Raw genomic sequence first — 144,179 nt, forward strand, 5'->3', positions numbered from 1 at the left:
CCAATAGAAAGTGGTGCAATAAAAGTTACCTCACCCACCTTGTCTCTCACATATTGTAAGTGAGCATTCAAAGTCAAGTGGCCTTTAACACCTCTGCAGTCATAGGACAAAAAAGGGAGGGAGAGGTTAGTGGGTTACAGATTGCTGTAAAAAGCCATACATTCAGTGTCTTTAGAAAGATCATGATTTTTAGTGTCTAGCAAAGTTAGAAGAAAGAAAAGGAGTACTTGTGGCACCTTAGAGACTAACCAATTTATTTGAGCATAAGCTTTCGTGAGCTACAGCTCACTTCATCGGATGCATACTGTGGAAAATACAGAAGATGTTTTTATACCTTCTTCTGTATTTTCCACAGTATGCATCCGATGAAGTGAGCTGTAGCTCACGAAAGCTTCTGCTCAAATAAATTGGTTAGTCTCTAAGGTGCCACAATACTCCTTTTCTTTTTGCGAATACAGACTAACACGGCTGTTACTCTGAAACCTAGCAAAGTTAGGAATATAAACTCCCAGGCTCATCTTTTAAAGGGGTTGTAAAGGTTTCTTTGAGGACGAGGATTGAGAGGTCAGATATAGAGTGATCATGTTGTGGAAAGTGTTTGCCCACAGAGTTGGGTTTTTGGTTTTGGTTGGGTTTTTTTTGTGTGTCTTTTATAATTTTCTGGTGTGATGTCATTTGAGAGTATATTGATTGTCTGGTTTTACCCACATTGTTATTACTGGGGCATTTAGTGCACAGAATGAGGTATACCACATACTGTGGTAGGCATGTGTAGGACCCATGGATCTTGAAAGGTATCTTGGGGGACGGGGACAGTAGGGTACTGATCATGGTAGCAGTGGCGTTATGTCTGCAGGTTTTGCATCAGTTGTTATGGCAGGCTCTGCTGCTGCTTTGAGTTAGTGAGTGCTGATTAGTGAGAAACTTGCTTCTCCTGACGAGCTTGGTGAGATTGGATGGTATTCTGAGGAAGGTTGTTAATGTTGTGTTGTTTCTGGAGGAAGTCAATTGTGTCCTGGAAGAAGTTGAATCTTTGTGCGATGAGTGGTTTGAGGATTTTTTTTTTTGTGAGTCTTGAATGATATTCCTTCAGTAAGAGTGCTATTATCAGATATGATGAGTCATCATGGGTTCCTGTGTTTGTGCATCTTGGGAAGCAATTAGAAGGTCCCTAGGATGGGTTCGTGATGACTATGTTAACAAGGCCAATTGACAACTCTCCAATACCACCTTCTATAAAGAACTCAAAGAAGACCCCACACCACAATTCACCCAGGAATTTAAGAATATCATCAAATCCTTCCAGAAAAAACTCCCAAGATAAATTCTACAACCGCATCCCCCTTCTACTATCAGAGCTATGGTTTGTTGGCCAATAGCCTAATAATTTAACATCCATCAGGTTAGCCATTCATATTCCATACCAAGACATCTGGATGCTCTTCGTAGGGAACTAGCCCGAAAATACCTGCTGGTTAGTGTTCTCTCCTAGAGTACTGTCAATTGCAATTCAAACTGCACTCCACTTTCTGTACTGGATTATTTAATTCATGCCCTGATTTCAGAATTGGGTTATCAGTAGTCAGTGCTTTAGAGCTCAGACCTTCAAAAAAGGGATTGTGGCCGTGTCTGTACTACAAACTTTGGCTGACACAAGCTACAGCAGCGTATAGCCACCAAAGTTGGCGTATCACTTGGGCTTGTGCATACTTGGCTGCCTGCATCAGCACGGTATGTACTCATCATGAGCGCTTGCTGTATGCAGGGACATTCTCCCCCAACAGGCAGATTATCATTGGTGCCAGAATGATGGTTCCTTCCCCACTCTGAACTCTAGGGTACAGATGTGGGGACCCGCATGAAAGACCCCCTAAGCTTATTCTTACCAGCTTAGGTTAAAAACTTCCCCAAGGTACAACCTTTGCCTTGTCCTTGAACAGTATGCTGCCACCACCAAGCGTTTTAAACAAAGAACAGGGAAAGAGACCACTTGGAGACGTCTTCCCCCCAAAAATATCCCCCCAAGCCCTACACACCCCCTTTCCTGAGGAGCTTGAGAATAATATCCTAACCAATTGGTTACAAAATGATCAGAGACCCAAACCCCTGGATCTTGGAACAATGGAAAAATCAGTCAGGTTCTTAAAAGAAGGATTTTATTTAAAAAAGAAAGGTAAAAATCACCTCTGTAAAATCAGGATGGAAAATACTTCACAGGGTATTCAGATTCAAAACACAGAGGATCCCGCTCTGGGCAAAACCTTAACGTTACAGAAAACAGGAATAAACCTCCCTCTTAACACAGGGAAAATTCACATAAAACAAAAAATAAACTAATCTGCCTTGCCTGGCTTACCTATACTGATTGCAATATTGGAGACTTGGATTAGGATGGGTTGGAGAAGATGGATTTCTGTCTGGCGTCTCTCAGTCCCAAGAGAGAACAACCACATAAAGAGCACAAACAAAAGCCTTCCCCTCACAAAGATTTGAAAGTATCTTGTCCCCTTGTTGGTCCTTTGGGTCAGGTGCCAGCCAGGTTAGCTGAGCTCCTTAACCCTTAACAGGTAACAGGATGTTGCCTCCAGCCAGGAGGGATTTTATAGCACTGTATACAGAAAGGTGGTTACCCTTCCCTTTATATTTATGACAATTGGCGATGAGGAAATGCTAAACTCAGTCTACTCCTTCCTCCACTCTCTCATGAAGCTGTGCTTTGGCCATCTGGACAGCACCAAGGAAAGCTTCAGCTCTTGGCTCAGAAGAGGCAAAATGTATTATGCAGTACACAATATGCAGCTAAAACCATTGGGATGTTTTTCTCGCTGAGATCTAATCTAGTGAGTAAGCGATGTTAACAACACTTCACTCTACAAAAGCATATTCCAGAGTCATTCTGTCTGGAGATAGTGTCTACCTTGTGTAATTTAAATGATGTATTTTGGGTTTTTTCCCTGCTCTATCTATTCTGTTGCGCCTGCTGCAAAATATAAATACTGCTGGGCCTGGGGCTTTGCGTCCTGCCCTGAATTGGGTGGGGTCACTTGCTTTACATTTATGAAGATGGCTGGGTGTTTTCCTGATGCTATGAAGTCTGTGGTACTTGGTATGCATTTATAAGTACCGTTTGATTTCGTGGCTGCTGCTATGCATTCTGTAATATTTGTTGTGAACTAATAAAGATATCTGAGAGCAAAAATTCAGTGCACAAAATCAAAGTGCAAAGAAACATGTACATAGAAACAATGTCATGACCTTCTAACATTCCTATTGAAAAGTAAGTAAATATTGATGTCCAGTTGTGTAAACAAAAAGGTAGTCCAATGTAGTCTGTTGTGGCTACACACGCACCAATCTGTGGTTTTCACAGGTCCATGTATGTGAAGCTCTGGTTTTCCTTGTTGCCCCTCTCTCACCCCAGCATGGAGGGTAGGGGAAGGATGCAGTCTGTGATGCTGTAGGTGATATAGAGAGCAGCAAGCATGGAGTTCTCCAAGGACTTCAACAGGTGGGCAGTCTAGGATTTTTGGACCTGTATGTCAGTCAGGGTCTGCAGCATTTGAGTGTGCTGCCTAAGAGGACCCATTACGTCCTGGTGCGTTTCCCCCTCCTGTGCTGCTGGGACTCTCAGGCCTTTCACCTGTCCTTTCTGTTTTTCTCATTGGGTTGTAGGAACTCCTAGAACTTCTCCTCCCTCATCCTCATCAGGAACAAGCATTCTGTGGGTGTGGAGGGGGCCCTCTGCAAGGCCACCATGCCAGAAGCTTCTGTTAAAAACAGACAGACTTATCACTGGATTTATAGTCACAGCGGAAAGGGAAAAGTAAGTTACAAAATTCCTGCCTGTACTCCCTTAAATACTTTAAACAAGAAATGCTTATTGACACTTCAGCTTTGGAGCACCTCGGCACAGCAACACACTCCAGCTCCAACCCTGGTAAACACAGCCTGGTGGGATTGGGTAGGGTTTTCTGTTGCATGAAGCTGTAAAATTCTGGCCCCTAATCCATGGCTACAAATATAGGGCAATAGCAGTGAATACTGGCACTATTGTTCACTGGCAGAGGTGATTTTGGCTGATCTCTCGCTCCTGGGGGGGTCACAAAAGCACAGAGCATCCAGCTGCTACTGGTGTACCAAAGCTGCCTGGGCCCATGTGGCGCTAGCCTATTTTCTGCAGTGGTGCCAGCCAAACTCATCAGAGCGGCACGGGAAAGTGCCCTACCCTAAAAGAGGAGGCTGCCATCCCTCGAAAGCTTCAGGAGAGGATTGCGGAGTATCTCCATGGAAGTTGAATGGAGATGTCTCAAGGGGATAAAAGGCACATCCTGGCGCTCCACATGCCCTCTGCTTCCGTCACCTAAAGCCCAGCAAGGGAATGGAAAGCAAGTGCTGACTCCACCTCTTCCTGAGCTCAGGACATCAAAACGATGCAGACCGTGTAACTGGACTTCCCAGTCACTATGGGTCAATAATTCGTTTTGAATTTGCTTCCTAACGTTTTAGTTTCTCACAATATACCAGTAAAGCAGTGTGGTTGATACCTTTGTCTTGTAAACTTGGAGATTGACCAGGCACCATCTTTAAATGCCCCGGGGGAAGGAGGAAGGAAAAACAAATAAAACATTGTAAGGAAAAATGCATGTACAAAACTAAGCTCCTTTCCTTAACCAAGCTCTTTCATCAGCAGTTTCATCCATGCTTGATGGACTCGCTAGACTCCTGCAGAGTTTCAAACAGCTCCTGGTTTGTAACACAGTTGGAGTCCCCCACTGCATTTCCCCCTTCCTCCTCTTCCTCACTGCTCAGAGCAAGGAGCCTCGGTCTTGGTCTCCTTGTAGATATCCGCACTTGTCTGTGGGGTGTTGGTGGGGTTGCCGCCAAGTGTGGTGTGCAGTTCACTGTAAAAGCGGCAGGTCTGCGGCTCAGCACCAGATTTCTTGTTGCCCTCTCTTGCCGTGTGATATCACTGGCAAAATTCCTTTGCTTTCATGTGGCACTGCTGCTGAGCTCTGTCGGACCCCATTTCCTGCATCCCCTGTGCAATCTGCTCATAGATGTCCTTGTTTCTACAGCTGGTCATAGCTATGCCTGCACTGATTCTTTTTCCCCACAGGCTCAGGAGATCCAGTACTTTCTGTCTGCTCTAGGCAGGAGCATGTTTGGTGCATGGAGCCAGCATAGTTGGCTGGGCAGTTGCACACAACCAGGCTCAACTACTAGGAGTGCTTGCCAAGGTGGGCAATCAGGAAAAGGCATTACAAAAACATGTAGGGGTGGGAGGGGCTTCTATGACCCTAGGCACTGGAGTTTAAAACTGTGAGCAGAGCTGTCACTGTCATGGGACTGCGGCATTGTGGGACAATGGCTGAAGAATTCTTGGGGTCAACATAGGTCATGCAGTGTCTACATTTACACTGTGTAGACCAAAGTAGGTTGACCATGGCTCTACGCTATTCAGGGAGATGGTTTTCCCGTGTTGCTGTAACAGGACTATTATATTGGCTGGAGACAAATTTAAGTTTAGACATATGCAGGCATAGGTCAAAACAAGGCAACTTACATTGACCTAACTTTGTAGTGTAGACCAAGCCTATGACTTTGTAGTGTAGCCCAAGCAGGCCAATCTGCAAGGTTTACACCCAGCAGGAGTCAGCTAGTGCATCCTCTCCCAAACCAATTGCTAAGAATTCCTTAAACCACGAATGAAGGTTGAGGTTGAACAAGTCCGAACCAGTCTTTGACAAATGCATGCCTTTGGGATGGAAGAGCTTGAGATACTCTAACATAATGTTCTTATGGCCCAGAACCTTCCACCCATGCTCAAATGCAAATAGCTTCATTTCCCAGTAGCCACTGGATTTCTGGCATGTGGCTGTACTTGCTAGGGAAGAAGGCTGGAGCATACCAGTACAGCCGTTGAGACACTCCCACTGAATCTTCTCAAGGGATGCTCATTCCGGTTCCTTGCTGGTTTTCACTGACAGGCACACTCATTGTAGCCTGGACGGATGCAATGCAACCTCACATGGTGCACCAGTGACATCTAATATTCCCAGTGCATACATCGGAAGATGTAGAGTGTGAATTCAAATCCTCCATTGAGAACCCTTCTTCCTTTCAGTTGTCTGTTTTTATGTCCAGAAAACAATACTGTGACTACATATCCATACTTGAACTGGAGGGTTTTTCTGGGATGAAAGTTTCTGGAACATTTGAGGCACATACATAAGATATGATGCTTCGGTCAGATGCCGTCTAGGTGAACATCAGCTTTCAGCAGCCTGAAAAGCACTTCCTATTAGCTTGGATATGGAACATGTGCATCATTGAAACGGGCTAATAAGGCTGAGGGAGCTGCCCCTATCCTTGAGTAATGGGTGCTAAATTAATTTTTGGAGGGGGCGTGCATGCAGGAGAGAGAGAGAAACCCCCAGAAAAGTCAATGGTTTGCAAAATACCACTGAAAATTAAGAGCAAGTTAGAAGGCTACCCCCATGTCTATGTGCATGAACAGGAGCCCTTTCATGCTTGGTTGAACTGAAAATAAGTTTCAAGGCATTTGCCAAGCAGGCTAGCTTGGTGACACTATGGAGCCGTTCTGCCATCTTTAGAGTAGCATGATCAGAGTCCATGCTTTCTGGACTCCACTGAAAATCAGTCAAGAGCAGAGCCCCTGTCATGGCCTAACCCTGATTCATGGGCCTGCCCACCTCAAAGGCCTCCAGCAGTGTAACAGTGAACACAGCCCTACAAAGGAGACACTTTGTACTAGAACTGGCCACCTTGGGCAAGGCTTAGTAACCTTAGTAACTCTGTTTTGACTGGGTGCCACCTGTCTTGCATCTGGCCCAACCCTTTATCATTTTCTGTGCCCGAAGGCCCCAGTGAGGGTCAGAATAGCTGCCAGCCTATGATGTGAAGGTAAAAACCAAGTGGTCAGGTGACCACTGTGGGCCAGGCCCTATGTAGCTAGAAAGGCACTGAAAAATTCCACGTATTTCTCTGGCACTGGCCAATTATGAAGTAACTCTGCTTTTGTGCAGAATTGTTAAAACTTCTGAAAGACAACATGAGATGCTTGCCATGTTCCTGGAGTCAAGGACAGCATACATGAACCCAAACCCTATGAACCCTTTTGCACAAAGATGTGTATGGAGTCTTCCACACTGCTTCAGGCTCCGTTCTGCCTCCTGAGCCAGCTGGAGGTAACTGTTCTGTTTGGAAACGGGAGACAGAATCAACAATATTTTAAAACTTGCTAGGCACAAGCCATGCCTGGAAATCTGTAACACAAAGGCCTAGAAAGCATTCCTTACTACAGGCTCATTGGCAGGTATACCACTGAATATGGATCCTTTGTGGTTGTGGGCCTGTTCCTGCAGACCAGGTGCTGGTATAGGCCAGTTTGTGGCTCCATTCATATGTGGCCAAGGGAACCTATAGTCTGTGGATAGTTAGTGCCAGGCTGTGCTCCGTGTGAGCACCCCTTGGTGACAGACCATGGAGTAGAGCAGATTGAAAGATAGTGAAGTTTTTTGGCTAAATTTCACAACGTTTCAGCCAGATGTAAACTGGAAGCCAGGTGGCAAGTCCACGGCTGGAGGGCAAGTTGGAGGTGCTCCAATGTCAGTGAGATGTTCCTTTCCCGTGGAGACCCCACTTTCACCAAGTTCCAGAGGCTTTCCCTTCCTCAGGGGCCTCCTAAGGGGCACAGCTCCCCTTGTAGAAGCAGTGTGGACAGATCATGCCGCTGAAGCATTGGTGTGGCTGCAGCCACAGCATTGTACTGTACTATTTACACAGAAGCCGTTGCACTAGCCACCTCCTGTCACTCAGTTTGAGCTGCAAGGCCTCCTTCTTTCCCCAGGCTCTTCTCCCCCGTTCCCTGGCCCAGCTCCAGAGCCCCCCTCCACTTCATCTGTTGCTGCTCCAGCTGGAGCTGCTTTGTTTAGGGCACTGATGTTCATCTGGTGGGGGCAGGGGGAGTTGCAGTTTCTCCATTCACCCAACCAGCTGCTTTCTGCAAACTGCTGTGACACTAAATGCCCCTGCAACTCCTGGATACATAGGCATCCAGTCAGAGGTGAAAGTAAGCCAGTCCAGTATGGTGTACCAGCAAAAGCTGGTATACAACCAACCGTACCGGCAGGGGGCAGCTTCCCCAGGCCGGCAATTTAAAAGGGCCCTGGGATTTAAAGGCCCTGCCTCTTCAGGTTGAGGCCCCGCCCCCTTGCTCAGGGCCCCGGCCCTGCGTACCAGTAAGTCCTTTAAATTACTTTCACCCCTGCATCCAGTCTGAGCCTGATGGAAGGGGACCCTCTGCAAATGACCCAGGAGACCAAGATGGAGTCAATGGAGGACTGACTGGGAAATCCATACAGCTAGGACAGGTACATTCAGGGGAAGCCAGATGGCAACCTAGCGCTCACTCTCCCAGTGAAATCTCTCAGCATGTCTCTCAGCATAGTAGTATAAGTAGCTATGTGGCATGGAAGTGGCTAAGCCTCAGTCTGGAGCTGCTTCCTTGACAGCCACAGCCCCTGCTGCAGCTGAGAGCACTTTGAGTCCACACCTGCAAGAAATTCATGTAGGAGTGGTTGGAGTATGTTTTGCAGCCTCTTTTAAAGGACACAGGTCTCACCTTGTCTGGCTGACCAGGGATGTGCTTGCTGGCTGCCTGGATTGATCATTTTCTGTGGTCTCTTCTCTCCATGGTCAGCCCAAGGGGAGGCAAAAATCATGCTGGCGAGTTGCCACAAGTTTGAATGGGACTGTGGATAAAATGGTCTAAAGCCCCCATGGGATTTAGGAACCTAAGTTCCATTTTAAAAAGTGGCTTAAGAGCCTAAATATCATTGACTGTCAGTGAGATGTAGGCTCCTCAGTGCCTTAGAGCTGGTCTACCTGGTGCAGGAATGAGCACTACAGGTAAATTCTAACGCACAGCAACATGTTGTGCACTAATTGGCCCATGTAGACCCTGCTGGTGCCCACTGAGGGTACAGCTACACTGCAAAAAACAAAGCCACGGAAGTATCTCCAAGCCTAGTTCTACAGAGCTGGGCTGGTGGGATTCACGCTACAGTGCTAAAAATAGCCGTGTAGACATTCCCGTTTGGGCTGGAGCTTCGGTTCTGAAACCCACCCGCTACCAGGCTTCTGGGACCTGATCTGGAACATGTACACAGCTATTTTTAGCACTGAGCCAGGAGCCCCAAGAGAGCTGGGCTCTGAGACACTGCCACAGGTGGGGTTTTTTAGCAGCGTAGTCATATCCTAAAAGTTCCCTCCCTCCCTGCTGCTTCAGACTTTCAGGCAAATGTTCATAATCTACTAGAAAAAACAGACTCTAATGAGAGACTGCTGAATTGGAATTAATTTGCAAACTGGATACAATGAACTTAGGCTTGAATAGAGACTGGGAGTGGATGGGTCATTACACAAAGTAAAACTATTTCCCCATGTTTATTCCCCCCCCCCGCCCCCCACTGTTCCTCAGACACTCTTGTCAACTGCTGGAAATGGCCCACCTTGATTATCACTACAAAAGGAGTTCTCCTGCTGGTAACAGCTCACCTTAAGTGATCACTCCCATTACAGTGTGTATGGTAACACCCATTGTTTCATGTTCTCTGTGTATATAAATCTCCCCACTGTATTTTCCACTGAATGCATCCGATGAAGTGAGCTGTAGCTCATGAAAGTTTATGCTCAAATAAATTGGTTAGTCTGTAAGGTGCCACAAGGACTCCTTTACTTTTTAGAACTCATTTGTTATTTTCTTGGGGGTGGGGGGCATGAAGCATACTGACAACACACAAAGCTTTTGTGAAATGAAACACAAAATTAAATGCATCATGTGTTGTGTGGTTCACTATGTCAGTATATTAATTCCTCAAAAACACAGAAAGACACATATTGTCTAAAGTGTGGAATTTGCAATTTTGTAAGTAAAATGAAAGAAAACATAAGACTCTAGTCCTAGTCTACCCCCTGATCTTTTGTATTTGCCTTTAGCTACCAGTATAGTTTTGCAAATTTACTGCTTTTTTAGCATCTAACCAACTATGAAATTTGAACTGATCCTAATATGCTAAAAACGCAATCGACTTATTCGGAGCTGGCTGGATGAGAGTGCAAGTCTGTTAAAAATTGGCAACATTCTGAATTCAAATTTCCTGACCCCTGTGATTTTACTCCCATCATTTTTTACTATTTTGATGCAATAAACTGTGATAACCTTCTTTGCAAACATAGATTTGAGATACAAAACTGGAACTTCAGTTTTAAATTCTAAAAGAGAAGGAATGAACTATTCCATCCTAATGGTGGTTCCATTTCTTTGTTGTTAATTAGCTTGAGCTAGATTTCCTCGTCAGGCAGTAATCCAACAAATCCCTCTGAAACCTCCTTCAATTGCTTTTGTAAATTTAGTGTCTCTTGGTACCGTCCCTTGGTGTACAAAGTTTGTGCTATGTTTTGCTCAAAGTCCTCCTCATCCTTAGTGCAAATTTCAGCATAGTTACATTTGTTAAATACAAATACAGTGACAGCTGTGATCAGCAGAGACCCTCAAGATGAAATCTCAGTTTAAGTGAGAAGGGGCTGATAATGAGGGCCTATCAGTTTTGAAACCTGCTCCTTATCTTGGTCCCAAATAACCCAGGACTAATGTCTTTCAGCATGACCTGAAAGTCTAATCAGTTTATTTGATCTTTTGGAGTGGGACAGATTTAATAGGGGATGATGTTTATGCATTAGGGAAGTTTTATTGGAGATCATCAGCTGGTTAGCTTATGATTTTTATATATTTTTAAAAAATTATGTGCTAGAGTGTTTGATGTTTTATTTATATCACATCAGAAGCCTAAATTTATAAATGTAGAGACACAGTCTTTCTGTGAGTTCTGGACAGTATTGTGAAGCTGTGTCATCAATCCTCTTTTTCCTCAGTCAACCAATCACAGAGATGATAGTGACTGTGGAAGAATTTTTGAATTCCCACAACGTGTTATTGAAGCGTGCGTGTTAGATGTTAAAACATTTCACCAAGGTTCAAATAGAAGCTTAGCGGCCTCATGTCAGAAGTTTAGGATGATTGTACCTGAGAAGTTGTCTCATTCTTTTTGTTTTATTCTTGTTGTTTGAGCAAATGGGCAAGATTTCCTTGTCAAATTTCTTTCTGCATTGTCAGGCAGCATCTTCAACAGTTTGGATGCAAAACGCCGCAGTTTCATTTCAGCTGTAGAATGAATAATATCGTGTAGGAATGTATTATTCCTTATAAGGATGCATTTAGGAATTTTTAGATCATATCTCATGTGTAGCTAAACCTCTTGCTTTAATGTGAATGTTGAATCTTTTAACTTGCCACATCTAGTAACAGACCTGCAAGATGAAATCTGCCTGTACAAGTACATCCACAGTGAAGTGCCTCAATCGTAAATTGCTCATTTTGTGCTTCACTGCACAGTAGACAGAGGTGAGGTGCAGTAAGGACATGCCACATTCTGCCAAAATATCCAAAAGGATCATCCATGTTTAAATGAAACTCCCAGCTCTGTAAGAAGCTTTCACATCAGAGGACACTTTAATTGTACTAAACCAGCTGATCACTAGATGGCCTCATAACCTAAGAGATTCGGGCAGATCTAGGTTTAGGACATTGTGCGATTACCAGCCTTACTTTTAAAAACTTTGGGATTTATAGTTGTCACTTCAGAGGACAAGCAAGACTCCCTTTAAAAGGCTGTTTGCTAAATGTCATACTGAGTGTCAGAAGGATTCTAGAACAAGAGACTTGTGCTTTTGTACTCAGCAACTCAGTTTATGATGTAGGCCAATGATTCCCAGGCTGTCAGTTGAGACTCCCAAAGCATATCACCAGGGAGCTTCACGGGGCATGCACATGTGTGAAGGGAGGTAGAAAAAGGCAGGTCACAGCCTCAAGTGAGCCCTGATGTGCTGCAGCACCACCACTCCTTCCATTCTCCTCTGGGGTGGGGTTTGCTGATCAGCCACACAAGGAGGCAGCACCAAATTCAGCCAGCAGGGGGAACAAGAGACAAGAGTCCAACTTTCACCCTAGGGTTGCACAGAAGGGGATTGGTAAATGGAAGCTGCCGCTCCACCACACGGCTGGACTGACTGGGGAAGGAAGAGAGGAGGCCTGCTGCCTGTTAGTAACTGAGATGTGGGCAGTTGGGCCTTGTGGGTAGAGCAGGAGTCAGTAGCCAGGAATGGGAGCCTAGAGTCAGAACTGGAGTAAGAAATCAAGAGTCAGAGCAAGGTTATCTGGAGTGAAGCAGGGCTAGTCACACAGGCAAGATCACAGACATGGGTAAATGCTATGAGCAGCTGCCAGCTTGCTATTGGGCTGAAAAGCTGATCTGCTGACTCTTCCCAGCAGTCAGGGGATGTAGCCAATCAGGCAGCCTACTGCAGGCCAGCTGTGCCTATTAGGATGCCTGGAGACTGGCCTCTTCCCAGTCTCAAAGCACAAAGGCAGTGCTGGGAGAGAGATTGGGGAGGACAGAGCAGATCTCAGGAGAAGACAGATGAGGGGACTTTAGGGGAAATTGGTGGTGGGGCAGAGGAAATCCATTGGGAGGGAAACACACAGGTGGAGGAGACAGAGTTTGAAAGCAGAGGGGAATCTGTGAGAGAGAAAAAGAAAAGGAGCACTTGTGGCACCTTAGAGACTAAGTTTGAGTTTTATGAATATAGATATCTTATAAAACACAAGAACATAGTAATAGTAGCAAAAATAAATACAATATCATTAAACAATGATATTTCATATGCATTAATTTAGGTTACACTTTCCACTCCACTTTGATGGAATTTAGATTGATAACTCCTATTACACTCAATGACATTAGTGTGGTTAAAGCCTGTATCAGCCATTGAAGATTCAGGCCCTGATCGTGTAAAAATTTATCCACATGCTTAACTTGATGCACTGTGGTTGAAATCCTGGCCCCCCCCTTAAGTCAATGGCAAAACCCCCCTTAACTTTGATGGGGCCAGGTTTTCACCCTGTGAGTAGTTCTGTTGTAGTGAGTGCAGGATCGGAGGTTTAGCGCTTTACTTCTTAGAAGCCACTATTCACATAGCAAAACAATCTCAAAATAATATGGTTTTCAGTTACCAAATTCTATCTTTGTTTTTATCTCACATGCTGAATTTCTTCCAAATAACAGATAACTAATAATTGATGGTTTTTTCCCTACAGGAACATATCAACTATAAATTGGATCACACTAATTATTTTTGTTTCATTTTGTTCTTTACTTTCAAATGCAGAACTAAAAACCAATTAGAACACTGGTGTGGGAAATGCTTGTTATCAGTAAGTATGAAGGGCCATGGAATTATAAGAATTTCAGTCTCAAAAAACCAACAAAAGATGGGCACCCTAGACATTGCACCATTGTGCTAGGACATGAGGACGCGAAAATGAAACTGACTAGTTTACATTCACTGTCCTGGTTGAGCGAAACACAAAGAGTGAAAAGTAAATTAGACTGCAAGGATTGTTTCTGATTTTGACAGGTTTCAGAGTAGCAGCCGTGTTAGTCTGTATCCGCAAAAAGAAAAGGAGGACTTGTGGCACCTTAGAGACTAACCAATTTATTTGAGCATAAGCTTTTGTGAGCTACAGCTCACTTCATCGGATGCGTGCAGTGGAAAATACAGTGGGGAGATTTTATATACACAGAGAACATGAAACAATGGGTGTTACCATACAAACTGTAACAAGAGTGATCAGATAAGGTGAGCTATTACCAGCAGGAGAGCCGGGGGCGGGGGGGGGGGTACCTTTTGTAGTGATAATCAAGGTGGGCCAGTTCCAGCAGTTGACAAGAACGTGTGAGGAACAGCGGGGTGGGGGAATAAACGTGGGGAAATAGTTTTACTTTGTGTAATGACCCATCCACTCCCAGTCTTTATTCAAGCCTGAGTTAATTGTATCCAGTTTGCAAATTAATTCCAATTCAGCAGTCTCTCATTGGAGTCTGGTTTTGAAATTTTTGTTTGTTTTTTTTTTTTTTTGAAGAATTGCCACTTTTAGGTCTGTAATCGAGTGACCAAAGAGATTGAAGTGTTCTCCGACTGGTTTGAATGTTATAATTCTTGACGTCTGATTCGTGTCCATTTATTCTTTTACATAGAGACTGTCCAGTTTGGCCAATGTACATGGCAGAGAGGCATTGCTGGCACATGATGGCATATATCACACTGGTAGATGTGCAGGTGAACGAGCCTCTGACAGTGTGGCTGATGTGATTCGACCCTATGATGGTGTCCGCTGAATAGATATGTGGACACAGTTGGCAACGGGCTTTGTTTCAAGGATAGGTTCCTGGGTTAGTGTTTTTGTAGTGTGGTGTGTGGTTCCTGGTGAGTATTTGCTTCAGGTTGGGGGGCTGTCTGTAAGCAAGGACTGGCCTGTCTCCCAAGATCTGTGAGAGTGATGGGTCGTCCTTCAGGATAGGTTGTAGATCCTTAATGATGCGTTGGAGAGGTTTTAGTTGGGGGCTAAAAGTGATGGCTAGTGGCGTTCTGTTATTTTCTTTGTTGGGCCTGTCCTGTAGTAGGTAACTTCTGGGTACTCTTCTGGCTCTGTCAATCTGTTTCTTCACTTCAGCAGGTGGGTATTGTCGTTGTAAGAACGCTTGTTGAGAGACTTCAACAAAGAAACTTCAAAACCGGACTCCAAGGAGAGACTGCTGAATTGGAATTAATTTGCAACATGGATACAATTAACTTAGGCTTGAATAAAGACTGGGAGTGGATGTGTCATTACACAAAGTAAAACTATTTCCCCATGTTTATTCCCTCCCCCCACTGTTCCTCACACGTTCTTGTTGTTGGGGACACTGGGGCATGGCCGCTAGGTAACTCGAGGGGATGGAAGACCACGAGTGTCGATGAAGCCCCCTCGCACTAGGCCCAGGTGTCCTTGGCCCCCCCTCCTGCCTGGAGGCACTTGCAGCAGTTCTGCGTACTAGGCCCAAGTGTCCTTGGCCCCCCCGCCTGGAGGCACACACAGCAGTTATGCTGAGAATCTGCAACAATATGTTGCAGAGTCAGACTGCCTGAAACTAAGCAAGGCCACGCAGGCCAGATATGGAAAAACAATGCTGAATAAAGCAGCTTTATGTATAGTTTAACAAATGATACAGAGAATCAGGGAACTAGCTGGGAACTGGATTGGCTGGCTATATGGATACTTGGGGCAGCTTGCTATTGGATAAGTATGCTGGGAAAAAGGATGTATAAAAGCCTGTGTAACTTCCTGCTCGGTGTGCAGGATTTGAGATTTTATTCTCCCTGTACCTTTTTGCAGCTGCAAATAAACTTTTCTGCTTCTCCACCCCATTGTGATTATTGGGTGTAGCACACCGGGTAACGAACCAACTCAAGCTGTTGTTCAGCCTCTCGGCACTGGGTGCCGGCAACATTGTCAACTGCTGGAACTGGCCCACCTTGATTATCACTACGAAAGTTCCCCCCTCCCCCCCCGGCTCTCCTGCTGGTAATAGCTCACCTTACCTGATCACTCTTGTTACAGTCTGTATGGTAACACCCATTGTTTCATGTTCTGTATGTATATAAAATCTCCCCGCTGTATTTTCCACTGCATGCATCCGATGAAGTGAGCTGTAGCTTACAAAAGCTTATGCTCAAATAAATTTGTTAGTGTCTAAGGTGCCACAAGTCCTCCTTTTCTTATTACTGATTTTGTAATCTCAGTTGCTCTCTTTCACATCAGGAAGAACATCTGGCTTTTTTAAAAAATGCAATTTTTAGACAGACTATTCCTATATATAATCCCAATCTAACCTCACCAAGAATCACAGAACTTTAGAGATGGCAAGAGGCCTGTCTGATCTGTCTCCCTGCCATCGCAGGATTTTTCCTTTACACAGGCATCTCAAGGCAGATCCAGCAGCAGTTCTACTATATCAAACACTGCCCCCTTTAAGGGATGTAAGGGAAAAATCATGCACGTGGCTTCCAGAGCAGAGCACGAGCCTGATGATCTCACCATGCTGGTGCATGTGAAACAGGAAACAGAAAGCCAGGCAAATGCTATTTGCTAACCACAGCAACAACACAAGGTGCAAAAAAACAACAACAACAAAATGGAGAAGGACAGATTCACGGGGCAGACGGACTCCAGGTTTAAGCTGTCACAGTAATAACAAAGGTAGGCTTTTAAAAAACATTAAAAGTTAAAATCTTTTCTGCACTAGCATTAGCACAGTGTTAGCAGCACCTTCCTAAGGAGGACTGCTTTTACTAGCTCAGTCCCTACTCCCCTGGCCCACGAAGACAGGGGTGGAACTGTTAGAAGACTGTACAAAGCTCTGCTGAGCAGCAGGCTCGCTGCTCTCGAAGCCGTGAGTCTTTTAAGAGAGGCTGGGAAGAGAGGTACATGGTCAGTGATACAGACCTGGCAAGTCTCAATCTTTTGGATTAATTTTAAGGCAGTTTTAAGAATCCCTTATTTTTGGATTAATTTTATCCGAAGAACACAATTAATTTGAAATCTAATCAGTTAAAAAAAAGGTCGTGCTATTTGAGTCCTTCTGTCAGCGTATGTGGTTTTACGCTCACATTTCTTATATTTAAAAACCGATATTTTCCCTCTCCTGTTGCTGTAGGAGAAATCCATACAACTCGGAAATCTGACTAAACGGGAAATCATGAAATTGACCATAAAACAAAGTGCGGTCAAATGCACTGTACAAACCAACTGAAAAAAAAAAAGTCCTCTCTTTTTGATAGATTCGAAGATTTTAAGGACAGAAGTGACCATTAGATCATCTAGTGAGTCTGACCATCTGTACAACACAGACCACAGAATTTCACATAGTTGTGTACTGTCTCTCAGCTTCATAGATTCATAGAATTTAGAGCCGGAAGGGGCCATATTGTCATGTAGTCTGACCTCCAGTATATGAGCCATTAACGCTCACCCAGCTACTTTTATCCTGAGCCCAATAACTTGTGTCTGTCTCAAGCTTAAGTTATGTTTGACTAAAGAATATCTTCCAAAAGGGCATCCAGTCTTGATCTGAAGACATCAAGATATGGAGGATACACCACTTCCATTGGTAGTTAGTTCAGTGATTAATCACACACACTATTCAAAATTTGTGTCTAATTTCTCATTTGAATCTACCTGGCTTCAGCTTCCAGCCATGGGTTCTTGTTATGTCTTTCTCCGCTTGATTTAAAGAGCCCTTTTGTACCTGGTATTTTCTCCCCATGAAGGTATTTATACACAGTAATCAACTCACTTCTCAATCTTCTTTTTGATATTCTTAACGGGTTGGGATATTTAAGTCTCTAGCCCCCAAATTATTTTTGCAGCTCTTTTTGGAATCTTCTTCAATTTTGTTACCTTCTTTTTAAAATGTGAACACTGGACATGTACACAGTACGTGTCTTACATATGCTGTATTCAGAAGTAAAATCACTTTCCTACTTCTGACTACTTCCTTGTCTATACCGAGGTAAAATTACCTCCCTATATCTCAGTAGTGGCCAGTGATGCCAGTTCCCATGATTTTGTCATGGGTCTCATGATAATTGTTTTCCTTAAAGCCCCAGCTTCTGGATTCAGGTGGATATGTGATGATTTCAGCCTTCATTCTTAAAGAAAAGGACGTTTCTAGTCCTCGTGGCTATGGAGAAAGCTTCAAAATGTGACCCCAGTACACTGCATCCTAAAGGCTCAAAAAGCGGGAGGCAAATAAAAACAACATTAAATGTATTATTTTTACATAATCTCATTATTTTAAAGCCAATCTCATGATTTTTGGTGAGCCTGGCTCATGATATTTGACGATTTGGGGTTGGCAATACTGGAACTCCCCTATGTATACATCCAAGGATTGCATTAGCTGTTTTTAACCACAGCGTCTCATTCATGTTCAGTGGCTTGTCCACTACTAGCCTACAATGATCCTTTTCAGAGTTACTGCTTTCCAGGACACAGTCCCCCATTCTGTAGGCATCACCGGCATTCCTTGTTCCTAGATACATAGCTTTGCATTTGACTGTATTAAAGCATATTTTATCCCAGGTTATCAAGTGATCCAGATGGCTCTGTATAATTGTCGTGTTGTCATCATTTAGTGCTCCACTAATTTTTGTGTCATCTGCAAATTTTATCAGCAGTGATTTTATATTTAACTCCAGCTCATCGAGCAAAGTGTTGAATAGCATTGGGCCTACTACCGATTCCTATGAAACCTCACTAGCAACATCCCATTCAATAATGATTCCCCATTGACAATTACTTTTTGAGAATTGTCAGTTAGCCAGTGCTTAATTCATTGAATGTGTGCTCTATGGATATTGTTTAGTGCTCTTTCTTAATCAGAATGTCATGCAGAACTATACAAATGCTATACAAAAGTATATTATACCTATATAGTTACCTTTATCATCCAGACATAATCTTCTTAAAAAATAAAATCAGTTAATTTGATAAGACCTATTTTCCATGAAAGCATGTTAACTGGTGCTGATTATATTCCTGTCCTTTAATTCTTTATCGGTTGTATACTGTATCAGCTTTCCCATTATTCTGCCTGGTGTTGATGTCAGACTAACTAGCCTATAGTTACCAGGTCATCCCACTTGTAATAATATTAGCTGTAACTTGCAATACGATGTGTATAACATATTTTAGGAATGTAGGTTTTAAGTTAACAATGTCCCTTTAATGATTAAACTTTTGGCCTGTGTTACACTGATAGTTTTAAAACTAAGAGATTTTAAATGTCTCACTCATTCAGATTGTTCCCACCGTTTGACAGCCCACTCAGTGCAGGATTTTAAGCAACATTTACATGGAAATCCACAGGAGATTCAATAATAGAGCTCTTTCTTGAATGGAAAATAAGGTGCGTTGTTCCTACACCTGGAAAAAAAATTAGAGGTAAGAAAGACTTTAGATTTCCATCAACTTCAAAGGCAGCAAGAATTTTCAGCAGAGGTGTGAGCTAAGTGATAGTAGCATAGTCATTGCTCTCCTTAGTGTCCTGATTTGATTTTGACCGGAGGTTAAAAAAGCTTAAGGCATGAATTAAGATGCACTCAGGGCCCAGTCTTGCACTCCAGTGGCACCCCTGGGCACAGTTAGTGTTCTGGGTGTAGCAGAAATGGATAATCATGCCCTATGTGTACATTTTGGGTCAATTAATGCCTGTTCTACGCCTGCCAGGGACTTCCTCTACATTGTTGAAATTCCATAGGGTACAGAAAGGCAGCTTTTTGGCCCCTTTTTGCTGGCAGAGCTGGTGTAAGGTGGTTGTGGGGCATCAATGAATTGGGGTCCTCCTCCCAATGAGTAGTTCATATCTGTCCCACTTGGGGGCAGTGTGAAATTGACTGGAGTCACGCCAGTGTTGCTGCTACCCCCACAGTGTTTTGATTGGCAGCAGTGTTGTTCATTGTACTCTGCTGCTGCTTGGTAAAGCTACGAGCCTCAGCACAAGTGCTGAAGCCCTCCCTTTGCAGACCGCACTACAGTGGTTTTCATTCAGCTCACATATGGCTATCTCCACAACCCTGTGGGTTGGAACCTGCTCTTGTTTTAGTGAAAGCTTAAAGTCCCCAGAAATTGATGGTTTAATGCCCCCCCACTTGCCAGGGAATACTTCTTACTCACCCCTGGAGAGTAGATTAGTTAAGTACTGCACTATAAATATCTTAACAAAATTCAAAGCAGCCATTGAACCTTTAATTAGCATTTCTATAGCCACTTTAAAGTTCATGCCACATATAACAACAACGTGGGCTCTCTGCCATGCCTGTGCATAATTGCATAGATTGAACATTCACTGAAAAGCAATAGGTGTGAACATCCTGCTGTTGTGTTTATCTGTGGGGAGTAGGGAGGCAGACGCTAAAAACTGTGTGTATTTAATCTTTAAATCTGTCAATTCAACCACTGACATTGTATGTCCTTGGAAGTGTTTGAGACACTTCCCCATATGCAGTTCCCTGATTTGATTACTTTAATGGCTCATTCCCTTGAACGCCACCACTCCCTTCATGGATTTTATTTTAAGTATCCAAAGACACTGTAGTAGAGCACAATTCAAAGTAATACCCTTCCCCAAACCTTTTCACGGTTTTGTAGCAAAGGTGCCATTTCATGTTCACTCTCTTGCCTTCCCTATGGGAATACCTGCTGCAGAATGTGAGATTAGTAGCCGAGCCTTAGACCAGGTCTATGCTAAGAGCACACTGCCAGTATAGCTACTCTAGCATACTATACTGGACGCAGCCCCCTCCGCTTGCCCCCTCCAAGTAAAATAAGCTATGGTGCCAAACCACAGTTTTATTGGGAGAACTGCGTCTACACTAGGGACTTTTGCTGGCACAGCTCTGTCGGTCAGAGATTATACCTTCACACCCCTGCCTGACATAGGTATGCCAGTACCAGTTGCCATCCAAGGCCTAAAGTTGAAATTAGAAATCAAGTCCATCTAAACGGCAAGCCCAGCAGTAACAGCATGTGGTGTAATTTATGTTCAGTGCATGTTTATGTTTCCTTAGGGCCACTGAAGTCAATAAGAGTTTTGCCATGGACTTTAGTGGAGCCATGGTTTGGCCCATTGGGTTGACTTTGTCTCCTCCTGCCATAACAGAACTAGAGTAATGAGCTGTCACATGAACTGTTGCTTTCCATCCAAAGAAACTCACCCCACTGTCCTCTAAGTTCTCCACCCCTGTGTAGGATTTGCCTTTTCTGGAACTACATTGTAGACCTGTGACATGGGGAAATATGAGCCTGACAAACTTGAGATCTTTCATCCACGTATAGCAACTCCCATCCAGCTGCCGCCTCTTGCAGCATTGATGGTTGTTAACCTTGAAATAGATATTTTATCATTAATACGTTGCTCTTGCTTTCAGGAATCGCCATCCATTGCTACAAAACGAGACCGCTTCTGAGTTGGTTTCAAACACGTCTCCTCACACACTTACAAGATCAACCTTCGCTGTGCAGCTGCTTTGAATTCAGATCAGGAAGGATTTTTACCAAAGGGGAGGCATGGTATTCTGCTACTTGAAGTGGTTTATAGGCTTTGTCAGTAGGGATGTCCTCACAAAAGCTTCAAGGAGCAGTAACAGAAGCACCTCTTTGGTATGGAGATGCTGCTATCACAGGACTCCAGGAAGCTTCCTGGATCCTGAGATGAGAGCATTTCTGGAGGAGAACACTGAAGTCAGTAGCAGTGGGCACCTCACACCAGAGATACGACTGCGACTTCTGACGCCTCGCTGCAGATTCTGGCAGGAAAGAGCTGACTTGTGGCCCTATGGCGACCCCTTCTGGGCAATCTACTGGCCAGGAGGCCAAGCCCTGTCCAGGTACAGTGCCCAGTGACCACTAGAGTAAATATGTACTATCACCCCATGCTGCATCGGATACCAGATTTGCTTGTGATAGTACTGCTCTCTAGTGGCTGCAGCCAAAGGGGTTTGTAAGCCCTAGTACAAGTACACCTAACACAGATTCTCCTTCAGCTCAAGTGATAGAAGCCTGTGGCTTTGGAATAGAAGGTCCCAAGTACTATCTCTGCTGATGACTATGAAGTCTGTGCAGCTGCTGTATGTAGAATAACTGTTGGCTGTTAAATCTGTTGACTTCAATGGAGTAGCATGTGTTTACACCAGGGCTGAATTTGGATGTGTGGGAAAGTTTTGCATTTTCCACAAAAATATTGCAAGGTATTTAATCACATCATTTAGTGTCACTTCAAGAGGGGAATACTTAGTTCACAATAACTCAGGGTTATTCCAGGAGGAGACAAAACATGCTCATGGAAGCATATCTGTGTCCACTGAAAAGGGTAGAATTCTGCTGGTGCAACCTTTGAGTGTAGACAAGGCCTAACCTATATCCAGACTGGTTCTAAAATCCTAAATAAGGGGGCGGGAATGTACACAGACAGGATTATTTTATATTTATCTGACCGTGTTGCACTCATTTACAAACTGTATGCCATATTTTATTTCTGACAATTTTGCAGTCAAAATGCAGATGCTGTCTCTGATTCCCAGGGGCTGTTAATGTTCTTATATCACCCAGAAGTATCTTCTCCTACCTAAGAAGTCATGAGTCATTACTGCAAACAGCCAACCTTCAGCCATCTCCCATTAAGTTGAAAGGGAAAGGTTTGATTTGGGGTTGGGTTGGGTTGGGTTTTTAATACTTTAAATTTTTATCATTTTATTTATTTTTGTCTGCAAGAAAGCAAAAATCAGAGGCTTTTTTAAGTTGGAAACAATATGAGTCTCACAGCTAAGTTATGAGAGGTGATTAGATGGACCTTCAACACAATTAAAGTGCTGCTAAAAACAGTAAGTCAATTAGGTACTGTAGTTAATCTCATCTCCATGGTTTGTTATCAAATGGTGCCTTTGCTACCTAACCATTTGGTTAGCAACATTAATTAATGCTCTGGCATTTCACCAGCAGATTTAACAACGATTTGCTGTTTTGCTGACCTGAGAACTTCAGTAATGAATTGCATAATCTGAAAAAGTGAAAAATGGACGGTGCGTAGGGGGGGAAATGCTGCTTCCGCAATTGTATGCTCTTTCAACAGTGTCTGTTTCCCACAACATCTGAGCTCTCTGATGACAAAGTTTCAGAGTACCCTTTTCAATATAACCTGAGATACCTTATTAACCTAGCCTTGCAGACAACTGTCTCCAGCACTAAGGCAATCTATTTCCACGCTGGGCTAGCATTTAGGCCCTAACTGTTTTCTGAACTTCTAAAGCGAACATCAATATTACAGGCAATCTGAGAAACACTGAGTTGGAATTAAGGTACTTAAAAATATTCTGGGCACAATCACCCTCTCTACTTGCATTACTTCAGATCCAAGCAGGGTTCTGCTGCATGCTCCTCCTTTTCTATGACCCCCCCTCCATATATAAGTTATGGGTTCATCTGAGAGAGAGCAAGGCTGCCATAGAGGAAAGGGTGTCAGCAGGGCTGGATTAAGGTTATGAGGGGCCTGACACTAATGGGAGGGAAGGGCCTAAGTATGAATTACATATTGCAAGAACAATTATGAAGTCATAAAACATTTATCGACAAACATATTTACATATTTATTTATTTATGTAAAATTAACAAGTTTGTTCTACTCTAACTACGCTCAATTCTTCAAACAACACCCCCCCCCCCCAGCTTTAGCAGTGGCAAAGTCATGAATGATGTCATTGTAATTCAAAGACCTGATGATTTCATTCTCAATGCTCAAGAGGGACAAAGCACTGAGATGCTCTTGAGTCATGGTGGATCGGAGGACATTTTTGACCCTGGTTAGAAGACAGAAGGAACATTTCTCCACTACAGTTAGTGATCATTAATGACAAATACAGCCGTAATGCAGTTTCAACATTTCAGAAACATTCTATCACATTGGTTTCAGTGATAACTCAGTACATCCAAATACAATTTGCTTTCATCATCTTTTCTCTCTAAATCTGAGAGTGATGCGAATTCAACAAATTGAAGAAATTCTTTAGTAAAATCGACAGGGAGATCATCTGGGTCCTTCTGACACAGACGTCTGAAACCTTCACTGACTTCAGAACTTGAAATGTTAGGCAAAAAATTTGTCAGTACACTATAGTACAGTTTTGTCAATATTTTCGTAAGCCTTGATCCAATGTCCTAATGAACTCTTCAGTTTGTCAATGATTGTGATGAAGGTATTAGCTCTGAAGGCCTCCTTGTCACTGAATGAGTGGGAAGCTGCATCGTCGCATGTCTTCTGTCTTTTGCGGCGTTTGGCTGACTCTTACTCATGGTTAGCAGTCTTTGCAGCCCCCTGAATTTCATACACATCAAACCTATCCTGCATTCGTTGAAAAACAGTTCCAAGACTCCTCATTAGGTTTACCGCAGTGGAAAGGTCAATTTGAGCACTTTGCAAGCATACACTGCACCTGCTGAATGGCTGAAGTATATCATTCCAGACCTCACACAAAATAGCAGTTTCCAAAGGGTGCATTGCATCACTCAGGATCTTCGCATCTTTTCTTGTTGCTGATTTTTGAGATTCATCTTCCTCGATGCTCTCTAGTGCTTCAAGGATGTTGGGGTATCCCAGAACAACTGCATTCTCAGCTTCAGTGTTAGTGCTCCACCGTGTCCCTGAGAGTGATTTGGGCACCCCTTTGGTAGTGAATCTCTAAGAATCATCCAACGACTGGTTGATGCAGAGAAAAAAGATTGTACAATTCTTGGACAAATCCAAAAAAAGAAACTGGTTCAACACAACAATCCACGGCAGATTGGCCAACAAGGCTGAGTGAGTGAGCAGCACATGGTATGTAATCAACCAAAGCACTGTGCTCTTTTATCTTTGCCTGCATCCCTGAATATTTGCCACTCATATTACTTGCATTGTCATAGCTTTGGCCACGACAAAGGCGGATGTCAATCCCATTTCTGGTAAGGAAATTGAGTAGGTGCGAGACAAGTTTCTCCCCTGTGTAGCTGGTGATGTTTATGAAGGTCATGAAACGCTCAACTGGTCCGCTGGGTAGCACATAACGCAAGATGACAGTCAGCTGATCTACGTGTGACACATTCGGTGTTGAGTCGACAGACACTGAAAAATATTCCACATCTTTGATCTCATCTATAATCACTGATAGTGTCTTTGCCAGCAATGGCCTTTTCCATAATTTGCATCTTCATTGATGTGCTGAGCTAAGAAAGGGTCGAACTTAGAGATTAGCTCTAGAATGCCAAGATAATTGCCATTGTGTTTCAATCCAACAGTCTCATCTGAGCCACGGAATGGCAGACCACGCTCAGCAAGAAAAACTATGGTTTTAACGACGCATCTGAGAACATTCTTCCAATAAGCACGAGCTTCCAAAAACTGATTTTCCATTTGTGTATCAATTCTGCCACTTACTTTCTTTCGGGCGTGGTAGCTGCTGGCGATGTATGCTGCTCACTCATTGCATGATTGATAATGTATGCAGTATTCTTCCAATCATTGAAGCCTTTGCAGAACATTCCCCACTTTTTGGTATGAGAAAACAGGCTGCAATAAAAACAGTACACTTTCTTCTTAGAAGGTGAATAGATGAGCCATTTGTTTGCCAATCTGTTTGTTAGACTTCACATATTCAAACATTGACTTGGTCAGGTAACAATTCTGATTGGTGTACTCTTGCTTTGTCAATGACAAGTCAGCATCTAGATTCTGGCATTTCTGTGGGCCCTTCTCTGTCCAATATGCAATGAGATCTTGAGAAGTCACGTCCCACGTGCCTGGATCGTTGGAGAAGGATATTTTTGTCTTACTATCACTGGGAAAGTCTTGAGAGGAGCAGGGTGAGACTGCAGCTAGAGAAGTCACAGGAGGCTGCTCCTTTTCATCAGACGCAGGCGCAACAGGGTCACGTGGGCTGGTATTCGCCTGGACTTCCTCACCACCAGACTTAGCAGGAGGAAAAAACGTTAGGAGCAAAGGAGATCTTTTCAGTACTGCATCTTGTCTTTGCCGTCTGTCTTTGGCCTCCTTCAATTTCTACCATCCTCCTTTCTTCAACATGGCTTCTATTGTTCAGTGTAGGCCTACTGTGTACAAAGTTCTATGTTGCTCGGCCCACAAAGACAAAATCACAACCACCGTAAATTGAATTCACAATCTTGATAGATTAATTTGTACAAAGCAATATCTAATGAGAAAAAATTTCTGATGGCCCCGTTACCGTCGCTCAGCTGTTACTTCAGTGTGGAATGGAGGGCCTAAAAATGAGAGCCTAAAGTAGGGCCTAAAAATAGGAGGGCCTAAGGCTATAGCCTTATTAGCCTATGGGTTAATCTGGCCTGGGGTGCCAGGAAATAGTGCTACTGGGCCATCACATAAATTCCATTGCTCTTTTTGTTGGTGCCCTCTAAGCTACAGAATATCCCTGTGGATCTCAGAACATCTGCACATTAGGAGGGTCGTGCTGCCTGCTCATTGTATGGAATAAGGGGAGGAGGGTTGGTTAAACCCCTTCCCCATGGCAGAATAGTGAAGAGTCTCACTGTTGTATATTGTCATAGCCCCTATGAAGCTAGGACAACTTTCATCCCACCCCCACACATAGGGGAGAAAATGACGCGCTGTATTTATTAATAATAATAATAATACCTGGCTCTTATATAGTCTTCAGGCTTTTCCTCCTCAGATCCAGGTTAGAGGTCTTTGTTTGCTGACTCTTCACAGCACAATGGTTCTGGCTGTCATGGTGCCAAGCATAATCTCACATTCACTGTTAATTCGTCTTATTTTTCCAGTCACTCTGGTGTAGCGTTTCAGTGGAATATGAGCATGTGGCTCTTTAAAAACCAGAAAAGGAGCTCGTGTTGCAAGTTGTCAGATAAATCATGTGGCAAGACATGAGTTGCTTTGAAGTTATAGAATTTACATCTCTCAGAGGCTGAGTGCTGCATCAAACTATCCAGACATTGCTGTTAAAACATTCATATTTGTACTGATAGTTGTAACTTTAATGTCACTACTATCAGCTACAGTTGTTCCATTTCCTGCTTTGAGTGTCAAGTTTCATAGCCACCATCCAATTTTAACCCATTCATTCCATGTTTTAAACCGAGAGAATGATCTGATTGATTGAAATGAAGGATGTAGCTTGTTGCTGTTGTCGCATGCATGCACCCTCTGGTGGTTTTTTGTGTTAGCACAGACATGCTGGTTTGCAGGAGAGACTGCGTGCAAGGCTTACGTGGAATATCTTCTGAATTAATATATCCTGCATCATTACGTCTATGAAGTGGACTCTCACCCAGTTTTCATTTTATACTCAGGTATATCTTAGATAACCCGGATGCTGTCAGAATGGGATCAGTACTAGATCTCGGAAGTGGATGTGGAGCAACAGCAATCGCTGCTGTGATGAGCGGTGCATCCCAGGTCCTTGCGAATGACATCGACCCCAGTAAGATACCTCTTTCCAAGCCCTGCAAAAGGACATTTTTCAAGCACATTTGAGGAGTAGCATTTCTTTCAGTTGTTCAGAGAAATTCCTGGTTTCAAGTAAAATTAGAAGGAAGCAAAAACGTTACGCGGGTCCTGCCCAGTGCTTCAGTTTACAGCGCTATCGGCAGAGCCGTTCCTGGGGGATGGTGCATCGGGGTGACCGCTCCGGGCGCCACGCTTTCGGGGCCCCTGCGGGCTGGTGCAATTGGCCGGTGCCGCACAGGCGGCAGGTGAACTGCTGGCTGGGGGAGGCTACCCTCAGCCCTGCCCCTTCCACCCGAGGGAGAGCGCGCCGGGAGGGTTAGAGTGCATGGCAGTGCGACTGCAGCCTCCCCAGTCCCAGAGCGCCGGGACGGAGAGCGTGTGGCACCGCCGGAGCCTCCTCCCCTCCCCCAGGAAGGCGGGCGCCATGGCCCCAGCCCGCTGGAGCCCAGGAGTGCTACCAAAGCAGTACCCTGGCAGGGCGGAGTGTAGGCTGGGCCACGCCTGGCTGTTTGGGGAGGCACTGCCTCCCTCAGCCTCCCTTACCTGCCCTCGGCACGGTCGGTCCCGGAAGTGACGTCACTTCCGCCCTGGGCCCCGCACCCCCTTAGGGAAGGCCCTGACTATCAGTCTAGCATCTTTGGCAAACATTAAGGACTAGATTCTGCCATCCTTACTCATGTGACTGAGGCCATGTCTACACTACAGAGCTTACAGCAGCACAGCTGTACCGGTGCAGCTGCGCCCCTGTACGGTCTCTCATATAGAGCTCTGTGCTGAGAGCTCTCCCATCAGCAGCCTGAAATCACCTCCAGTGAGCAGCGATAGCTTCTCCCGCCAACATAGCGCTGGGCACACTACCACTCATGCCGGCATAATTTATGTCGTTCAGGGGGGCGGAATAGTCACACCCCTGAGCAACAAGTTTTGCCGACATAAGTGGTAGTGTGGACATGGCCCAAGTAGTACCTCACTCTGTGCTCATGCCCATTGAAATGAATGGGAGAGCACATTTTCTAACGTACTGTCCCTAGCAAGAAGACCCTCCAGGGGAAGTGGGTAGTTTAGTCTCTATGCCGAATCAGGCCTTGACCTCTCTGCCAAGCCTGCCAATTTAAGTGTTGCTTTTTGTGTTGTGGGCACCAAGTCACTAGGAACTGGACTGCAGTGGAAGCCTGTCTCGCAATAGATCATAGGATTAGCAGGAGAACTGGGTTCTGTTTCCAGCACTTGCATTGAGTTGCTCATTGACCTTGGGCAAGTCACTTAACTACTCTGTGTCTAGTTTCCCTGGATGTAAAAATGGGGATAATATTTATCAGACTGGTGCCATGAGGCTTAATGTTTGTAAAGCTCTTGGAGTTCTCTGGCCAAAAAGGAAGTATGAGTGCACGGTAATTTTACACACACCTCTATTATTTTTTCACAATTGCCCTTGCTACCATCTGTCATGGGATAACAAGTATAAGTCATTAACAGCCTGGATCATGTCAAAATTGGTGATGCCTTTAATGTCTTCTGCGGCATTACAACTTGATGCAAAACTAGACCTGTGAATTTGCTCAAAGCCTCTTGTAACAATAAAAAAGTGAGACTTAGTATGTTATTTCAGATTTTTCACAGTCACCTTCAAACCTGACAGATACTTGGATGGTGATTTCTTTTATAAGAGATGTCAAAAATCCTCCCTGCCTGCCTCGCATACCTTGGCAAGTCTCTGCTTCTGTTTTCTGGCGATCTTGCCTAAATGTCTGCGTTCCCCTGGTAACTTGTGTATGCAGCTTTTTAACCACAGCAGTGCTGTATCTGACCTCAGCCTTGTGTAACACTCAGCATACACCATTGGTTAGCGGCTAAATGACTTCACCTAGAAGGTCAGTCAACAGGTGAACTTGCATTTATGAACCTTTCTTTGCTGATACCTTTTGGTAAAGAAATAGTTCTGTTCTCTCCAAATTCTACTGAAAACAATCTATTCAGTTTTTATCTCTATATTATCTTAATCAAATATTTTTTGTATCTGTTTTGAAACAGCTTATCACCTCTAGGATGGGATAAGTCTCGTCCTTAACAATTTGTTCTTTTCATACTTAGGTCAAAGAAAGCCAGACTCAATTTCTAAAGTATGTGCAAATAATCCAAGTTAATATTTGAAAGATGACTACTGATTATGACTACCAAAGCGTTCCCCACACTCTTCAGTCTGCTAGATTACACTGCTGTGGACTTGTAACAAAAAAAAAGTTTAATCATCAAGAAATTAAAGTTAAAGCAAGATTACACACGCATGCTCCCCTCCCTGCCAACACACACAACTTCTAGAGGAATTTAAAAATTAACACATTTTACATAGAAAATGTAGAACTACATATTTATTCTTTAAGGCTTGATTTATTTTCAAAGTGATTGATTTTGAGTGTCTCAGTTTTGGGGTGCCCAATTCGAGACACCTTAAAGGACTGATCTGAGTACCCATCTTCTGAAATTGGGTCCAGTCACCTTTGAGCATTTAGCTCCTGATTCCTAACTTTTATGCGCTTTATTCAGCACCTAAGTGAGTGACCTGATTTTCTAAGGGGTTGCACACCCAAAATTTTGACAACTGGCCTGTGTTTTTAGTTGCCTTACTTAGGGAAAGAGACTAATGAGATTTATTTTATGGATTTTATTTTTGAATAAACCACACTGATACTGTCTCTATCCCTGGGGTAAACTCTGACTTCTGGGAAGTTACACCAAGAATGATCTGTCCCATGTTTACATGTTTTGATAATTATTTTCTGATTATGTGGCTAACAGCAATTTACATGTCTTATTTTTACTTGTTTTCCCCTTGGCACCCTTTATATTTGATTTATTCTTATTAATTTACTTAACATTCTTGGTTGACTGGGGAGAAGGTATTGTCTCGTGGCAAAGGCACTGAACTGGGACTTGCACAAGTGAGTTCAAGTCGTGGCTCTGCCACAGTGTCCTGTGTGACCTTGGGCAAGTCATTTCATCTGCGCTGTGCCTCAGTTCCAATCTGTAAAATGGGGATAATACCTAACAGGGATGGTATGAGAATCAAATTCACCAGTGGTTGGGAGGTACTAAATTACTACCTTAATGAAGGCTATATAGATACCTAGTAGAATAACACTGATATTTAAGAGATTATCCAAACAAAGAATTTGTGAAAATATTAGAAGAGTTTACCACTACAGATGGCTTTTAAGTATAGAATTCTAAATCACTTCTCATGTATTTTGTGCTTGTTCTCAGTTGCAGGAATGGCCATGGTATTAAATTGTGAGCTGAACAATGTGAACCCCTTTCCTATTCTAACTAAGAACATCATTGATACAGAGCTGGACCACTGGGACCTCATTGTTTTGGGGGATATGTTTTATGATGAACAACTTGCAAACAGTCTTCATCGCTGGTTGAGGAAATGCATCAGTATCCATGGAACTAAAGTGCTAATTGGTGACCCTGGGAGGCCTCAGTTTTTAGGCCACCGCATTCACAGTCAATTGCACCAAGTGGTAGAATATTCACTTCCTGAATCCACTAGGCAAGAAAACAATGGATTAACCTCAAGCATTGTCTGGAGTTACCAGCCCTGACCTCTCGGTTTCTTCAAAAACTGGATTTAGAAGAAGTATGGCCTTTAAAAAAAGAAATCTGTTCTGTGTTTATAAAGTACGAAAATGGAACATTTGGGCAGATCCTCCCCTGGTGCAAACTGCTGTAGCGCCACTGAAGGGCACACAGTTATACCAATTCACTCCAGCTGCGAATTTGGCCCATCGTTTGAGAGAAGCCTTACAGGCAAATTCCACTCTTAGACATGCAGATGCCCCCCGCCCTGCCCCATTGAAGCCAATGGAAGCTAAGTGTGCGTGTTCAAAGGCTGAACAGGATGTAACCAAAGAAAATAAAGGTAAATGGGGAGAGGATAATAGAAATTCAGTGTAGCGGCATGCAGCTTAGTGGGCTACCACAGAATGTTCCTGCTCACTGCTGCACCAGTTGATAAGAATATAGTTTTCAATGTCTAGTGAAGATAAGTTTCAGAGTAGCAGCCGTGTTAGTCCGTTTTCGCAAAAAAAAAAGGAGGACTTGTGGCAATTTGTTAGTGAAGATAAGTGTGTTGAACTATCTGGCTGCTTCACAAATTTCCTTTGCTAATTATGAGGCTATTTTGTCCCAAGAAGTCACAGTTTTATCCAGCAGCACGTGCCTGCAGTTCCTCTGGGGGATTTAAATCTCCTTCCTGTGTGTAATCCAGTTATACATACCCTGGTGGATATAGCATTCTTGTGAGCTTTCTGTTCTCTGCAACTAGGATGTATTCACGAGAATAAAAATAGCGTAGTCCTGTTGATGTACGTGTTAATAGCTCTGCAGACGTCCAAACAGTGTAGCACTAGCCCTTTTAAGACCAGTGCATCTGTACTGCATCAACTGGCCCATATTAGGCTTTAAAAGAAGGCACTTGGGCCTGAGAAAGAGAGACACCAGGTGAGTCAGAGCTAAAAGCTGCAGGAAGCAGCAAGACTGTCAGAGTCCCCTGGCAGGAGAGACAGTGAAAGCCTGAGCAGTGAAGGGGAAAAGTCCCCTGGGGATTGTAGCTCAGGGTGAATTGAGGAATTGGGCTTGCTTGTTTTTTGTTTTAAGTTTGGTCAATAAAACTGCCCCAAAAGAGCCTGTGGACATGGCAGTGGATCCTAAACAAGCTGGAGAGAAGACGGGCCTCGTTACACACGTCTTCTGGATTGTGCTTAGGGTGAAAGTAGAAAAAATGGGAACACCATGTCTTGGGAGCGTTGGTAAATTGTGTTCCTCTTTTAAATGAGCTCTCCCATTGACCTGTGGTAAAGTGGCTTTAGGCATGACATCACTACTACTTCCTTGCATTAATCCCATCAAATGGGGTCTGCTTTATGAGTCCTCTCCCTCTGAAGTGCTCTGTTCAGTACCATGTCCTGTATCATACTACATGCTATCCAGTCTTCCTTTATGACAGCCACCACTGCTTCTTGGGGCGGCCTCAGTCTTTGTCTTTCAGTCTTGATCTCTTGGACTCTCTCACCTATGTCATTGTCACAGCTGCACTTTGCGAGACCAAACCTACTGTGCCTGCACCCCCCCCCCCCCCGACCTCATTTTCTCATGTATGGATATTCCTTTGAGCCTGCATACACATTCCTCACATGGTCTTTCTTGCTCCTCCCCACTCATCCTTCTCAGCATTCGCATTTCTTCTTTGTTGCCCAACACTCGTTGCCAGGACAAGCCACCATTTTATAAGCTGTGACTTTTAATCTTGCTGGGTCTTGGCACGACACTTCTTTCCTAGGAACTTTTTTCCCAGCCTGCCTCTCTAGATTGGGCCTTTGAAGTCTGCAGCTACTTGATTTTGCCAAATTTAAAGTGATAATTCTGCACCTGGTAAGAACTTCTGTGTTCCCTCTCTTATGAGTGAAGAGCTGGCAAATTCTTATGTCAGAAGAATCACTTTGTCAGCATACAAGTGCTGCCTTGCATAGATCCTGCAGAGGCAGGAACTTCTGGCCAGAGATGAAGGGGCTGGTTCCAGGACCATGTCTGGCCCCTGTTGCCTGATTTTTAGAGATTAGTAGATTGTTATAGGCTCTCCAATTGATCTGACCAGAAGATAGGAAGGTTTTGTTCTAGAATCAGGCTACACTGCGTTCTATATCTTGTAAGGACCCTTTGGGGGCCTTAAACCTTGGGGTGCATGGCAAGAACACTCACACTGAGGACAAATCAGCCTTAGAAACTTTTATTAAAATAAGTGAAAAGGTTATCAAAGTTCCAAGCCACAGAACCAAAAGGAAATAGTACATTTCTGGGAGTACCTTGCAGAAGTTCCTAGATTAGCATACTCACACCCTTCCTTGGGGACCTGGTGGTAAGAGACGAAGGACCAGCCTCATCCCTGGAATGCCAACTGAGTCTGATGTTCCAGGTTCCTGAATGCTCAAGATTGATGGTGAATAATAGAGCGGAAGGGTCATAGAATCATAGAATATCAGGGTTGGAAGGGACCTCAGGAGGTCATCTAGTCCAACCCCCTGCTCAAAGCAGGACCAATCCCCAATTAAATCATCCCAGCCAGGGCTTTGTCAAGCCTGACCTTAAAAACTTCTAAGGAAGGAGATTCCACCACCTCCCTAGGCAACGCATTCCAGTGTTTCACCACCCTCCTAGTGAAAAAGTTTTTCCTAATATCCAACCTAAACCTCCCCCACTGCAACTTGAGACCCTTACTCCTTGTCCTGTCATCTTCTACCACTGAGAATAGTCTAGAACCATCCTCTTTGGAACCACCTCTCAGGTAGTTGAAAGCAGCTATCAAATCCTCCCCCGTTCTTCTCTTCTGCAGACTAAACAATCCCAGTTCCCTCAGCCTCTCCTCATAAGTCATATGTTCCAGACCCCTAATCATTTTTGTTGCCCTTCGCTGGACTCTCTCCAATTTCTCCACATCCTTCTTGTAGTGTGGGGCCCAAAACTGGACACAGTACTCCAGATGAGGCCTCACCAATGTCGAATAGAGGGGAACGATCACTTCCCTCGATCTGCTGGCTATGTCCCTACTTATACATTCCAAAATGCCATTGGCCTTCTTGACAACAAGGGCACAGTGTTGACTCATATCCAGCTTCTCGTCCACTGTCACCCCTAGGTCCTTTTCCGCAGAACTGTTGCCTAGCCATTCGGTCCCTAGTCTGTAACGGTGCATTGGATTCTTCCGTCCTAAGTGCAGGACTTTGCACTTATCCTTGTTGAACCTCATCAGATTTCTTTTGGCCCAATCCTCCAATTTGTCTAGGTCCCTCTGTATCCTATCCTTACCTGCCACTGTATCTACCACTCCTCCTAGTTTAGTATCATCCGCAAATTTGCTGAGAGTGCAATCCACACCATCCTCCAGATCATTTATGAAGATATTGAACAAAACCGGCCCCAGGACCGACTCTTGGGGCACTTCCAACTAGACATGGAGCCATTGATCACTACCCGTTGAGCCCGACAATCTAGCCAACTTTCTACCCACCTTATAGAGCATTCGTCCAGCCCATACTTCTTTAATTTGCTGGCAAGAATACTGTGGGAGACTGTGTCAAAAGCTTTGCTAAAGTCAAGAAACAATACATCCACTGCTTTCCCTTCATCCACAGAACCAGTAATCTCATCATAGAAGGTGATTAGATTAGTCAGGTATGACCTTCCCTTGGTGAATCCATGCTGACTGTTCCTGATCACTTTCCTCTCGTGTAAGTGCTTCAGGATTGATTCCTTGAGGACCTGCTCCATGATTTTTCCGGGGACTGAGGTGAGGCTGACTGGCCTGTAGTTCCCAGGATCCTCCTTCTTCCCTTTTTTAAAGATTGGCACTACATTAGCCTTTTTCCAGTCGTCCGGGACTTCCCCCGATCACCACAAGTTTTCAAAGATAATGGCCAATGGCTCTGCAATCACAGGTCAAAAGTGCTCATTCTCAAAACCTGTTACATCTTGCCTGAACTGATTTCTGTTTGTTACTTCTGTGTTTCTGCAGTGTACTCTGTTGAAGGGTTCATGTTTAGTTAATCCACCTGGAAACAGTCAGGGCACACCCTGACTGTTTTGTAGAAGCAATGCACACATTGCTCTATCCAAGGACAAGGACTAGATATGAACCATGAGAAGTTGATTAAAAGACAGTGACCGTGGGAAGCTTTTTTAGCCTGGGCTCAAGGCCTGAGAACCAGGATTGTAGTAGATAAAAGTTGGTAAACAAGTATATTAATCAACGTCATACATTCCTTTGTGTGTCTTTTTGCGGTAGAAGTACGTAATGCATAGGGGGGAGAAATATAATAAAAGGGGAAGGTGGAAAGCTGGGGGGCAGCAGCCCATTTCAGCTGACCAGCCTGCTTGCTTGCATAAAGCTGTGTTCTGTCTCATCATTGAACCGCCACACTCTGTGGTCACTGTTAAGCCTCGACTTTCTTAGGTAAACACATCTAGTTCCCCAAAATCTCAAAGGGTGACTGTTAGGCCAGTTATATATGCCAAAGGTCACAAGCCTACTTAACCATACTTATGTTAACTTCCTTAAGATAATCATGCAGGATACAGGCCTGCAAGTTCCTTGCATTACAGACAAACAGACTAATTCAATACAAAAATACAAGCCAAATAAAATAAAATAATCAAGCTAGTAAATGAAGGCAAAATATAATAAAGCAAGCCAGCAAATTAACCCTATAAAGCAAGTCAGCGGCTTAAACCTATAGGCTACACCCCTTCCTGACAGCTCTAGGGGTTTGTCTACTCTACCGCTTAAGTAGATGTAACTTAAGTTGCTCAGGGGTGTAAAAAGCGAGTGCCCCTGAGTGACACCCGTTATACCAACGTAAAGTGGTGTCCACACTGTGCCATAGCCATGGAAGACACCCTCTCGCCGACATAGCTTCTGCCTCTCCTTGAGGTGGAATAATTATGCCCACAGGAGCGTGTTCTCCCATCAGCATAGCATGTCTTCACCAGATGCGCTACAGTGGCTGGTATAGCACACTAGTGTAGACTAGCCCCTAAGCGTCTCCAAGGACGGGACCCGATCAGTGAGTAAGAGTCAGTGGACATACTCGCTCGAAGGGGAATCTGATATTTTCAAAGAAAGCCTAGCACTATTGAGCAACCGTACGATAATAAAACTATTGTGCAAATACAGTGGAGGAACAATGATCGGAGCAGGAAATGGACCTTCTGTTTCAAGCTCCCACACAGTGATTACTGCAAGTTTAAAAAAAGCGGTGAAAATATTTGTCATTTTGATAACCATGCTGTCTGCGGTGGGAGCATCTGCCAACCTGACACACTGTTCTGGGAGGTGTGCTGCCTGCCAGGACCCTGTGTCTGAGATATTATGGAAAGGTTGCTGTGGCTCACCCATTGCTACCCGCTGCTGCTCATCCACCTGGGTACTAATAATACTGCCAGGTCTGTCCCTGAGCAGATCAGCAGTGACTACAGGCCTTTGGGAGCTAGACAGAAGGGATCAAGGGTGTAGGTTGTATTCTTGTCCGTCCTCCCAGATGAGGGTAAGGGCCCAGGCAAGGGCACACACATCCTGAAGATGAATGCATGGCTCTGTAGATAGTGTCAAAAGGAGGGCTATGGCTTCCTCAACCATGCAATGCTGTTCTGGGAAGAAACAGGGGGCCACCTGACCAAGAAAGGGAAGAGCATCTTTGTGCACTGACTCACCAACCAAGTGAGAGCTTTAAACTAGGTTCAAAGCCCACAAGTAAATATAAAAAAGTGATGTTAATGGAGGTTAGTTGTTGGTGGGACATGGAAAATTACAATAGGGCCATAGGAGCAAGAAGAAGGAAATCAGTGGGGGAAGCTGCTCAACATCTCAGATGTCCACACACCAATGCAAGGAGTATGGAGAATAAATGGGAAGAACTGGAAGTATTAGCGTACATAAGCTAAATTATGACTTAATTGGCATCACAGAGACTCAGTGGGATAAATCTCATGACTGGAATATTGGTATAGCGGGGTAGAGCTTGTTCAATAAGGACAGGCGGAGTAAAAAAGGGAGCAGGTGTAGCATTATACATCAAGAACGTATACACTTGTTCTGAGGTCCAGAAGAAGGTGAGGGGCAGACCCGTTGAGAGGTTCTGGTTAAAAATAAAAGAGGTAAAAATAGAGGTTAAAAAATAGATGTCATGGTAGGGTTGTCAATAGACTACCAAATCAGGAAGAGGAGGTGGATGAGGCAGATCTAGAACAAACAAGAGAAATATCCAAAACTCAAGACCTGGTGGTAATGGGCGATTTTAACTTCTGGGGTTATAGAGGATCACAAATTGAATGAGAGTCAACAATCTGATGCAGCTGCCAAAAAGGCTGGTATAATTCTGGGGTGTATCAACAGGAGTGTTATATGTAAGACGCTGTAGGTAATTGGCCTGCTCTACTCAGCACTGGTGAGATCTCAGCTGGAGCAATTCTGTCCAATTCTGGGCGCCGCACGTCACGAAAGATCTGGACAAATTGGAGAGAGTCCAGAGCAGAGTAACAAAAATGATAGAAGGTTTATGACAAATGGATGAAAAAACTGGCCACGCTTAGTCTTGAGAAAAGAAGACTGAGGGGGCGACGTGATAGCATTCTCCAAATATGTTAAGGGCTGCTATAAAGAGGACAATAATCAATTGTTCTCTACATCCACTGAAGGCAAGACAAGATATAATGGGCTTAATCTGCAGCCAGGCAGATTTAGGTTAGATGTTAGGAAAAACTTTCTAACGATAAGGGTAGTTAAGCTCTGGAACGTGCTTCCAAGAGGAGTTGTGGAATTCCCATCACTGGAGGTTTTTATAAACAGGTTGGACCGTATGGGGAGATGTCAGCAAACCAGTAAAGTGCCCGAAACCACTGTGGCTTATTGCTAAAAGCAGCCAAGTCAGCAGGCTGCAAATTGGCCATTCAGCAGTCTCAGCCCGACCAAGCCAGGAGGGGAGGGAGTTTTGGGTGCCACAGAAAGGGCAGCTTGACCCTGCGTCCTTCCTGATAAGAATTGTGTTAAAGTTGCTGATACATGCATTTTAGAAAAGCAGGATGTGCCCCATGTCTATTAGGGCTTCAAGGCTGCAAACTCTGGAAAAACCCACACCTGGTTAATCAATAATCAGAAGGAAACCTCTTGCTGACCACTGAAACTGCTTACTTAAGTTTCTTTTAAGGGACATGTCGTTCTATTACTAATGAAATAAGGCGAAAAGTTTGAGGTAGTTGGACTCTTTTGGACTCTCCCTCTGGATACATCTTGCGGTCCCCACCAGCAGACGGAAGATTTGGCCAACAGAAGCCTGCCGCTGTGTCACTCGAGAGCCACCCTCAAGGGTTGGGGATGTTTTACTAATCTGTTGCGCACGTGTGTAAGTGCTTGAGACTAAGTAAAGTTTAGCTTTAAGTGAAAGCACTCTTTTGTTGTCCTGTTTGTGCCAGCCATCTATCGATCGGACGGCCATGTCTCCCTTGATTTATTTCCTGACACCACCTCACACAGAGTAAAAGTTACCAAGAGCTTTGGGTTGAAAGAACCCTGGGTAACAGGACAAACCCCTGTCAGGGATGGTGTTTATTTGGTCCTGCTACAGCACAAGGGGCTGGACTTGATGAACTCTGAAGGTCCGTCCCTTGCAGCCCTACATTTCTATGATTCTGAACTGCTTTCAACTGCTTGGAAGTATACAAAAATGTCAATACACTTAAGCAACCTTTGAAAAAATACTTATCCAGCCCATCTAATTTAAAGGATTTAGTTTTCAATACAACACAATTTTTTTTTGCAGTGCTCCTCTCCAAAGTGCATAACCCAACACAACTTATCATAAGTAACAACAACTAGGGACAAAATAGAATATGAAGAATTAAACTAAATCTTCATATAAGTGCAGACAGTAGGCTAGGTTTCCATCCCCTCCCCCCCGCCCCAAAACACCAACATTTGTATACACAAGTATTTTATAGTGTAATCGCTGATCTCTGTTCCTGTGCAATGTATTAGTTACACAGGTTATGGAAGACCATGTTCAGTTCAATAACTCGCTTATATGTAACTGAGGGAACAATTTTTAAAGTTTGTCGCCTAAATCCCTATTTATTCACCAAAATCAGCACTAAGGCCTTGTGTACAGTGGGGAGTTGCTCTGATTACAGCCATTGGCATAGCTGCACAGGTGCCAACCCCCCTACTAGTGTAAGCAGGTAAAGTCGCTATTTGCACTCGGGCAGCTATACCCTTGGCTGGACCAAGATGGCTATAATTGGGGCAAATCTCCACTCTAGTTAAGTGCTTCGACGTCTGAATCTACATTTAGGGCCCTATAGGCACATGAATTTAAGTATCCAACCTTGAAAATGAGTTTCTTCCTATTTTGGGGCCTACTGATAGTTTATTGCCCTGCCACATGGGATTCCTGGCATTGATCTGGGCACCATACTCCCTGATGGGGAGGGATGTGCACTAGAATTGCCTTGCAATACATCCTGTGTGACTGCTGCAACCGATTAGGTTGCAGCATTTTAGAGCAGTGAACCGCAGCCACTGGGAGCTGCGGGTGGCCGTGCCTGCGGATGGTCAATGTAAACAAACTGTCTTGCGGCCCGCCAGCGGACTAACCTGACGGGCTGCATGCGGCCCATGGGCCGCAGGTTGCCCACCACTGATTTAGAGGCTCAGCAGGCATGAGAACCAGTAAGGCACAAGGATTGGTCCGTCTCTGCTTGCATAAAGTAGTGCTCCCTAGAAGAATGAGCAGCTGCAGTAAGGAGCACTAACCGCTGTGAGGCTGCTATTCTTCCAGCTACTGAGCCAGGGAAGAAAGCTGTTATACAGAACCCCAGGATGGCAGTGAAAAGCCACCAAAGATGGGAGCTCCTCAAAGCTTCAAACAGAGGAGGAGCAATCTGCAAAGGGGGTGAAAACATTCCTTTCCAGTGGGACAGAAATGCTGCGAATCTCACAATAGGTTTGTTTGAAATTATTCACCATTCTTTGTTCTCATAGTGGGGCATGGAGTCATGTTAAAGGAAGATGCAGCTTATACTTGCTTTTAAATTTTGCATGCAGATCTGTTATGGTCTTCTATCATCTACCTCTAGTGTTTGACTTGGCGATATCTTGTCAACTTGTACTGTGTACAAATGCCTGCACGCCGAGATGAGCAAAGTCTCTTTCGAGGACACCCCCCCGTCCTGAGGATACTACTTTGACAGGGCAACACATTTTATTCAAACACACGTACGACCGGAGCCCGATCCTGACCTCTCACCAAGTTTTTAACCGAGTAACTCCATTGAGCCTCAGTGGAGTTATTCTTGATTCAAGCCAACGTCGCATTTAACAGCATACGTGCTGTGCTTTGGGGCGTATAAAAACCAAATAAGCTCAAATCAATGCCAAAAAGAGCAGCATTAAACGTATCTTAAGGAATAACACCTCAAGGTGAACATAGCTGGGCCTGTGGAAAACGGCAGCTACGCAGGCGGCAAACTGCGACTACTGTTTGTTAGGCAGAACATGCTTGTTTTACTGTTTCTGTCCCCTACTGTTGGGATGACCAGACAGCAAGTGTGGAAAATCGGGACAGGGGGTGAGGGATAATAGGAGCCTATATAAGAAAAAGCCCCAAAAATCGGGACTGTCCCTATAAAATCTGGACATCTGGTCACCCTACCTACAGTCACCTGTTCTATCCACCTGCTGTATCTAGTAATAGATTTAGGTCCCAATCCTGCAAACACTTATGCACGTGCTTAACTTTATGCTTGGGATTTCAAATGAAAGTTAAGTGTTTGCCGGCAAGCTCTCCAGGGTAGGAACTGCCTTTTTACCATGTCTGTACAATATCTAGTGTAATGGGATGCTAGGCATTACTGATTATTGCCCTGGGCCCCAAGGCATTACTGTAATACAAATCATAATAATTTTAAACTATTTTTTTAATGAAATACTGTTGGAGAATCAAAACATTGTAAGGTCATATTAACTACATATATTAAGTAAGAGTTAAGGCCAAGCCCAAACCTGCTGACCACTAGGACAAAGGGCCTATTGCTAAGATAAGATCTATAGTTAAGTGGACCAACCTCTTGGCAAGGTTTAAGAATAATATGTAATAATAATGTTAAGTTGTGTGGCCTTTATTAAGAGTGGATAATTTAGTTGTTTAATGTTAGCGTACTATCTGGTTTAAAATTGTCAATGTGTCTTTTAACTAAAAGTAAAGAAAAATGGATGCTTGCAAAATATCAAATAATAGGATGCTTGAGAAAAACAAACTATTGTGCACCCAAATCATCCAGGGCGCAAGAACAGATACATTGAGATTAACAGGAAACATCTGGATAACGTGAATGGGCAAGATAAGGAGTTTATTAAGCATGAACTGCATGTGATTGATTTGAAGGAACCAATTAGAACGGTTTTGTATAAAATGAAGCATGTACATAGCATGAAATATATTAAATATGGACAAAGGAAAAGAGTGATTAGATATGGGCATGCGTGATGTAGGGGTTATAAGCGTATAAAAGGATGTGAAGTGTTAAGAATAATTGGAGCAACACAGAACCCTTCCCAAAAGGCAAAACTTGTCTAGCCCTGGTGATGAAAGAAACAGCCGACTATGCACGAGGACAGGGGTCTCCAAACTTTATGAGATGAGGGCCATATTAGATTTTTGAAGGGGCTTCGCGGGCTGAAGCGACTGTGAAAGACATTAAATATATGCAAACTATATGCAAAATCGTTAAAAACACAACACTACTCTACTCAGCTGGTTGGGACTGTTTGGTTCTATTAGTGCTGTAGTTAAAATGTAACCATTATGAAATTGTTAATTTCCATCTTCTTTCCCCCATTTATTGGAGATGTAATTAAGCATCTGGCTTGTATTTTTACTCTAAGGCAGGGGTCCATGCCTGCTCGGCTGCAGCACCAACTCTCCCCAAATTGGCTACCCTTTCGTGGGGACACTGGCTCCCGGGGGCACTCACCCCTCCGCACAGCTCAGCTGTGCTGCCACCCAGCATGAGCTGCTGCCGGCGGCTCCTCCCCCTGCCTACTCAGCTGTTTGCTTCGCCCCTGTTGGTTGGAGGGCCGGACAAACGGAAGCCCCGGGCCAGATCCAGCCCATGGGCCGTAGTTTGGAGACCTCTGCACTAGGACTAGGGAACTGAGCACTCTCTGATCCTCTCCTGCTTTATCTGTTTTACATATGCTTTGTGCTATAATTAAGGCGCTAATATACTGCCCTAAATTTTTTCATAAAGCTTCAAAATTAATTATTCTCGTTAAATTGGTGTGAACTGTGTTTTTCACCCAAAAAGATGATCAGACTTGTGATGTAAAGAGAGCCGTTGCTTTAATTACAGGAAATATCATTTCACAGGGTATTGACAGGCACACCTAAGACATGAAAGGACTTGGATGCTGACAGAGAGCTCTAGTAGAAACAAAGAATGAAGGAATCTGGTATTACTAGACAGTGGATACCAGAGAGAAAGCTGTTCCCCAGAGATGGTTGTTTCCTGAAAAAGCTGTACCATCTGGAAACTTTATATACAAATCAATAAACAGTCCATGTCACTTGCTTAATTTTGTTTGGTCCAACTAATTGCTCTAAGGCTTCTCGGGAACGATCTGTAAAAAAAGCACAAGAAAAACAAACGTTATTAATTGTTTATAATGTACACAGATACTGTGCAAACAAAAGAATTTTGTAATACAATCAGATACAGGAATAATTTATTTCTTCATATTTGTTTAATTTGCCATTAGCACAAAATATGGATTTTTTTTTTGTTTGCTCCATATTCTGGGAATGGACATTTGAAAAAAAATCACATTTCAGATACTTTTATATCTGTAATAGTTCAAAATTGTGCAGTTTCTTCTTTATACCTAATAATAATAAAGCACCATCAAGAACCAGACTCTAGACTACAAGGATAGATGTTGGCAAGGTAGGGTTTTTTTCCTTTATTATTTAATAAATACACTCAACTACCCCTCAACCTATTCAGTACTAGTTGGCCTTTTTTTTTTGGTAGGCATCTGAATAGCTGTGGGTCTTGAGGTGGTTTGAAAGAGAAGAGCGTAGTGGCCTACAGATCAATTCAAGAATAGCATCCCACATACAAAGGGCAGCATGGCAGAAGGTGTGAAGTTGGTTATGGGAGGAATGAACCAATGGGCAGAGCAGGCTATCATCTGTGGTGGAGAGGAGAGGGCAGAGCGATAAAAGAAAATTCTGGGTAAGTAGTGAGGAGCGGAGTTGAGAAGAGCTTTGAAGGTGAAGACAAGAAGCTTGAGCTTGATGCAGAGGAAAAAGGAAAACCAGTGGAAGATAGAAGAGGATAGGGGTGGGAATGACACGATCAGAATGATAGGCAAAGATGATAACCTTAGCACCTTAAAAGGCTTTTCTGGTGGACTAATAAAAAAAAGATCTGCTTTTTTCTATGTTTAAAGTTTAAGTAATTCCTGGGCTAAGGCCAACATTGTATCACTATTTAACATTCATATTGTGCTAGCAGGTTAGGGCTTCATTGTTCCAGGCACCATACAATGGAGAAAGTGATAATCCCATGATAACCAGAAGGCCACATAGCACTAAGAAAAGAGCACCACCTTCTAATTTTTAAGGTAGAAACTCAAGAAGAAAATGAAAGGACCAACAAAACAATTACAAATTGAATCCAGCTGAACCACCTCCAGGGTAAATCCTAAGGCCTCGATAAAAGAGAACACTTAAGCCGGTGTTTAATTTTAAAGTATCTGTTTAAGCGCTTTCCTGAATGGGGGCTAAGATACTTTTCGTCTGATCCCCAAAGAAAACTGCTTTTTCCATCTTTTCATTGACTCAATTCAGTTCACATTGCTGGAATGACCAATTACTCTTGCACCCAGGAGTGCAACCATACTTTTCCTAAGGAAGATGCCCAAAGCTCTCCCTCCCCAGCCCTGCACCCAGCTCCACACACTGCCCCCCTGCTGCTCCCACACCAGGCTGAGCTCTCCCTGCCTCACACCCAGCACTGAGCTCTTACTCAGAGAGGTGATCAGGCTGAGGAGCACCAGCTCCAGCAGGGGCCAGAGGTCTGAGAGCCCCAGATCCCTTCCTCCTTCTGCATCTCCACTTCCCCAAAAGCCCAGATCCAATCTGCCTACCCTTCACGGGACTGGGGGTTCCCAGTGCCCATGGGTGCTGGAAGGACTGCAAAGGTGGTGGTGGGTGGGATGTGGGGGATGAAAAGCAGACACATGAGGCCACAGTGATACTCAGATTTGGTCTCGCCACCCCTCCTTGGTCATGACAGATGTGTGGCTGGGCCAAATTTCCAGCTCCAGTCAGGGGACAAGAAGAGGGGCTGCCCACTCCCCAATGCACCCCTGCCTGCATCATCAATTCCAACTGAGTTTATTCATAGCTTGCTAAGTGTTTATTCTTGATATTAGTTTTACCAAATGCAAAGCCACTATATTAATGCACAGTTAAAAACTGGCCTTTTCATAATCACAAAAGACTCAGGAAAGACAAAGTTATAGGTTCCCAAAGCAGCTGCAACAGTCCTCTTAAGCAGCCTGAATCTCCTCTCAAACTAGCACAACTTCAGTGGAGTTCCTCCTGATTTGCATCTGTGTGAAATTAGAATCTGGTTCTGCACAATGTATTTACTTACCAGTTTCTACAGAGCCAACCACTGTGTGAGGTGGGTGGTACATGGACACACCAGATAGGTCACATATGAAAACTAAGAACAAATGGGAGGTGGCATAGTCAGGTGAATAGTGGACTTGATTGGGAATCAGAAAACCTGATGTCCTATTCCCTGGCCTGCTTGGGGATCAAAAAAAGTCACTAGGGGGATATCAACCGCTATTGACACCAATACAGTTTCAGCTACATATAAGGACTGGAAACAAAGCTAAGACAAATCAAAGAGAAACTCATTAAACATGAAAGCCTTTTAAATAAGGTATCGATTTTGCACAGTAAATTTTCAGAGCAGAATGGCTCTTTAAAACCTACTACTTTTGCAATCTCTCCACCAATGCTGTGGCTACACCAACATGTGCCTGACCTGTTGTGTCTTGGTTTTGTCTTTGTTCAACTGCCAAGTCTCAGAGGCAGGAACATTGCCTTGCTGTTTTGGAAAAACCCTTGTATATTTACATCACTATCATTAATAATCATTTGTTATTTGTTTTCAGGAGCATCCACAACTTGGTAAGTGCTTTCAAGACAGAAAAAAGGCACGCTCCTTGTGCCATATGTTGGGCTGACTTTGGAGTGAATACTTTGCTGGCTACCTGCTTGATTTGACTAACCTGTTATCAGTGGGCATCCATGAAACAGCAGAATATATATCGCCGGACAGCAGGTAAGGACAGCTTCCACAGCTACATCTGTCAGAGTCACACAGCGTTCCATGTGGATTTCCTATTATGAGAACAAAAACCTGGTAACTTCTAAAGCACAACTTTTATGCTGTCCATTCTAATTTTATAGATCCGCACAGATGGTGATTATTAGGTTAAATATCCAGCTCTGTAAACTAACTATGAAAATGAAGTCCTTTTTTGTGCACAAAGATTTCTGAACAAACATATATGCACAAAGATTTATAAGAAATTCTTGGTACTTAGGTTGAACCTTAGTGGGTAACTATGACAGTCAGGATCCAGACACCCCAAGAGGAGAACAGAAGGTTTAAACTCCAAAAAAGAGCACTTGAACCAACTGATCGCATACTGTATTATTGTGCTGTAGACTTGTATTGAGCAAGGTCTTTTATGAAAGCTTATAATGTTTTGAACTTGATGATCCTTATGAGGTATGTATACAGACTGTGGCTATGTAGTTGTGTACATATAAAAACTGAGTTCATAAGTTGTGCTGCAACGTTCAGTGCCACCTCATCGTGAGGCAAGTCAGACAGGGAGGGGCTTCCTTCCCTGCCAGATGAGACTAGCTCCAAGCACCAAATATTGTACAACTCAGCAAAAGACAAATGATGGGCTATTCAAGTTAATGGGAAAACACTGAAACAACCTGAAACTGAAAAGAAACCCCAGTCTTGGAAAACTAAGGGTATGTTTGTTGTACCATGGGCACCGTGCTATAAAATTGTTTATATTTTGGCTATATACAGTGTATGTTTTATAGTAAGAATTAAGATATTAGAATAAATGAATAGGATAGTGGATACTAGTATTAGCCATTTTATTTTTATGCCTTGTAAGTAACAGACAGGATTTTGACTGTGTCTATGTTAATTAAATTAGAGGAATTTTGCAAGCCCAGGCCCCAGTGTGGGAAAGGACAGTTACAAAATTTAGTAAGGTCTAATTTATAATGCCTTTCTTGTTCAACATAAAACACTGCTATTTGTTACCTTTTGAAGGTCTCTGCAAAGAACTGTTTGTGTGAATAAGGAATGTATTCATCAGGGAAAAATAAAGCGTAAAGGTCATTTTTGAAGCCAGATGGCCCAGGAAGAAAAAGCGAAGAAACTAAAGAGACTGAAGAAACTCAAAGACGCCAGAGAACCATCAACGCGCATCCATGGTTGAGGAGGGGCAGACTGACGATTCTGGGGTAAAGGCTGGCACCCTTAAAACACAAAATAATTAATTAAATCAAAACCAGACAGAATGACCCTCTCTGAGGTGTTTTGGGCCATCAACAAATAACACCAATTAAGAAGTAACTGGTCACAAACTGACACAGCAAAATCCATAAATTTCAACTACAAAAAGACTATAAAAACAGAGTGCTTTCCCATGGGACTTTGGGTTCATCTTGCCACTACTCCAAAAGCATCAGATCGTGACCAACAGAGCCCGGCTCCCCTCTGCGACCAATCTGGCTGGCCACTAGATTGATCCAGACTCTGAACTGGTAACTATAAACAGCAACTGGCAGGACTCAGACTAAAAAGCATATGCTAATTGCTGTATTCTCAATAAATGCGGCGTGTTGCCATTTCCCCTATAAAAAAGATCTTGTCTGCTCTGTTTAAGCATAACATGTTTATACTTAAAATGCTACAGCACTGTGGTCACACTTCAATGTAGACACTACCTACGCCGACGGGAGGGCTTCTCCCATTGGAATAGTTAATCCACCTCCCGTGGGCATAGGTAATCCACCTTCTGTTGACCTACCGTCGGATTTTTCACTATATCAGATGTAACTTCCGAGTGTAGACTAGGCCTAAGAAAGGAGGGAGTTTTCCCCACTTTGAGTATCTATAGTGGTTGAAGGAAAAAACCGTGCAAGCCATTAAAAGTGGAAGGGATTTGAACAGAAGAGTATCCAGAAATTGAGGGACAGCATGTAGGCTGGAAGCTGTCTGTAAAACGCTGGATCCTCCCTACAGTTAGGAGGTATACTGAAAAACTGTTCAAAGCCAATAGGTAACTTGTATTAGAAAAGGAATTATTAATGTAATTTAAAAGTGTAAAGCTTAAAGTTGCATTTTATGTTTGTTTTCTGCTCTTTTATATTTGTTTCCCTTGCTGTTTCATGTTTTAATCTGTGATTTTTTCTATTAAATGAACTGTTTGTTTTTATCTCAAACAGGTCTCTGGTGTGCAAACTGTATGGAATGTATGTGCCAAAGCAAGCTGGTGTCTGCGGGGCTGGTTTCACACCTTTGGGGGTGACTAACCAGAGGGGAAAAGTCCGAGTGCCTGGTAGTTGAGAACTTGGGATGGATGGATTTGGGGAGGCTTGGGACTGGACAGGCTGTTTGGATCACCCTGCCTGGGGTAACTAGGCTGGTGGAAGGCAGCGTGAGACCTATATGCGTGTGAGCTGGATACTGGTGTCCGGGCTCTGTGACATAGCAGCACAGCATTAGGACACTCAAAGTTACAGGGCAGGCAGTGACATAACCTCTTACTGGTCTGGGCGATCCCCAAAACGTCACAGTAATTAAATGAGGAAATATACATAGTCAATAAAGGAATTCGTATAATCTTATTCTCTATTCAGAATCTACTGATCTGTGAAGAATTGTGTCCAGATGTCCAAAGAGGGAACACTGGTAATTGGCAAAAAATGATGATCACACGTGTTCTGTGATTAATGAAACACCGGTGATTAACAAAGGTTGCCTATTACTAAGACTATGTTTTAGTCACGGGTATTTTTAGTAAAACTCATGGACAGGTCACGGGCAATAAACAAAAATTCATAGCCTGTGACCTGTCCAGGACGTGTACTATAAACACCCCTGACTAAATCTTAGGGGCGCCGGGGTGCTGCTGCGGCTTTTGGGATGGGGACTCCAGGGCGCTGCTGCTGCTTGGGGGAGGGGAGGGGCATGCCATGGCTGTTCCGGGGGTTGAGGGGGCAGCCCGGGGTGTTGCGGCTACTCTGGCATCTCCCGGGGCAAGCTGCCTGGGGCCATCCAAGCAGCAGCCAGTGCGGCTGACCCCAGGGCTGCCCCAGCTGCTAGGGCAGCCCTGGCGTCAGCCACACTGTGACTGCAGAAGTCAGAGAGGTCCCAGAAAGTCATGGAATCCGTGACTTCCTTGACCTCCAAGACAGACTCGCAGCCTTACCTATTACTAAAGATGTGTGCTGTGATTGACAGATGCTGGTCTGATGATCAACAAGGTCCCCTTATCAGCCACATTTTCTCTAATTGATGGGATAATGAACCACGGATTGATTTCCAAGTCAATAAGAGTCATTTGTTTACATGGATAGTTTTGGTAATAATGTATTAGTTACAGATGTCTTCTACAATTAAGTAAATAGAGACACCTAAGAGAGAACTCTCAGTTAAATCAATCATGAGAAAATAATTTCTTTGTTCAAACCCCTTCACAGGAAAAGAGTTTTGAGGCAGTTGAATTTGGAGTGAATTGTGCTGCACGCACTTCTTCGGTTGTCAGATCGGTTTGGTAAAGTACAATATGAGGCTGACTCCAGCTTTGGTCAGAACTGTTGGCTCAGCTGAAAACAGGAAGTTAGGCCAATCCACTTGTGTATTAGCAGATAATCAAAGGAGGCTGTTAAATGTCAGTGAATATGTTTGGTGTTTAAACTTCATAAAATTAATGAGATTCTGTATGTACTGTTTTCATGTACCCGTATCTTAACTTTTTGCATTGTATATGACCCCCAATATCTAAATAATCCTCCAAACATGGAAAAAGCCTTGTGTAATGCAAATAAAGTACTCTTTATCAGAAAGGTAATGCATCTCCGCACTTCAAAGCAATTGGTTATTGTGAGGGCATTCAGAGTTCAAAGACTCTAAAAGCATTCCTCTCTCACTGCTATCTAAGAAGAAATCACGGCACAGGGTAGCTATCCTGTCAGATTGTTCTAGGAGAACGAATATAAGTCTGGATATAAAGGAAATTCCTTCATCTCTGGAATGTTTGGATTCAAACAGGGCAGAATAACGGAACAAGAAGACAGAGATCCCCAGAATTATTCTGGGTAGCCCTAAAAGACTTTTGGGAAACTGGCAGATTACTACATCTCAGCTACCATTTGAAATGATAGACTGTGACTCACCTGTACATATATTTTGCCTGCTTTAACCTTTCAATAACTCTATTTTCTTTTTCTTAGCTAATAAACCTTTAGAACTGGCTACCAGTGTTGTCTTTGGTGTGAGATCTAGGATGCAACTCAGGACTCTTGGGACTGCAAGTAACCTGGAATATTTGTGATGTTAGGTGTAAGTAACCATTTATCACATAGTCCAGCTTGCCTCGGTGGCAACGTAGTATATAAGACTATTGTAGTACTCAGGGATTTCACTGGGTTGGTGAAATTAATTATAAAACATACCACCAGACTGGGGTGTCTGCCCTGCTTTTGACAGTCTGCCCTGAGGTAGGCACTCACAGTTGCGAGCCACTCCAGACAACAGGACATATACATTCATCTGAGTTCTGCTGTATAACTCTCTATTCTATAATCTCTGATTAAATATATTCCAATTAAGCTAATTATTTGGCATCTCCTATTATCATTATTCAAATTCAAACATGCAACATCAGAAAGGACTAACGCTACCTCCAAAGTCTGTTCGGGCCCTTCTTTCAGGGCACAGTTTTATTCTTCAGACGTAAAACTGACAAGGTAACACCCACACAAAGCTATCCTCCTAACCAAAGCAGGCTGCAGCAGCCGACGGGTCTTTCCCCTTGAACAGTCACAGATGAGGTTAGGCCCAACTCCCCCTAAAGGGCCAGCCACCCTGTGACATAGCCTCTTAGAGTTGTTAATTATAAAGAAGAAACTGATTTTTAAGTTTTGAATGCATTCCTATGAATTCAACCAGGCCTCAACTCTTCCTGCTCTGCTGACCCTTGTGTTGCTGAAGATTGCACCTTACTGCAGCTACACTGATGTAAAAACGACCACTGTAGAAAAGGCCTTAGTCTTTAAGAACAATTTTTTCTGTATGACTTGCTTTTTTTATTCCACTTTGGGCTGCTCTTCACAGAAAGCAGCACCAGGGCAGTGACATCACGGCAGCAGCCGGTGCCAGAGTGGCTGCCAGCAGCTGCTGGGGCTCCCCTGTTAAGCCATCCTGTCCCCCCCAGCACTGGCAACCCAGGTATCACTTCAGGCGGGGGGAGTCAGTCAGTGAACCACGCATGTGCGTTTGCCCCCACCCCCCCAAATATAGCACTCAAACTATGTCTCTGACAAAAGCTGGTGACCCGAAGGCTGCCTAATACTTGATTCATGCCCACAGTCGTGGTAATTGTACATGTAAATGTAAATGAGTAACCTGATAATATAAATAAGATTTTTCCTCTGGAATTTTAAAAATGTACAAATGTACCATATTTGCTTTTAACATTGCTTTGTGCTTGGAATAGGTTAGATGAGTTACCTTTAAATTCTTCGAACACATCCCACTAACTAGTGCTATGACACCATTATCAGTCACCTAGAAAAAAAAAATCGGTTATTGGCATATTGGATTAAAGAACGGCACGTACATATCTTTTTAAAAAGCAGTAATTTTGGAAGGACAACCAGAGAGGGTGCGATGACGCATCCAGTGCGGTAATGCAACTGATCCCAGAGAAGCAGGGAACGTATTTCCAGTCATTAAACTTACACACTTTTTACATGCCCCGTGCTTTAGACTACCCGGAAGCCACTAAAATCGTTTAGTTCTCCTCTGAACTGACACGGGAGAGTCATGCAAATATATATGTTTACTCTACTTAGTAGTTTCAAATCTAGACAACAAAGGCGTCCTGTTGTAGCATGTTCTTGCTGTCTGATCCAGGTATGGCTGCCACACTGGGGCTGTGTCTACACGAGCTTTCTGTTGAGAAATCGTCAGCTATTGAACTGCCACCAATGCAGTTCTACCAGAGGTAGCAACAACAGGAGCGCTCGTATAGCTGGAGCACGGGCATTTTTAACACAAGGGGTTGAAACATGTCATGCCGGTTTCTACCAATGGCTGAGTTTTCTGACAAAGGGTAGTCCAGGCACCTTTTTGCAGTCTTCTCTCGGCTTAAAATTTGATTTCTGCTAGTCTTGAACTAAACACAAAATTCAAATGACATGCACGCTTTTTAAAAATACAGAGCCAAATTCAAGGCTAGTTTAAGTAGGCACGACTTCACTGTCATTTACACCAAAGGTGAATTTGGCCCACTGCAGTTTTGAAACTGGCTCTTTTAAAATGGGGGGACAAGGTGGGTGAGGTAACGTCTTTTATTGGACCAACTTCTGTTGGTGAGAGAGACAAGTTTTCAAGCTACACAAAGCTCTTCTAGGTTTGAAAGTTTGTCTGTTTCACCAACAGAAGTTGGTCCAATAAAAGATCCACCTTGTCTCTCTAATATCATGGGTCCAACACAGCTACAACACTGCATACAACAATCTTTTAAAATGGGTCAGGCTGCCTTCAGCTGCCCAAACCAGGAGTACATTGTAATTTTAATCAGTTTTATAACTGGTTTGAAAATGTTTCCAATGCAGACATACATGCCCATGTAGTTCTTTACATCCAGATAAGCAGACATTTACAAGAAAGACAGTGTAATGTAAATCTTCAGAACTTTAATGAGAATTTGAAGTTTGCAAAATGTAATACATTCAATCAATGTAATTAACCTATTTATACAATACAGAGGAAAAAGACAGCCCACAAAACCATATCGGCTGCACTTGACTTATTTAAATCAGAATGTTTTGATGACAACAAACCACAAGAACCACAGAAATGCGCTTTGAGTAGTATGTATATTTCATCATAAACCAGAAGTGAGATAAAGAGATATTTATAAAAATGGTAAATTTTGCTTTGTTGATTCCCAATTAACCTAATGTTACCCCCATTTCACTCAACTGACTAGCCAAAAATATGGGATCTTGTCGATTGTTTCTGTTGGGAGGGTATCTTGGTGATGGAGCCAGGTACTACTTTAATGCAATTTTGCTTATTTACAAAAAACTGTACAAAGTCCTGTTTCCCTGAACACAAGAGGAAACAAACACCAGGAGGTTATTTCCTTGCTCACAGCCCCCAACCTCATGTAGCCAGCATCCAACCCAAAGGCACCCTTCCATGCTTCTCTCAGGCCACATAGTGGGTTTTTTCCATGCTGCATCTGGAGTTTCCTCCTTTGTTTCTGTGTGCCTCTCTGCTTGTCTCTCACCCACTCTCTTCACACTCAGAGATTACCTAGCAAGGCTCCTAGGCCTAACAATGCCAACATTGTTCAGTGGCCTTCCATGTACCTTTGTTTTGGGCAGGGACTGCTATTATTTCATCAAGGAGCTGAACTGTTTCAACTATCTTAAAGGAAGTGCAGGGGTAAGACCCACCAAGTTTAAATTAGGCTTAACCCAATTTATAACACCGTGAATTTTTCTCATGGAATTATTCAATAATGTTATATTCTGTGTATGTTAAATGAATTTGTTCTTTTTTGCTTGTCTACAAATAACACTAGTTGTTTTGCCATTTAAAACAATAAATCTAGCTCAGCTGACATTTAGCTGCTTTCGCAGTATGAGAATTTATTTTTAGTGAAAGTCTTGCCTAAGGAAGGAAATAGTAAAGACCACACAATTTGTCCGTTAGACTCTCAAAGTGTGATATCATTCTTTGAAACATTTATATGGCACATAAATCAACAGACATAAAACTGCCATACAATGAAACGAATACAAAACATTAGGGAAAGAACAAATTAAAAATTACTTAGACAAGTTATATGTCTTCAAGTCACCACGGCCTGATGAAATGCATCCTAAAATACTCAAGGAGTTGACTGAAGAGATATCTGAGCCATTAGCGATTATCTTTGAAAAGTTATGGAAGACTGGAGAGATTCCAGAAGAGTGGGAAAGGGCAAATATACTGGCAATCTATAAAAAGGGAAATAAGGATAACCTGGAGAATTACAGACCAATCAGCTGTACCTGGTTAGATAATGGAGCAAATAATTAAGCAATCAATTTGCAGATAATAGAAGATAATAAGGTGATAAGTAACAGTTGGTATGGATTTGTCAAGAACAAATCTTGTCAAACCAACCGGATAGCTTTCCTTGACAGGGTAACAAGCCGTGTGGACAGGGGTGAAGCGATAGATGTGGTATATCTAGACTTTAGTAAGGCTTTTGATACTGTCTCGCATGACTTCTCATAAAGAAACTAGGGAAATGCAACCTAGATGGAGCTACTATAAGGTGGGTGCATAACTGGTTGGAAAACCGTTCCCAGAGAGTAGTTACCAGTAGTTCACAGTCATGCTGGAAGGGCATAACGAGTGGGGTCCCGCAAGGATCAGTTCTGGGTCCAGTTCTGTTCAATATCTGTGTCAATTATTTAGATAATGGCATAGAGAGTACACTTATAAAGTTTGTGGAGTATACCAAGCTGGGAAGGGTTGCAAGTGCTTTGGAGGATAGGATTATAATTCAAAGTCATCTGGACAAACTGGAGAAATGGTTTGAAGTAAACAGGATGAAATTCAATAAGGACAAATGCAAAGTACTCCACTTAGGAAGGAAGGAACAATCAGTTGTACACATACAAAATGGAAAATGACTGCCCAGGAAGGAGTACTGCGAAAAGGGATCTGGAGGTCATAGTGGACCACAAGCTAAATATGGGTGAACAGCGTAACACTGTTGCAAAAAAAGCAAACATCATTCTGGGATTATTAGCAGGAGTGTTGTAAGCAAGACACGAGAAGTAATTCTTCCGCTCTACTCCGCACTGATTAGGCCTCAACTGGAGTATTGTATCCAGTTCTGGGCATGACATTTCAGGAAAGATGTGGACAAATTGGAGAAAGTCCAAAGAAGAGCAACAAAAATTATTCATGGTCTACAAAACATGACCTATGAAGGAAGATTGGAAAAACTGGGTCTGTTTAGTCTGGAAAAGAGAAGACTGAGAGGAGACATGATAATAGTCTTCAAGTACATAAAAGGTTGTTATGAGGAGGAGGGAGAAAAATTGTTCTTAACCTCTGAGGAGAGGACAAGAAGCAATGGGCTTAAATTGCAGCATGGGAGGTTTAGGTTGGACATTAGGAAAAACTTCCTAACTGTCAGGGTGGTTAAGCACTGGAATAAATTGCCCGGGGAGGTTGTGGAATCTCCACCATTGGAGATTTTTAAGAGCAAGTTAGATAAACACTTGTCAGGGATGGTCTAGATAATACTTAGTCCTGCTGTGAGTGCAGGGGACTGGACTAGATGACCTCTCGAGGTCCCTTCCAGTTCTATGATTCTATGATTAAAATAATAAATGAAGACACATCAACACAAATATAAAGCTAACTGAAACAAAGCAATCTGGCACAAGGGCAACACAGATAGCTCATGTGTGAGCCACCCCACCAGAAGAAAAGAAAAACTTCCCATATAACACCGGGCAAAACTGTGGCCTTTAGTCTTTGGCCTGCATAGGAGGGATTCAGAAACATCCAACTCCACGCAGAGTTTGGGGTGGGACTGTGCCTCCCTGAGCCTATCCAAGTGGCATCACATACATGGGAACTTTACATCCTGAACCATCCTTTAAGTTTGTCCCAGCTCCTCTCGTCCAGAAGGCTGCGTGTAGGTATGTCTTTGTATGCTCTCCCTCCCTACATGCGCCCATATAAGGGCTTAAATAATCTTACCCACAATGTATAACATGGTAGGCAGCAAATACACAATATGAGGACTGAAGAATACCTTTAGTTCTCTGAGGGGACAGCAAAGGAAAAGAATTAAGCTTATAAAAAAACTAATAATATAGTAGGCCATAGCTCTTAAGGGTGACCTGCAAGATTTTTTTAAAATTGGGCTTGTGCCTTTTTTGATTCTTTATGAATTTTACAGAAGACTTGAAAGAATTCAGTTTTTAAAATGAGGGAATTATTTTTTATCTTAGAAATATCATAAATGTCAACTCCAATCTTCCCTGATTTTGCTGGAGAAAGAAACTTCTCTACTATGCTAACTTGGGCTGGGAAAGGGAGCAACCTTACTATTATGGGAAGTGTGCATTTTGGGGTAGCCAGACCTGATGTTTTGGGAAAAGAGTGCTAAGGAGTTAGCACATACAGGTTTCCTGCTAAAAGGAGGAAACAACCAGCAATGTGCTCCAGCCAGGGACAATGTTAAGGCTGTATCTATACTGGTAACATTCAGCATCTCTCACACCATTGGCATAGCAAAGGTAGAAGTCAGTTTCTTGTGAAGGAGTTTATGCATGGTTAGATGACAGTGGTAAAAACAACACCTCCCGCCAGTCTCATAGACTTTAAGATCAGAAGGGACCATAGTGATAATCTAGTCCAGTGGTTCTCAAACCATGGGTCGGGACCCCATAATGGGTTGCAACCTGCTTTGAATGGGGTTGCCAGGGCTGGCTTAGACTTGCTGGGGCCTGGGGCTGAAGCCCGAGCCCCACTGCCCAGGGCCGAAGCCAAAACCTGGGAAAGAATTCTCTGTAGTAACTTGGAGCCTTTCCCATCTAGTGTCCCATCTTTTATGAGGTCCTCACTACTTACCAATACTAAATCTAAAATAGGTTCAGTGACTATGTGGTGAAGAAATCTGTCAGCTATCACATGCAGGACTATCTGGGCCCTACCATTAGTAGTAGCACTTGTCCTCCAATCTATATCTGAGAAATTAATCTCCCATAATCACACAATTCCCAGTTGTATTTATTTCATTAAAATATTAAATAGGTCTCTCTTCATATCCATATTGGATCCTGGGGGCCTCTAGCAGACCACAAGCACTATCCCAGTGCAGCCTCTGTTACCTGTCTTCCCCAAAGTAATTTTGACCCAAATAGAGTTCCTTTTTATCCATTCCATTGCTTCTTCTTTCTTTACAGTCTACCTCATCATTAACATACAAAGATACTCCACCACCTTTACCTTCACTTCTGTCTTTCCTGAGCAGCACATACCCTTCAATACCTATATACTCCAGTCATGGCTACTATTCCACCCTGTTTCTGTTACCCCTATGTCATCTGTTTTCACTTCCTGCACTAGTAGTTCTAGTCTTTGTTAGTGCTTCCATCACTAAGCAACAAATGGAGCTGCACTTATGCTAGACCAATGGTGGGAAAATTGCTGGTAATTCTCCTTATACCTGAGGGGACAAATTATTATCTCCAGACATCTCTCAATCAGTAGGACTCAGCTCCTACTTAATATCACACAGCACTGGAACACAAACAGTGTCATATTTCAACTTGTCTCTGACTCACGGTCCCATGCAACTGCAGGCTTGTTAGCCTTTCTGAACTAACTTTGCTTGGTAGAAACTTGAACAGAAGCCAGAGAAAGCACAAATCCCTAGCTTTCATAGCAACAGCATTTGTGAGGGAGCTCCACTGACAAATTTTTTCCAATCACAGCTTTCCCAAGATTGAGGCCAGGTTTACACTTCAGACATATCAGTATAACTATGTTGCTCAGGGGTGTGAAAAATCCACATCCCTGAACAATGTAGTTATACCAACTTAACCTCCCATGTACACAGTGCTACGTTGACAGGAGAGCGTCTTTCCTCGACATAGCTATTGCCTCTTGAGGAGGTAGATTAATTACACCGACTCCCATTGGTATAGTAGCATCTTCTTCTAAAGAGCTGTATGTGAAGACAAACCAAGAAATGATTCAGCACTTTGAAAGCTTGTGAAAGAATTTCAGATCTGACAGTGTCTATATTATTTGAAAAGTTATCAAAACCATTCCCAAGAACTATCCTCTTTAACAGTTTTGACGCGTGATAAACGAAAGCTAATTGTTTCCTTATATGGAGTCAATGAATGTTAAAGAGGAAGAGGAGTTGTAGCCATGTCAGTCCCAGAATATTAGAGAGATGAGGAGAAACATTTCCCACACCTGAAGAAAAGCTGGTCTTTCTCACCAACAGAAGTCGGTCCAATGAAAGACATTACCTCACCCACCTTCTCTCTCTCTCTATTTCTGTTGACACTTTTACTAGTTTGAGGGTACCTCTTCCCTGGACATCTATTTTACCACAAACTTGGAGGCACCAGTCTTAACGAAGTGCAGTCTAATAATCATGTGAAATTCCTAAACATAGGTTACTCTCAGGTTATAAACCGACACTCTGGCCTTATTGTTCAAACACACTTTTTGCTAATACCATAAAGATTTTGGGAGAATAGTTAATATGTCAAGAATTAAAAACACAAAAAGGAAAAGGGGACTAAAATGGTTAATATCTACTAACAGGTACTAACAGTATTAATAAAGATACTAGAAGAGAAGTTCAGAAGGATTTCTGATTTTCTGCTTCTGGTGAAATTGAAGGAGATAAGAAGGGTATTTAAAATAAAAACCTGTTGTGTTTAGTCTCAAATCTCCGGGCTTGTCTCCACTTACTGGGGGATCGATGTATGGCAATCGATCCATCGGGGGATGATTTAGCGGGTCTAGTGAAGACCCGCTAAATCAACCACCGATCGCACTCCCGTTGACTCCAATTATTCACTTAGCTGGAGAAGCATAAGGTAAGTCAATGGGAGAGTTTCTTCCGTCGCAGCACAGTGTAGACACCGCAATAAGTCGACTGAAGCTACGTCGACTCCAGTTATTCACTTAGCTGAAGCTGTGTAAGTTAGGTCAACTTAGCCCTGTAGTGTAGACCTGCCTTCAGATTTCAACTCCATGACTTGCTTATACTCAACATAAAGAAATCCTTACATCAGTGTTGACTGAATTCCTTATCTTCCTCTGCCCCCTGCATCATGCCCTATCACAGTCCATAGTTCCACTATTCCCCAGTCACTAAGGCTTGAAACCTTGCTGTCATGTCTGACTCCTCTCTTTTCTTCTCCCTCCAAATCCAGGCTGTTGAGAAACCCTGTTGGTTCTTCCTCCACAATCTCTCCAACCTTTCTTGTCCATTCCTTCCACTAAAACCCTGTCCACGGTTTGCTCATCTCTTGCAACTTCTTGTACTCAGATTTCCAGTTTTCACCCTCAGTCTGCACAACAAATGCTGCAGCAAAAAGCAGCTCTCTCTCCCTTTCATTGCCCAGACTATGTCACTCCCCTGTTTTAAATCCTTCAGCAACTTTCCCTCACTTTCAAGACTCTGGTCCATGGCTTTGCTCTACACTATGGGTTCTCAAACTTTGTCATAGTGAGTCTCCTTAAGCTAAGGAAAAACAAAAACCAATTGTGCCTCCCCATAGTTTACTGAGAAAACACAAACTGAAATTCACATGTTCCAAACCTAAATGTGAGCAGCCAACTAGAACACCAATAATCTGACTTGTATAATATGATCTAGATGTAACAAGGCTTCCCCACCCTCCACTTGGAATGGAAATCACATGGCAACTTGCACTGCAAAACCACTGCAGGCTCCTTGCCTCACCTTTCAGTCAGATCTAGCAAATAATTCCTTCCCCCAAAACACAGAATCCCTCCATCCACTGCTCTTTCTGAGGCTGCAGGGTGCCTTGGCAGCAGCTCTCCCTCCTCCTAGCCCCCTCTCCTCACTCCATGTTCTCTTTCTCTCTCAGGCTGACGAGACTTGCTCTGCTGCTCTATCAGAAGCATGCCCAGGCCTCCCAGGCCTTACCTAGCATGGGTTTTCTCCAGTGCAGACTCCCATGCCTCCACCTCCCTTCCCCACAGGTCTGGCAAACGTCCTCCTGCTCTCAGTGCAGGCTCCTTCCCTCTCCTGCAAAGAGACAACCCACTTGGCCCCATCAATATACTTTCCAATGGTCTCAATAAATCAATGCTGTTACACAGACCAAAAATCCCCTCTCCCCCCCCCCCACCCTACTATTTTGGACTTGTTTTGCAAAACCTATTCAAATAAAATATGTTTTGTGTGTCCCTAATTGCATTACAGCTTTAATTATTACCACTATCTTAAGCACACTAGCATATGAATTTTTGTTAAGTTTAGATTAAGGGTCAACTGTCACCACTCTCCTTCCCCTGGTCTCTGAGGCAGCCCCAGTGTAGGCTTCCCACTCCACCCCCCAGACATCACAGTGTATTCTCCTCCCTTTACCCAATTATTTTTGTATGGTGATTCTCTCAGAGAGAGGGAGGGAGGGAAGGAAGCAGTGGTTTCCCCCTCTCCTCCCTCCCCCCGATTGGCAGCTGCGCCATGCCCAATCAAATTAAGGCCCGTGGTGGACTGGTCTAGTTGCCAGACCAGGAGATGCTCTCTCCTCTTTGCTCCAGCAGAGGGCGAAGGACAGGAAATCAGGGAACTGAGACATCCCTTGCCGCACATGAGAGCTGAGCCCCATTGTAGTTTGCAAACCTCTGCTCTCCACTGTTCCTGCATACAGCTCTGCTCTTATTTCTTCCTCATCCCCACCTCTCTCCTGCAAGTCCATTCAAGGCACCACTCCAACCACTCCTTCTCCCACTCTGGTTTTCATGCATTCTTCCATGCTCCCCCCTCTGATTGGCAATTTTCTCCTCCTTGTGCAGCAGTCAACTCAACTACCCTCTTCTCCTCCAAATCCTGTCTCTTAACACATACTTCTTTCACAAGCCTTTAAATGAAAAAAATCACCAAAGGAACCATTTCAACTGTGAGGTCTGTCTAAATTAGAGAGTTAACTCTGTGGGTCTGAGACAGTGCCTTCCACTACGCCTTGTACAATTCAGAACACTAAGAAGCTTCTCAAAAAGGAAAAAGAAAAAAAACCACTAGCTTTACATGGAACATAAAATGCCAGGACACTTATTATTTTGAAGAAAAAAAGTCACAAAACAGGACCAAAATCCCAGCTTAATCCAGTGCTTAATTTGTAATGAAAGAGGTGCCGAGGTTCAAGCAATTTTTTTTACTTTCATAACTGACGCAGCAAGCCTAGAAGTGCCGGGGCTATGAGCTGCCAAGCCTAGAGGTGCTGAGCCCTGGGCAAGCCCTGGCACAGATTAAGTGTTGTCTTGATCAGATTATGAATAACGCATAAATTTAGCGGAGGACTCAGAATACAATGCACTCAGACCTTTTGTTTTGCACATTCAACTCTTTCTTTCAAGAGTGACTGAACCTTGAGAAGTGAAAAATTAGTTATCATCAGGTGTTTATATTTGTCTTATGCTTTTACTGGTTGTATGACTCATACAATTCAGCATGTTATCCCCCACACAGACCAATTAGTCCTTCTGACCGGTGTAAGGTTATATTCCTATGGCACAGAGTAACACCAACAGCACAATAAGAACACTCGAATACCTGACAGGCTTTAATAAAAAAAAAAAAAAATGCATCTGTGCTCCAGGTTCGATATCGTTATGAGTAACTCTCACTTGGAGAGAATACGTTTACATTATCAGAAGACAGGACATATTTAATACCATTTCATTGGGAAAGAGTGTCTGGAACTATATGTGCCTTCGGCATTTTGAATCTTAAAAACCTGCTAAAACACAGCTAAATTAAAATGCAATTAATAAAACTCACCTCTTCATTTTATTTATATCACTGTCATTGACATTTTTATTGGTGCCGTTTTAGTTACCTGAGTCGATGAAAAATCCACACTATGTAGAAATCTGCAGTTCTGTCCAAGCGCATGCAGGGATGCATCAGTGATGCCTGAGCAGCTGCCTAAGTTAACTATTTGTAGAAGATGGCAGTTGAGCGCCAGAGCAAGAACTCCATTGTCTGATACATTGCAGCATCTCTTAAATGAAGCTTCACGTAAATAAGGGCAAGACAAGGCCAGAGCTCTGACTCCTATTGAAGAAATAAAGCAAGTCATTCTTATGTAAATAAGCTTTAATCTATAAAAATATTTTATTGTGTAACACTTCTTTATAAAAATGAGTCTGTCAATTCAAAAGTCACATTCTGCCTGAGCTTTTTTTTTACAAATAACACAAGTAGAGAATATTTTCCAATTTATTTATTTTGCATACAGTTGGTTTACCTATTTCCCCTAGTGTCTGTGTGGGCTTTTGGCTTAGTTTACATTCGCAAAGTTGCACTGATTTAACTGAACTGATTTTTAAGTGGTTAAATCTCTGCAAGCCCCCAGCACACACACACAATTCAATCAGATAACCCTGGGGTTAAATTGGTTTAGCTAAGGGCATGTGTATGCACAGAAGTTGCACTAGTTTAGCAAATCAGTTTATTTAAACCACTGCAACTTTTGAGTTTGACCTCTCTTATATTGGTTTAAAACTGGTTATACTGATTTAACTTCTTAGTAAATGAACCAAACTACCATAACTCTTTTTATTCTTTGTAGGTGAACCAAAGTCCCAGCATGCCTTGTATTTATAATTTTTTGTATTCAAGCAGAACCTAAACTGAACTTTAAATGATCCGATGAAGTGAGCTGTAGCTCACGAAAGCTCATGCTCAAATAAATTGGTTAGTCTCTAAGGTGCCACAAGTACTCCTTTTCTTTTTTTTAAATGATCTAGTCCATATGCCCAGAAAGAGACTACTGGTAACCAATATGTTGCAGTTGTTTTCTATGATTAATAAGATAATGATCTATCAAGAGATACTTTTAGCTTATCAGGAATTACTCTAACAGATGATTTCTGTCATAATGACTCAGTTACAGATACTTTTGTAATTCATAAAACAATGGATGGTTGAAGCCACAGAATCATAGAAGTTTAGGGTTGGAACAGACCTCAGGAGGTACTTGTTGAGGTCTCGCGGGTCCAGGATGGGCCGTAGACAACCCATGGCCTTTGGTATTAAAAAGTACTGGGAAAGAACCCCTTGTTCCTGTACTTGAAAGGAACTTCTTACACCATACCCAGCTGTAGCAAACCCTTTACCTCCTGTGCAGGGAGACTCTTGTGAGAGGGGTCCCTGAAGAAGGATGGGGAAGGCGGGTGTGGGGAGGGATAGAAAGGAGGGTATAACCCTGGTCCACTGTGCTGAGGACCCATCGGTCCAAGGTTACAGTGGTCGAAGCAGGGAGGAAAAGGGAAAGGTGGTTTAAGAACACTGGGACAGATGGATCATGGGAATAGTCTGGTAGGTTGCCCTTGGGCGCACGCTTAAAATGACCATTTGGCCCCTTGCTTGGCACGGGTTGAGCAGATTGGCTTAGACGGTGCTTGTAGCCCTTGGCTCGTTTGTGGAGCTGGTCCTGCCAAGGCTTGCTCCCCTGGCCCTGAGGCTGCTGTGATTTGAACTGCTTATGCACCGAGGCTGGGACATAAAGACCCAGAGTGGTGTGGGCGTCCTTGAGGCCATGCAACTTGCTGTCTGTTTGCTCCGCAAATAGGGCTCAGCTGTCAAAGGGCAAATCCTGCATTGACTGCTGAGCCTTAGAGGAAAAGCCAGAGAGGAGCAGCCAGGAGGCTGGCCACATGGAGATAGCGGAAGCTGGAGTAAGAACAGTAGCATCAGCAGCGTCCGAAGCTGTCTGGAGGGCTGCCCTGGCCACGGTTGTGCCCTCATCGAGGACTGTTCGGAACTCCTTTTTGGAAGCCTCAGGGAGCGACTCTTCAAACTTGGCCATGGCTTGCCACATATTGAAGTCATACCGGCCAAGAAGGACTTGGTGGTTGGCCACTCTCAGCTGAAGGCTGGAAGATGAATAAATCTTACATCCAAAGAGATCCAGCCTCCTCGAGTCTTTATTTTTGGGGGTGGCCCCGGGTTGTCTTTGCCTCTCTTTGTGGTTAACCGCCTCTACCACAAGAGAATTGGGGGCAGGGTGGGAGTATAAGTACTCATGCCCCTTGGTTGGCACAAAGTACTTGCATTCGGCCCTCTTAGAGATAGGGGCCAAGGAAGAGGGGGTCTGCCACAGGGCATTAGTGATTTTGGAAACCCCTTCATGAAGGGGTAGGACCACCCTGGCAGGAGCCAAGGACATCAAACAGAGTCCGAGGGCTCTTCCAGTTCCTCTGCCTGAAGCCCCAGGTTGGAAGCGACCCTCTTCAAAAGTTCCTGGTGCGCTTTGGCGTCATCCTGAGGAACCGGGTAAAGGGGCCCATGATCGTCCTTGTCCATGATCGGCCCATGATCGTCCTTGTCGTCGCCAGACGAGGCTATCACAGTGCCGTGGGAACCTCCACGTTCACTAGTGGTCCAGCACCTTCCTCCCCCGGGTCCTCCTGGACTTGCGGGGTTTACCCCTGAAGCCTCAAGCACCGAAGGGGGACAGAATACTGAGGCCACTGGTTTCTCCGAGGCTCCTGACACCGATTGGGCAGCCTGGGACGGTTCAGTGAATCCCCAAGGATTCCACAGGTACCATGGTGCCGGCAACTTTGCTATCGCTATGAAACCAGTTTCGGTGCCGTCGATGCTGGCATCACCATAGGTACCAGGGCTTCTCCCGCAGTCAGTGAACATTGCTGGAGCTGTAAGTTGAGTGGTCAGTACCGGGCAACCAGAAACGAGCAGAACGGTGGCTCTTGTCCAACTGGTGCCTGTCGCTTCAATCCGAAGCTGACCTGTCTGAGCGAGTCGGGTGCATTGGTCAGGGTTTCGGAGACCAATGGCGTTCAGCGGATCTGCGTCAGACACCTGGCAATCCATGCCTCACGCTGCTCAACCGGTACCGGGATGTCAAACGGGACCGGGAGCCACTATGGGCTGGCTGTCAGGAGGAATGTCCTGAGAAAGGCAATCTCCTCCTAGGAGATGGGTAATGACGATCGGGCAATTGGCAGGCTCTGCTCCCCGATCGGTCCTGTGATCAGTACCGGGCCCTTGCAGTTGGTCGGGGACCGTTCCACAGATCTTGCCAGGTGGCACATGCCCCAGAGGGTCTGCGCCAATCTACTGGTGAGGAACGGCTCAAGTCCTTCAATCGATGCCCCTGGTGCAAGGACCAAAGGGGGCTCCGCTGAGCCTGCCTCTTTTGTCCCGCGGTGTGACAGCTTCACAAAGGCAAGCGCTGGTGGGACGTCTCCCTTGATGGGGAACGGTGCCACTGAGGCTGGAACACACACACCGGCGCCGTCTTCCCCGCTTTCCCCTGGGTGCTCAAACCCCCACCCGTCGCCTCCAGCCCCGCCCCCACTCCACCCCTTCCATGAGGCCCCACCCCTGCCCCACCTCTTCCCACTCCCTTCCCTGCCCCCATTCCAACCCCTTCCCCAAAGTCCCTGCCCCAACTCCACCCCCTCCCTGCCTCTATTCCAACTCCTTCCCCAAATCCCTGCCCCGGGCCCGCCTCTTCCCCACCTCCTCCCCTGAGCATGCCACATTCCTGCTCTTCCCACTCCCACCTGGAGCATGCTAACACCAGGCGGGAAGTGCTGGGAGGTAGGCGGAGGAGTAGGGAGGCGGCACACTCAGGGGAGGAGGAGGAGGAGGAGGAGGTAGTGATCAATGGCTCCATGTCTAGTTGGCAGCCGGTATCAAGTGGAGTGCCCCAAGGGTCGGTCCTGGGGCCGGTTTTATTCAATATCTTCATAAATGATCTGGAAGATGGTGTGGATTGCACTCTCAGCAAATTTGCGGATGATACTAAACTGGGAGGAGTGGTAGATACGCTGGAGGGGAGGGATAGGATACAGAAGAACCTAGACCAATTGGAAGATTGGGCCAAAAGGAATCTGATGAGGTTCAATAAGGGTAAGTGCAGGGTCCTGCACTTAGGACGGAAGAACCCAATGCACAGCTACAGACTAGGGACCGAATGGCTAGGCAGCAGTTCTGCAGAAAAGGACCTAGGGGTGACAGTGGACGAGAAGCTGGATATGAGTCAGCAGTGTGCCCTTGTTGCCAAGAAGGCCAATGGCATTTTGGGATGTATAAGTAGGGGCATAGCGAGCAGATCGAGGGACGTGATCGTTCCCCTCTATTCGACATTGGTGAGGCCTCATCTGGAGTACTGTGTCCAGTTTTGGGCCCCACACTTCAAGAAGGATGTGGATAAATTGGAGAGAGTCCAGCGAAGGGCAACAAAAATGATTAGGGGACTGGAACACATGAGTTATGAGGAGAGGCTGAGGGAGCTGGGATTGTTTAGCCTGCAGAAGAGAAGAATGAGGGGGGATTTGATAGCTGCTTTCAACTACCTGAAAGGGGGTTCCAAAGAGGATGGCTCTAGACTGTTCTCAATGGTAGCAGATGACAGAACGAGGAGTAATGGTCTCAAGTTGCAGTGGGGGAGGTTTAGATTGGATATTAGGAAAAACTTTTTCACTAAGAGGGTGGTGAAACACTGGAATGCGTTACCTAGGGAGGTGGTAGAATCTCCTTCCTTAGAGGTTTTTAAGGTCAGGCTTGACAAAGCCCTGGCTGGGATGATTTAACTGGGAATTGGTCCTGCTTTGAGCAGGGGGTTGGACTAGATGACCTTCTGGGGTCCCTTCCAACCCTGATATTCTATGATTCTATGAGGTGGGGCACGGGGTGAGGGGAGCTTGGCTGTCAGTGGGTGCAGAGCACCCACTAATTTTTCCCTGTGGGTTCTCCAACCCCGGAGCACCCATGGAGTCAGTGCCTATGGACACACACACAGAGGTCCCAAAGTGGGTTTTCCCCGAGACCAAGGTACCACGGGAGCCAATAAGGGCGGCACTGGGAGTGTCAGGATCACCTGAGTTGCCTGAAGCGCTTCAAGTGTCGATGCTATCTGAAGGTGGTCATGACCTGCACCACTATCTGGAGTTGCAGGCAAAGTACAGGATGGGCTGCACCGCTCAACTTGAGATGAGGCCCAACTTCCTGAAGGCTGCGTTGAGCTACCCCGGCATGGGTCGTGGCTCGCCCCCATCCCTCTCTTTCCTTTGAGGGAGGTAGGAGAGCATCCCATCACATTCTTCTTCGCCTTCATGACCAGAGCCATGGAGGAAGACCAGTGCTGGCTCATGGACAGCGCTGGTGGAGCACTGCGCATGGAGGCCACAGTGCTCAGTGCAGAGTCAGACCACTGCTCTGGTGCCGGAGTGAGTGCCAACTCCATTAGGAGCGCCCTTCAATGAGTTTCGCGCTCCTTCTTCATCCTAGGTTTAAAGGATTTTCAGATACAGCACTTGTCATTTGCAGATATGGCACATGTGCCCCTCGTCTAAGCACCTTAGGCAGCTGGTATGTGGATCGCTGACGGGCACAGGTTGTTTACAGCGATAGCAGGGTGTAAAGCCTGGGGACCGGGGCATGCCCTGTCCCCCAGCTGAGTCCCATTTGGGACTAACGAAGAGTTGAGAACTACTACTAAGGGTTTAACTAAGAAACTATACACACAACCATTTTACAGATTTTCAAAGTTTGCAAGAACAGAGAACAAAACAACACTAGCCGAAGCAGCGGACGTTCCAGCACCGTCACTGGTGGCAAGAAAGAACTGAGGGTGGGGGGAGCCAGCGGAGCCCCTTATACTGCGCCATGCGGGCACCACTCCAGAGGGCAACAGAGCTGGTCCCCTACAGACACTGCTAAGGGGAAAATCTTCCAGCACCAGTGCATGTGGCAAGCAAAGACACCTAATATGGCATGGACGTGAGCAAGCACTCAAAGAAGAAATGTTAGACAGGGGTTCCAGGCAATAAAGAAAGATCAGCGATGGCATGTGTCCGCTGCTCAATGGAGAAGGTGAGCTGGAAACGGAAGATGATAAGATGGTGGAGCTGCTCAATGAGTACTTTGCTTCAGTCTTCACACAAAAAATAACATGTGACCAGAGACGAATGAAGGGGAAGGGATGCAGATCAGGATAAGTAAAAAACACATCAGAGATCTTCTGACTAATTTGAATGAATTCAATCAGCAGGGGTAGATGCTATTCCCCCAAGCGCTGGAGGAATTAGCTGAAGAAATCTTGGAACCACTGGCAATAATAACTGAAAACTCATGGATGACAGATGAGGTTCCGGAAGACTAGAGAAGGACTAACTTTAGTACCCTTCTCTAAAAAGGGGGAAAAGGAGGTTCCGGGGAACTACAGACCAGTCCACCTGACCTCAGTACCTGGGAAACTACTAGAGCACGATATAAAACATTCAATTTGCAAATATTTGGAGGATTAAGGGGTGATCACTAGCAGCCAGCACGGATTTACTAACAACAAATCGTGCAAAACAAGCTTGATTTCCTTCTTTGACAAGGTAACTGGTTTGGTGGATAGGGGAAATAAGGTGGACATAATATACCTGAACTTTAGCAAGGCTTTTGACACAGTCCCACATGACATGCTCACAAGTAAGCTGGAGAAATAGAGGCTTGGTAGAACTACACTACCATTAAGTGGATACAAAATTGGTTAAACAACTGCAAACAAAGACTAGCTATTAATGGAATGACATTATATTGAAAGGTCTCAAGTGGAGTTCCACAGGGATCTGTTCTGGATCCGGTGTTATTTAACATCTTTATTAATGACCTGGATGTAGGAATAGAGAGCATCCTGATCAGATCTGCATGACACAAAGCTGCAAACACTTTGGAGGATAGAACTAAAATTCAAAGGGATCTTGCTAAATTGGAGAACTCGGCTACCGACAACAAAATGAAATTCTACAAACACAAAAATGTAAGGTGCTACAATTAGGGAAGAAAAACCAAATGCACAGACACAGAATGGGGGATAACTGGCTTAGCAGCAGCACTGCTGAAAAGGATTTGGGAGTTGTGGTGGATCACAAGCTCAACATGAATCAACAATCTGATGCTGTTGCAAAAAAAGCAAATACTATTTTGGGTTGCATTAACAGAGGCAGTGGTGAGCTGGAGCCGGTTCGCTAGAACTGGTTGTTAAATTTAGAAGCCCTTTTAGAACCGGTTGTTCTGCGAGGGACAACCGGTTCTAAAAGGGCTTCTAAATTTAACCGGCCCAAAGTGGCGCCTTAGGCGCCGACTCCACGGGTGCTCCAGACCTGGAGCACCCAAGGGGAAAATTTGGTGGGTGCAGAGCACCCACGGGCAGCTCCCCGCCCCACCCCCAGCCCCAGCTCACCTCACCTCCGCTCCGCCTCCACCTCCTCTCCTGAACACACCGCCCCGCTCTGCTTCTCCACCCCCACAGGCTTCCCGCGAATCAGCTGTTCGCACGGGAAGCCGGGGTGGGCTGAGAAGCAAGCAGCGGCTTCAGGCTCAGGCCCAGGGAGGCAGAGCGGAGGTGAGCTCGGGCGGGGGGTGGGCATGAGGAGGGCCACCCACGCCACAGCAAGTAACCCGGGGGGGAGGGGTGCGCAGGGGAACCGCTCCCCGCCCTAGCTCACCTCCACCACCCTCGGCCTGAGCTGGAAGCCGCTGCCTGCTTCTCAGCCTTCCCCGGCTTCCCGCTGAACAGCTGATTCACGGAAAGCGGGGAGGGAGGAGGCAGAAGCGGAGTGGAGGTGAGCTGGGGCCGGGCGCGGGGCAGAGAGCTGCCGGTCGGCGCTCTGCACCCACCAAATTTTCCCCGTGGGTGCTCCAGCCCCAGAGTACCCAGGGAGTTGGCACCTAAGGCGCCACTTTTGATGTGATCAGTGGGGGGGAGCAGCCGCTCCCCCTGCTCCCCCCCAGCTACGTTCCCCCACCCCTAGGAGCCAGAGGGACCTGCCGGATGCTTCCTGGGATCTGCCCTAGGTAAGCACCGCGGCGACTCCCCCCCTCGCCCCCTGGCAAGTGCCTCTGGCTCTTAGGGGTGGGGTTGGCACCCACTACGGTGGCCCACGAGACCCTCCTGCCTGGTTCTGTGGGCAGGCGGGGGGGAGGGTGGATGGGGCAGGGATCCTGGGGGGTCGTCAAGGAACGCGGGGGGGTTGGATGGGGCAGGAGTCCCAGGGGGTGGGGGTGGGCAACGACACCCTCTTGGGGTGAGGATGGAACCCATTGTTAAGATTTTGGCAGCTCATCACTGAACAGAGACATATAATGCAAGTCATAGGAGGTGATAGTACTGCTCTATTCAGTGCTGGAGTAGTGTGTCCAATTTTGGTCACCGCTGTATAGAAAGGATGTAGAGAAACTGGAAAGGATCCAGAGGCAAGCGACAAGGATGATTAAAGGGATGGAATGCAAGCCATATGAGCAAAGGCTGAAGGAATTGGGTGTGTTTCATTTGGAAAAGAGGAGATTAAGAGGGGACATGATAGTTGTGGTGGAAAATTAAAAACACACTGTGTTTGGTTCAGAACAAGCATGCGCATACAGGGAAAGTCAGCCAGAGCTGCTCTCCCGTAAACAGAAATACTAGAGCTTATATGGCTGAAAACCACAATTTGCCAAACCCACTTCCTTCAACAGCATGTTCCTTATTTGGCATATAGTGCAAGCTTCAACAGTAGCTTTGCCTTACTTGGGAGTTTAGGAAAAACAAGCTTTTCCTTTTATTGACAGGTGTTTCCTTTGTAATAAACGGTTTTTCTAACTTCTAGCGGTTATGGTTACATTTCATAAGCTGTGCTGTTTTGCAATTGCCCCTCAATGGAATTTTCCTCACTCTTCTCTTATGCTTCATATACACAGTTAGCTTGACCAAAGTTTTAGGCCTAGAAGTTTAGGCCAACTAGATTTTCCTTCACATTGTGGTCTTCAAATACTTGAAAAGCTGCGTTCAAACTACTGCATAGCAGATTTATATTAAATGTTAGAAAAAACTTCCTAAGTGTAAGAAAAGTAGGACAATGGAACAAACTGCCAAGAAAGTTATGGAATCTCCTTCACTGGAGGTTTTCAAAAAGAGGCTTGATAGCCATCTGTCTTGGATGTTTTAAACACAACAAATCCTCCATCTTGGCAGGGGACTGGACTAGAGGAGTCTTGTGGCCCCTTCTAACTCTATGGTTCTATGATTCTATGGCAACTTAGATGCTTTATTTCTTGATTTTTACACTTATCTTCCCCAATGCCTCTCCCTATTCACTCCTTTTAGCCACCATGATCACAGAAAGTCTCTGGCTGTGCAAAAGCTCTCCTTGCTGATCTCACTGAATGTAACATAAGCCAATTAGTTTAAAGAAAAGGAGTACCTGTGGCACCTTAGAGACGAACAAATTTATTTGAGCATAAGCTTTCATGAGCTACAGCTCACTTCATCGGATGCATTGAATGCATTAGATGAAGTGGGTTTTAGCCCACGAAAGCTCATGCTCAAATAAATTTGTTTGTCTCTAAGGTGCCACAAGTACTCCTTTTCTTTTTGAGGATACAGTCTAACACGGCTGCTACTCTGAAACCAATTAGTTTAGTGACACAGTTGGGGGAGGGGAGTTGTCTGGGACATGTTTTGAGAGTGTCATCATGTGACTAGAAAAGGAGGACTTGTGGCACCTTAGAGACTAACCAATTTATTAGAGCATAAGCTTTCGTGAGCTACAGCTCACTTCTTCAGATGCATATCGTGGAAACTGCAGCAGGCTTTATATATACACAGAGAATATGAAACAATACCTATTCCCACCCCACTGTCCTGCTGGTAATAGCTTATCTAAAGTGATTTCCAGCACAAATCCAGGTTTTCTCACCCTCCACCCCCCCACACAAATTCACTCTCCTGCTGGTGATAGCCCATCCAAAGTGATAACTCTTTACACAATGTGCATGACAATCAAGCTGGGCTATTTCCTGCATAAATCCAGGTTCTCACATCCCCCCCCACCCCCATACACACACAAACTCACTCTCCTGCTGGTAATAGCTCATCCAAACTGACCACTCTTCAAGTTAAAATCCAAGTTAAACCAGAACATCTGGGGGGGGGGGGTAGGAAAAAACAAGAGGAAACAGGCTACCTTGCATAATGACTTAGCCACTCCAAGTCTCTATTTAAGCCTAAATTAATAGTATCCAATTTGCAAATGAATTCCAATTCAGCAGTTTCTCGCTGGAGTCTGGATTTGAAGTTTTTTTGTTTTAAGATAGCGACCTTCATGTCTGTGATCGCGTGACCAGAGAGATTGAAGTGTTCTCCGACTGGTTTATGAATGTTATAATTCTTGACATCTGATTTGTGTCCATTTATTCTTTTACGTAGAGACTGTCCAGTTTGACCAATGTACATGGCAGAGGGGCATTGCTGGCACATGATGGCATATATCACATTGGTGGATGTGCAGGTGAACGAGCCTCTGATAGTGTGGCTGATGTTATTAGGCCCTGTGATGGTGTCCCCTGAATAGATATGTGGGCACAGTTGGCAACGGGCTTTGTTGCAAGGATAAGTTCCTGGGTTAGTGGTTCTGTTGTGTGGTATGTGGTTGTTGGTGAGTATTTGCTTCAGGTTGCGGGGCTGTCTGTAGGCAAGGACTGGCCTGTCTCCCAAGATTTGTGAGACTGTAGTCTCATACAAAGTGACTGTAATCTCCACTTTGCATTGTCACCTCCATCTTGGTTTAAAACATCTAGGTGGTGTTGGGAGGGTCAGTCTATTCTGGATCCTGTGTGATCATCCTAAGGGATGGGAGGAGAGGGCTAAGAAGGAGCAAGCCATTAACACCAATCAATACAAAATGACTCTTCCCAGCTGGAACAATGGGTTTTCTACCAACAGAGCCTTTGACTTTGAAGGGAATTTATTCAGAAACTAGTCTAAGGAGGAATGGGCTAGCATTCCCCTGCATAAACACATGGCTGGGAGGGATGCAGAGTCTACATTTGACAACCTGACTGAAGAGAGGAGAGGGAAATAATGGGTGAGGTAATATCTTTTATTGAACCAAATTCTGTTGGTGAGAGAGACAAGCTTTTGAGCTTACAGAGCTCTTCTTCAGGTCTGGGAAACGTACTCAGAATGTCAGAGCTAAAATACAAGGTGGAACAGATCGTTTAGCGTCCGTAATTAGCACATATTTCAAGGGACCACTCAAGGCGAAGTGGCCCATTTACATCCCTCCAGCCCTGGGGGAGTGTTAGTAGGTTACAGATGGTTGAAATAAGCCATACATCCCGTGTCCCTGTTCAGTTCATGGTTCTTAGGGTCTCGCAAAGTTATGAATGTAAGCTCCCAGGCTCAATTTTTGCAAATGTCCTTTGAAAACGAGGAGTGAGGGGTCAGCTACAAAGTGAAAAGTGTGTTCACCCACAGGTAGTAGGGTGCGGTTGTCTTTTATCATTTCCCTGTGTGAGTCCAGTCACGACTGTATTGATTGTCTTGTTTCAGCCACATAGTTATTACTGGAGCATTTCGTGCACCACCCCATGTGGCAGGCATATGTAGGACTCCTAGATCTTGCATGGTGTGTTGTGGAGGGTGTTGACCATCTTAGCAGTAGAGATTTGTCTACACACGTTTTGCATATATTATTCTGGCAGGGTCTGGTGCTGCTTTGATTGGCGTGTCCTTGTTTGTGGGTAGCTTGCTTCTGCTGATGAGCATGGAGTAGTAGCTGGGGTATTTTCTGACTGCCAGAAAAGGGGGTTCAGGAAAGATTTCTTTCAGGTTGTGGTCCCCATCAAGTATGGGCTGTAATTGTTTAATGATGCCCTGTCCGGGTTCCAGTGCTGGGTGGTAGATGAGAACTAAGGGTGTGCAGTTGATGAGGGATTTATTTCTGTACTGAAGCAGATTCTCTTGGGGTATTTAGATGACCCTTTCCATGATGTGATCTACCTCTCTGGTGGAGCGTCCTTGTTTGGTGAAGGCAGTTTTAAAGTGTGTTAAGGTGTGTATACTGGACTTTCTCCTAGGAGCATGGTACCAGAGTGCCTGGCTGTAGATAACCGATTTCTTGGTGTATTTGAGGTGAAGAGACTTTATTTAAGGAGGCTGCTTCGCTGAGCGGGGGCCATTCCATTGCCACTTGACAGTAGAACATGTTGGGGAAAGTGAAGGCAGAAGAGTACTAGTGCTATAAATCAATTATACATATATTATATCTAAAAGCCCACAGTTATAGGCACTGAAACAGATATAATTTCTTTTAAAATATTTAGGAAGACATGTTCTATTTCTAATTCTATTACTGATAACCAGACTAAAACTTTGGATATCAGTCTTCCCCGAACTGACTTCATGCATTTAATCCAGTCTTGTCTCCTAATTGCTGTGGTCACGATGAATTGTTGTCTCCACTGTTTCAGAGTAACAGCCGTGTTAGTCTGTATTCGCAAAAAGAAAAGGAGTACTTGTGGCAAATAAATTGGTTAGTCTCTAAGGTGCCACAAGTACTCCTTTTCTTTTTGTCTCAACTGTGGTGGTTGAAACCCAATTTTCATCCTTTTTGTTCAACAGTTCAAACCACGTATCACAAAGATAATCGATATAAAAGTCCTAAAACTTTTTTTTTTTTTTTTTAAATATTGTCCTCTGCTTCTTTGCTTAGTCCTTGTCTTGACTCTCACTGAACATCTGAGTGTGGAAAATTTACCTTTAAGTGGAAAAGTACAACTCTTTTCCGTTTTGGACCTCTCACACTTTGGAATAATGTGGCAATAGAGAAAGTGTGTTCTTGGGGGAATGAAATATATGCAAAAATCTATCATAGTCTGGACTAAATTTCTGGGATACCTTGAAAAAGCAGGATCCATTGCCCATGAACTCCAGATTCTTTATTATTAAAAAAAAACAAAAAAAAACCTCAATCTAGTTTTGACCACCCTATGCCCATTTCCAACTTCACATCATTCCCCCCAATCTACAGGAAATTTGGTTTAGTTTTTTTTTGTTTGTTTTTAAATTGTATATTGTTAATATCTGCTCTTTATATACGTTTTCATTTTGTTAAGGCTAATACTCCTTTTAACATTGAAATAGAATGAATGTATCTGGAATCCAGACTGTGATGGGGCGGCTGCCTCTCACTGGTAGGTAAGGGAGGCTACACAGGAGGCAGCAGATAAAGAAAAGGCTTGTAGTGCCAGCCAATTAGGGGAAAGTTTATTGGAAGAACCAATCAGGGCCAGGCTGGCTCATATAAGAAGGGGCTGCTGAGCAGAGCAGAGGCAGTCACTCCCTGGAGTTCAGGGAGGTGGACTGGCTGCTCAGAGGGCTGGAGCACCATGGACAGAGCAGTGTTGGGCAGGGTCAGCAGAGTATGAGAAAGCTCCAGGCTGACAGCTACCAAACTGAGGTCCTGATACAAGGGCAGAGGACCAAGTATCAGAGGGGTAGCCGTGTTAGTCCGTATCCACAAAAATAATGAGGAGTCCGGTGGCACCTTAAAGACTAACACATTTATTTGGGCAAAAGCTTTTGTGGGTAAAAACCCCACTTCTTCAGGACAGAGGAGGTGCTGGGGCTGCGGGGAAGCAGCCCAAGGAAGGAGACAGTGGAGTTGGAGGAGGGGCAGTATGTGGCTTGGCTGCCCGTGGGTGCAGAGCACCCACTAATTTTTTCCGTGGGTGCTCCAGCCCCGGAGCACCCATGGAGTCGGCGTTTATGTTCAGGCAACGGCTAGAGTCCTTGGACAAAAGAACATTTAAGTACTTTGGAAAAAATGAAATAAAATATCATTGTAGAGTTTCAGGGGAACTGCACTTGTATTCCCGCCTCACTATTGCCCCTGGCCCCTGCTGCCTCCCCCAGGTGCCCCCCCCGGCCCTCACCCCTGGCCCCTGCTGCCTCCTTCCCTGGGCTCCACACCCCACCTCCCACTGCCCCAGGCCTCCATTGCCTCCTCTGGGCTTCCCAGCCCCTCTGGCCCCACTGCTCCCCTCCCCACGCCATTGCCCTGAGCCCCCATCTGCAGCCTCGCCTGCACCTCAGGCAGCTCCACCGTTGAGCCTGTTGCCAGCCTGATCTTGCTTCCCTTCTCTGGGTGCCACCTACCAGGGCTCAAAGGGAGTGCATGTTGTCGGTGCCTTTCCCAGGCACATCCCTCTCAGTCGCACTCAGCCCAACTCCCACCCTGGCAGAAATCTGGGGGAGGGGGATGTGACTCCACATGTCCCCCCCCAAAATGTGTTGCCTATGCCTTTGCAATATTTTTGTAAGAATAGTTATGTGCAGAATAGAATATTTTTAGGAAGCAATTTTATAAACATTGTACAAACCAATGTTTGAGTTAACAAAATGTAATGTGACCACCAAAAGGACATAAGTAAACAATATAATTTACTAAACATAATGAAAATTATATGTTGAAAAGTGGAAATAATAAGAATGTAAACAGCTAAGGTAGAAATAACATTCATAGATTCCAAAGCCAGAAGGGACTGTGAGCATGTAGTTCCAATTGTTAAGTATCCTCACTGTTAAAATTTTACACCTTATTTCCAGACTGAATTTGTCTAGCTTTGGCTTCCAGCCATTGAATCATGTTATACCTTTTTCTGCTAGGCTGAAGAGCACATTATCAAGTATGCAAAGCTGTAGGCACAAAACAGAACCAGACATTATAAAAAAATCGGACTGTAATCGGCTACAGGGCTTCGTCTTCCAGATTTTGGTAAGTACACCTTTCTGTTATGCAATGACTAACAACTGTTATTAACTCAATCAAGCTGAGTTATATGAGGTCTCTTTAATTACTGAATGAATTCAAACTCAAAAAAACATCACTTACTCATCAATTGTTACAGGGTCACCCTGCAATACATCAACCAAAGTACAAAATTGTGATGTTATTTGGTAGGGCTTAGCCATAATAGATGCTGGGGCCCACACAGACACAGGGACCCATTATGCAGAAGCAATTGCTGGGCTACAATTCTATGGTTATTAGTTCATTAATTTTAAGTAATGCTACATTTTAAACTTAAATAAAATGTTATACAGTTTATACTGGGCTTTCAGACAACAAAGAATCTAAAAGCAGAAGAACAACCTGGACAGGAACACATCCTCTGATAAAAGTCTCTTATCAAAACAAAACCATGTGGAGGATGCCAGATTCTTCTGTAGCTGAAATCCAGGAAAACAAGAAAGCAACTAGTAAGAGAAACTGCTAATAACCTTATCTGGAAGCAACTTAGGACAACCATATTTTCTAAGCCCTGGTCTACACTAGGACTTTAGGTCGAATTTAGCAGCGTTAAATCCATTTAAACCTGCACCCGTCCACACAATGAAGCCCTTTATTTCGACTTAAAGGGCTCTTAAAATCGATTTCCTTACTCCACCCCTGACAAGTGAATTAGCGCTTAAATCGACGTTGCCGGCTCGAATTTGGGGTACTGTGGACACAATTCGATGGTATTGGCCTCCGGGAGCTATCCCAGAGTGCTCCATTCTGACCGCTCTGGACAGCACTCTCAACTCAGATGCACTGGCCAGGTAGACAGGAAAAGAACCGCGAACTTTTGAATCTCATTTCCTGTTTGGCCAGCGTGGCAAGCTGCAGGTGACCATGCAGAGCTCATCAGCACAGGTGACCATGATGGAGTCCCAGAATCGCAAAAGAGCTCCAGCATGGACCGAACGGGAGGTACGGGATCTGATCGCTGTTTGGGGAGAGGAATCCGTGCTATCAGAACTCCGTTCCAGTTTTCGAAATGCCAAAACCTTTGTCAAAATCTCCCAGGGCATGAAGGACAGAGGCCATAACAGGGACCCGAAGCAGTGCCGCGTGAAACTGAAGGAGCTGAGGCAAGCCTACCAGAAAACCAGAGAGGCGAACAGCCGCTCTGGGTCAGAGCCCCAAACATGCTGCTTCTATGATGAGCTGCATGCCATTTTAGGGGGTTCAGCCACCACTACCCCAGCCGTGTTCTTTGACTCCTTCAATGGAGATGGAGGCAGTACGGAAGTAGGTTTTGGGGACGAAGAAGATGATGATGAGGAGGAGGTTGTAGATAGCTCACAGCAAGCAAGCGGAGAAACCGGTTTTCCCGACAGCCAGGAACTGTTTCTCACCCTAGACCTGGAGCCAGTACCCCCCGAACCCACCCAAGGCTGCCTCCTGGACCCAGCAGGCGGAGAAGGGACCTCTGGTGAGTGTACCTTTTAAAATGCTATACATGGTTTAAAAGCAAGCATGTGAAAGGATTACTTTGCCCTGGCATTTGCGGTTCTCCTAGATGTAGTCCTAAAGCCTTTGCAAAAGGTTTCTGGGGAGGGCAGCCTTATTTCGTCCTTCATGGTAGGACACTTTACCACTCCAGGCCAGTAACACGTACTCGGGAATCACTGTAGAACAAAGCATTGCAGTGTATGTTTGCTGGCATTCAACCAAAATCCGTTCTTTATCTCTCTGTGTTATCCTCAGGAGAGTGAGATATAATTCATGGTCACCTGGTTGAAATAGAGTGCTTTTCTTCAGGGGACACTCAGAGGAGCCCATTCCTGCTGGGCTGTTTGCCTGTGGCTAAACAGAAATGTTCCCCGCTGTTAGCCACAGGGAGGGGGGGAAGGTTGAGGGGGTAGTCACGCGGTGGGAGGAGGCAAAATGCGACCTTGTAACGAAAGCACGTGCTATGTATGTAATGTTAACAGCAAGGTTTACCCTGAAAGAGTGTAGCCACTGTTTTATAAAATGTGTCTTTTTAAATACCGCTGTCCCTTTTTTTTTCTCCACCAGCTGCATGTGTTTCAATGATCACAGGATCTTCTCCTTCCCAGAGGCTAGTGAAGCTTAGAAAGAAAAAAAAACGCACTCGCGATGAAATGTTCTCCGAGCTCATGCTGTCCTCCCGCACTGACAGAGCACAGACGAATGCGTGGAGGCAAATAATGTCAGAGTGCAGGAAAGCACAAAATGACCGGGAGGAGAGGTGGAGGGCTGAAGAGAGTAAGTGGCGGGCTGAAGACAGGGCTGAAGCTCAAATTTGGCAGCAGCGTGATGAGAGGAGGCAGGATTCAATGCTGAGGCTGCTGCAGGACCAAACCAGTATGCTCCAGTGTATGGTTGAGCTGCAGCAAAGGCAGCTGGAGCACAGACTGCCACTGCAGCCCCTGTGTAACCAACCGCCCTCCTCCCCAAGTTCCATAGCCTCCACACCCAGACGCCCAAGAACGCGGTGGGGGGGCCTCCGGCCAACCAGCCACTCCACCACAGAGGATTGCCCAAAAAAAAGAAGGCTGTCATTCAATAAATTTTAAAGTTGTAAACTTTTAAAGTGCTGTGCTTAAAGTGCTGTGTGGCATTTTCCTTCCCTCCTCCACCACCCCTCCTGGGATACCTTGGTAGTCATCTCCCTATTTGTGTGATGAATGAATAACGAATGCATGACTGTGAAGCAGCAATGACTTTATTGCCTCTGCAAGCAATGATTAAAGGGAGGAGGGAAGGGTGGTTAGCTTACAGGGAAGTAGAGTGAACCAAGGGGCGGGGGGTTTCATCAAGGAGAAACAAACAGAACTTTCACACCGTAGCCTGGCCAGTCATGAAACTGGTTTTCAAAGCTTCTCTGATACGTACCGCGCCCTCCTGTGCTCTTCTAACCGCCCTGGTGTCTGGCTGCGCGTAACCAGCAGCTAGGCGATTTGCCTCAGCCTCCCACCCCGCCATAAACGTCTGCCCCTTACTCTCACAGATATTGTGGAGCACACAGCAAGCAGTAATAACAGTGGGAATATTGGTTTCGCTGAGGTCTAAGCGAGTCAGTAAACTGCACCAGTGCGCCTTTAAACGTCCAAATGCACATTCTACCACCATTCTGCACTTGCTCAGCCTGTATTTGAACAGCTCCTGACTACTGTCCAGGCTGCCTGTGTACGGCTTCATGAGCCATGGCATTAAGGGGTAGGCTGGGTCCCCAAGGATACATATAGGCATTTCAACATCCCCAACAGTTATTTTCTGGTCTGGGAATAAAGTCCCTTCCTGCAGCTTTTGAAACAGACCAGAGTTCCTGAAGATGCGAGCATCATGCACCTTTCCCGGCCATCCCACGTTGATGTTGGTGAAACGTCCCTTGTGATCCACCAGAGCTTGCAGCACTATCGAAAAGTACCCCTTGCGGTTTATGTACTCGGCGGCTTGGTGCTCCGGTGCCAAGATAGGGATATGGGTTCCGTCTATAGCCCCACCACAGTTAGGGAATCCCATTGCAGCAAAGCCATCCACTATGACCTGCACATTTCCCAGGGTCACTACCCTTGATATCAGCAGATCTTTGATTGCGTGGGCTACTTGCATCACAGCAGCCCCCACAGTAGATTTGCCCACTCCAAATTGATTCCCAACTGACCGGTAGCTGTCTGGCGTTGCAAGCTTCCACAGGGCTATCGCCACTCGCTTCTCAACTGTGAGGGCTGCTCTCATCTTGGTATTCATGCGCTTCAGGGCAGGGGAAAGCAAGTCACAAAGTTCCATGAAAGTGCCCCTACACATGCGAAAGTTTCGCAGCCACTGGGAATCGTCCCAGACCTGCAACACTATGCGGTCCCACCAGTCTGTGCTTGTTTCCCGAGCCCAGAATCGGCGTTCCACAGCATGAACCTGCCCCATTAGCACCATGATGCATGCATTGGCAGGGCCCATGCTTTCAGAGAAATCTGTGTCCATGTCCTGATCACTCACGGGACCGCGCTGACGTCGCCTCCTTGCCCGGTATGGCGTTGCCATGTTCTGGTGCTGCATATACTGCTGGATAATGCGTGTGGTGGTTAATGTGCTCCTAATTGCGAAAGTGAGCTGAGCGGCCTCCATGCTTGCCTTGGTGTGGCGTCCGCACAGAAAAAAGGCGCGGAACGATTGTCTGCCGTTGCTCTGACGGAGGGAGGGGCGACTGACGACATGGCTTACAGGGTTGGCTTCAGGGAGCTAAAATCAACAAAGGGGGTGCCTGTACATCAAGGAGTATTTCAGGCAGGACTGCACGGAGGGTTCCAATAAGAAATGGTGCACTTAAGTTATCGTTGTTATTGGAACAAGGAGGTTAGCCTGGCCTCTGATTGATACATGGCTAGATTTACCTCGCTGCACCTTCTCTGTGAGTGACTGCAGTGTGATCTAGACAGGGGAGGAGGCAAATGAGTACAAAACAAATCTGGTCTATTTCTTGTTCTGACCCACTCCATCTATCTTTTACATCTTTGGCTGGCAGCAGACGGTGCAGAAGGACTGCATGCCATCCACATCTCATGGCTGCTCGGCAGAAGATGGTACAGTACGACTGCTAGCCATCTTCATCTCTTGCCTGCCTGGCATAAGATGGTACAATACGACTGCTATCCATCCTCATCTCTTGCCTGCCTGGCAGAAGATGGTACAGTACGACTGCTAGCAGTCCGTATCGCCTGCCCGCTCACCATAAGACGTTCAATAGGACTGACTGCAGGACTAAAGAGAATGACCTGGTCAAGTCACTCCAAATTTAGTCCCTGCGCCCATGTCTGCCCAGGCGCTCCCAGCCGACGTGGCCAGGAGCACCTCGGACACGACGAGGACGACTACCAATCGTATTGCACCGTCTGCTGCCAGAAGGCAATGGGTTGCTGCTACTGTGCAGCAAAGCCGTACCGCGTCTGCCAGCACCCAGGAGACATAGGGTGATGGTTACCTGAGCTGGCTCCATGCTTGCCGTGGTATGGCGTCTGCACAGGTAACTCAGGAAAAAAGGCGCGAAATGATTGTCTGCCCTTGCTTTCACGGAGGGAGGGAGGGAACGGGGGCCTGACGACACGTACCCAGAACCACCCGCGACAATGTTTTAGCCCCATCAGAGTGCTCCATTGTGACTACTCTGGACAGCACTCTCAGATGCCCGATTGTTTGCCATTGCTCTGACGCTGGGAGGGGCGCTTACAGGGTTGGCTTCAGGGAGCTAAAATCAACAAAGGGGGTGGCTTTACATCAAGGAGTATTTCAGGCAGGACTTCACGGAGGGTTCCAATAAGAAATGGTGCACCTAAGTTATTGTCCTTATTGGAACAAGAAGGTTAGCCTGGCCTCTGATTGATACATGGCTAGATTTACCTCGCTGCACCTTCTCTGTAAGTGACTGCAGTGTGATCTAGAAGAATGAGTCCCCTAGACAGGGGAGGGGGGGAAGCAAATGAGTACAAAACAAATCTGGTCTATTTCTTGTTTTGATCCACTCCATCTATCTTTTACATCGTTGGCTGGCAGCAGACGGTGCAGAAGGACTGCATGCCATCCACATCTCATGGCTGCTCGGCAGAAGATGGTACAGTACGACTGCTAGCAGTCCGTATCGCCTGCCCGCTCACCATAAGACGGTTCAATAGGACTGACTGCAGGACTAAAGAGAATGACCTGCTCAAGTCACTCCAAATTTAGTCCCTGCGCCCATGTCTGCCCAGGCGCTCCTAATCGACCTCACAGAGGCGACCAGGAGCACCTCAGACATGACGATGATGGCTACCAGTCGTACTGTACCGTCTGCTGCCACAAGGCAAGGGGTTGCTGCTACCGTGTAGCAATGCCGTACCGCGTCTGCCAGCACCCAGGAGACATAGGGTGACGGTTACCTGAGCGGGCTCCATGCTTGCCGTGGTATGGCGTCTGCACAGGTAACTCAGGAAAAAAGGCGCGAAATGATTGTCTGCCCTTGCTTTCACGGAGGGAGGGAGGGAACGGGGGCCTGACGATATGTACCCAGAACCACCCGCGACAATGTTTTAGCCCCATCAGGCATTGGGATCTCAACCCAGAATTCCAATGGGCAGCGGAGACTGCGGGAACTGTGGGATAGCTACCCACAGTGCAACGCTCCGGAAGTCGACGCTTGCCTCGGTACTGTGGAAGCGCTCCGCCGAGTTAATGCACTTAATGCACTTCGAGCATTTTCTGTGGGGACACACACACTTGAATATATAAAACCGATTTCTAAAAAACCGACTTCTATAAATTCGACCTAATTTCGTAGTGTAGACATACCCTAAATAAACTGAAAAACAGGCAGCTGTGGTTACTGGACTTTCTGTCATATGAACCAGAGGGAGACTATAGGCAAAAGAAAGTATCTGGTGTATCAGATTCTATCATTTCTTATTTATCTTCAAATTCTTTTTTGATTAATGCAATATACAGGTAAAATCCTGACTCCATTGAAGACAACGGGGGTTTTGCCACTGACTGGTGTAACCAGAATTTCACCTTTCCACTTTATAAAAATGTTTAAATATTAGAGCTGGTCAGAAAAGAGAATTTCAATTCTGCAGGGAATTCTGACATTTCAAAATGTGTTTTCATTTTAAATTGTAATAAAAGGTTGAAATTTTGAAATTTACAGAAAAAAAAAATATTTTTTTTTTAGGAAACTGAATCATTTTGATAATGTCAAACCAATATAAATATGATAAAATAAAAGTTTAAATACAACAAAGAAGTCAAAATTAAACATTTTGATGTTATTGATATAAAATGATAGTCAAAACAGTTCAACGCTTTTCTATGGAAAAGTTTGTTGAAATCGACACTTTCAGCAAAATATTTGGATTTTGACAAAACTGCATTTTCTGATGGAAATAGTCTGCTGAAAATTTTTTTTACTAGCTCTACTAAGAATTTACTTTAACCAAGCAACATGAACTTAAACAAATTCCTGAGGAGTGTAGTGTTTCTGTGTGTAATTGATTAAAATGACTTCGCCAACGTGTGTATTTAATATCATATATACTCTAATTGCTTTCACAATTTACTCCAACTCTCCCAACGAAAAGAAAGAAAATAGAAGGTAGATTCAAATTCTATCTGTACAGGAAACATACCTTCTGAAGTGATGGCTAGTCTGTTTTCTTTACAAGAATTTAAGTTAATTTTTTTCAGTTGCTTGCAATTACAAAGTTGCAGCAGGGCAGTATCTGAAATATCACAGTCTCTAAGATCTAGCGTCTCCACCGCTGGGTGCAGCACCTGTAATGCAAGCACAGTATTTCCATCAAATTATACATGGTGTAGCACAAATATGCACATTGAATCTGTGATTACTGCGTTAGAAATTACATATGACTTTTAAAAATGTTCTTTTGAAAGGTGCCAGGTTAACAGCCTGGGGAATGAAATCCTCTCTACAGAATGTACACAACTCTGAGGTGACGAACAACCTCCTGGGGTTAGAGAGCAGTCCAGTTTCTATGCATGATCAATTCTTATCATTCAAATAAGAAATTAATCTAATCACACACAAAAGCCCATTACAGGCACTTCTGGCAACAACCAGCTACAACGTTTCCACTCTTTGGCTCCCAGACACACAAGTCCCTTTGTCTAACAGATGCCAATAAAATCTCAAAATACTTGACCCCATTTGATCTTGCTGTCTTACTCTCTTGCACGCAGACTCACATGCATTCAGAAACACACACAACCGCTAACATTTTGAGGACCAAAAGGCATTCATTCCCCATTAACTAAGCCTCCTCAATCCCACAGGACTGTAGGTTGGCTTTCTTGTGGGGCCCCAAGCAGAGGTCTTATAAAAATAAGATCCAAGGCAATGGAAGGTCTGATACTTTAACATCAGCTTCATGTGGGGGAGGGGTGCTACATATACCACCTTTTTAAATTTCACCCCCCGCAGAACATCACTACAGGTTGAACCTCTCTAGTCCGGCACCCTCGGGACCTGACCAGTACCGAACCAGAGAATTTGCCGAACCACGGGAGGTCAGTATAGTAGTGAGCGGGTCTCTTTATTTTTATCTTGCCAAGGCAAATAAAAAGAACAACGCTGGCAATGCCGCTAGCCAAGGCTTACCGGCTCTCTTCATAACAAAGTGTTAGTGTTGTGACACAATTTTACTGTACTGGCACAAGGAAATAAGGAGATAAAACATAAAAAACATAAAATAAAAATAAAAATAAAATAAAATCATGCCAGACCACGGATGTTGCCAGACCAGAGTGCCAGACAAGAGAGGTTCAACCTGTACTATCTAACCAGATATACCACCGGTCTTCCAATCAGAATGTCCTCACCACACACACAATCAGCCCCTATGGTGAGATGTAATCCAGACCAATACTCAAACTGGGAAAAGACAAAAAGAAGGATTACCCAACTTTTCCATCAACTTATTCTTTCTTCAATCTGTAGTGATAAGGCACAGACATGTATGATAACTCTGGTATTACATAAGCAAATTCTGATTCCCAGACATGGCCAGGATACACTTTATTAGTTGGCCACCATGCGAAACTGGGTTTTAGATTTCAACACCTATAATCATACCACTACTGTAGTTTTGTTGACCTCTGAACCAGACTTTATAAGGCATATAGCTTGCCCCTGCGCCATACCTCTCCATGATGCCTTGGGAGTCACGCTAAGACAAGACAGTGCTAGCCTGTTAGAAGGAATAAGTACTTTTAACAACATACTGTACTAAAAAAAGAAGTGTGGGTGCTTACATTAGCAAAATTTGATGGATTTACGAAAAGATGTAAGTTTAAATAACAGATATCGGATTGTATAATTAGAAATTTATTGGAAAATGTGCTGAAAATAATGTCTGTCTGTAAAATAAAAGTATTCAAATACTGAGACTGAAACTATACCCAGTTCCTCTATAAGCATGTTAAGCCCTCATCCAAATTTAGAAGCAGACAAAGAGCGCAGTCTACCTGTCACTGGATTGGTTCTCACAGACTGTGGTAACTTACTCTGTTATGTGCTAACTAATTATCTAAAAAAATCCAATCAAGCTGACTGATCCTCAGCTCTCTTTGATTATCAAGTTCAAACTTTACTAAATGTGGCAACAAATTGGTAACAATTTTCATTTACTTTTTCAGTTCTTCATACATTAGCAGTATGAACAATCTCTTACCTAACTCGCATTAAAGTCTTATATCATTAAAATTTCTGAATCGTACCTAAAGTATCTCTCCCCTTTCTGTCCCCAGCCGCCCCCATCCCTCTTTGGTTGCATTATTTATTTTGCTGCTTGAAACAAACTTTATAGCTTTGCACTACAAACTATAGTTTTTCCAAGAAACCTTTACTGCACAGCAGGTACAGACATGTATAGACATATTTTTGGAGAAGTGATAAATGCGATAGGTGACATTTCAATTCACATAAGAGATAATGAAAACCAAAAAGTCATTGTGGGCTGTTTTTGTGAAAATTTCTGCATGTAAAGCATGTTTAAAAGTAACCAAATAATATCAGTTTCTGCTTTCCACTCAGCTTTACTAGGTAATATTTACTGAATATGAGTGTGCTCAGCACCATACAATGCACGAGGCAGGGACCACTTTTCCCTTCAGGCAGTTTAAGGTCTAAGCTAGATAGAAACAGTTCAGCCACATAATACACTAGATGAAGATTAATTCCTGAGGCAATGCAAATTTTTAATTTTATAAAGCAACACTAAAAGGCTTCACAGAAGTGTATTGTAAAGGTGGGACTGAAAGAAGAGATTGGCATACATGACATGAGAGACTGTTCCAAGCATAGGCGGCAACATGGATGGATTAAATCAAGAGCAGAAGGATGACACAATGGGGGTAATAAGAAAAGGAGTACTTGTGGCACCTTAGAGACTAACCAATTTATTTGAGCATGAGCTTTCGTGAGCTACAGCTCACTTCATCGGATGCTGTAGCTCACAAAAGCTCATGCTCAAATAAATTGGTTAGTCTCTAAGGTGCCACAAGTACTCCTTTTCTTTTTGCGAATACAGACTAACACGGCTGTTACTCTGAAACCTGTCATAATGGGGGTAATGTTAGCCAATCTTGAGGAAGAGCGGAGAGAAAAGAGATGGAATAGAAAAATACACAGAAGTGAAACTGAAGGGCTGTAAATGCAAGGACAAGAAGTCTAAACTTGATGGAGAAGATGAGAAGCCAGCAAAGGAGTGGGGGTGGGAGAAGATGCTGAGCAGCAACATTTTGGATGGGCTATAGGGGAGCAAGGCAACAGGCAGAAAGAGGGATATAGGAGTGAAGAAAAAAGATGATCAAGTTATGGGCAAGAAAATGTAGAAGTAGAAGTGAAGAAGGGAGAACAGCTCATAGAAATGTTGTAAATTAAGAAAAGGCAGGATTTTGTGACATCCTGGATGTGGGGAAAGGAGAAAATGAGGAGTCAAATATAAGTCATAGTTGTGAGTCTGGGTAATGGGGAAATACTGGAATTATCAGAGTGAGAAAGATATGAGAAGAATAATAGAGGATGGAGAGCAAGGGGTTGTGGGAATTTGAACTGGTATTTGCATATCCAAAAAGAGATAGACCATCAAAGATACAACACTCAACTACAATAACCACCTGCTGAAGTGAAGAAACAGATTGACAGAGCCAGAAGAGTACCCAGAAGTTAACTACTACAGGACAGACCCAACAAAGAAAATAACAGAACACCATTAGCCATCACCTTCAGCCCCCAACTAAAACCATCATCAAGGATCTACAACCTATCCTAAAGGACGACCCATCACTCTCACAGATCTTGGGAGACAGGTCAGTCCTTGCTTACAGACAGCCCCCCAAACCTGAAGCAAATACTCAGCAGCAACCACACAACAAAAACACTAACCCAGGAACCTATCTTTGCAACAAAGCCTGTTGCCAACTGTGTCCACATATCTATTCAGGGGACACCATCATAGGGCCTAGTCACAGCAGCCACACTACCAGAGGCTCGTTCACCTGCACATCTACCAATGTGATATATGCCATCATGTGCCAGCAATGCCCCTCTGCCATGTACATTGGTCAAACTGGACAGTCTCTACGTAAAAGAATAAATGGACACAAATCAGACGTCAAGAATTAGAACGTTCAAAAACCAGGCAGAGAACACTTCAATCTCTCTGGTCACTCGATTACAGACCTAAAAGTCGCAATTCTTCAACAAAAAAACTTCAAAACCAGACTCCAATGAGAGACTGCTGAACTGGAATTAATTTGCAAACTGGATACAATTAACTTAGGCTTGAATAAAGACTGGGAGTGGATAGGTCATTACACAAAGTAAAACTATTTCCCCATGTTTATTCCCACCCCCCTTCCTCAGACGTTCTTGTCAACTGCTGGAAATGGCTCACCTTGATTATCACTACAGAAGGTTCCCCCTTCCCCCCTCCTCTCTCCTGCTGGTAATAGCTCACCTCACCTGATCACTCTTGTTACAGTCTGTATGGTAACACCCATTGTTTCATGTTCTCTGTGTATATAAAATCTCCCCACTATATTTTCCACTGCATGCATCTGATGAAGTGAGCTGTAGCTCACGAAAGCTTATGCTCAAATAAATTTGTTAGTCTCTAAGGTGCCACAAGTCCTCCTTTTCTTTTTGCGGATACAGACTAACATAGCTGCTACTCTGAAACCAGACGGGAATGGTAGATTCAGAAGCTGTCAGCATTGAAGGTTAATGTGCACTTTACATGACAAGGAGGATAGGACCAAAGACAGAAACCCTGGGGATATTAACAGAGCAGGAAAGGGAAACAGGAACTGCTGAAGGAAGAGAACGGGAGTACTGAAAGTATAAGGAGAAAAGAGATTCCAAGAGAAGGCAGTGATAAGCTATTGAAAGCAGATTAAGGCTGAGACCAGAAAGAGGCAAAGAAGGAGACACTCTGTTAGAGAATATGGGGGTAAAAAAAGAGGGAGCTTGGAGTTTTCGTAAACTGCTTTTACTCAAATGTATGCACAGATCACATATGAAAAAATTATGCAAAGCACTTATGATGCTTAGAAATGTTTGTTCACTACAAAAATGACCCTTGCATGGCTCAAAGCAATTCAACAGGCGTGTTAAAAGCAACAATGTATAAGATTGACTCAATTTTAATTTTTTCTCTCTTTTTTACTACAGTTCAAGAAATATTGTGTGTTAAAGGTGAAGTTTTTGTTGTTCGGTTTTTCCCAACGATTCTGGTGCGCTGCCCTTCACCTCATAGTCTAATTATTCTGACTTTCAGGGACTGATAGTATTTGCCTGTCATGAGTCACAGATCAAAGCAAGAATGAACTGGGGAGTTGTTCATTCCTATTTCACCAAGGTCAACCTTTCGTTTTCCATAATTCTTACACCTCCCTTCGAGACTGAGTTGATATAAAAGGATACAAATGTCAAAACATCTCAATTTACAACTGAGGCCAAGTCAGTAATATATTTCATCCCAGAACACTGACAAGCATTAATGAGAAATTGGGATGAGAGAATTTTGAATCACTGAGCTCATAGCCCTCACCTCACCATCATATTTCAAAGAAGTGAGGATTTAATGGAATTTTATCCTAAATCATAGACCTAAAGCCCACCTAAGATTATAAGAATCTCAGATTTTCCTTGAGAACCTTACATTATTTAAATACCACCTTGTAGAAGCCCATTTTGGCAACCGCTCCTGTCATAGTGCTTTCCCATTGCTACCAGAAGAAACAGCAGTGTGGTCCAACACTTAGAGTCAATCTGCTGATCCTGCTGTATTGTAAAGGAAGCATTCTGTGCAACAGCCTCAGGAAACAGACGCAATCCAACACGACTCCTGCTGGGGATATTCTGCAGAAAGGTTTAAAAACAATGCTGCTTGGCTATTAGGCCATTGAGTTTGCAACTGAGATTAATTTGCATGTTACACACTTATTTATGTAAGTTAGATAACTTAATTAGAAACTGATAGCAACATGAAGTGCAAAGTGCTACTATTTCTGAATCGCCTCATAAATTGCACAGCATCTTATACTCAAGTGTGTACAATGAACAACAGTATCCCCTCAGATTAAACTGATCCAAAACAGGATGATATACAGGTCAACTAGAAAACTTTTTCATTGACTTGTGTCCATATTCATCTTCTTGATTTTTATGCAGGGTTGTAGGCATTTATGGAGCTTTACACACAGATAAAAGACACAACCCCCTCAATCAAGATTAGGCATGGCATGATATGAAATAGGAAGAGAAGTAATTAGGAGGAAGCAATGAGGCGAAGTTTACATAGTACGAGGCCCTGGGCTCACTTGTTGAACTGTATACATAATTTTAGTTGAGCTCATTATTTAATATTTTGCTGTGTAATAAACTGGCATGAATGTGAAGAGACAGGCAAAAGTGAATTTTGAATAGGTTCTTACCTCACTGATATTTGAATCAGTTATCCGACCTTGCATACTCATTAATTTTATCAGTTTATCTTTTATGTTGGGAGGTAAAGGCTTAATATCAGCAACATATCTGGAAATGTTCTTTGTCAAACACTGAAGACACCTGAAATAAATGTAAGTTAAATTCAGTCACACAGAGACACAATGTACTGGTACTACCCTGAATTAAATACAGCCATTAATTTAAAACAGTCGATTAATCGCAGTTAACTCATGGGATTAACTAAAAAAGTGAATTGCGATTAAAAATATTAATCGCAATTAACGGCAGTTTTAATTGCATTGTTAAACAATAGAATACCCATTGAAATTTATTAAATATTTTTGGATGCTTTTCTACATTTTCATATATATTGATTTCAATTACAACACAGAATACAAAGTGTACAGTGCTCACTGTATACTATTATTTTTTATTACAAATGTTTGCACTGTAAAAATGATAAAAGACACAGTATTTTTCAATTCACCTCACATAAGTACTGTAGTGCAATCTCTTTGTCGTGAAAGTGCAGCTTACAAATGTAGAATTTTTTTGTTACATAACTGCACTCAAAACCAAAACAATGCAAAACTTCAGAGCCTACAAGTCTACTCAGTCCTACTTCTCATTCAGCCAATCGCTAAGACAAACAAGTTTGTTTACATTTACAGAAAAGATAAGGCTGCCCACTTTTTACTTACAATGTCACCTAAAAGTGAGAACAGGAGTTTCCATGGCACTGTTATAGCCGGTATTGCAAGGTATTTACGTGCCAGATACTGTAAACATTCATATGTCCCTTCATGCTTCGGCCACCATTCCAGAGGACATGCTTCCATGCTGATGATACTCATTAAAAAAATAATACTTTAATTACATTTGTGACTGAAGTCTTTGGCGGAAAATTGTTATGTCCCCTTCTCTGTTTTACCTGCATTCTGCCATACATTTCATGTTATAGCAGTCTTGGATGATGACTCAGCACATGTTCATTTTAAGAACACTTTCGTTGCAGATTTGACAAAATGCAAAGAAGGTAGCAATGTGAGATTTCTAGAGATAGCTACAGCACTCGACCCAAGGTTTAAGAATCTGAAATGCCTTCCAAAATCTGACAGACATGAGATATTGAAAATGGTTTCAGAAGTCTTAAAAGAGCAACACTTTGATGCAGAAACTACAGAACCCAAACCACAAAAGGGGGAAAAATCAATCTTCTGCTGATGGCGTCTGACTCAGATAATGAAAATGAACATGTGTCAGTCCGCACTGCTTTGGATTGTTATTGAGCAGAACCCATCATCAACATGGACGCATGTCCTCTGGAAGGGTAACTGAAGCATGAATGGACATATGAATCTTTAGCGCATCTGGCAAGTAAATATCTTGCAATGCCGGCTACAACAGTGCCATGAGAACACCTGTTTTCACTTTCAGGTGACATTGTGAACAAGAAGTGGGCAGCCTTATCTCCTGCAAAAGTAAACAAACTTGTTTGTCTGAGCGACTGGCTGAACAAGAAATAAGATTGAGTGGACTTATAGATAAGAATCTGAAGCACAAACTTGTTTCAGGTCACAGGTGGAGGCTTAAGATTATGGGGGAGAAAGAAAAAGAGTGGTGGGTGACCTATTATTAGGAGGAGTTCCTGGTTCTCCAGCGTTAGTACCTGTTAGTAAATATTAATGCTTTATTAGTTCTTTCTTTCTGTATATTTGATTCATTTATATATTAACTATTCTTTAGAATCTTTATCTTCAACAAAGAGTATGTCTGAATTCTAAGGCAGCATTACCTCCTGCAAATTGTAACCAACCTTGTTTGTCGAGTGATTGGCTGACCAAGAAGTAGGACTGAGTGGACTTATGGGTTCTAAAGTTTTGCGTTGTTTTTATTTTTGAATACAAATATTTTTTGTACATAATTCTACATTTGTAAGTTAAATTTCATGATAAAGAGATTGCACTAAAGTACTTCTATTAGGTGAATTGAAAAATACTATTTCTTTTGTTTTTTATAGTGCAAATATTTGTAATAAAAAATAAATATTGTTGTGGTTCAAATGCAAGACAAACAAAGCTTTTAGCAAGCAAGCGGGAAGGTCTGCCGTGTCGGCTTTCCAGCCTCTCCTTTATTCTTTCTCCACTCATGCGCATTACATACTCCAACCGCAAAAGGAAACAACAAAAGGAATAATATGACTTTGATTAATATTCTTATTTACCAGCTTCTATCTACTACACTCCTTGCTCTCAGGCCTTGAGCCCAGTCCAAGGAAGCTTCCCACGGTTCATGTCCTCTGGGCGACTTCCCATGGTCCATGTCCTTGGAAGGAGCAGTGTGTGCACTGCTCCCACACAACACTCAGGGTGTGCCCTGAATGTTTCCAGGTGCATGAACCCTTCAAAATATAAAGTGAGCACTGTACACTTTGTATTCTGTGTTGTAATTGAAATCAATATATTCGATAATGTAGAAAACATCCAAAAGTATTTAAATAAATTGTATTCTATTATTGTTCAACGATGCAATTAATCACACGATTAATCTTGATTAATTGTTTAATCATGCAATTAATCGTGATTAATTTTTTTAATCGCTTGACAGCACTAATTTAAAATATTAAAAGGGATCTTTTTACAGCCTTTTTTTAAAAAAAAACTTCTACTCTGCAATGCCCACTTAGAGGCCTGAAAATATAACGGATGTTGCTCTTGATGTAGTCCTTTTCCATTAGATAGAAGTGCAAAGGGGATATTATTCATGATGCATACTTCTCAGATTTATTATTCCGGCCTGAAGAAACAGTTTTGTCCTTGCAGCTGGCTGTTCTTAATCTGAAGGCAGCACATGGTAGTGCATATTTGTACTAGTAACAATATCAACATGTCTTGTTTGAGATATTTTTCTCTATGTTGTAAATTCACTGCTCCCTACCTTTCCCACCACCCATGTCTCACAGTAGCTTTCTGTTTTGAGAGATTTACTGTTATAAATTTAATGGGTTCTCAAATACTTATGAATTTACCTTGCTCCAGATCCATGTCTTAATCAGAGTAGACTTGTATTTTGCTTTTTGAAACATCTATGAAATAGTGCTGGATGAGGAATAATGGTGCTTGTGCAAATTAATCCCATACATTCACACAGGTAAATACTTCCTTGGAATAGAAGGACCAGAGAACAATCAAATCCAAAAATGTGTAACACATCTTTATTAATAAATGTACACTTGCAGCAGAATTAAATACTCAAGTGCGCAAAATTCAATAGTATCTTAAACCAGGAAGGCTCCTATATTTTGGCAGGATCACTTCTCCCTCTTTTAAATAAGACAAGTTTAGTTCAAACATGCAGCAAGATAAGAGTCTCCAAATGAAATGGATCTTCTGGAAAATTCTCTTAAAACAATCCCCTCACATAGAGAAAACAAACAGATAACACTTATCCAGATACCTTTAGAATGGTGTCCAGAGGGAATACTTCGGTGATGCTGTTCCAGATCAACTGTACATGAAACTGTAAAAACTTCATTTTGCAGACGGAGGGGGAGACTTTCAAGCACATGTCCTACACCTGAGGAAGTGCTTCACACCTGGTTCAGTTCAGGCAGCATTTGCACACCAACTTCCCAGAGGTTATTTTAAATTGCAGTCAAGGCCCTTTAAGAATCCATTCAGCAGAGGCTAGGGGCTTGTCTACATTACCCGCTGGATCGACATGCAGCAATCGATTCAGCAGGGGTCGATTAATCGTGTCTAGTCTAGTGCTCTCCCGTTAAGTCCAGTACTCCACCAGGGCGCGAGGCGCAAGCGGAGTCGACAGCAGAGCATCAGCCATCGACTTACTGCAGTGAAGACACCACGGTAAGTAGATCTATGTACGTCAACTTCAGCTACGTTATTCACATAGCTGAAGTTGCGTAACTTAGATCGATCCCTCCCAGTGTAGACCAGGCCTACGCATGTGCAGATTTACACATCTCTGGACCATCTTGGCCAGATTTACACATCTCCAGAGCTAGCAGCACCCGATGATTGGAATATAGCAGGTGACTGCAAACTCTAAGTGAAGTAGAGGTTGTAAGCAACCTGCATCACCACAACTCCTCCTCTCAGGTCCAGTGTGCCACTGTAAACCAGGGGTGAATCTAACTGGCCAATAAAATAAAATAAAATGGAATTTCCATCCCGCACGAAATTCTGAGATTTTGAAATTTCATTTATTGCCAAATTGAGCCAAAAAGTCAAAATCTCAGAGTTGTTCATGAAATGTTTTGATCTTATCAAAACATTGTTTCATCTTTTCCATTTTGATTATTATAAGTAGCAAAAGTTGAAATGATAAAATTAAATGTTTCAACCCTAATTTACTGTCTAAAATGTTTAGCTGCTGGCCAATCAGTGACAAAATTGTTCCAACAAAGATTTTCAACCAGATCAACTCAGTAATGACAGCACACCATGAAGTCAAAGTCAATACCCCCATTTCATAGATAAGAATCTGAAGCACAAACTTGTTTCAGGTCACAGGTGGAGGCTTAAGAATATGGGGGAGAAAGAAAAAGAGTGGTGGGTGACCTATTATTAGGAGGAGTTCCTGGTTCTCCAGCGTTAGTACCTGTTAGTAAATATTAATGCTTTATTAGTTCTTTCTTTCTGTATATTTGATTCATTTATATATTAACTATTCTTTAGAATCTTTATCTTCAACAAAGAGTATGTCTGAATTCTAAGGCAGCATTACCTCCTGCAAATTGTAACCAACCTGTTTTTATCTGAGTGATCGGCTGACCAAGAAGTAGGACTGAGTGGACTTATGGGTTCTAAAGTTTTGCGTTGTTTTTATTTTTGAATGCAGTTATTTTTTTTAACATAATTCTACATTTGTAAGTTAAATTTCATGATAAAGAGATTGCACTAAAGTACTTCTATTAGGTGAATTGAAAAATACTATTTCTTTTGTTTTATTATAGTGCAAATATTTGTAATAAAATATAAATATAAAGTGAGCACTGTACACGTTGTATTCTGTGTTGTAATTGAAATTAATATTTGAAAATTTAGTAAACATCCAAAAATATTTAAAAGAAATGGTATTCTATTGTTGTTTAACAGTGTGATTAATCACATGATTAATTTTTTTAAATTGTGCAATTGTTTTTAATCGCGCAACAGCCCTACAAATTAATTTTTTATTCTCCAAATATCTGAACAAATAAACTACCAGGTTGGATGCTCGTCTGATTCACGGTCTTTTTGTGTAGTTCCCTTTTTTGAAGTTAAATGCTACTGTGGTGGGCTTCTTGGGTATTTCCTCCCCAAAAAGGATGTTAAATTTAATTACATTATGGTTGCTGTTATCAAGCTAGTTCAGATATATTCACCTCTTGAACCAGATCCTGTGCTCCATTTAGGGGGTAAAATCAAGAACTCCATTTAGGGGGTAAAATCAAAATCTCCTCTGGTGGAGCCCAGGACTAGCTGCTCCAAGAAGCAGTCATTTATGGTGTCTAGAAATTTGTCTCTGCACCCTGTCCTGAGGTGACATGCAGCTGGTCAATATGGGGATAGTTGAAATCCCACGTTATTATTGATTTTTCTATTTTTGTAGCCTCTCCCATCTCTGTGAGCATTTCACAATCACCATCCTTGTCAGATAGTTGATAGTATATTCCTTCTGCTATACTCATTATTCAAGCATGGAATTTCTATCCATAGAGATTCTACGGTACAGTTTGATTAATTTAAGATTTTTACTATATAAGATTATAAAATAAGGTTATAAGGTTTTTACTGTTAGCTACTTATAGCAGAGCTAGAAGGAGGACCTACCACATCATCCAGGAGGTGTCCCATGGTCTTGGCTGTCAAATGGGCCCTTTAAGCAAAAACTCATTGTTCAAATTCCCCTTTCATATTCCCTACCTATGTATGGATCAATGTTCCACTTGTCTCGGATACATCCGCCCTCTCTTCCTTTAATCTTATAAAAACAACTTTAATTTGCCAAACAGCAGCAAAGCTAATTATAACCAATTTTACCTAACAACTACCTACTTTCTTATTTTTACATCAGGTTCCATCTTGCATTATCAATATTCCTTCACCCTTGTTAAAAATTTTGGCAACACATCACCACCTTATTCTATCCTGTACATTCTTCAAATTCCTGATCTTCCCTTGGGCTCTATCCTTCTAAATATTAGTTTCTTTGTTTGTTTTTTCTAACCGAAGTGTTTTACAGGGATAGTTGTGTTCTACTTCAGCTAAGAGGAACACCACAAAGACAAAAACATAGCTTGGAGTTTCACAGAGAATATTGTTACCATGACCTCATTATTATCTCTCATTTCTCTCTCTCTCCCCTATCTCTTTGATAGCCAATTTGCTCTACTCTTTTGGAGTGAGGGGAGCTCGGATACAATAATACATATAGTAATTGCCATATTTTTATAAACTTCTTAATAAAGAGTGAAGATACTATTATTCTGTATGGAGAAGTTGCAAAAACTGAAGTATCTGCTCCTCTTTGCTAATTTCTTACTGTTACTTCCACCGAGTTGCTGTCTGATGCTTCCTATAACAGTGGTTATGGTCAGTAAGATAAGACCTGTGGCTTTTTGGATACACATTGCCTACATGTGACATATACTTAGGTGCTCCTCTTCCATATTTTGTTTCCAAACGAACTTGAACGAGTTAGGAATAAAAATGGCAACAACCACAGTTGTGTAAAAATATTAACCTTTCCCCTCATTTTCCTATGACACTCTCTACAACTGCAATGACCTGATAAACTATAAAATCCCTCATTACATTTTTTCAGCTATTCTTCTCCCTCATCTCTTCTTGCACCATTCCAGCCAGGCTTCTAACACACAATTCAATTAGGCTTGTCTACAGCAAACAGTGCCCCTTCAGGGATGTCATTTATTTAATCCAAGGCCGAACACACCTGCAAGCAAGTCTTCAGACCCAGCATCCTAGCTAAAAGGAGCAAGTTAATATTAGTTTGTATTCCCCATCTAAGTCCACCTGTCTCCTCTGCCCAGGCTCTTCACCTCATTATTGGGACACCCATTCTGGAGTCAGGCCTACTGCCAACACCCAAGAATAGGGTTCCTTCCCTAGACTCAGGGTCCCTAAAGGGGTCAAACCATTGCAGCTATTCTCTGGAGTGGCGTATTATTCTTCTGGGATCAGGACCTCTTGTCACTGTCTGGAAAGGTCCTTCTGCTAGGACTAAGCCTTTCTAGGACTTTGCAACTCATAGTCCTTTTGGAACCTGCTCCCTGCCCCAGCAACACCTCTCCTAGATTCCCTTTTCTGGTGAGCTCTCTAACCAGCTCTCCTGACAAGTCTCTTTCCTCAGGAGCATCCTCTCTAAGTATTCTGGGGCTCCCTGCCTGAGCCCTCATAAGTCTCTATGAGGCCCTGTGTTCTATAGCTAATTAACTGCAGCCCAGCCACCTAGGTAATTAACTACTGACAGGTGGATCTGGGTTGGCTCATTCTCCTTAGCGGAGCCTGTCACAGGTAGACTAGTCCCTGACTCCCTGGAAATGGCCAGCTCCCATAACACAAAACGTGATATCTAGGCACAATAAACATTTAAGTTTCCAAGGAAACAGAATGATAGGTTTAAATATATAATTTTCAACATTCAGTGAACATTATCCACAAAATGTGTTGTCAAGTCAATCTTCAGTCTCAAACAAGTAATCAGGGTCCCTGGCAAGATAATTATAAATTTTGAGTGCAATTATATATCTATTGTTGCTACACAGGACAAATGCTCAAGGACATGAAATGATAAGACAACGTATTTACTAACGTCATCTATGAGGAAATCCTGTTATCATTTGGAATCAGAGCCAGTGTTAGAAAGAACTCAGAGGTACTTGATTATCCCTATATTCATTCCTCTCTAGACTCTGCTGCCTTTTTCCAAGTAGTCTGATTACTCCAAAAGTGAAAATGGAATACCTTAGGTCACCCTTAGGTCATCAATTGCTATCAAGTCCACGTTGCTAGTAGCAGTGATCAAAAAAGTCATCTTCTAATAGTTTTTTGGTGATTACAGTCTGGTTACCATTGAACAATTATCCACATTACAAATATCACCAGCATATGTGGAACTTAACTGACAGTCTCGTTAGCAGTCACAGCAGAGAAGCCAAGGATTCAATGAGCCATCAACAGTGAGAGACAATATTACCCTCATCAGGAGTGAGGGACATAGGACTGTGGAGAGGAAACTGCTCTGCTATTACCTATTCCTGTTTTTACAGATTAATAGAAGGTTTCAGTCTCCATGGCTCTCAGGCTATGAAATTCACTTGAATTAACTCAGACACCTTACCTCAGACTCATTATGCATGAGAAAACTTAATCACCTTTTTAAGGTTTTGAACCTACAACAAGCTCCACGCACACAGACCCCAGCACCTGTGAAGATCCTTGGCTCTAGGAGTCTGCCCATGTCTACACTGCAATTAAGAACCCATGGCTGGCCTGTGCCAGCTGACTCAGGCTAGTAGGGTGTGGGCAAAGGGGCTGTTTAGCTGTGGTATAGTTGTTGCAGCTCAGGCTGCTGTCTCAGCTCTAGGAACCTTCCATGTTACAGGGTCCTAGATCCTCGACTCCAGCTCGAGTCCAGGCTCCAGCCCAAGCCTGAATGCCTAAATTGAAATTAAACAGTCCATTAGCCCAAGCCCAACGAGCCTGAGTCAGCTGACATGGACCAGCTGTAGGTGTTTATTTGTAGTGTAGACATACAGATAGAGCTCACTGTATAGTTCCAGGGGAATTCTGCTCCATTGCATATGTGCAGAATTTGTGTCCCACGAAGATTTCTTTGCTTCCCTGCAGAAAAATGACTTTCTTGACAGGGAAGCAAAAGGAAGCCAGAAGAGTGGTCATAAGACCCGCCCCAGCAGTATGTTTTGGGTATCCTTCACCCAGTATCTGGACTTCCCTGCACTGAGCCCTCCACACCCAGGCCCCTCTGCCGAGCTCTATCCCCCCCACACCCAGACACCCCCTGCTGAGCCCCAACCACCTTCACCTGGACCCCCCTACAGTGTCCCATTATTGTTGCACCCAGGACCCCCCAACAAGACCCTGTGCATCCAGATCCACCACTGAGCCACCCACACCCATATTGTCCCACAAAGAACCCTCTCAACAAACAATGGATCCCCCCCACACTTGGATCTTGCCTGCTCACACCTGGTGGACCTGGCATGGAACGGCAGGGCCCTGGGGTGTTTCTGGGGCAGGCCTGATCCTTGCGTTGTGTCAGGGTTGGGTGCAGCCTCACCACTGAGTCCGTGTCCTGGGGGAGAGCTGCACAGTGATCTCCCACCTCTGTGCAGCCAGTGGCCTGTGCTCCCCAATGCCATGCTGGAGCCTCCACATTTATTTGACAAATAAAATATTGCAGAATTTTAAAATATTGTGCACATAATTTTTAATTATTTGGTGCAGAATGCCCTGAGGAGTAACTGTAGGATCAGGTCTTAAGTGTTTACAGGACAGAAGCCTTAATGAGACTGCACTAACTCAGCTTTCATGAAAATTACCAGCCCCAAATTAAAATCTCCTCATGCTCCCTAAACTACGGCAAAAGTTATAATAAATAAAATAATAAATAATAAAAGATATTTTACCTCCCCATTAAACATATTTTCTTGCACAAGATAAGAGCAAATTGATTTTTGCAAAGCTGAATTAATGTAATTTCCTGCACTTAATTTTCCTGGTTTCTTAAAAAACTGAACCACCACCACAACAGAAAACCTGAGCTTCATGATAAACCCTCTGCATACAAGCAAATCTCACTGGATCTGTTCTGATGTGACAGTTGCATAATCAGGATGCAGAAATTTGAGAATATACAATCAAATACACACACATTAAGTAAAAAGAAAAGGAGTATTTGTGGCACCTTAGAGACTAATCAATTTATTTGAGCATAAGCTTTCGTGAACTACAGCCCACTTCATCGGATGAAAGCTTATGCTCAAATAAATTGGTTAGTCTCTAAGGTGCCACAAGTCCTCCTTTTCTTTTTGCGGAGACAGACTAACACAGCTGCTACTCTGAAACCACACATTAAGTCAAAAAAAGAAAAGGAGTACTTGTGGCACCTTAGAGACTAACCAATTTATTAGAGCATAAGCTTTTGTGAGCTACAGCTCACTTCATCAGATGCATATCGTGGAAACTGCAGCAGACTTTATATATACACAGAGAATATGAAACAATACCTCCTCCCACCCCACTGTCCTGCTGGTAATAGCTTATCTAAAGTGATCATCAGGTGGGCCATTTCCAGCACAAATCCAGGTTTTCTCACCCTCCACCCCCCCACACAAATTCACTCTCCTGCTGGTGATAGCCCATCCAAAGTGACAACTCTTTACACAATGTGCATGACAATCAAGTTGGGCTATTTCCTGCACAAATCCAGGTTTTCTCACATCCCCCCCACCCCCATACACACACAAACTCACTCTCCTGCTGGTAATAGCTCATCCAAACTGACCACTCTTCAAGTTTAAATCCAAGTTAAACCAGAACATCGGGGGGGGGGGGGTAGGAAAAAACAAGAGGAAACAGGCTACCTTGCATAATGACTTAGCCACTCCCAGTCTCTATTTAAGCCTAAATTAATAGTATCCAATTTGCAAAGCGTAAGCTTTCGTGAGATGCTTAAATAAATTGGTTAGTCTCTAAGGTGCCACAAGTACTCCTTTTCTTTTTGAAGTATTTGTACAGCTGACAAAAAGAATTTGGCCTGCCGACTTGTTATGCACAATGACATATTGCACCGCAATGTTCTTCTTGCATGTTTTGAGAAACATCAGCTACAGTAATAGGATGGGGGAAAAGCCTCTTTGAAGGATACTGAATTATTTGAAGAAGGGAGGAATACAATTGCATTGTGTATAGCTCTTGGAGGCAACAAGGTGTGCCTGGGCTGTGGTAAGAGCTGGGGCCCATCTACATCTGAAATCTTACCAGAAACAAAAAGTGAGCAACATGAGCAGGAAGCAGGACCTATTTATGTTTTTTAATTGTTTTCATATATGAAAACATTTTGATCTTTTATACCAAGTCCTTTAGATAACAGTGTAAAAAAAGATATAAATAACAACATGAAAAGGAAGCAGAGGTACAAGAACTTTTTCCTCTCAAACTCTGAATAATGAAACACCTTTCATTACAATCTTTAAATGTTTTAATCTTCCACATTACTGAATCATTCATGCTGTAGAACAAGGAGCCCGCTTTCCCTAGACTGGGAGGGAACATGATGACAATTGCAAAGGTTTATTTTTTTACTAGATGTGGCCAGTAGTAATACCCAGCATTTCTATAGCATTTTTCATCTTCAAAATACTTTGAGAGACATAAACTACTAAAGATACAAAGAAGGGGGCCACAATCAAATACATTTGAGAACCACTGGGATAATGGATGAGGAGATTTTGTTCAAATTATCGCGTACAAGGATGGTAACTAATAACATCTGGAATGTAATATGTAACTTGTTTGTATCAATGCGTAACAGGAGAGTAATGGGAAGTGTAGCTCTGTATTAGCCTAAGGGATAATGCTATGTTGATTGAGCTGATACCTTATCACTAGCATACATGTGTTAGCATACTCGTAGCCTGCTATACGGGATGCTAAGATGGTGCTTTGTTGACAATAAACCTAGCCAAGCCTTTGCCACAAAACCCAGCTGTGGCCTCTCTTTATAATGAACATTGAGGTCGACTGAATCAACAATTTATGCTGGTGCAGGGAACACTGGAGTTCCAGGAACAGCCAGGGGAAAAAAAAATTGATGCCCCTGAGCAATGTAGTAAGTCAGCCTAAGTCCTAATGTACACAGTGGTAGGTCAACGGAAGAATTCTTCCACCGATGTAGCTACTGCATCTCAGGGAGATGGATTTACCACAGCAATGGGAGAACCCTTCCTGTCACGGTAGTAAGTGTCTATTCTGAAGCCATGCCACAAGCATTTTAAGTGCAGACAGCCTGAGCATCTACACTTAGGCCTCATCTACTCTGCAGAGTTTTGTCAATGCAAGTTATGTTGACATACAGCCACTGCTGTAGCATGTCCACACTATACTCCTTGTGTCAGTGGAGCGCACCCGCACAAGCAGCTCTTGCACTATCTCACTGTTCAGCTGGCCACAGGGTGCTTTCGGAAGGGTTTGCAATGCCCCGTGGGGGCAGGTACAACATCACATGATGAAGGGTTCTCAATCCCATCATTCCATGGTCATTCTACTAGATTGCCAGATGCTTTTCAACTGCCCTGGTAACCTGCAACCCAGCCATCTCTGTCAGAAAGCATGGAACCCACACTGCCATTCAGTATTGGCTGTGCATTATAAACACAAAGCTATAAGAGGAGCCCAACTTGGGCGGGGGGGGCACTATGTGGCTGCGGGATGCCTTGAAGGAGCATATTAACTCTGAGCCACAGTAATGCATGTGGCTATAGTGTGCTGAGCCTGGCATTGTTTGTTTGCACCATGCTATGAACCTTGTAATGATTGCTGTGTGCACCGAAAAAGTAACACGTTTTAAATCACTTTTTAAAGTAGCACTCAGTAATATAACAAAATTGAAATTGCTCAACAGTGAGAGAGACAGAGACAGACACGAGAGTGTGTGTGTTGGGGGAGTGTGTATGTAAGAGAGAAAGACAGTGTGTGTGTGTTGGGGGAGAGTGACTGTGTCGGCATGCTGTCTCTTTAAGTTCAGACTGCAAGCAGAAGTAACCAATTCTGAGGCAGAAGCTGGTGCACAGGTAGCTGGTGTTCCCCTGTCCCCACATCCCAGCTCAGCAGAGATTGGTACGCCGGCAGTCGGAAGGGGAAGCCCTGACATCAGCCCCTGCCTCCCTCCCCAGTTACGCACAGCACAGCAGTTTTCCCCCCAACCCCTGTAACAGCAGCCTGCCCTGCCTGTTGTTGTGGTCCTATATGAGCTTTCCACACTGAGCAGTTTCAGAGCTTCCTGGGGCTTTGAAATGGGAAGGGTGCATGCCCATGTAGCTGGACGCAGGGCAGCAGAGTTCAAAACAGTGAGTAGAGCAGTCACAGTGGATATTGTGGGATACCTCCTGGAGGTCAGTTACTGCAGTGTAACAAACCGCAGCATCTACACTGATGCATTGTTGATCTAACTTTGCCGCAAAAAGCTCTATGCCTCTTGTCAAGGTGGTTTTATTTTGTCGGCAAAGCAGGAGAGTTTTGTCAGCAGGAGGAGCATTGTAGTGTGTACACCTCTATTCTTTTGCCGACAAAACTGTGTAGCGTAGACCAAGCCTAAGCCTTTGCCTATACTAGACAGGCCTTGTTGGAAGAGCTGTATCAGCAAGTCCTCATAGCATGGACATAGCTTATACCCACAAGAGTGTGCTTTTGCTGGTATTGCTTATATCAGTTCCCCAAACAAAATATGCTATACCAGCAAAAACACTTTTTTTGATGGTATAACTGTATCTATATTAGGCTTTTACCAGGACAAAAATGTCAAAATATATATATATCTCATCCCTAAGCAACATCACTGTACTGGCAAAAGTTTCGAGAGTAGACCAGTGCTCAGTATGCTGAACTGGTAATAATGCTAACATACTGAGCAAGTGCAAGATGTTATGCTATGTTCACTCAGCAAGTTTACTCCTTATATAGTTTTTCCTTCCAAACTTACAAAAACCAGCTTCACCCCATTGAGCAATAGGTACCAGCTGTATCGGAGGTTTAAAATCCAAACAGTTTGAGTCATCAGGGTGCAAACACCAAAGAGGAAGATGGGGGATAGTGGGGAACAGATGGACAGATTAAGGTGGGGGGAAAAGAGGGTTACCACTATGCATGGTAGTAGAGATTTAATGGGGGGATGGGTATGAGGGCAGAGGGGTTAAAAAGCAGGGTAGTGATGGGGGTATTACTGGTGTTGTCCAAACTGAATCAGAGTCCCATAAGGCTCTGTGGCTAGGACAAAAGTGAAGTGGAAAATTACTGTTTGGGAAGCCACAGTTAGATATAATGCAGACCTGGCAGTAGTAGTTTTACCATCTAAGAAAGGGAATTGTATGAAGGGCTGCGTGATTGGATCTTGCAAACAGATGCATTAACAAAAAATATTGAAACTATCTTACTGCTGTCACTACAAGCATGACTGGATAAGGTATGGTATGTAACTAAGGGTTGGTCTACACTAGGACACTAGGTTGATCTATGTCGCTCTGGGGTATGAAAATCCATCCCTCGAGCAACACAGTTCAACCGACCGACGCCTGGGTGTGGACAATGCTAGGTCACTGGGAGACAATAAGGGCGGAGGCATATAACATGGGGGAGGGCAATAAGGGGCTAGGGGAGGTATAACATGCAAGAGGTCGGGGCAATAAGAGCTGGGGGTAGTTATAACATGCAGGGGAGCATTAAGGGTCTGGGGATATAAAGTGCAGGGGATATGAAGAGGCTGGGGGGGTTACAGACTGGGGGGCAATAAGGGGGGATTAAGGAGTGGGGAAATGAAGGTGATGGAGGCATAACACACAAGGGGCCGAAGGCAATAAGGGGGGTAGAACACAGGGGGCCAGGGGCAGGGAGGAGGTGGGAGGTATAACAGACGGGGGGGGGGCAATAAGAACTGGGGGTGGTTATAACGCACGGAGGGGGGCAATGGGGGGGGCAGAACGCGCGGGGGGAGGGGGAAGAACGCGGGGAGGGGCCGCGGTCCGAGCCACTCACAGGTCCAGGAGGAGCCGGACGCCCCCGCAGGCCCCGTCCCAGCCCCCGCCCGGAGCATTCATGGCCCAGGCCGCTCGCTCCCGGCTCTGCAGCCCCGCCGCTCTTTAGGGACCATCCGCCATTTCCGTAAGACGCACAGGGCCGAACCGAGCCGCTTTTCACTCCCTCGCCTCACGTCTCCAGCGGGTGGCGAGCTACCGAGGCCCCCAGCGCGCAGGGCTTTCCGTGCGGTCATTGCCTCGCTGTGAAATCGTGGCTCCCCGTTTCTCAAGAAGGCGAGGAGTTTGTAGCGATCCCCTTAGGGGTGCTGAGGGATGATGGGAAATGTAGTCTTGTTAGGGAGCTGCTTCTTCCCTGAATGGCAGGAGGGCTCCTGAGAGCAGAGGTTTTCCCAGAGCTCTGGGGAAAGCCAGGCTCAGACCCACAGCTGGTGCTCAGTCCAATATTGCCAACCCCCAGGGGTCAGAAACAATGAGCCAAGCCCCCCAAAATCATGAGCTTGGTTTAGAAATAATGAGATTTGTAGAAATAATAGAGTCATAGAAATGTGGCTCGGGAAGGCACCTTTGAGAGATCATCAAATCCAGCCCCCTACGCTAATGTAGGCTCATAAACCTCGACCATCCCTGTGAGGTGTCTGTCTAACCTGTTCCTAAAAACCTCCATGCAACAGGGATTCCATAATAACTAATACATAGTTTTGGGTTCGTGTTGTTTTTTTAAAAAACAACAAGGAGTCCGGTGGCACCTTAAAGACTAACAGATTTATTTGAGCATAAGCTTTTGTGGGTAAAAAACCCACCTCTTCAGATACATGGAGTGAAAATTACAGATGCAGACAGAAATATACTGACACATGAAGGGAAGGGAGTTACCTCACAAGTGGAGAACCAGTGTTGACAGGGCCAATTCAATCAGGGTGGATGTAGTCCACTCCCAACAATAGATGGAGAGGTGTCAATTCCAGGAGAGGTAAAGCTGCTTTTGTAATGAGCCAGCCACTCCCAGTCCTTATTCAAGCCCAAATTAATGGTGTTAAATTTGCAAATGAATTTTAGTTCTGCTGTTTCTTTTTGAAATCTGTTTCTTAAGTTTTTTTGTTCAAGTATAGCTACTTTCAAATCTGTTATAGAATGTCCAGGAAGATTGAAGTGTTCTCCCACTGGCTTTTGTATGTTCCCATTCCCGATGTCCGATTTGTGTCCATTTATTCTTTTACGTAGCGACAGTCCAGTTTGGCTAATGTACGTGGCAGAGGGGCATTGCTGGCACATGATGGTGTATATCACATTAGTAGACGTGCAGGTGAATGAGCCTCTGGTGGCGTGGCTGATGTGGTTGGGTCCTTTGATGGTGTTGCTAGAGTAAATATGGGGACAGAGTTGGCAATGAGGTTTGCTACAGGGATCGGTTCCTGGGTTAGTGTTTCTGTAGTGTGGTGTGTAGTTGCTGGTGAGTATTTGCTTCAGGTTGGGGGGCTGTCTTAGTTCTTAAGGTTCATACAGATCATGCTTGTCATGCTTTTTTCCACTATTGTGAGGATTAGAAACTTGCTTTAAAAAAAAAAAAAGCTAAGATTCTCAGCTGCAGGAGTTGGTGCTTCAAGGAAAAGAGTAAATATTGTGAAACTCATGAGATTTGGCAACATCATCTTCCCCATCCCCGCAGTCTGACTCCACTGAGGCTCCACTAAGACTGTGGTCTATAGCAGGGGTGGGCAAACTTTTTGGGCCAAGGGCTACATCTGGGTGGGGAAATTGTATGCAGGGCCAGGGCAGGGCTTTGGGGTGCGGGAGGGAGTGCAGGGTGTGGGAGGAGGTGCAGTGTGCAGGAACGGGCTCAGGGCAAGGGACTGGGGCAGAGGAGAGGTGCGGGGTGCATGAGGGGGCTCAGGGAAGGGGGTTGGGGTGCAGGAGGGGTGCAGAGTGCAGAAGGGGGCTCAAGGCAGGGGTGCAGGAGGGGTACGGACTGCGGGAGAGAGCTCAGGGCAGGGGGTTAGAGTGCAGGGTGTGGTGGGGGCTCAGGGCAGGGGGTTCGGTGCAGGAGGGGTGCAGGGTGTGGCAAGGGGCTCAGGGCAGGGAGTTGGGGTGCAGGAGGGGTGTGAGGTGTAGGCAGGGAGCTTAGGACAGGGAGTTGGGGGGGCAGATGCAGGAGGGGTTTGGGCTCCAGCCCAGCACCACTTACCTAAAGTGGCTCTGGGGGGCAGCAGCGCACACAGGCGCCAGGGTAGGCTTCCTGCCTGCCTACCCTGGCACTGTGCCGCTCCGGGAGGGGGCGCACAGGGCTCTGTGCCTGGGGGAGGGGAGGCACAGGGCTCCACGCACTGCCCTTGCCACACCTCCAGGTACCTCCCCCAAATCTCCTATTGGCTGTGGTTCCCCGCTTCCGGCCAACGGGAGCGGCAGGGGGCGGTGCCTGGAGGTGCGGGGTCTGCGGCACCCCGGGGGGCAATCCTGCGGTGCGGATCCAAAGCCCTGATGGGCCAGATCCAACCCATAGGTCGTAGTTTGCCCACCCCTGGTCTATAGACTGTTTTTGCACCAATTTAACTAAATTTATTAATGCAAGATAAACACTTAAATAAATGAGAAAATAAGATAACTGCATCCACACCAGGGGATTTCATTAATGTAACTACATTGGTTGCTATATTCATTTAGTTGAATCAGTGCCAAGACTATGTCTAGACCAGCCCACAGTAACTGAGGAACTGAGATCAGTTTTAAGGAAGTTCACTCTGTTGCAAGCCTCATTTGTGAAAGATCTGCCTGTAGTGGAAAGAATAAGATTCCGATTTTCTTCTTAGAAAAAAATGCCTTTTTTTTTCCCCTGTGGCATTTGAAAAAATAAATGTTTGTTTTTTCAAACATCACAGAGAAACCCATGTTTTGTTATAGGTGGAAAAGCAGGCTTTAGGCAAAGGAAATATAAATCAGAAAAACAATATATCCCCACATTTTGTGTAAATTTGGACAGGGTGGGGCTTAAGCTCTTATTTCTTTGCGTTTCATCTGGCTAGGACCCAACTCTATTCCTCTTCTAGTCAAAGCCACTTGACTTTTATATCTGTCTGCAGGTGTGTTGCGCCACTGAAAGTACTAATATTTTAGAGGTAAGTTTCAGGGCCTGAGAAATCCCCCAAAAGTTAAAGTCTCCCACTCCTCTCTCTGTACCTTCTTCCACATTGGCTCCAACACTTGGAACCCTCTCCCTATCAGTGAAAATTCTACCCTCAGATGGGTATACACTCCAGCTGAAGTTACTGAGGCCTTATCTACATTAGGAACATTTGCAAATGTTCTTTTCAGCCCTAGTGCAACTTCATGGGTAGCAACAAAGGTAGAAGCTGTAGTGTAGAAAGATACAAGTGTTTTAACTATGTGTTGCCTAAACGCACAGCTTCCATTATTGCTACTGCTGGAGGAGCTATATTGGTGCCAAAACAAAACAAAAACAAAAAAACTTTAGCATTCCCCCAGTTTAGTGCAGGTTTGTCTAGTTTCCAGCTTGTGGCAAGAAACTTACAGCCTTTGCTGGCTCAACTTTCTGCCTACTTGCCAGATTTTTTTTCTGTGCCTTTGCCTGGCAGGTGAAAACACACAGAGCACATGGGGTGATCTTGCTGTGAACTGTCTTCCCCTCACTTCTTTCACCTTGCTTTAGAGATGGAAGTTCAGAGCAGTAGCTGAAAGAGCCTGCATGGATATGCCCAGCTCTCAGAAGGAGGCAGGCCAAAGCTGTCATAAAGGGGAACTGAGCCCTAGAAGGTACCAGAAGGAGTAACTGATTTTGGACTGAGGAAGTTGATATATTTTGCGTGGAGAGTTAAATTTCAGGGTGGATAGGAAGAATTGATTTAGGGGAGGAGAGAATTTATTGCGTGGAGAACTAAATATTCTATGGATTGTGAAGGGGGTTTGAGAGGAAGGAGAGAGTTTAATGAGGTGGTTTTGCTTGAAAGGAGCCATTCACAAATTGTCTTGCCATCTTGTTGTCAACATTGGGAAGGAAAAAACTTCAAGGGTGGGGGAGTGGGACAGATAAGGGAAGGGCCAAAGGTAAAGATCTGTGGGGAATCCAGTTAAAGGGCAAAGACAACTTGGTGGGACCAAGTGGAGAAACCTCAACCGAGGAAGCGCAGCTGGAACTGAGGCCTTGTGTACACTCAAAATTTGGATCAACATAGCTACTTCGCTGAGGGTTGGGAAATCCACACCCCTGAATGCAGTGTCTATACTGTCCTAACCCCTGATGTAGATGCAACTTGGTTGACAGAAGAATGCTTCCATCGACCTCGCTACCCCTGCTTGGGGCACTGGATTACCTACAGTGACTGAAAAACCCCTTCTATTACTGTAGAAGCATCTATGCTACCTGCGGAGATAAAGGAAGAAGGAGGCACGCCTTGGGGCCCTAATTCACCCCGGGGTGTTCGCTACTTCCCACCACCCAACACAGATGTAATGAGGTTAAGTGGTGTCTGTATAAGATAAGTAAGAACTACACATTATTCCTCAAGGAACGTTTTTAATTATTTTAGACTATAGTGACAGCATAAACAAAACAAAAAAAGGAAAACCAAAGACCAGCACTGAATAAGAATTAATACAAATGGCAAATTATATTGAAGACAATATTGTGGACCATTTGCGAGTTCCTGAACAATGACTTTACATATGCTGGTCCTGGCAGGTTATAATAAAACCCCCGAAGACAAGCATAAGTAAAGCTCTTATTCACCAGTTTTACATTTCTGGTGACAGAGTATTCCAAAGACAAGCACAACTATATGTATAAGGAGCCAATGAACGACAGCATTACAGGCATCCGCTTGGACTACTGGAAAGATAAGCACAAATACATGCAAAGCTATTATGCATCAGCCACCTACTACTGGTTTTATGCTACAGTATCAATACAACTATGATCAATTCGTCTCGAGCAACCAGACTGCTTCACTCCGTAGACTTACCCTGCATTCGTTCGAAAATACGTTACCCTTCAGTCGGCCACTTTTTGCACTGGCCAGGTACAGAGAGTCGAGAAGTGCACGTCCTTCGGTTTAGGGGGTGTGGATACTGACACACACACAGTCCTGTGCCTTCATCCTTTTTATTTGATTTGACGGCCCTGTTTTAGAACAGAGCAACCAATCAGGGTGGGCCACATTGTTTATGTGGTTGCTGTAGTTGCATAATTGATGCATATTTAATTTTTATATCAAACTGTTCGTTGTTCGTATAATTTAGGCTTATTTATTTTTTGTAGCCAATTGGGTCTTAAATGTGGGTAATGTGGGTTTGATAAGTACATAGGAGTCAGCATAAAATGTTATTTGGCTGCAGCGTGTCCTGACCACAAGCTTAAGCTTTATTTTTGCAAGGCTTGCATTTTGAAGTATACGGAAGTTTGAGGCCTAACATTTACAATACTTCTATTTCGTTTAAGCTTGACAAGACAGTTCAATTTATTCACACTATCATGCTATAGCAGAGTAGAACATGCCTTACTGCAATTACCACTCCACAGTAAAGAAATTTAAGGATGCCCGGCAAGTCATGAGGGTAGTTGTCATGCTGTCTGGAGTTCCTCAACCCCTTGAGTGCTTACCTTAGGGCAGACTGTCAAAAGCAGGGCAGACATCCCAAACTGGAGGTATGTTCTAGAATTAGATTTCACCAAGACAATAACAAATGTGAACTCCTGTAACAGTCACTGTAACAGTCTTAATATGGTGTCAAAGACAGTCCCCTTAGACACTCCAGTCTATCTTGCCACCTGGACAATGTGATAAATGGTCACATAAAAAAATCACAAAATATTCTGGTTGCACACAGGCCCAAGAGACCAGTCACTTACCCAAGTCAATTTGTATCTCAGATCTCACACCAAAGACAATGCTGATAGCCAATTCTATAGTAAGCTAACTAAAGGTTTATTAGCTAAGAAAAAGGAATGCAAGTTATTGAGAGGTTAAAGTGGTTAAAAATATATGTACGGGTGAGTCACAGTCCATAATTTCAAAAGATGGCAGATGTCGTGATCTGCCAGTTTCCCAAAAGTCTTTTAGGGCTACTCCGAGTCACTCTAGTGACCTCTCTTCATTACACTAATAAAAATGATACTGACAGGCTCTTGTAAGAGGGACAAGGCAAATTGCCACATTTATTGTAAATACAGCAAAATATTCCTATATGCAATTTCTATATAGATCCATCCACACACACACAGACATTCACACACATTCATACAAAAAGGCTGTTACAGTTACCAGCCTAGACGTTGCTCGTGCCAAGTCAGTGGCCAGGTGGCCTGGACACGAGAGTGGAGCCGAGTCATTGTCAGATGCGCATCTGATGCTCCTGGAGGGTGGTCGTAGAAGCAGACTCCAAGAACACAGTCCCTGGACCCAATTTTTATAGGTCTCTGGTTCAATACAAGTCTATGGAGGTTGCTTCATCATGCTGAATTTACAATTGAGATGACCATCGATCAGCTCAATAAGCAGGTGGTAATCCATGACGACTCCATGATGGCTAGGTGTTATCTTCTTGTTCTTCCTTGATGAGTTTTGGGTGGATTCCGGTTCGCCCTCCGGGGTCATCTCGTTATCTCCACTTTGCATATTCTTTGGCCTATCGATACCAAGGTTGAAATTCTTAGGATTAGGCTGGCACCATTTACTAACCAATTATTTCCCTGCTTCAGGCTCTCAATTCCATGCACTCATCATCCATTCTTTTACTTAACAACACAATCTATGACTCTTGATTCATTTAACAAGTTTTATCCCACTATCTATTTTTCCCTCTTTGGATACCAAGATTTACATAGGCATGACAAGGGCCCCCAGCGGGGGAAGAGCATCAGAGTGTTGTTTTATCGAACAGCATTGTTTTCTCAAAGTTCTTATCACTTTCCAGCACAGACTCTTTGTCCTGTACCGACCTGAAATAATTAGCACTTTGGCCTTGCATTTGTTACAGAGTGAAATTCAACAGCATGGAACTGATGTTCATACCTTGTTACAATACCTATATACTCTTTTGTCTATCTTTATTTCTACAACTACATAATTATAATTCTATCATACTTATATAACTTTGAGGGCAACCCAACATCTTCTCACTCAGTTATTCTGCCCAGTTAGAATCCAAACAGTCCAGAGATGAAGAATTTTTCTGTGTCTTTATTTATAGTTTCTTCTCACAGAAACCAAACTGACAGCAACAGTTCCCACAGGGGTTCCTTCTTCATGGTGTGTGGGGAGGAATGCAATTAACAAAGTCTTTGATCCTTCATCTTGCACAATGGCTTAATTAACCAGGATTTAACATCTTCTTGCAAGACACTATCAGTTGCATTACACAGGGTTTTTTCTTATTTGATGTGTTATTTGGTACAGGGGTTTATACAATGCAAATGTTTGCTGTTACATTATAACTCGGGGTATAGTTGAATGAGAACAATACATGCAGCATCCAATTAGTTTTCATGAAGTTTAAACACCAAATACATTCTTATACAATAACTTAGATCTTCTATACACAAGGGAATTGGCCTGGCTTCCAGCTGTGAGTTTATCTCAGCTGATATCTAGGCCTTGGCCAGAAATGGCACTTGGCTTACCAATGTTCCAGCAGTGACCACAGTGGAAAAACATCTGTGTAACACAGATAAGCCCTAAATATCTAAAGAATGCTGATTTGGGAAAAACTCTCATGACAAAGTGTTTTTTTTTTCTTGGAGTGAGAGGTTCCATGGGAGTTGCATCTCCTCTGGAACATGAAGGGTTATTGCGATCATTAATAATTATATTAGAACTATGAGTAGTGTAATGTCCTACTGCTATTTAGTGCTTTTAAATGTAACTCCTTTCACTGAATTACCCGACAGTCTAGCTGACTCTTGTCTTTTCCTTTATGTCTGCCAGACTGAGAGGAAAAGTCTTCTTTTGTTTTGACCCATGTGTAAGTGTCATTCTTCAGCGAAAGCACCAAGTGTCAGATGACCACATGATTAATAGTTGGAGTACCACCGGGCTTGCATTCAGGGTTTGTGTTATGGTTGGCATAGCTATCAAGAGTGCCAAATTTCAGTGTGCCACTGCTCACGCAGACTCAGGTCTGTCTACTTTAAGGTCAATTATTTATTACTGAAATAATTTTTAAAAGCTCAATAAACCTTTGTAGTTCACTTTTAAATACAGAGGTTCTGATCCTGCAGTCTTTTCTTCAGAAAAACTTCAATGGGAGATCGGGATCAGGCTCCAAGAGAACAAGATTCATAATGGTTAATAGTTTAATATGGAAAAGTCTTTGTGGTAGGAGGAGAATCTATACCTAAAAACAAACCAAATGGCCTGGACTTGTGTTTAGAGTAAGTAGCCTTACTTCAAAGACCCAAGAGGCCAATCTGGTACTTAAGGAGTCAGGAGGTCACAGAGCTATATAAGACTAGATTGACAGAGATGTATTTTCTTTTAAAGATAAATCATCTCTGCTTTAGAGCCAATCACAAGAGAATTCAGCCTTTGCAAACCCATTGTGAAGAATTCTGTGATTCAGTCAACTAGGACTTTATTTTAAAATATTTTAAAAGAGAGATACACTCTGTTTAAATAAGCCACCAGGCATTGTTCCTTCTCAGGTTTTCTGAAGGAAAGGGCCCTAGGATATCACTGGTATCAGGAGGAGTATACAACCCTAGCAATCCAGCCATGCATGCATTAGCAAACAGTTGTGAATTGTGTTCACTGTTTCTCCTTTGTATAAACAAATGATTCAGTAAGCAGGTACCACCATATCAGTGGTTCTCAAACTTTTTTTTGTACTGATGACCCCTTTCATACAGAAGGCCTCTGAGTGCAACCCCCTTTATAAATTAAAAACACTTTATTAATATTTAAAATTATTATAAATGCTGGAGGACAACTGGGGTTTGGAAGTGGAGGCTGACAGCTCGCGACCCCCATGTAATAACCTCATGACCCCCTGAGGACTCATGACCCCCAGTTTGAGAACCCCTGAACTTCACATACCACCAAAACTAAAAAAAAAAAATCAATTAGTAAGGACAGCTCAGGTAGGCAAACTCTTGGTAGCTATGAAGTCATAGATATCATTCTACACAAGATGGTATAATATCTATGACTTCATAGCTACCAAGAGTTTGCCTACCTGAGCTGTCCTTACTAATTGATTTTTTACTAGTACAACATTCACCCCTCCACAAGATTATACCATGTTGTCTAGTGGTGAATGTTGTACTAGTAAAAAGAGAAAGCTTGACAGGTTGGGAAACCAAAATCTTCTATCAACAGAAAAGTTGCAGCACCATGAGTTCCTTACTTTCTCTCACTAGTGTGCTTCAAGCCCGTCTCACTGGGTTTATCGGTCAACTAAGCTAGTTAGACGTATCATTCTTTTGTATTTACACCCAGGCACCAATATATTTCTCCCCATTTATTAGTTTTTTCAGTACCTACTGATTTACAAGTTTTCACTAGCCCACAGGGCTAGCCTGCTGGTTTGCTTTATTATATTCAGCCTTTATTTATTCGTTTGCTTGTTTGGTTTATTCTGCTTGTATTTTGATTTGGTTTACTTTATTATGTTTGGCTGTAACACAGAGAACCTACAGGCCAGTATCCTGTATGATTAGGTTAAGCGAGTTAGCATAAGTATGGTTAAATAGGCTTGTGATCTTTGGCATAGATAAATGGCCTAATGGTCATCTGTTTAGATTTTGGGGAACTAGACATGTTTACCTAAGAACAGGAACTTAATAGTGACCACAGGGAACACTGCAGGAACATGGAAGTAACAACCTTAAACCACTTTGGGCAAGAAGTGGCAGGTTTGAGAGTGAGCTAATTGGCATTAATGTGCACAGATATGATAGCCTGTAGAACAGTGGTTCTCAGACTTTTTTTTACTGGTGACACCTTTCACGTAGGAAGCCTCTGAGTGCGACCCCCCCTTATAAATTAAAAACACGTTTTAATATATTTAACACCATTATAAATGCTGGAGGCAGAGTGGGGTTGGGGTGGAGGTTGACAGCTCACAACCCCCCCGTAATAACCTTGTGACCCCTTGAGGGGTCTCAACACCCAGTTTGAGAACCCCTGCTATAGAATAAGTGCACCCCAAAATTATGTGGGTGAGGAAGCTAGATTTGGGCATGAAAGGTTGAGCATTAGCATGAATACTCAGGAGAGTGCTCAGGCCCTATGAGAGAGAAAACCACCGTGGGTAGGGAGCTTTTTCTTCTTCAGCTTTTGAGTCTCTTAGCTGTCTATTGTTAACTTAGCTACTCAGCATTTGACCCTTCAGCTCTATTATTCACTATTAAATCTCGAGGACTGAGGAACTTGGATCATCGGACTTGTCACGGTTCCTCCCCCACTCTGAACTCTAGGGTACAGATGTGGGGACCTGCATGAAAAACCTCCTAAGCTTATCTTTACCAGCTTAGGTCAAAACTTCCCCAAGGTACAAAATATTACCCCCGTTATCCTTGGACTGGCCGCTACCACCACCAAACTAATACTGGTTACTGGGGAAGAGCTGTTTGGACGCGTCCTTCCCCCCAAAATACTTCCCAAAACCTTGCACCCCACTTCCTGGACAAGGTTTGGTAAAAAGCCTCACCAATTTGCCTAGGTGACTACAGACCCAGACCCTTGGATCTTAAGAACAATGAACAATCCTCCCAACACTTGCACTCCCCCTTTCCTGGGAAATGTTGGATAAAAAGCCTCACCAATTTGCATAGGTGACCACAGACCCAAACCCTTGGATCTGAGAACAATGAAAAAGCCTTCAGTGTTTTACAAGAAGACTTTTAATAAAAAATAGAAGTAAATAGAAATAAAGAAATCCCCCCTGTAAAATCAGGATGGTAGATATCTTACAGGGTAATTAGATTCAAAAACATAGAGAACCCCTCTAGGCAAAACCTTAAGTTACAAAAAAGATACACAGACAGAAATAGTTATTCTATTCAGCACAATTATTTTCTCAGCCATTTAAAGAAATCATAATCTAACACATACCTAGCTAGATTACTTACTAAAAGTTCTAAGACTCCATTCCTGTTCTGTCCCCGGCCAAAACGACTACAGACAGACACAGACCCTTTGTTTCTCTCCCTCCTCCCAGCTTTTGAAAGTATCTTGTCTCCTCATTGGTCATTTTGGTCAGGTGCCAGCGAGGTTACCTTTAGCTTCTTAACCCTTTACAGGTGAGAGGAGCTTTCCCCTGGCCAGGAGGGATTTCAAAGGGGTTTACCCTTCCCTTTATATTTATGACAGGATTCATTTGTAAAGCCCTGAAAATCAGCAGATATCAGCAGACTGCTTTTGCTGATCGTGGATTGGATGTGGATAGAAATTTTGTATCCACGCAGGGCTCTACTCATTTGGCATGCCAGGGATGAGACTGGTCTTTGATCTTGTACCCCACGTCCACAAGGAAGGGTGTGAGTATGCTAATCTAAGTAGCTTCTGTAAGGGATGATACCACCGGTACCCCCCAAATTGTACTATTGTGAGTGTTCTTGCCATATACCTCAAGGGTCCTTACAAGATATTGAACTCACTATATTTAATTCTGTCTAGCCTGATTCTGAGATAAGAACTTTCTTATCATCAATTGGTGAGCCTATATAATGTTAGCCTCTAAAAACTAGGCAACACCTGATTGGAACATGGTAAACATCTCAGTCCATAGATTGAGCTGGCTGGAAAATTCTTTAAATATTGACAGAATTCTAAATTCAACTTTTATGTTCTGACTTTGTTGCCACAAGTTTCCACCATCTCGATGGAACAAACTTTTACACAACATATTTGCAAACACAGATTTGGGACAAAAATTTAGATTTCTAATTTTAAATGCAAGAAGAGAAGGAATGCAGGATTCCATTCCTTCAGTCACATTTCATTCTGCCCTGATCTGATATCAGTCAAGTTAGCTAATTAAGGTAAAGGTTCCATAGCTTCTCTGTATCAGTTTTGTGCATGTGTAGTTACAATTCTTCATTGTTTCCACTTGAGCTGGAACAGTAATCCCCTCAACCTGACCTGTCACTCTCTTTGAATGCTTTTTTCAAGTGCTTTTATAAATTGTGCTGCTGTGCAAAGTCCCTGGGCAAAATGCATGTTAACTCCAAATTTCAACAGGCTTATGGTAGTTGGATGCTAATATAAGGACCATCTTTTTCAGAGTTCCTGGACCATCAATCCTCTATTTTCAATTAACCATCCATAAGGTTGATATTTATTGCTGAATATTTTTTTAAAACTTCTATAATATGCTTTGAGACTGTTTTCTGCTAGCTTAGGAAGGTTCAGATTGTGTACTGAGCACTCATAGGTCCTAAATTCAGGATGACAGCTTCTGACGTTACCTCAACTTCTTCATTTTATTCTAATTGACTACATAAATGGCAAAGACCTCCTAGTCATACTTTTTTCTGCATTTTGAGCTGGCTTCTTGAGCAATTTTGACATAAGACTGGTCTTTTTAGATGTAGAATCAAGAGCATTAGATAGGATTACATTTATTACTTATATCGTCATAGTCCTTAGGAGCCTCAGTCATGGACCTGGATTCCATTTTGCAAGGTGCTGTACAAATAGAAGAAAAAGAAACTCCTTGGGGCAGAGCCTACAATCTAACTATAAAACAAGAGACAATAGGTGGATATAGACAGATGGGGGAGTACAAGGAAACACTAAAATAATATTAGTCAGCCTGATAAGCAGTAGTCTCATCGCACCAATTGTTACCAAATTTTGTGAGCATTACAGAAGTCTTTAGTGAGGCTCAACTGTTTTGCATTTTTGCCAGTGTTGATTCTTTTAATTCTGTTTCTTCACTTGCAACACCAAGTAGCAGACCTCTGGGTTTGTTTGTCTGTACAGATATATCCCAGGTGAAATGCCTCAACCATTTCTTTAATTTATTCATTTTATGCTACACCAAAGGCACAGCAACCAGAGGTGAGGCAGGGTCTAGATTCCCTTTCAAACCACTCCTCTCCCCTGACTCTCAAGGGACCAGCCAAAGACTCACATGTTCAAGAACTCTGGGGCTATGTCTGCAGGAGCACAGCTGGGCAAAAATTGCATCAATCATTTATTTAAATTGCTAATATTGTGCTACAGTTATGATTGTTACTATGAAAGAATGCTACAACTTTCTTAACAATTTCAAAGTTTTGCCTTTCAGTTATTTTGGTGGCATAATCACTGATTGACCCTTGGCTGGTTTTTGCGTGTTGAAGACAAACAAACTACTCCTGAAGGAAGCGGATATTGAAGAGCTGCTAGAAGGCCTAAAATCAGGGTTTTGAATGATCATTCTGACTACATGTGAATGAAGATTGTGTAGTAAATATTCATCTTCAATTCTTTTCTGTATAAAATTTTCATGTTTTGTTGACCACACATCCCAGAATCTTTTCTGTGTTAGCCACAGAAGTCCTGGCTAAACTTTACTGGTATGGATACAGTGGCAAAATGAGGACAAACACATGCACAGAATTAAGTGGCAGGCTGCAACTTTTATTAAGCTTCTAACACAAGGGAGGGGCACGACCTGCCCATCACCCAGACTCTCCTATACCAGGCATTTAATTGGCTCCAGTGCAAGGCTTACAGGGCTCCTTAATGTATAACCTAGTGTTAGACCTGCAGCAGGAGTCTCCCTACGAGATGGGGGAGCAGGCAGATACCGGACACAGTGTTAGTATGGTCACCCGTTCTTGGAACCAGCCAAGAAATAACCACTGCTGCAAATTACACCTGGTAGGTCACGCACACAACTGCTGCGAATTACACCTGGTAGGTCACGCACAGTTCGAATCTAGGCTGAGGCACATAAACCAAGTCCACAACTGCAGACTTCCCAAAAGACACTAAGTTTATTACGCTCGAGCATGGTGCCCCACCGCTAGCCAGGAGGGGACCCTGAATACAGATTATACAAAGGTTATATACTTTTCAGCAAAGCATGTTGCCCTTGTGCATTGGAAAGCTTAGCCAATAAACAAACCCTTTTCTTATTTACCACCTATCCCTGCTTGGTGCATTCCTCATGCTAAACCAGTATGTTAATTACACAGCATGGTCCTAAAGCCATGCATCAGAAACTTTTATTATCAGGATGGGAGGCCTCACATCAAAGGCCAGGAGATAGGGAATTAGAGACTGACAAAACAGATACTGGGAGTCAAGGCAGGCTGGAGACAAGGGGGAGGATTGTCACAGGGATGCAGTATCTAAGGAACACTCCTCCTGGTGCATGATGTGCTTGCTTTTAAACAATGGTGGGCCCCAAACCAAAATGGAGTCACATGTGCTAACTTTTCCTTAACACCACAGACAAAGGTCTAACTAGAGCAGCACTGAGGGTTAATTTATTGCTTCTCTTACTTGCACACGTATGCTCACACACAACACATTCATGCCAGCAGGCTGCAGGCGTGGGTTTTGATTTTGCAAGTGGCTGAGGCTGGCCAGGCGACAGCTACCTGGAGATCGGCCGTGAGGCGACATGAGTCCCCAAAGTCCCTTTGGATCCACAGGAGGGCTCTACTGCTTCCGGTCCAGTAGCGAGTTTAGCGTGCTGTTCATTTCCTTGTTGGTACCCCTGACCTGGCTGGGTGTCTTGAGATTTATACAGTCACCAAGATAATACCAAAAAGAAAAGGAGGACTTGTGGCACCTTAGAGACTAACCAATTTATTAGAGCATAAGCTTTCGTGAGCTACAGCTCACTTCCTCAGATGCATATCGTGGAAACTGCAGCAGGCTTTATATATACACAGAGAATATGAAACAATACCTACTCCCACCCCACTGTCCTGCTGGTAATAGCTTATCTAAAGTGATCATCAGGTGGGCCATTTCCAGCACAAATCCAGGTTTTCTCACCCTCCACCCCCCCACACAAATTCACTCTCCTGCTGGTGATAGCCCATCCAAAGTGACAACTCTTTACACAATGTGCATGACAATCAAGCTGGGCTATTTCCTGCATAAATCCAGGTTCTCACATCCCCCCCACCCCCATACCAGATAATACCATGGTTCCATAAAAGGTGACATTTGCCTCTTTGTTTTGCCACTGGCTGTAGGGTGACTAGATGAAATGAAGAAAATATCGGGACACATGGGGGAAGCAACAAACAGCAACTAAAAGCAGTTACTGGAGTTCCCTAAGCAAAAAAAAAAAAAACAAAACGAAAAAACCAAACCACACGCCGGAGCAACCAAAGCCACAATATCAGGACAAATTGCGTCCTGACCATGCATTGGTTGGGATGTGAGACAAAGACCTAAAAATTGGGACAGTCCCGATTTTATTGGGACATCGGGTCACCCTAATTGGCTGTCACTCATACTATCTCACTCATTCCTTACAATAACTGATTACATATCCATAAGCATGAATACAATTGATCTAGAGCAATGCAGCTTTAAGCAAGTATCTATCATCAGGGAGCTTTTGCTGCTTGTGGCTTTGTAACAGCCTAACAGGAAACTGCAGACTGCACACAAAACAGCAAATGTGGGGGGGGGGGAAAGGAAGAAGGGGGGCATCCAGCTACAGGTATATAATCCACAAATACTCTTTATTGCTTACAAAATAAAGCACTCACTCCACATTCTTAACCCAAGCATACTACACCAGAGTCTGAAGATCAGAATTGAAGTCCCGATGGCTAGTCAACATTCAGTCCAATCACAAGATGTGGGGAGCCAGCATTACCACATCTTAATCTAAATAGGGCTCTGGATCCATGAACGACTCCAAGTTGCAAGTGTATTGAACACCTTTTATAATCCACTCCATCACATCAGTTGTCTGGGCAATCTCAAAGAGACAGTTCTGGGCAAATTGCCAAAGCCTAAGATGTTTAGAAACAGTCCCAGGCCCAAGATGTTCTTCTTTCCCCAGTTCTCATTTACAACTGCAGCAGATACAACAGGTGCATTGCCATGGCAATACCCTCAGTGTTATTCCTTTGTCTGATATTTTCCCATCTTTCTCATAAGAGTTATTTTTCCACAGTCAGCTCTTGACCGCTTAAAACCTTGCTTCTGTTGTCACACAACTCATGTCAAGCACACTTCATCCACACTAGGCCTATAACATATTACATGGATATAATATATGTATCAATACTGTAACTGGCACCAGGGTTACAGGACTGCTTATCATAGAACCCAATGCCTACCTGCCAGTACTCAGCTGTCTGAATCCTTGCACCCTCCTATCCTGAAGGTGGACAGACGATGCAGTAGGGTGGGGATCTCTGCCTGTGAGGGCCAGAAGGTCCATCACCAAAATTCCAGGTCTTTTTCCTCTAGGAACCGTTCATTTTATTCTCTTAACCACACTGGAAACTGATCACAGGGGGCACCAGCAACTAGCTTGGTCACTTCCCCACCCCCACCCACGCTACCTGGTACAATTCTTGTCCAATTGTAATGATCCCCACTTGGGCTCTGGTTGGGAAGTGTGGTCTAGTGGTCATGGCCACAACCCTGGACTGCCAAAGGTTGTGGGGAGGGGAGCCCAGGCCCTCTCACGCCACTGGGCTCTGACCCAGGGCCCTCCGGGCTACCAGTAATCTGGCAACCAAGGTTACTTAAGGCTGTCTTCCCTGGGCCTCTTCCTCATCTCCCCCCCCGGGGTCAGCTCAGTCTAAGGCCTTCACCTGGTGGGGAAATCCAAATTTAAAAACAAAAAAAAGGGAGTTGCCACTGTTCAAGGCCACATGATACTTCTCTCTCTGTGGTGGGTCCTCCCTTACCTCAAGGAGGGCCCCTTTGGGCAGCTGTGTCTGAGCCTTTAGGTTTTACTCTACTCTGCTGGAGCTGTGGGCTGCAGGTCTGCTCACTTCCAGCTCTTCCTCCCCAAATGAGCTAATTCAATGCCTTTTAATTCTGCCAGAAGATGGAGCATTTGCTGCAGGTGTGGGGCTAGCTGAGCCCAGAATGAGCCCTTAAACCCTTGTTGTTCAGTGCGGGTGTAGCAGTGCGAGACTCACCGGCATGATGCCTCCTGCTGGTCATCTCAGCAATTAGCTCTTCCAGTCCAGAGCACCCCCTGCAGGCCAATGTCTCTCCTGCCACTGGGCCCAGTGTCCTTCCCGGACCCCAGTGCCCCTTTACCTTGGGATGCTGCCCCCTGGCAGTACACCTACATTCTGGGTCTCCCCACCCAGGGGAACCCCCAACCCTCTAGCCCCACCTTGCCCCAGTGGCTACTGCCAGTCATCATCTAGCCCCTGCTCACTGGGGCAGACTGAAGTCTGTAATGGCCACTTATCACAGGCAACGGGGTAGGACCAGCTGCCTCTGCCTAACCCTGGGATGCACCTCTGTAACCCCAGTATGTGTATAGGCCCTCACCAAGGCCTGCAGTCGGGGGGTTGACCAGGCAGGAGCTCCCCAGCCCTGCTCCACTCAGGCACCTTCAGCTCCTAGCCCTTCTTCCTCAAGGCTAGAATGAGACTCCTCTGCTTCTGGCCCACAGCCCTCTTATAAGGGCCAACTGGGCCCTGACTGAGCTGGCCACAGCTGTGGTCAGCTACTCACTCAGATTCCCCAGCTGTTCTTAATCCCTTTTACCCAGCCACAGCCCTCTCCAGGACTGCTTTTAACCCCTTCAGGGCAGGAGCGAGGTGATCATCCCGCTACAGTTGGGTTTGTACATCCCATCACACCAATCCATTCCCTCACAGCCTGTAGCCATATGTCAGCAGCTCCATCTGACAAATCATCTCTGAAAACTTCTGGCTGACTGTAACAGATGTGCCTATCCTGTACCATTGAACCCCCTGTTTCTAGGAATATCCTGGTGATGTCTCTATTTACTTTCTTTCTAGCCTTGTCAATGTGGGTTGGGTCTGCTGCTCCCTGCCAGACTCGCCTTGCGAGCATTTCTGACCATAGTAGCCTCATCTCCAGCCATGATTACCTAATTTAGTTAACATCTGTGTTAGGGGGCTTATTCCTTCACCCACTTACTTCCCTGGTCCTTCTCGCATGAACAGAGAGCAACAATACCCAAAGTCCAAAGGTGCAAACAATTCGATGTTTATTGGGGTGAACTTCCAGCAAGCATGATTCCAGTTTCCTTCCTTAGTGTCCCCCTTCCCAGCTCTGACACCACAGAGCCCTACACCTGTGTCCCTGTTCCCATTCCTGCCCTTAGCCAAACATGATTCCAATTTCCTTACCCCCATTCCCTGTTCTCATCTCCCACCCCCACCCCCTCACTTCCTGATTGACTGCAGACTATGTAGTAAAACTTGAGTTCTGCTTAGCTATACCTTAACCAATCATTTTCCTGAAATTTAACTAACCAATCCTAACATAATGTAACATGATTATGTAACCAATTATATCCCACCACCTTAATTAGTTTACACCCAGCAAAATTAATTATACAGCAGACAGGAACAATCACAGAACCAGACAGAGATTATACAGACAAAAAATAGCAAAGTGGGAACTATAATGACAAAACAATACAGAAGTGAGGATTTCACATCCCAGCTATTGATAAGTGAGTTCTTGCCAGACAGGATGCTGTCAAACTAAGTTTCCTTTTACATTTTCTAGGCACTTCCCTTTCTCTGGAGGTGATAGGCATTATCAGGACAGGATTGTATTCCTAACAGCCCAATAGCACCTTATTTCAATGTGACTAGTTTGGAATGTGAGGATGTGACTGGTTGCTTCCCAGTTTATGGCTGCCTCTGCTGCTTAGCCAAAGGCCTTAGCCTAAGAACAGGGCCTCAGACTGTCACAGTAAGAGAAGGACCTTACACTGGCAGACAGTGATTTTGATTCTTTCTTTTATACCTCTATAACTAGCCAAGTGATAAGAATACACCTAAATTCTTCGAGTACAGGCCTTTACAGACAGACCTGAATATCTATATCCTAACAATCTGTCTGGATCCTGTCCCTTAAGTTACCTTGTATACAGCCTCTGAGATTATCTCCCCACGGTGAATAACCAGGACATGAGGTAGGTGCACTTTGCTTGTCAGCGAGTGCAGAAGTGGCATGAGCTGATACACCTCTTCTGCCGAACTACTGGATGCCAACTGCTTCGGCCCTGATGCCTAGCTGAAATCCAGCTCCCATCCTGGCTACCCTCTTGCGGGCCCAAAGCACTGTAGCGTGCCTGGAAATCCAGATATTTCATATGTTCTGTATAGCTCCTGAACCCAAACACACACACATTAGGTTAGATATGTTTTGCTGTTCCCTGCCATCTTTTCCTTGGTGCAGACGCAAGTCCTGTAACACCTCGATTTCCAGTGTCCTATTCCCTGCACCTGTTGTGGGCCAAAACTTCTGCAGCTGCTGACATCTCTTCCCCAATCCTGAAAGAAAGAGTACCAAATGGGGGGGGAGGGGTTTGAAGAAGTGGTTTTTCTGAATACTCCGTTGAATTGGTACCTTGTCAGGCAGCTGCCATCACCATGTATGAAAAGCGGTCCTAGCTGCAGGCCCTGAATTTTTATTCCCTATTGCATTTACAGGGCACAAGTGCCATCTGCACATTTCTTCAACACCACATAAGTCCCCTTTCCCTTCTGGTATGTTTTCAAGTACCTTAAGGGCAGGGACACTACTCCTGCAGATAGTTGTACGCAGGGTGGATTTGATTTAAATCAAATTGATTTAAATAAATCACTAGTCAGGAAGACTCGATTTAATCCTGGATTTCTACATAAAAATGCATTCTTGTTGGCTGTTATAACCTTAATACATATTCTTCACAACTCAGAGATAGATGTAGGTTTCATTTTTAGAAGGTACACACACTATACATTTTTAAACAGTGATTTATTTTGGAAACTTTTTCAAGTAGTTTTATAGCTATATCAAAAAATGAATGATTGTTTGGTTATTTCATTTCCCAAAGGTAATTCAAGCAGATATTTATGAAGTCACTGGGAGGTGAACGATCGCCAATTCAACAGGCTAATCATTAATATTTGGAGGATTTTCTTGCCATGTTGTATTAGGAGAAGAACATCACCAGACATACATTTAAATTGTTTTATTTAACTAAAACAACAACGTTAAGTATTCTGGATTTTTTTCTTCAACAGCAAACATATAATATTTTAACAAAACAAGCATATGTCCCTCGCTTCTCACATTTATCTCCAGACTTCTTCTTGTCCCAATCTATTCCGCCCTCAACAATCTTCTATTCATTGAACTTTTTGACAGTTTGCACTTTTAGAGAGAGGTAAGGGATTGACTCTGTGTACACAAATTTGCAGAGGGACGATAGAGTTGAGGTCTGTTATTTCTCACCTCTATATATTATTTATTTATTTTAAAACATTTTTGCTGTTAACAAACATGTTACCTCTGGAGACACAAATCCGCAGTTTGAGAACTGCAAAACTAAGCATCTCTGATGGTATCTTCTAGAATGAGCACTGAGTCCCATTGGATAGATAGAAAGATTAACCTAAATAATCTATACAGAAGCCCGTGGAACCCCATACGATTGGGTCCCTAATCCATGAACTATTGGAACTCATTTACAAAACTTTTCTTAAACATTACATGAATATATCGTCTCATACTACAGAATTAGAATTTATAATTCCTATTCTGTGATGAGATATCTTTGAGCTATGATGTGTCTTAATTAAAACTATCTTTAGATAGTTTTCCTCAAAGAGCATTTTATAAAAAAAATCCAATTTAAATAAAAAAAATCCATTTTTGATTTTTTTTTAAAAAAATCATTGATTTTTATCCACCGTGGTTGTATGTCTGTTACATTTAACACATGCTGGGACCTGTCTGCAGCTGCCATAGGCACCAGCTCACTCAATCTAAAAGCACCAAAGATAACAACAAATGCTGCCTTAAATAAAGTGGCCGCGTTCCCACATTTGCAGACCCATGGTAGAGCCTGTACTAATCCTGTCACAACCTGTAATCCCTCTGGCATCCAGCTCTTCTGGCCCACCCGTCTAACAGTTTCTGCACTATAAAACGGTCACATGGGTCTGGGAAACCCACTAACCTACTCCAGTAGGAAAGACCCACTAGCCGGTCAGAAATAGCGGAAGGAGCCAAACCACAGTGGGTCAAAGACACCACATGTTGCACCTCCTAATTCCATGAACTCTGAAAGACTAGCCTTATAGGACCACAGAGCAACACAGTCCTCTTCTAGTCCCACTGCTACTCTTGAGCCAAGGTTCCAGAGTTGTTGGGCCATTGCCCGAAGATCCTTGCTGGCCAGTGGAGCAAGTTCCTGGAATCTGTTGTCCTGAAATCAAGATAGTTGGCCACCTCTGTGCACGCCACTCTCCTTGAAAGTAAACCCCAAAATGTATGCCTCCTGAGGCATCAGACTGTACCTGCCCTCAGTTTTGAGTCACCAGTCTGAACGCCATATTGAAACGCCATTAAACTCTTCCAGGAATCTTTCCCACACTTCTAAAGTCTTTTTTTCATTCCCCTTGTCATTCTGATAAAGTGGTAGGGTTTTCACACTCCAGAGGAGGCAGACACCAGACGGGCACAGAATGCCCAACCAGGAACCTTCCCGCAAATAAGAAGTCATGAGAGTGCACCACATGAGGCAGGCCAGTCTCATGTACGATTGCCCACCCCAGCATGGAGCTGACTCATTCAAAAGCTACACGAAACATCAAGCACCCCATGGGCATGGCTTTGTCAAAATAGTAATGGCCCTCAAACTGAAACCCAAGCAGGTTAAAGTCCCTAGGATGCACTGGAAGCAACTGGAATGCAGACTTGATGTCACAGTTTGTCAACAGTATCCCAGCGCAACGCTCACTAACCATGGCTCCTGCAGCATCAAATGATGAATATCTCACTGAACGCAGCTGGGGGGTCAATATGGTCATCTGCCAAAAAGCAGGTGATAGATCTGCCTGTATTCCCCCTTCTCCTTCTTTGGTACCATGCCCAGGGAAGTTATGCACAAATCTGGCATTGGAATACATCGGAAGGGGGCTGCCACTCTCCCTGCTACCACCTCTGAGGTGAGCTTTGACTTTACTATATTTTCAAAGCCTTTGAGCTTGGACTTCAAGTTCTCTGCCCAGGAGTGGCACCTCCTGCCTTCATAAGGGATTTGAAAACTGGCTGTAAATCCACTCCATAAATAAGCAGCATCTGTTTTCTTATAATAGTCAAATAACAAGTTCCATAACGCCTGCATCTTAATTGGAGAAGAAGCCTTTTCCATGATTATTGCCCTCCCCGTAGCATCTCTTGAAGCAGTGGGACCTTGCAGATGGCCTTTCCTACTGCCCTGTTGGAAGCACCCTTTCCTCCCATATCCGGGGAGTGTGCTGTGCTGGCCCCTGCACCTTCTACAGAGGTGTTTGTACTTCCATTGGGAACAAAATCATTTCCTGTAGTTAAATGCAGAGCACACGTTGGCTTTTATACCTGCATTTTGAAGCTGAAGTTTTGGCACTGGCAACCCGCTGTCTGTGAATGCCAGCTGAGTGGGGCAATAAAGCCATTCCAGCCAAAGTTCCTGGTCTATTTTACCCCAAGGTAAATCAGGCTTCTCTGCTGCCCTCTGCTTAAATTCTCTCTCATACCTTACCCATGCTACCCACCCATGTGTAGCATAAACCCGTGCTATTAAGTCTGCATACCTAAACAAGGAAATATGCCTTTCACATAAATATATATGGGAGATCTACTCACATAAATGTGAAAGGCTGCAGGCCAGTTCTCAACAGTTTAATGTACCTTATGTCTATGGCATTTGTCCTCTTTGTTTTTGTGCTTTTTGCCCCCTTCCTCTGTCTGATCTTCCCTGAACAGCAAGGTAAATAAATCCACAAATTCCCCTTTCCAAATGTGAATATTTTCTTTAGCCCCTTCAGACAGATGATTTCCAAGTGGTCGACTGGATCCCACATAAGTTCTAAGGCCATCAGCTTTTGTGTCTTCTGCCCAGGGCCGGCTCTACGCACCAGCAAAACAAGCAAGTGCTTGGGGTGGCACATTTCTAGGGGCGGCATCCCGGCGCCGGCCATGCCGCCCCTGGCAATGTGCCCCCGCTCGCCTCCGCTCCGCCCGCGGCTGTTCCCCTGAGCGCACCGCTGCCGCTCCGCTTCTCCTCCTTCCCGCCCAGGCTTGCCGCGCGCCAAACAGCTGTTTTGCCCGGCAAGCCTGGGAGGGAGGGAGGCGAAGCGGAGCAGCGGCACGTTCAAGGGAGCAAGCGGAGCAGAGGTGAGTGAGGGCGGGGGGGGGGAGTCTCGGGAAGCAATGCGGGGCAGGGAATGCGGCATGCCCAGGGAAGGAGGCGGGGCCAGGGATTTGGGAAGGGGCAGAGTTGGGGACGAGTAGGGAGTGGGGGGGCACCAAAAAAAAGCAGAGGCCGCTGTAGGATTCTTGCAAGGTTCATGCACTTGGCAACATTCAGGGCACACCCGGAGTGTTGTGTAGGAGCAGTGCACATACGGCTTCTCTCAAGGGCATGAACCTTGGAATCTCGCCCAGATGACTTGAACTGTGGGAAGCCTCCCAGGACTGGGCTCAAGGCCTGAGAGCAAGGAATGTGGTAGATAGAAATTGGTAAATAAGAATGTTAAACAAAGCCAGTGTATTCCTTTTATCTGTTGGAGAATGTAATGCGCGGGGGGAGAGAAAGAATAAAGGAGAGGGTGAAAAGCTGACAGGCAAAGCAGTCCGTTGGCAGACCAGCCTGCTTGCTTGCTTAAAGCTTTGTGCTGTCTTGTATTTGAACCGCAACAGGCCGCCAAAAATCTTTTTGCTTGGGGCGGCAAAAATCCTAGAGCCGGCCCTGCTCCTGCCCATATTACGTTAGGAGTGATGCCACCTGGCAATGGGAGGGGTGGGGAGTCCCTCTCTAATTGGTCTGTATTGGTTTGCGGGATATCAGTCCCACCCCAAACCTGTGACTGTGCTAACCCCTCATCTGAGAGGGTCTCACTCTTACCAGGCAAACAGCCCAACCTATGCGCCAATGTCAATGATTTTGCCAGGTCAGCCCATATCTCTTGGGGTGGGGGCACATCTGAAGGAGGAGGGACCTGGGTAGCCACCCTTGCCCTAGTGTGCCACGGTTGGGAATCCCCCCCTTCAGTGCATGAGGGCTGCTGATGAACTCCATAGCTGCATCCTGAGGATGCCTGGGGGACTCCTGTCAGGTGGTGGGAGTGAGGTGCAGGCCCAGGCAGGGGCACTCACCTGCTCCTCATCTTCTTCATTCACCTCTATAAGTCTCAGACCCTCACTATCCTCCAACTCAGTCCCCAGATCCATCCCGTGGGCTTCCTGTGTGCGGGGTTCTGGGTCCCAGCCAGGAAGGACACACTCTTCTGACTCAACACCATCTGCAAAATGAACAGTCCGTGCTGATGTCAAAGCTCCAGCCCAGCTGCTCGCCTTGACCTGTGACTCTCCTCCTGCTCCTGTCGCAGGCCACTGGTTCTTGCTGAGCACATCCTTCCCTGCAGGACTGTGCTCTGAAACACACGATTCCCCAGCAAAGTTGCTTGAATGAGCCCTCACCCAGCACTGAGGCCAGTACTCTCAATGCCTCCATTAGGGCAGGGCTACACAGGCACTGAGTTTCTGATTTTCCTCGGGGTGCTCAACCCTCACTCTGCCCGAGGCTGCGCCCCCACTCCAGTCCTTCCCGCAAAGCTACACCTCCGCCCCGCCTCTTCCCACCCTGTTCCACCCCCGCTCCTCCCCCGAGTGCACCCTGCTCCTCTCCCTCGCCCCCAGCACCTCCTGCCTCCGGCTTCTTGCCACAGATTCAAACCTGGCAGGTCTCAGCTGCTCAGGGGGAGTGACCCTGGCATTTGCTGCTGCGCTGATGAAATTCACCCCTCGGGAGCCTGACCCTTCTGCGAGGGGTTTGCATCAGCTTGGAGGGCCAGGGTCAGTTCTCCAGGGTGATGGTTCATAAGTTACTGGCTGGGACACCCACCAGAGCCTGGTAATCCCAGCTGGGCCCAGGCGCCTCACCAGGTAAAACTGCCCCGCTCCCAGGCCTGGTGTGCTGTGTTTGGACACACGGAGAGCTTTGTGCCTGGGGGTTGGGGCACAGCCCAGGCTGGGGACAGCCAGCACTGGATCAGGCAGACCCAGGTAGTGGGTCTGGCTCCCCGGCTGCCTTGGCCATAGTCTGGCTCTCTGCAGCCTGAGCTCCGTCCCACAGATGTGGGCTGTTTCCCCCCCCACAAACACACACACACTGCCCCACTGCCTGAGAGATCCTGGCTGGGGCGGCGGCTTCTGCTCCCTGCCCAGGCTCAGCTGCTGGGACCACGGCTGAGCGAGCCAGAAACGTGCCAGGGAGGAGGGGGAGTTCCGGCTTGCTCTCCCCTGGTTCCCGGCACCTGGGCAGGGAGCGGAAGCCGCCTCCCCAGCCAGGCTCTCTCAGTCAGCCGCCAACCTGCCATGGTGAAAAGCAACATCTCAGCAGGTCCCACCCCTTTCATTCCCCGTTGGTGGGTGCTGAGCACCCACTATTTTTTTTTCTGTGCATGCTCCAGCCCTGGAGCACCCGCGGAGTCAGCGCCTATGCAGGGCTGGGTCAGTCCTGTGACTGTGGAAGAGGACCCCTACTCCCGGTGCCCCAAGTCCTGCTGCCTCGCTCTGAGGGGGTGGGGGAGATAGGGACTGTGCATCCATCATGCCTGGCTCCTTCAGAGCAGCTCTTGGAGCAGGCACCTGAAGGCAGCCAGCTATATCCTTGGTCCAAACCCCAGAGCCCTTCCCCACCCCCCACCAGAAACTGGATGTGGGGGAGATGTAGTAGTACACAACGAGCAGTGCACTCCCATGGCAGGTGCAGTACACCCACGGCCCCTCCTCCCACGTGCAGGGGCAGGAGCAGCAGACCCAGCTCCATCAGGGATACCCGGGTACCCGAGGCCCTCCACAGCCACAGTAGCAGCACTATGTGACCCCCCTTCCCCTCCCCGGTGAGTAGTGGGAGGGGCGGGGGCCAAGGCAACAGCCCCAGCTCAGGCAGGACTGCCCCCACCCTCATAGATGCAAAATGTGACCCTCAGAGTCCCACCCGGTGGGTAGGGGATAGAAGGGTCCTCTAGATCTGCCTGCAGCAGGGCTGCCTGGGCGTATTGAGCCAGGGCCTTTCCTGCCAGTGTAATGGTGCCTCCAGCAGGGAGAGCGGAGAGGGCCGCAGCAGGAAACTCTGCTCTGGCTGGGCCATTGGCAGCTGTGCCATGTGGCCCCTGATCTGTCCCCTCCCCCACCCCTCATGAGGAGGAGGGGATTTGCTGCAGGCCCAACCCAGGCCGCACCCTTCTGGGACCCGGAGGCTGTGGCAGCTTCCCCAAGCAGCCCCTGGCCCCCTGCCCCTCTAGCAGGGAGGGCCACCAGGGAGCCCGCATGGTATCCATCCCCAGGGGCACTCTTGCCCTGATAGCAAGCAGAGTCTCCCTGCTGGGGGACAGGAGTAAATGCCCCACAGCTGGGGCAGACCCTCTGCCTCCGGGATCCTCACCCATCTTCCTTTGTATCCTGAAGAGGAGATCAACCTGCTGGAAGCTGGTGAGTAACCCTTTCCCTGCTGAAACAGATCCACATGGCCCCTGCACTGGGCTAAATCCCTGGAGCTGGCCAATGCTGGCAAATCAGCACCCCTCCTCCTCAGCAAGTCAATGTGTGCCAGAGACTCCCATGGGAGGAGCTCTTGTCCCTTGCCAAGTGCCTCCCTCCCTTGCTACTGGACCGTCCCCCTTTCACCACTGGCCCCATCGATTTCCCCCTGCGGGTGGGTGGCATATGTTGGAGTGTTTTTTTTGTTTTGGACTAATGAATGTCCGTAATCATAGAAAGCCTCTACTCAGTGGTCCCCTCTTTTTATTCTGAACTTTAGCTGACCCTATCAATAAACTGAATTTTAGCTGGACTTTAGTGTGTTATTAAATAATGGATTGTGTGTCCCTTTGCCCTAACCCTTCACTCTAAGGGAAGTGTGTCCAGGTGGCCAGAAAGGAACCACTTGTAACTGTTATGGGGAAGGTGTTAAACACATACCAAAGAGTTTCAAAACAGTCTAATTTTTCCCTTCCTCTCTCAATTGCTTCAGTTTCAGTGTCTTGTTAAGAAATAGGCCTTGTCTACAAACAAACTTGCACCGGTTTAGTTAAATTGGTGCAAACCAGAGTTATTTCAGCTAAGCTTAAGCCTCTTTCTAAATGACTTAAGCTAAACTGTGTTAACACATAGCTCAGACTCCCATGAAGCTTTTTGTGTGGTTATACAGATCAGTTTTGTATTGGGTATAGAATGGAGGTATATCTAGGGCATGATCCATTTTTGCAACTGCACAGTATGTTCCAGTGTTAGGGGAGATTTTGTTAGCCAAACAAATGCCTAAGCCACTGCCAGTAATTGAAATATTGATTACCACGCTTATTGCCACAAGCTGCTATAAGGCCTTTGGAGCAACCTTAGCATAGCTAGGCAAGCCAGAGAGAGGGGGTGAGTGACCACGAGAGTTGACCATAACCCTGCTGCCAATCTGTTGATCTTCTCTTTCCAGACTGGTGAAGAGTGCGGCTTTGAAAAACAGGAAGTCGAGCTATTTTTGATGTGGAAATACAGCTGAATAGCTAACGTCTGGAAAATTGCTTGCTTAACTTATTTATTCATTTATTTATTTACATGTTATTGATGTTATTGTAACACTTGCTAGCATAAAAAGGGTAAACCTGTCTGAGTGAGTCAGATTTGACCTTCTGGGCAACTCTTGAGATCCCCAGCGACAGGTAGATGGTTAGCCACCTGAACCTTGTGATTTGACCACTCGAAAGTACTCCAGGCTGGAGGTAACTATAGATTCAGGGTGCTCTAACCTTTTGCATATCTGTGTGTGCTTGAGATCTAATAAAATAATAATTTTGGATGAAAGCACTCTGGTTTGTGCCAATCTTTTAATCAGATGGATATGCTGTGTCCTCCTTTGATTTATTCCTGACACTGCCTTGCAAAGGGTACAGTTACTAAGAGCTTTGGGTTGAAAAAACCCTGGGTAACACCAGTTGCAAAGGGCAAAATGAAATGCAGTGTGAATGTCACCTTAGCGCTATTAATAGATTCAAATTAATTCCCCCCTTTTTTTCTTTTGTTCATGTTTTTTGTGGATTAGATTTATGTATATAAATCTGATTTTTTTAAGAAAAGGAAGAAAAACTGGGCATAGGTTCAGGAGAAGTGGAAGACATGGTAGAAACTGCCTCAGAATATTTTACGGTTTACTACTAGGATTATAAATGAACAAGGATACTACATAGATATGAAGTGTAGAAACCCTTGGCTACTGGGGAGCCCTACCTAGTCAGATGTTTGACTGTAGTGTATTTAACATGATAACACAGGTATCCCTGGACTTGCCAATTAAGTTTACTGAATTGTAATTTGCAACTGTTTGATCCACCATCCAAAGCAACCTAGCTTTACCACGACATTCTCTCTTCCTGCTGCAGTATCTTCTTGTAATGCTTTAACAAGCAGCACAACCACCCCCTTAAGTGGCCCCAAACTTCTTACTACCACTTGATCACTTACCAAATCTCTCTCTTCCCCAGCCTTGCTCTTTCCAACAGATGTGTATTCCCCATTATAGTGACTAAGGTAAGGTGACCATATTTTGTAAACCAAATCTGGGACACACAGGAGTGGGAGCACAGCAAAATGGCCAAGACAGAAAATGTAAGTTGCGGAATGTAGCAAAGCAAAAACATTTTAGTAGCTTATATTTTAACAGTTGCACATATACAATACAAATACAAAACAAATATGAATATAACCACCATGGATGTGACGGCATACTAAAGAAGCACATTCAGACACTGGTTACAAATAATACAAAAACACTGTTCAGGGCATCCAAGGTCTATCACTTCCCTTTTTAAGCTCATCTTTACTTTGGTGTACACATTTTCTCTTCCATGTCTGTATAGGCCACCAAAGTTTGTGTTTGTATTATCTACTAGAATGCTACAACCTTATTTTCAATTCCATGCTTATTCATAACATTTATTATCTCAGCTGCAATAAGTTTTGACGTCTCATCTTTAAGTTTGACAAAATCCACAAGTTTAGTTTGCACACACAAACTGCCTTCATAAGCCTTGAAATAAGACAGGAAGCAATTTTACATGTCTGTGATTTGATGCATCAACAGATAGTGACACCTATTCAACATCTTTCAAGTTGTCAACTTGTTCATCATTTGCCCATGGAGCAAAAACGTTTGCAATCATTGCTTCAGACTTCGTCCACACACTGGAGTATTTTGGGTTGCTGAATTTTTTATTTCACTTGGAAATACATTCCATTGACCTGAAACTGTGATTATGTCTAATGGTATGATATGCATATATTCCTTCTTGCAAAGCAAGGTCATACTCACTCTGTGTTGGCTCAATTTTGCGAAAAAAATCAGTAACAGAATTTGAACTAGCACATACGTTAAGAGCAGCTTTATGTTTAGTGGTATCTTCATGTTCTTTTATAGATGTGCTTCCTCCACTTGAAATGAAAAATACTGACTGGCATATTGAACATAATAAAGCTGTTTCTTTTCCAGTAGGTTGTAAATATGGAAAATCCTTTTGAAGCTTGTTGTTAAAACAGCATTTATGCTTTTTTGACAATGCCATTTTCACTTTACATCAAATCTCGAATCTTGCTTGTGTTCTACATCATATGCCATTCAGTCAGTGTAGTAGCTTTGGCAACTGCAATCGTGCTGTGCCATCTATGTTATAGCTAATAGTAAGAATAACAACAATAGAAATGTTCTGGATATTTCTCTCTAACGCATTTATGCATTGGACACATTAACTAACATGAGAAATAAAAAGTAAGGGTATTCAAGGATGAGTTTTCATGAACCGGGGACTCTTCTGGGTACATTGCCTGGAGATATAGTACTTCATCTGGGGACTGTCCCCGGAAAACAGGGACATATGGTCACCCTAGACTAAGGCCTCAAAATTACTAATTATTACTACTTAAGAATTGCCCAGGTCTCAAGGCTTGTTAGGAAAGAAAGGACAGAGACCTCAAAGTCTAGTGGCAGTGTTTCTTCAGACTTTCTGTATAGTCTGAGGAAACTCAGAGTTCCTGCAGCCTTTCACAAGCTTGGAGTACAACCCAAAAAAGGTAAGATAGGAAGCTTGTTAACCACACCATTGATGTAGCTGAACTGAAGATAATTCCCCTTTTCCCTTCTCTAGTATACTGCGAATGAATACATCGAAATATAGATACTAAATATTAAGATATTATGATATTGCCAGATACAGTAGTAGTAGGAAATTAGGGAAGAAGACTGAATAAAATATCTTGATTAAATGAAGTTATATGTAAAAGAGGAGTCAACTAATCGTGCTGCAGCTTTGGGCAAAATATTGTAAACTTTAATGACAGGGTTTATCTCCTGGCCAATCCTGTTAGGAAAAGAAGGGGGTTATGTTTTTATTTATTTCTTTTAGTTTAGTGATAAAGTGAAGAAGTAAGGCTAATATTTGCAAACACAAATGATTACGTTATCAAGTTAGTGAAATACACCCATGCTGGAAGAGGTACTAAATAAAAGAGAAACCAAACAAAATGTCTGTTATAAGGACCCTTGGTCACAGAGTTGGATAATCAGAAATATAATTGTTTGATCAGTAATGTACAGATGCAGCTCCACCATACATACAAGCTTCCCACCATTATTGTTAAAATAAGGAGAACATAAATGGAAGATTTAAACAGCTGTTCTGGCTTGCAGGAGAACAGCACTTCTTGACGTGACTTTGTGATTGTATAATGGACAGTTAAAACAAGTTTATAGGGGGTTAGACTAGATGACCCTTGTGGTCCCTTCTAACCCTATGATTCTATAATTCTACAAAAGAACATAAAAAAATATGGAGGGACTTTGTATAAACTCTGCAGGGCTAACTTAGCTGACATGAGCAGGCCCACCTTAAGAAAAGACAAGTCTGAACAAGTAACCGTTGAACAAGCAGGAACAAGTAATTGCTGAAACAACTAACTACTGTGAATATGTTTATAGTAAATAAGGGAGGCAGAAACTGAATAAACTAACTATTGTGGGGAGGGGCGGCAGGTTTGTATCATTTTTGGTGGTGCTCAGAACGGGTCCAAGTCCCCCCACGCTCCCCGCTTGTAAGCCGATACATATTTTTTAAAATAATGTAAAAATGGACTGGAAACAGTAAGCGTTTAACAGTTTCCCTCTATTGCACAATAGCACTATCATAAGAAAAATTTATTTAACTAAGAATATCAATTTTATTAATACTCTTTTGAATACAGAAACAACCAAGCACTCTTGGATCAATAACCCTCAAAAGCAAATACTTTCTAAAATTAAAACAAATGTAGCCCCTTCTTTTGCAATGTTCTTCAGGAAGCAGCAAACACCTTTCATCGTTGTTCGGTTCTTGAAATGAAGTCATCCAGGAGACTTGCAATGTCCAATTAAGAGGTAGAGTTCTTATGAATGTGCAGAAATGCCAAGTGATTTAGACATTCTTGGCCCATTGTCATTCACAAATAATTTTTCATCCTGTGAAGGCAACTGAAAGATTGCTCAGCGGTGCAGGTTGTAGTCAGAATTGTGTAGAATAATTTCAGGAGAATTGTAACTTCTGACAACATGTCACTCAAGCCTTCATTTTGTTTCAGAAATTGCTTCACTTTGCTCACCAAATTAAGCTGGCAATTTCTCAATCTGCAAATAACACTCAACATTTCTAAATGAAGAGAGAGCCTCTCCGTGTTAATGTCACCATGGAAAGCTTCACTTACTGGGACAATGTCCTGTTTCGAGCCATTTGCTGTATCAGTTATATGCTTCTCCAATTGTACTGCAAATGTAAAGCTTTCTGTTGAAAACCTCTGTTCAATGGCAACTTTGCAAGCATCAATGATCCCGAAATATATTTGATGAAAATATTCTTTGGGGTCACTGAAGGTGGGGCGGGGGGGGGGAGCAAGGGGGGAGAGATTGCTCAGTGGTTTGAGCATTGGCCTGCTAAACCCAGGGTTGTGAGTTCAATCCTTGAGGGGGCCGTTTAGGGATCTGGGGCAAAAATTGGGGATTGGTCCTGCTTTGAGCAGGGGGTTGGACTAGATGACCTCCTGAGGTCCCTTCCAACCCTGATAGTCTATGATTCTATTCTATGAAGGTGTAAGGAAGGCTTCCATGGTCAAGCCATCTCAGCAGCTTGCATTTTCTCAGGAGTGTAGGATCATCTAAATAAAGATTTCTTGCCTTCTCTACTGTTGTTTCCCAGAAGTGATTGTATGACCACTCGGTGCGCATCCCACTCAACACCTATTGCAACAGGCCAACTTTCTTCATAACGCTTGCCAGTGACACATTTGGCCTTTGAATTTTTGTATTAGCTTCTTCTAGAGAACCCATGGCTTTCTCAAGAACTGTTAGTACGTTGAAAATGATTGAAGGTACATTGAAAAAGATTGAAGTTGCTTTGAGAATACTCTACATTTTGAGCCAAATTCACCTGAAGACTAACTAAATTCATTTGGGCAGTTCATTGTGGCCTCGTAGTTGTGGAGCAGTGATTTAATGCTACTGATCCTTGGTGCCCATCTTGTTGGGCACAATGTTCATAAAGAAGGCTCCCCTTCACTCTAAAACTCTCTGAATGCTGCCATATGCTTTGCTGACTCCCTGAAGGCATTGAGATCTTTCACCATCAAAAACATATCACGACATTCTGGAATATTATGCAGGGCATCCTGCGTGACAAGTTTAAGGGAATGTGCAGAATAGTGCACAAATTCCGCTCTTGGCTCTTGATCCTTCACTCTGGCTTGGACCCCAGTAATTTTGCAGGACACATTACTGGCTCTGTCGTAACGCTGCCCCCAGCAATCAGAAAAGTGCAAATCACACCTGAGAAGTGTATCTCCTACCTGAGAAAAGAGAAGCAGCATCCATTGCGTTAGTTTGGTAAAACCCAATAAACCCCTTATAAATCTCCCTGTCTTCACTAGAAAAGAACCTTAAAGAAAAACTTACTTGTTCTTTTCTTGACAAATCAGTAGTCTCATCCATTACAATGGCGTAAAATTTTGAAGCCTTTATCTTTTGCACAATTTGTCTTAGCGCCATCATTGCCATCATTTCAATTATTTCGTTAATAACCTCATGTGACAGCTACTTGTATTTTGTGCGACTAAGCCACTGTCTCAGTTCCTCTGAATCTGTAGTGTGTAGCAACAAGAACTACATCGAATCTGAATCACTCTCATTATGTCCACATAATGTTATTCCTTGCTAAGCTAGGTACTAAACACTGTTAAAAATTCTGTGCAGTGCATTCCTAGCAGATTGTGATTCTTTTCTGTAACTGGCCAACGTTAGTGCACAAACATTTACCTGCGATTGCAGAGCAGCATATTTCATTACCACTTCCTTGTGACAGGAGGATTTTTTGTGTGATGTAAAACCAATGTGTCTCCAATCTTGAAATCCGGACAAAATAAACGTTGGTTCGGCCTTCGTAGAAAATATTAAGATCTTCTTCTCAGAACAGTTTTTGCGGACTGAGCAGAAAGCTCTGTCTAATTCATTATTGTACTCCAAGCACGTAAATCTTGATAGCCAAGATTGCTGAAAACTCCTTTTCTTATCTTGTAGATTTACCGCATCTTTCTTTTGTATAACTTCAGTTTGAAAGCTGGGTGTCGAACTCAGGCCGTCACTTGATGAATTATCCTTTTCTTCTTTTTCTCTGGGTAACTTTATTAAGAATTTATCCATTGTTGATTATTACTGTTCCTACAAATCAAGAATTTGTTGCTGGGAAAAAATGAAGCTACAATACGCCAGCATCACAAGATTACAAGGGCCAATTAAAAGTGAAAAGTCAGAAGCAGTACTCGCCTGCTTCAAAACATAATATTTTGTTGTACCCATATACAACCAATTACAGTAACTCTTCACTTAACGATGTCCTGGTTAACGTTGTTTTGTTGTTACATTGCTGATCAGTTAGGGAACATGCTTGTTTAAAGTTGCACAATGCTCCCTTAGAACGTCATTTGGCAGCTGCCTGCTTTGTCCACTGCTTGCAGGATTCTCTGGAAGAGCAGCCCTTCCTCATGGAGATTAGAACCAGGGGGGGCCAGCAGTCTCCCCCATCAGCTCCCCTAAATTCCCTGTAAGGTATGTGGCTTGGCAACTGCCCAGGAGCAGTTCAGGTGGCCCTTCCCCTGCTCCCGCCTGCTGTGCTGCTCTTGCCCTGCCCTCTGCTTTGGAGCTGCTCCCAGGAGCTTCCTACTTGCTGGGGGAGGAGTGGAGAGGGATGCTGATATCAGGATGTCCCCCTGTTCCTGCCCCCCTCCCCCGCCGCTCCATACCCTCTCTCCACAAAGTGGAGGAGGGGACAGTCACAGGACTCAGGGACAGAAAGGGGGGGGAGCGGGGGAGGGGAAGCTTGCAGGAAGCTGTTGATTCCTGTCTGAACTGGCTGATCTGCTTAAAAGGGCAAAGTACTTGAAGTGTGATCAGTGTACTTAAAGGGGCATGCACGTCTCTCTCACTCATGCATGCACCCACCCCCCAGCACTTTGGAAAGTCAGCACCTGTGCAGTCGTGCGTGTGCTGTCAGGAGGAGGGAGTGGTGCGCTCCATCTGGATAGCGTGGGTTCATCATCATGTTCACTTTTCGCAGGGAAGTGTTTGCAGCTACTGCCCTGCATCTATTGTGTTTCCTCCCTCCTGCCTCAGTCCATGCTGCCTTGTAGAGTGTGAGGCTACATTAACAACAGCGTAAACCCTTGAGGGCTCAGCCGAGTGCTAGTTCATCATTTAGCAGCAAGGCATTCCCTGGAAAATATTCCTCCCTTTTATTCCACCATCTCACCCAAGCTTTACAATCATTCATTGCTGTGTATAATATTAAACTGTTTGTTTAAAATTGTTTAAAACTTATACTGTATATGTATATAATGTCTTTTGTCTGGCAAAAAAAATTTCCCTGGAACCTAACCCCCCCATTTACATTAATTCTTATGGGGAAATTGGATTCGCTTAACATCGTTTCGCATAAAGTTACATTTTTCAGGAACATAACTAGAATGTTAAGTGAGGCATTACTGTATATACTTTAAAGGGTGTAAAATAATCAAGTATTGTTCTGAACACGATCATACCCCAAACTGACTGCCGAATATAAATTGTGTGTTTTTTCCCTCAGGTGAGGGCTCTGGGATGGGGCTGGGGATGAGGTGTTCATGAGGTGCAGATAGGCTGGGGATAAGGAGCATGAGGTGCAGATAGGCTGCCCCGGGGCTATGGCTAGAGAGGAGGACTCCTCACAGCCCTCTCCCTGCTGGCAGCAGTGAGCTCTGGGGAAGGGACCCCCCCCTTAATCTGCCCCAGCAGCACACTCACCCTCCACCACTATCACTGCACGTGCTCCTAGGGCCCCTCTCAGGTCCAGGAAGCCTCCTCACCCCCCTTTTGGTGGGTGCCAGTGGGGGGCTGCCATCACATGTGGCCTCCTCCCCTTCTACTGCCCCTCACCGTAGCCTCACTGGGGGTGGGAGATGTGGCTGCCCCTTGCCCAGCATGGGGCAGGAGCGGTGGCTGCGGGCAGGGGCAGGGGAGACCTGATCACATGGTTGGACACTCACCCAAGTCCCAGCAGCTGTTCAGGTGAAGTCCAGATTCCATCTCCTGGAAGCCCGCTCTGTGTCACCTCCTGGTGGGTGCCAGGGGAAGAGACGGCTGACAATCATGTGCGTGCCTCCTCCTCTCCTCCCTCCACCGGTGCAGCAGCCGCCTCAGACTGCTGCCAGTGCCACCTTGTGTTGTAGGCAGCAGCGGCCTGTGGCGGCGACAAGGGAGCGCAGCGCAGAGTGGCAGGGCAGCTGCCCGCTTGAGGCATGGACACTCTGCAGCCCAGGGGGAGGCGCGCAGAAGAAGCAGGTGGGGCCTGGGGAGAGACCCGGCTCCGAACATTGGTGGAGCTGGGCCCCCAGGCCCTGAATATTCCTGGAGCCCAGGCACCATGGGCCCATACAACTCGTCACCCCTGATTGTGGGTATTTTTATAGTAAACAAAGTGGGCAAGAACACCCTGAACTAATAAACTTGCCTTGCACAATCTACAGAGCAATTGGTCCTTAGGCGATCTGCAAAGTGATTGGTCATAGGAAAGATGTATGTAAACTGTGCAGTGTGTGACGTGAATTGGAATTGTGGTATCACCCTGTACCTAAACCCACTGCATCTGGTCCTAGCCAGCATGGACAAAGAGTTACATGCCTAATAAAGGTTTCAGAGTAACAGCCGTGTTAGTCTGTATTTGCAAAAAGAAAAGGAGGACTTGTGGCACCTTAGAGACTAACATTGTATAGGTTCCTCGGTGCTGGGACACTGTGCTGCTATGTAAATTGGTTAGTCTCTAAGGTGCCACTAGTACTCCTTTTCTTTATGCCTTATAAAGTAACCTGAATGATGAGCTGCAGTTGAACTGAGTGTTTTGGATCCCAGAGAACTGAATTAAGTGTTTTTCCAGAGATGTACAAGGTTTTCTGGATAAGCTGAGTGGAAAGGTCTTGGAGGGAATCCCAGCAAACTCTGTGTGAACTTTAAATGGGATGTTCATCAGCTAACAGTGCTTATGCAGAAACTGCAACTTAATCAAGCACATCATGCCAATGGAAGCACTGCTAGGGGGATTCAGGGAAAGCGATTTGAGAAAGTAATTTGCTGACCAGTGCTAACCAGCAGTTGTTCAGTTTGTGCCCCAAGATGGTTGTACCAACAATTATGGCTTAACTTGTCTTACACAAACTGGTATGACAAGATGTTTTGCACAAAGAGATGGGAATATTCCAGCCCCAGATGCAAGAATTTAAAAGTGATGCCTCATTCTCTGATTGGATGGTTAATTGGACATTTCATAACTTTATCACCAGTCACCATCTGATTGGTGCATGCCAGCATTCCCAAGAAGAGGAACCAAAATTGGACCACCCAGCAGAAATGCAATAGAACAGCCTGTCCTCTTCAGCACATTACTTCCCAAAAGCTGAAGACACCTTTGAAAGGGAGAAGACTGAGGTCCTGGGTTGGCCACCTGGGAGTACTTCTGCTAATATCAAATACCTTATTTCGGATAGGCACCCTTAACTGTCTTTCCCCCCGCCCACCACCTCCTCCAGCAATTCAGGTTGCCCACTTGCACACAAGGAAAAGACCAGAGTTGTGTCTGTCGTCCACTGCTCCTGCATTTGCAATGTACACTCCTACTGTTTGAGGGTTTAAAACTGATGATAATTGAATTTCATGAGACACCAGGTAGCCCAAGCTCAATCAGGTTTATTGTTAAGATACAGTATCAGTAAAACAGAAAGCCATATCTGTTATCAATCCAGGGAAACCCTTTGCAGTGTAGCCAGACCTATAGATTATGTATTAATTACACTGATTACTCAAGAATTCCCAGATGTCACTGTGAAGATTGACAGGTTCTTGTCCCAAGATCAGGCCCAGTATTATTCAAATTATTATATAGTTTGGAATCCTGACGTGCACAGCTGCAACACTGCCACTGTAGGAACTCTTCTATATTTACAAATAGTTTATTAATACATTTAGCACAGTTGAAACACTCTAACTCAGTAAGGTAGGTAGAGATATTACAGAATGTACACCTGCACATCCATATACTCACACCATCCCTTGCAGAAAAACTTGAAATGTTAGCTATCATCGTCTTCATTACCATCACCTTCACCCGCATCACCAGTGGCCATCATTCTTGCACTTCCCAAGGGCTGCATCTCTCTCTCCTTCAGTTCCTAGGTTGGGATGCCACTTTTATAATCTGTTATGCTGACGCCACTATGTTTGATGCAGTAGGGGTTTTCCCCCTTTTCCTTATTTGTATGTCCTCTCCTCACTAATGTTGAAGTGTCCTTCTATAAGTTAGTAGATCAACGTTATCAACTTATTATCATATACATCAATTCGTTGCCATGGCCTTCTTGTGGTTAGGTATCCGAGGATGTAGGTCATATTCCTGTTATTGTTATGTACATCAGTTAGTTGCCATGACATTTTTGTGGTTGCACTCAAGTTCCTGTGGTCGGAAATTCCCCTTAAACACTATATTTTCAGATCCTCAATACTTGGGGTTTTCTGTTGAGCCATTTATCGGTGCCACATAGGCCTCAAGCCTTATGCTAAAACTGATGAAGCCAATGTCTTACAGAGTACAGGCCGGTAGGTTCCTTGCATTACGTCTGAATATAATGAAGATAAGCTAGCCCTATGGGCTACACCAACTCACATATTTCAAGATGTTTCAACTTGGTTACATTTTTGTGGGGTTTTATACCCTACCTAGAGGTATACAGTCACCGAGTTTTGGGTTAGAAGGGACTACCAGATCATCTAATCTGAACTCCTGTATATCACAGGCCACCAGTATCACCCAGTTTATGCACACTAAACGCAACAACCAAAACTGGACTGAAGTATTACAACCGTTACAGAAGACTGAACTATTATTTGCTGCAGGACTGAGACGTACCAATGCTGGAGCCCCTGCAAAGTCAGGGAATTCTATACCCAGATTATCCTGGCAAGTGACCCACATTCCATGCTGCAGAGGGAGGTGAAAAACCATGAAGGTCTCTACCCACCTGACCCAGGGAAAACTTCCTTCATGACCCCCGCATATGGTGATCAATTAGACCCTGAGCATATGAACAAGGACCATCCAGCTAAGCATATGACAGAGAGAATTCCCAGTACTATCTTGTAGCTTCGGCCCACACCATCCAGTGTCCCATCTCCAGCTCTGGCTATCCCTGATGTGTCAGAGGAAAGAGACAAAAACAAAAAAACAACAACCCAGAATACAGAGAAGGGGCAAAACCTTTCCTGACGCTTGTGTGGGGCTGGCTGAAGACCTGAAGGATGAGTTTTACAAACATTAGGAAGAAGAAGCCCTCAGGCTGCCAAGCCCTGTCTTCACCATCAGAAGCAAACCCGTCATACAACCCCACTCATAAATTTGTCCAGCTCTCTCTCAAAACTAATTAAGTTGTCGACTCTCAGTTCCTATTGGGAGGCTGTTCCAGAACCTCACTTCTCTGGTTGTTAGAAACCTTCTTCTAATTTCCAGCCTGAATTTGTTCCTGGCCAGTTTGTACCCACTTGTTCTAGTCTTTTATCTTAAATAGGTCTTCACCCTCCCTGGTATTGACCCCATGATGTAGCGATAGAGAGCAATCATATCCCCTATCAGCTTTCTTTTTGATATAGACTAAAGAAGCCAAACTTTTCAGTCTCCTGTCATAAAATAGGCGCTCCATTCTCCTGATCATCCTACTAGCTCTTCTCTGCATCTGTTCCAATTTAAATTCATCTTTCTGGAACATGGGTGACCAGAACTGTACACAGCATTCCAGATGAGGACTTACAGGTGCCTTGTACAATGGCATTAATTTCTTTATCTCTACTGAAAATGCCTTTCCTGAAACATCCTAGGATTGCATTTGCCTTTTTCGTAGCCACATCACATTTGTGGCTCATAGTCATCCTGTGATTGATCCAAACATGCAGATCTCTCTCCTCCTCCATTGCTTCCAACTGATGAGCCCCCAGCTGGTCAGCTTGTAGCAGAAATTCTTATTATTAGACCCATAAGAACATAAGAACAGCCATACTGGGTCAGATCAATGGTCTATTTAGCTCAGTATCCTGTCTTCTGACAGTTGCCAATGCTAGGTGCTTCAGAGGGAATGAACAGAACAGGTAATCATCACATGACCCATCTTCTGTCACCCATTCCCAGCTTCTGGCAAACAGAGGCTAGTGATGCCAGCTCTGCCCATCTTGGCTAATAGCCATTGCTGGACCTATCCTCCATGAACTTATTTAGTTCTTTTTTGAACCCTGTTAGGTCCTGGCCTTCACAACATCCTCTGGCAAGGAGTTCTACAGCTTGACTATGCATTGTTTGAAGAAATACTTCCTTTTGTTTGTTTTAAACCTGCTGCCTATTAATTTCATTTGGTGACCCCTAGTTTTTGTGTTATAAGAAGGAGTAAATAACACTTCCTTATTTACTTTCTCCACACCTGTCATGATTCTATAGACCTCTATCATATTTAGTTGTCTCTTTTCCAAGCTGAAAAGTCCCAGTCTTATTAATCTCTCCTCATACGGAAGATTGTTCCCATTTTTGTTGTCCTTTTCTATACCTTTTCCAATTCCAATATATCTTTTTTGAGATGGGGGGACCACATCTGCATGCAGTATTCAAAATGTGGGCATATCATGGATTTATATAGAGACAATATGATATTTTCTGTCTTATTATCTATCCCTTTCTTAATGATTCCCAAAATTCTGTTAG

General features: G+C 44.2%; 2 protein-coding genes across 13 annotated transcripts; one reads left to right on the plus strand and one right to left on the minus strand.

Annotated features, from left to right (window-relative positions):
* Nucleotides 1-16,045: 16,045 nt before the first annotated feature.
* ETFBKMT (electron transfer flavoprotein subunit beta lysine methyltransferase) lies at nt 16,046-47,941 on the plus strand. Of its 7 annotated transcripts, none has more exons than XR_012155987.2 (6): nt 16,046-16,219; nt 18,822-18,964; nt 20,950-21,408; nt 26,894-27,024; nt 30,312-30,972; nt 44,848-47,941. XR_012155987.2 is itself a non-coding variant. In XM_073321549.2 (6 exons), exons 3-6 carry the CDS (start codon nt 21,089-21,091, stop codon nt 46,114-46,116), a joined length of 543 nt encoding a protein of 180 aa, XP_073177650.1. In that variant the 5' UTR covers nt 16,046-16,219; nt 18,822-18,964; nt 20,950-21,088; the 3' UTR covers nt 46,117-47,941. The 7 variants fall into 7 exon arrangements, 4 of the variants coding, with proteins under 4 accessions (XP_073177650.1, XP_073177618.1, XP_073177631.1 ...); XM_073321549.2 differs by lacking the exon at nt 30,312-30,972 and having other exon boundaries at nt 44,848-44,863; nt 46,041-47,941; XM_073321517.2 differs by lacking the exon at nt 44,848-47,941 and having other exon boundaries at nt 30,312-38,559.
* Nucleotides 41,979-103,958, minus strand: AMN1 (antagonist of mitotic exit network 1 homolog). Of its 6 annotated transcripts, XM_073321503.1 has the most exons (9): nt 103,677-103,763; nt 91,910-92,042; nt 88,869-89,001; nt 88,110-88,293; nt 82,541-82,685; nt 60,647-60,864; nt 50,511-50,567; nt 44,965-45,076; nt 41,979-42,273 (listed from the first exon to the last, which is right to left on the minus strand). In XM_073321503.1, the coding sequence occupies exons 4-9, from the start codon at nt 88,143-88,145 to the stop codon at nt 42,200-42,202; spliced, it is 642 nt and encodes a 213-aa protein (XP_073177604.1). In that variant the 5' UTR covers nt 88,146-88,293; nt 88,869-89,001; nt 91,910-92,042; nt 103,677-103,763; the 3' UTR covers nt 41,979-42,199. The 6 variants fall into 6 exon arrangements, with proteins under 6 accessions (XP_073177604.1, XP_073177576.1, XP_073177594.1 ...); XM_073321475.1 differs by lacking the exon at nt 88,110-88,293; XM_073321493.1 differs by lacking the exons at nt 88,110-88,293; nt 91,910-92,042 and adding an exon at nt 92,338-92,728 and having other exon boundaries at nt 103,677-103,758.
* Between the last annotated feature and the right edge of the window lie 40,221 nt (nt 103,959-144,179).

This window comes from Lepidochelys kempii, chromosome 1 (genome assembly GCF_965140285.1).
Source record: "Lepidochelys kempii isolate rLepKem1 chromosome 1, rLepKem1.hap1, whole genome shotgun sequence".
In the NCBI taxonomy this organism is placed as follows: domain Eukaryota; kingdom Metazoa; phylum Chordata; order Testudines; family Cheloniidae; genus Lepidochelys; species Lepidochelys kempii.

Excerpts from the sequence above, each read along its gene's own strand:
- AMN1 (XM_073321459.1), bottom strand. The coding sequence starts at position 103,738 with ATGAATGCTCCGGGCGGGGGCTGGGACGGGGCCTGCGGGGGCGTCCGG. Across the intron at positions 82,686-88,868 it reads CTGATTCAAATATCAGTGAG|GTGCTGCACCCAGCGGTGGA; the intron begins GTAAGAACCTAT and ends CTTGCATTACAG. Across the intron at positions 60,865-82,540 it reads ACTAGCCATCACTTCAGAAG|GAGTCAGAGCTCTGGCCTTG; the intron begins GTATGTTTCCTG and ends TTTCTTCAATAG.
- ETFBKMT (XM_073321517.2), top strand. The coding sequence starts at position 21,089 with ATGGTATTCTGCTACTTGAAGTGGTTTATAGGCTTTGTCAGTAGGGAT. Across the intron at positions 21,409-26,893 it reads GGAGGCCAAGCCCTGTCCAG|GTATATCTTAGATAACCCGG; the intron begins GTACAGTGCCCA and ends TTTTATACTCAG. Across the intron at positions 27,025-30,311 it reads TGCGAATGACATCGACCCCA|TTGCAGGAATGGCCATGGTA; the intron begins GTAAGATACCTC and ends GCTTGTTCTCAG.